This window comes from Tachypleus tridentatus, chromosome 12 (genome assembly GCF_004210375.1).
Source record: "Tachypleus tridentatus isolate NWPU-2018 chromosome 12, ASM421037v1, whole genome shotgun sequence".
NCBI classification, from domain to species: Eukaryota; Metazoa; Arthropoda; class Merostomata; order Xiphosura; family Limulidae; genus Tachypleus; species Tachypleus tridentatus.
Genome location: NC_134836.1, coordinates 110,267,895 through 110,376,588, shown reverse-complemented (window position 1 = coordinate 110,376,588; position 108,694 = coordinate 110,267,895). Strand labels below are relative to the sequence as shown.

Sequence of the window (108,694 nt, the reverse complement as noted above, 5' to 3'; positions counted from 1 at the left end):
TATTATCACCTCAATATGTTGATAACATTGCCTTTTATAGCACTTTCTGCAACCAGAACCATGCAGCACAAAAAGTTTAAAAACACTCAATGCAACAGAGCAATGATGTAATATGTGATACGTTATACTCAACGAGACAAAAACGTTGCATAAAATAAACAGACATATAGGAAAAACTCAGAAATCTTAACACAAAACCTATATAACACAATAATCTCTTTCTCCTGAAACATCAAATTTTTAGGAATAACTCATAATCAAATTTACATGTGGACAAGCCACTTTAAAAACAGAATAAAATCTGTCAGAAAGAAAATAACATATCTTAGATGCATTGCTTGAATCAACAAAGGATGCAGTACCCAATAAATATTAAGAAAATCCAAAAGCTACACAGACCACTTTGAATATGTCTTCATCGCATTTTGCATCATGTCACCTAACCTTTTCAAAAAGCTTCAATCCTTACAAAATAAAGTTGTTAAAATCACTCAGATACTTCCCAGTTATACCTTTCAGGAACCAATAGACTGAAATATATGCATGACTAATCTCTTTCACTTCAGACTCTTTACTTCTTCAGATAAATTATTTGTCAACTGACCAGCGAAAGTGGGTTTTCCTTGGTTACTTCAATTATTCCCTACACCAAGATTCAGTCAAGTCACTGGATCCATAAATCTCCACCCTACCCCCCTTGAAAAGGATTATATGCCTCTGTCTTAATAAACACATTTGTATTCATAATATATTATATGAATAAATATAGTTCTTAAGTTATTTTTCTGAGTAAATTTTTACGTTTGAAGTTGGAGTGCTTGGTCCCATTTTTGTCACTGTATGTCAGCCACTTTATGACTCAAACACCCAAACTACAGTCACTTGATAGAAACAACCTAATGGCCCAAGCTCTTTACATAAATCTTCAATATGTATCTTTTATTTCTTGAGCTAATCTCCAGCTGAAAACTATAAGGTTTCTTTTCTATGTGCATTCTTTTGGTGTAACTTTATATTACTACTTGTTCCAAATTGTTTTCCATAAACCATACAGCTATAAGGTTTTTCACCAGTATATATTCTCTGACGTCTGTTTAATGTACTGCTTCTTGCAAATTGTTTCTTATACACTGTACAGCTATAAGGTTTATTCCCAGTGTGTATCATTTGAAGTATCATTTTTAAGTAACTGTTTGATTCAAATTGTTTTTCACAAACAGTACATATGTAAGGTTTCTCCCCAACATATATTCTTTGATGTGATATTCAGTAACTACTTGATATAAATTGTTTATCACAAAGTATACAACTGTGAGGTTTCTCACCAGTGTGTATTCTTCAATGTATTTTTAAACTACTGTTTCATACAGTCTGTTTCCACAAACTCCATAATTATAATATTTCTTCCCTGAGTGATTTCTTTCATGTTGTTTTTTAAGGGGCTATTGCTATCAAAGTGTTTTCCATAAACTTCACAAAAATACAATTTCTCTACACATTGTATCCTCTTCTCTTGGAATAAGTTATATGCTGTTTCAAGTTGTTTCTCTCTGACTACACAACTGTATGTTTTACCATTACACTGAAGTATATTAAATTTGTTTAGGTTTCTTCCATCTAAAGTTGTTTTTCTATATATACTACTGTTCGAATTTGAGGCCTTTGTAACTTTTCTACAGTGACCCCCACAACACATGCTCACACTGGTCTTTGAATCTCAAATAAATAATACCAAATCACAGTTAACAACAAATCTGGTGAACTTGTAACTATATTTAATGTTGTAATATGATCAGTACACATACTAATGAGTATGAATATAACCTGAGAATCTGAGTGCTTCCTTGGAAAGGTCCAGTTTGTAGAATACTTACTTTACACTTGAAAGGTCTCACATTTAACTCCACTCATAGGTTATGTTATAGAATAAGATAAGGAAAGTGTCACTATGTTCAGGTTTATGCAGTCAAAGACCAAAATAACCAAGAGGGCATGAAATAAAATCATGCCATCATCTGCTAAATTAAGAGGGGTAAATTCCACAGTATTTATGTTGATAAAAAAATAAATACAAAATCAAATTAAAAATATATTCACATATTATCAGTTATAGTGCAACTTCCACCCTCATTTTTTTCCACTTTGATACCCCACAGACCATGAAGCTTCTCATAAAAAAAAATGATTCAACCTTCATATTTAACACTTCCACAATTACACAAAAGGTTCACAGAGGAACATAATAAGTATTACAAGTTGCATACCTGAAAGAGGTTACAAAGCCTTCATTATTTATGAATGCTAAAATTCATATTATATTGCTACCATATCAAATTATAAGCTACATTTGTTTTTTTGACCAGCCAGAACAGCAAACCATTTGTGATAGTTTTCTAACCCATATGCAGGATGCCTTAAAGGTTCCAAGCATATTTTATGTTTGTGTAATAGTAAAATGCATTTCCAGTACCTTGATGTGAATTATCACACGTAGTATTCACAAAGTGACAAGCATATGGCTTCGAACAAACCATGCATATGTATCCATGACCTAAGTATGTTCAGAAAGCCCATAGTAATAGTATTTAGAGCAATGTTAATTTCTTTAAGGAAATTATACGTATGTTAAATCGTTTGTGTGAAATTTTTACAAATTAAAAAAAAATTAAAGTTAAAGTCGAATACTCTTAAAGCCATTTTTTGTGTGATAAAAATGACATTGTATGGCATATTTGTTGTATTATGTAGTTTGAGTAAGTTAAAAAAAAACACGATTATGAATCGAAAAACATCTCGGAATAACTACTATAGAATGCGAAATAAATGTACGTTCAATGTTGAGTTTAATACAAATGCCAAATCAGGAAACAACATGGGTGATCTTTCAAACGTTGAATGAAAATTGTTATCATTTAAATTATCTAAGTCTGCATGAAGAAATATGAGGTAGAATTGAAGAGAAGAGTGCATAGTTTTCTATTACCAATCCTTGAGAATCATAACTGGGTAATTTAAGTTATTGTAAAACGTTATATTTTTGATAAAACAGTATCAGAGAACAAAATAAGATTAATTTAAATGTTAAAACTGTAATTTTAACATTACCAGTTTCGTTTAACATTTAATTAATCATTCAATACAATTTTTGTTTGATTTCGTATATCTTTTATGGAAAATGTTCTACATTATACAAAGTGAAATACTACGTTACACTCTATCAGATTTTAAGGTTGCATTCGCCAGTTGCGAGTTAAAGGCTTTTCACTTACGCTTCTTTACAGCACAAACACATACTCTGCTGTTGTTGGGTGTGGAATTCTTCTACAGTAGGTGCCTGACTTGTTGGCAATATATGAACAGCATGCAATCCACTTGTTTACAATACAATATATACATTCGAAACAAGTTCAACGTATGTAAAACAAATTTTTTACAGCGTAATATGACAGGTATATCATACACGTTAAGGTGTTTTCGTCAAAAGTCAATTTAATCCAATTCGATTAATTTTGAAATCCAGTTGACAAGCCGAAAAAAATTTCCCTATATCTATTGTATTAGTAATGTGTACATCATTGGTTTACAATCATGACGCGACTTAACGAACTCATACAATCGTTTGGTCTTCTTTCTTCCAAATATTCCGTGGTCCTTTTGTCAAATTACACTCGAGTTGATGAAACTCCTTTCGTACAATGCCTTGACAGAATAAATTATTCCTCTTATCTCTTTTTTATTCTTAGTCTTACTTTAACATGTTAAAAATTAGGTCTATCGCTTCTACCGAAGTTAAATTCACGCCGAAATTTTTCATGGCCATAACTTCTCCCTCATCTGAAATTGTCTTCGATGTTTCCTGCTAATCTCACATTATTTATATGTTAATTATTAAATCGACTGATCGTTATAATCTCTGAAACAAATAGTTAAAAACGCTCCTTCCAACAGTCGTCTGCTAATAACTCTCTTATAATAAAAAATAAACAACTTTGAAATATTCATTCACAAAATAAATTAAAATTGTCTATAATTAACAGCCTTTTACATCGAAACACATAAAAAGAATCAAATGGCTTTTAATTTGTTTTTCTCTCAGAATGCTACCATTAACTACATCAATTAAAAGGAGTTTAACTTAATTACATATAAAACATATTTTTCACTTTAATGTTTACGTAAATCAAGTAATTTAACTTTAAACAGAGGATATCATCAAGTGGTTTTTCTCTGAAAACGGTGGCAATCATCAATTGAATATACTGGCTTAAAACATTAGTTGGCAACCCCCCTTACACCGTAGTGAACGTACCTGCTCAAAGCGTTGCGTCTTAGTCATTTTCTCAGTGTAAATTATGGAGTAGAAAAGAAAGTGTACATTCGTTAAGGGCATGACGTGAAAACGTTTTTTCATCATGAGACGAAACTGAAGTATTTGCACGTGATAATTATTCTAATGACGAAGAAAACCGTCAGATTTTTCATCATCTTCAAATTCAATTGTTTCAAGCTCTGAATGTGATTTAAATAGTGAATCAGAATCCATTGGTTCCCAACGGGTGTAAGGTATCATGATTTTGATCCATTTATTCGTTTACAATGGGTAAAGTGTCACGATTTTGATCCGTTTGTTCATTCTTTTAACAGTAGAAACGCTGGACTCGCAGATAAATTTAGGCTCACAGATGATTCTAAAGAATATTTTTTACTGCTATATTTGACCAAAGTATACTGAGTCGTATTATGCGTGAAACAAACTTAAGTCTTGTAAATTTTTGAATTCTGTAGAAAGTGAAAGTAACACTCCCTCTACCTCACGAAATTAGAAACTGGAGGATACAACTATTGGACAAATTGATTGCCTTCATAAAGGTGAGGTGATACACGCTCTTTTTTTTTTTCACCAAATTGAAATCTCAATTTTGAAATTTTCTAACATGTATCTTGTAAAAACTGGCAAGAAGCCATCATTGAGGCTGTTTAGTGACAATATAATTTACCAATTACTGGAAGGGTGACAAAAACTTTCCTAGGAAGACCTACATATCTTAACTCTTCCTGATAGATTTGTTAGAAAAGAAGCATTTTCCACGCTCTTTTCAGAAAGCATTCCATCCTCAGGAGTAACAAAAAGTAGACAAAGAAAATGTCATATATGTATCCATACAACAACAAAAAAATGAAAGAAACGAAAGGTGATGACTGCCCGATGTAAAAAAATACATTTTTAAACCCTAAAATTCATTTGAACTTGTAATAAATAAGTCTTTATTCTACTTTTCACTTTCTTTCATATTTTGTTCAAAGTTCATAATAAAAATTATGATTACGTTTAACAATTCTTTTACGTCCGTGGTGAGCTGCTACCTATAACATACCTGCTGTTTAAGGGTTAAAACAAAAGAAAAATTTACTATAATATAAACATAAATAAATACATGTTCTGGAGTAAAATTGTATATATGATTTAAATTAAAAGTTGCTTATTTTAAACTATTATGCTCAGGAGCATAGCCAGAAATGGTCATTGAGGGGGTAGTTTGAGTGCTTGATGCAAGAGCCGCAGGCGAAGCCATACTAGGGGATCCGGGGGCATGCCCTCCCGGGAAATTTTATAATAAAAACATAAAAGAAAAGCCTGAATTATTCATTCTGAGACCACCTTTTTGGAAAATTTCAGAATGGCACACTGAGGTGTTTGTCTAATTTTTTAAATCACAAATGAATATATAGGCCTATATATATGATATATAACTTAACAGGCCTAGCAAAGTAGGCCTACAGTCCTGTCATCAACATATAAAATATAGAGTCACTCAGGAGAGTGCAAAATATTAGTATAGTATCTATAATCTGTATTCATATATCATGGACAGTGTATGTTCAGATTTCCTGGATTTCAAGAATTAACTTCAAAAATAAACAATGAGTGGCACCGTGGCAGGCAGGCAGCACCATGGCACTAACCTAGTATTATTGGCGTCATCTATATTAAATCATTCACTATAGATGGCGCCAATGGTACTGTGAATGTGACGTTGACAAACAGAAGTTGCGATAAACAATCATTCACTATGTCAAGTCTGAAAGAGCAAAAGACACTGCATGGGTTCTTTAAACCCATTCATGAGGCTGAACCTGATCAATGTGCTGCAGCCAATCAGAATTGTCAACTGAATTCTCAGAGTCATAACCGTGGCCTTCTACCACCTCAGGTCTGGTCTGGGACATTGGAAATTACATTTCTGATGATGTCAGCATTGGTAAACAGGCAAGTCGACTCCCCATTATATTAATTTTGTATTAAAAATCATGCAAACACTGATGAGTTTTAGACTGAATATTCATTGCTGCTAGTGATTGTAGGCCTACAGCCACAGGATGTTAGGCCTGCTCTGTGAAGTACAGCTCTAAGCCTTTCTCTTAACAAACTTTCCTATGTGCAAAATAACTAGAACAATGTCTTTCTGTCTCTTTTAGATAAACGCTGAAACAAAAAATGCCTCCTTGAGAATGCCTGGAAGCCATGGAGTGATTATGTATTCCCCCAGTGTGGTCCAAGAAAGCTGCGTTTTCATCATCATTGGCTTTCACAGTGGAGATGGTTACTCCACATTCAACATGCAAAGGATGCTTTCTGCAAGTACTACTGTCTTTTTGTTCCTGATGGTGCTGGTGTTGGAAGCCAGAAATTGGGCCAACTAGTGAAATTTCCATACACAAACTGGAAGAAGGCTGTTGAAGACTTCAAGGCACATGAATTGAAACAGTACCACCAAGACAGCAAAGAAAAAGATAACAATTTTCTACAGGTCATAAACACAAGTTCATCTGTGCACTTGCAGCTTGATGCAACTTACAAGCAAGAAATTGAACAGAATTGGCAATATTTAATGCCTATTATTGATACTATATTGCTGTGTGGGAGACAGGGTTTAGCTTTGAGGGGAAAATATGATTCTGGTCCAATGTTTATTGGTGAAACTGATAAGGAGCCCATCAATAATGATGGGAATTTTTTGGGCAATTTTGCACTACAGGGCAAAGGGTGATGTCAAACTTTCAGCAAGCCTTAAGAATACAAAAAGGAATGCTATGTATCCGAGTCCTCAAATTCACAATGAAATATCAATGCCTGTAATACTCATGTTCTTGATGCTTTGGTCAACAGGGTTAATGCTGCAAAGTGTTTCTCAATATTAGCTGATGAAACAACAGATATTTCAGGCATTGAACAGTTTTTGCTGTGTGTTAGCTATTTGCATGCCAATGACAACTCTGTTGCAATGAGACAAGAATTTTGCAATTTATACCTGTTTATAATGCAACAGGCAGAGACTTGGCTGATGTTATCATAACCTATCTGATAAAATATGGTATTGACATGGCTTACCTGTGAGGACAAGGGTACGACGGTGCTACCTCTATGAGTGGGAAATTCAATGGTGTCCAGGGACACAAAACTGATAAATTCCCACTTGCACCCTATGTACACTGCAGTGCCCATTCCCTAAACTTGGCAATTTCTGATGCTTGTAAAGAAGTTCTTATGTGAAATTGCATGGGAGTAATTTCTAGCATTGAAAACTTTCTCAATACACCCAAATGAAAGCATGTTTTAGCTCTTTTCTTTGGTGGAGAATAAAGCACTTGAATAAAAAAAAAGTTAGAAAGGTCTCTGGCCCACCCAGTGGGTTGAGAGGCATGGCTCAGTCATTGTCTTTCTAGAATTAATCCATACAGTTTAAGATGCCCTTGAGACCATATCAGGTTGGCAAGACAGAGATTCTGCCACACAAGCCAATCAACTGTTGTGTTCTATAACACAGCCAGAATTCATCATCACTCTACTTACCATTGCTAAATTGTTTTCCTTTAGTTTACCTCTGTGCAAATTACTGCAGCAACAGAACACTGATTTCGGTGCAGCAATGCATCATGCAGAAATAGTGGGAGATTTAATCAGTTCACTCAGAAATAATACTGTGAATGAATTTAACGACATTTTCTGTGAGGCTCAAACTTTGTGTAGTGAGCTTCAAATTGACATCATAATACCAAGGCAGGATAAAAGACAGATGTACCATACTAACCCAAAAACCACTAGCCCTGAGGAGTACTTTTGTATTGTTGTATTTCTACCATTTGTTAATCACTTTCTTTCAGAAATATGTGACCGTCTGTCCAGTCACAAAACTCTCCTTACAAACTTCATGTGTCTACTACCATCAGGATCTACCACAGAATGGTCAGAACATACAGCACAACAATGTGACCAAATTAAAGAGTTGGTCAATATATAGAGGGCTGACATTGACAGCATTTCACTCGCTGCAGTATGTGAACATAGGGTTTGGTACAAATCACTTGCAAACAACAAACCAAAAAATATCATAGATGCATATGCAATGTGCAATGCAGAAATGTTCCCTGTCATTTCTAAACTGTTGAAAGTATTTGTCACACTGCCTGTGTCAATGAGCTCAGTAGAGTGTTCGTTTTCAACTCTCAGAAGACTCAAAACGTATTTGAGAAATACCACCACTGAAGATCGATTGAATAGCTTGGCCTCATTATACATTCACCGTGATATTAAAGTTGAACCAAATTGTGTTGTAGATGTCCTGGCAAGAATGAACACATGCATTTGAGCCTTTAATAGATATTTCATTGTATTTCTCTAGTTCTGATAAAACTTGCTGTATTAAAAGTGTTCAATAAGAAATTTGCATTTGTCCATTTGTTGTGTGTGAAATTATCTGTCATGCAATCACAGATCTTTATGAAACTTTGCAGGTGGCAACTGAACTTGTCTAAAAAGATTGGGTCCATGAAGGGTGTTCTGCTTCAAACAGTTATGTGATAACATTTGTGCCTAGTTATGATATAAAATAAAAGATTTTGACAAAAAAATAGCTGTCGAGTCATTAATTACAAATAAATGGTATTGAAATAGCTACATTTCTCAGTAAGTTTGCTGACTAAACTCTTTCGTATTACATCTTACAAAAGTTTGTTATTTATTGTTTGAAATTTTCTTATTCTACTCTCACATCTGCAAATTATGCTTAAACAAACATACAACACAAATACCATAATCACAAAGATATGAAAATTAACCATTTACAATTTTCATAAGTGAAATATGTATTTTATCACAAAATTTAAAACATTCTATGTCCTAAGTCACTAAAAATGCAAGACAATCAGCAGCTAGATGCTTTGTAATAACATGACTAATATAAGAAATAGCCTTCACTGACAAAAGTGTTTCATTCAAGTTAAACTTCCTATTATCATATTCTGTTTTATCACATTTATATTATGGTAACATTATGGTGCACTAATAATGGAAAAATTAAATCCTGGTTGAAGTGGGCCATTTAGTTAAGAATCCATAATACCACAAGGCAAAGAAAAACCAATGCTAATAACAAGCTATAATTAACTTTAGTTAGATATTCCGGTCATATAATATCTATAACAACCAATTATTACTTGAGCTTATTTATTAACTATCATGTCAGTGTATGTTTGTTGGATTTTGCAAAAAATTAACAAAGGACTATGTGCTTTAGCTGTTCTCAAGTTTTTCAGGTGACAGACTAAATGTAAGATGGCTAGTCATTACCATCTACAACAAACATTTGTCAAGACAAAATATAAGATTTGAATGTTATATATCCATGGCTGAGGCTGATCTCTGTTTTTTGCAATAACAAATCATTAATCTTGGAACCTTAGATTCATAGTCTGCCACACTACCTGTCAAGTTCAATTCAATATGTTCATGCTGTTGCTAAAATATATCTTCTATAATAGCAATCAAACATATCCTGCCTTTGTGTACATCAATCAGTCACAATGAAATTAAATTTCAAGAAATGTTTAACAATATTTGTGAAAGGAATTTCATCAGACAAGCATTCTCAGTAACCTTTTTTAACAATGCAACATTCTCAGTGATGTGGAAGATAAAAACTAGTCATCTTCATACACTGCTGGTTTAAATCTGATCATTAGATCTTAAGTTATCATTACTTAATAAATTGTTGGTTGTCACAGGTAGGGAAAACCTAAATCACTTTTGATATCCTTTCATTTCTCCCCCAGAAGAACAACACTAAATTTAGAGGTTTGATTCTCCAATATAAACAGCATAGAGCTTTATATGACTTCATTATAGTAAAATAAATACAAAAAAAATTGTCATTTTACAAAATTAATCATGAAAAACCAAAAAAAAGTTAAATTATATATTCAACCTTATTCATTTACTCATATTTTATGATTATTTTATCACGACTTCTAATTATACGCACAATTACCAAAATAAAAATAACACCACCTAAATAATCTTAAAACATTTTCTGCAGTAGTAAAATATTTTAGTACATATCCTCTCAGTACTTCATACTTCTATATCTGTAATCTGTTTTATTTCTGGGAGAAAGGATTATAACATTAGAACAGTTTTGCTTGCAAACTATGTCACAAAAGTTCCAGTTGCAAAATTAGTTATGTTTAAAACAAATATTCACTTACTTACATTTTTTAACCTTGGAAAACTTTTAAAACACTATAAATTAAAACTGGATTTTATTAATGTTTTGAAATAAGTCTTTACATAACTAAACAGTAATTTGTATACAGAGCTAATTAAGTAAATTAACTCTTACCAACATTAACTTCAATACCAAGAATTACAGTTCATCACAATATATTTTACAAATTCAAAAGCTCAAAAGAAAATCTCAAGCATTTTAATTTCCATTGATTGCAAATCTTTTATTTCCTGCAGAAAATATTTTGTACAATGGAAAGCCAGTTTTCATAGAAGGAAAATATACAGAAGTTTAAAAATTAACTTAATGACATCATAAAAACAAACCACCTTCATTTCTGAATTCGATCTCAGTTCTGCACTTCTCCCAGGTTTAATAAGTAGGAACAACCATAAACTTCATAAGGATATAATTTTTAGGTTGAAATTTTGATTTACACTTTTCCAGGGTAACAGTTTAAATTACTAACTGAATGATCTAAATGAAGAATATTCATATAACAATTAGCTGTGGAAAGTTTGCTTTGTCATAATTATCAGTAAGTCAGTAATTATGTAAATATTCTTCCCTACTTACAGAAATTATATATAAGTATTTGAATGTTTGCAAGTGGAGAACAAAACAAATCAAGCATCTTTAACACATGTTATAAATTTAAGATATTAAAAACAATTCAGTAAAAAAGTTAGCAATTTATGTTTATTTTATGGCAAAACAAAACAGAGATGAAAAGTATGAGTAACCATGAACAACAAACTGACTGGTGTGAAAAGAATGTATGTCGTGTTAACATTGACTGAAGGACATAAATGGTGTGTGATGGTGAACATTGTTCATTTTCCAATTGGGAGTAGTTCATGCATTACAGATAAATCCAAACATAAGTTTAGTAAATGTGGACTTCCAAAACATCTGTGGAAGAATTTACAGTGAACCATGAAGTTCTTATTAAGATCTGTGTTTTTCTCAATGCACTTATGTTAACTTACTGTATTAGGCACTATTTAGGTAAGACTGAGGTTACACCAGCTGTGAATATTGTGGAAGATTCTGCTACACTGTAAACTGTTGCTTCAAAGTTTAATGTGACCCCCAATGTAGCAGCAAGATTTTGGAAACATGAGCAATTCATTGAATCAAAAGCCAGGAGACCAGGTTCGGACCACCCATGTGCCACAAGACAAAGGCACAACTGTTACTTTGTGAACTTAGCATTACAGAATTCTCAAAGTATTGCTTGAAGCCAACAAACTGATTATCAAATAGCAACCTGTGTCCATGGATCTAACTAAGCTGTTCATAACAGACTTCATTGATATGAATTAAGAGCCAGATGATGCACTCATGTCCCAGTATTTTACCATACAGCACTGTGCTACATGTTGCATTTACATCACAACTGGTACATTTGTTACTGAAGATTTGTACTATGTCAACAAAATTTGGTTTCATCTCTTCATTAGTGACAGATATGTCATATCCATGTATTGCAATGTTAGGAAAGCTTACAATACTGTAGAATCTGATCATTATGGTTTGGTTCTGTTACATTCTGAATAGAGATTTGTTTGAACTAATTTTTGTTGATGGAAGTTCCTTATCTGCAAAACTGTATTGAGATAACACACTACCCCTGTTGCAAGACTGTCAGGTGTCTCAGGACAAAATTTCACATTGGTGCAGGATAATGCCAAGATATCCATGAATTACCTAGAAAAACACAGTGATGGAATGACCTTCAAACTCATCAGACTTTAAACATGACTGGAACAAACAGTGTAGACAGGTTCATTGCAATACAATTTCCCTGTCAAGGTTGGGAATCTGCAGCAAACCTTGACAGACAAATGAAATGCAGTGTCTCAGGGCTACATCAACTGCCATTATGAGAAGTATGCCAGCATATTGTCATTACTATATACAGACTCATGGCAGTCATACCTCTTACTGGATAATAACCATGAACAAGAGTTTTGTGTTCCTTGTGATTTCATGTTACATACTGTACCTACGATTAAAATTAAGGTACTTTGAATTCATTTTATCTAGGTCATGCTCAAAACTGTGAGAACTAAATTGAGCTTGCTGCACAGTCATTCTATTGGGGCCAACTACCTAAACCAGGAGCACAAAATCAAATTTGGTTTGTTCTGATGTGCAATGCTACTAATGTAAAAGATGGCAAGACTAGGCCCACGATGTTTACATTGTTTATGTTAAGTCTGAGACTTAACCACAGTGTGTGAATCTATGTTCATATATTAGAATACTGAAGTAATTATGGAAAAGAATGTGTGTTCAGTGTTTAGTGATTGTAGGACAGTCGACACAACCACTGGTTGGTCCAACATAGCACGTAAAATCTGTTGCAAGGTGTGCACAAAGACATTTCAACTATGAAAAAATGATCATCATAATCATTCACTCACACAAGGAAAGTAGAAAACACAAATTTAATTTATGTACTTTCCAATATATGCATACAAGTGTCATTACATATTTCATGACAGATAGTACAGTTACAACTAGGCCTACAGCGTCAAGTACTGGGGTCAGTACAGAAACGTATGTGCCTCGAGATATGTAGGCTAGATCTAGGGCAATGTATCCAGAGGCTGCCAACCTATATCAATGAAGATATTCAAAATAGAAATTCCTTGGACTTTAGAAACTGTAACTCAGCATAACTCATGTAAGTCAAATGAAAATACTGGGTTGTTGCAGCTATCCATGTTCACTGATAGTAATATTTGAAAAGCATTCAAATGTGAAAAGTTAGAAAAGGGTATTTGACAAGGTTTAAACTGGCAACATACATACGGGATAAGTTGAAACTTGTAACAGGTGAACATATACTGACCAGAAGAGAAACACTCTTCAAATACAATAAATTTGCTCAGTGAAGACTATGAGAAAAGTAGAACTGTTAATAAATAAAACCTTCTATATGGCTCTATCTATCACATTTAGAACCAAGATTTGAGTTCCTGATAAAATGTATGTAAAGTAGATGAGGAAGGTACAATCTATTAATAATTAAGATTTTCTTATGGTTCTATCTACTATAATTAAAACCTTGACTTTTGTACTTGGTAAGGGCATACCTCAAGTAGATAATCAAAAGGATAAGTTATAAGAACTTCTTTAGGGTTTTACCCACCATATTTGGTATAGTAATCTTAGTTCCTGATAAGTAACTACACAAAGTAGAATAACATGGTGAAACAGTGATCATTCCAATCTACCAGTGCTGGTTGCAGGGTTCAATTCCCTATAGTGGACATTGGAAATGGACTAAAGTATCCCCACTTTTGGTTTTTTAATATTTTATGACATATTGCAAGGTTATACACTGGGCTGTGTGTGATGTGCCAACTACAACTATCAAACCTTAATTCATAATATTGTAAGTACTCATAATTAACAGCTGATGTAACATTTCATTTATGTTCTTTTAATTTAATGTTTCTTCCAGAGCATTTTCAACAAAACTCAAAAAAATTTATCATATTCAAAAACAATGTATACTTTGATATTTTTTCAAGTTATTACCTAACACAAAATTATTCTATGTGCATTTTTGATGTGATTTCGAGTAAATAATTTTAGTGACAAATTTAACAACTAATGGTTCCCCTCAGTGTGAATTCTTTGATGTTTTTTTAAGTTTGATTTTTTTCCAAACTGTTTTTTACAAATTTCACAACTATAAGGTTTCTCCCCAGTATGTATTCTTTGATGATATTTTAAGGTACCTTTTGTAACAAAGTGTTTTCCACATACTGCACAACTGTAAGGTTTTTCCCCAGTGTGTGTTCTTAAATGACTTTTTAAATCACCTTTTGATACAAATTGTTTTCCACAAATTTCACAGCTGAATGGCTTCTCTCCAGTATGTGTATTATGATGTCTTTTTAATGCTGAGGTTCTAGCAAATTGTTTTTCACAAAATGCACAACTGTAAGGTTTCTCCCCAGTGTGTGTTTTTAAATGATTTTTTAATTCACAGTTTGATATAAATTGTTTTCCACAAACTTCACAAGTGTATGGTTTCTCTCCAGTATGTATTCTTTGATGAAGTTTTATGTAACTGTTGGAAACAAAGTGTTTTCCACATATTGCACAACTGTAAGGTTTTTCCCCAGTGTGTGTTCTTAAATGACTTCTTAAGTCACCCTTTGATATAAATTCTTTTCCACAAATTTCACAGCTGAATGGTTTCTCTCCAGTGTGTGTGCTATGATGTCTTTTTAATGCTGAGGTTCTAGCAAAGTGTTTTTCACAAAATGCACAACTGTAAGGTTTTTCCCCAGTGTGGATTCTTTGATGACCTCTTAATGAATCCTTTGATATAAAGTGTTTTTCACAAATTGGACAATTGTATAGTTTGTCCCCAGTGTGTTTTTTTTCATGTTTTTTCAAGGCAGAGTTTGATCCATATTGTTTTTTACAAAATGTACAACTGTAAGGTTTCTCTTCAATGTGTGTTCTTAGATGACTTCTTAATGAATCCTTCAATATAAAATGTTTTTCACAGACTGCACAACTATAAGGTTTCTCCCCAGTGTGTATTCTTTGATGATTTTTAAAGACAGTACTTCCTGCAAATTGTTTACCACATACTGCACAACTGTAAGGTTTCTCCCCAGTATGGGTCTTTTGATGCATTTTTAAGTCAGAGTTTCTTACAAACTGTTTTTCACAAATTTCACAATTGTAAGGTTTCTCTCCAGTGTGTTTTTTTTTATGGTTTTTCAAGGCAGAGTTTGTTCCATATTGTTCTTTACAAATTGTACAACTGTAAGGTTTTTCTCCAGTGTGTGTTCTTTGATGCATTTTTAAATCTGAGTTTCTTAAAAAATGTTTTTCACATACTGCACAACTATAAGGCTTCTCTCCACTATGTATTATTTGGTGGTGTTTTAAGGTACTGTTTGTACCAAAGTGTTTACCACACACTGTACAATGGTAAGGTTTCTCACCAGTGTGTGTTCTTAGATGAATTTTTTAGTTCACTGTTTTTTCTATATTGTTTTTCACAAATTATACAACTGTAAGGTTTTTTATCCATGTGTATTACTTGATGTAATTTTAAAATATTCATTGTACCAAAGTGTTTTCCACACACTAAACAATTGTATGGATTCTCTGCTGTGTGCATTTTTTGATGATTGTTAAAATAACTCCTTGTTACAAACTGTTTATCGCAAACTGTACAACTGTATGGTTTCTTACCAGTATGTGATCTTTGATGCAGTCTTAATTCACTATTTGTTCTAAATTGTTTTCCACATACTGTACAACTGTACGGTTTCTCCCCAGTATGTATTCTTTGATGTTCTTTTAAATCACCACTTCTTCTAAAATGTTTTCCACAAACTGCACAACTGTATGGTTTCTCTCCAGTATGTATTGTTTCATGTTGTTTTAATTCACCCTTTCTTCTAAATTGTTTTTCACAAACTGTACAAGTGTATGGTTTCTCCCCAGTGTGTATTGTTTGATGTGATTTTAAGTTATATCTTGATACAAAATGTTTTCTACAAATTCCACAACTGTACAGTTTCTTCCCAGTATGATTTCTTTCATGTTGGTCTAAAGGAATGTTGTTCTTAAAATGTTTTCCAAAAAACTGCATAATGATATAGTTTCTCTCCAGATTCTATCCTCTCTTTTTGTGTTAGATTATTCATTGTTTCAAATTCTTTTCCGCTCATTACATAACTGTTACGCTGATGTATATTAAATTTGTTTTGGTTATTTTCATTTGAAGTTGTTTCTCCACATATATCATTGTTTGGTTTTGGGGAGTTAATAACTTCTACAATGTAATCTTCTTGCTTCGTTGTATAATAACCAGGACAGTGACTCACACAGCAGTTCTTCATATCTGAAATAAATATAAAAAATATCTCATCATAGTTCACATCTTTGATGAACTTCTATATGTATTTAATGTTCTCATATGACTAAAATTTTCAAATCAATATGAAAGTTAAAAACTAATTATAATGCAGTTTTCATAGATTCACACTTTATAGCAAATTTTATACCTGAATCACAATAGCATTAGAAACAAACTGAAGGTAATATTACATTTTTAAGAGATTTTTACTAGATCAAGTTAATACACTTAAAAAATACGATAAAACAGGGTCGCAATAATCAATTCACTTTTAAATGGTATCTTTAATGATTAACTTTTAGAAATATTTTCTTACTTGAAGTGGTAATTTATAATGAAATCATCTAATATTTTGTTTGCTTAAACAAGTTGAGTAATGTTAATATTTTATACATTTATTCAAAAGTTCTGTTGGCAAGTTATAAATTAATATTAATAAATGCATAGGTTCAAACAGAACTAAAATATTTATCAACTGGTTCATTATAGTTTCTTTCCATTTCATTTCTCAGAAACAACTATTTTTCTCATTATTCAAATTAAATGTTTTGTTGGCATTTTATCACTTCAAGATCCGTTACACAAAAAACTTCAAATTAGAATGAACAGAAGACATAAAATTTAGATCTAAACACTCCAAACTAATCATGTTTCATTTGGTTTAATAACTTTTAAAAATTACCAATAATTTAAACATTTGGTTATCCCAGTGCACTTTGAGATTTAGATATTTGTACTTACCAGGTGTACTTTCAATCACAGATTTAATTTCTTCTTGAAATTCAGTTTTTGTTTTCACGTTCATGTTATTATAATCTGAATGATCTTGAGCATCATCACTGGGTTTTGAAATAATACCACCTTCTAAGAGATCACCAGGTTGCTCTGCTTTCTCTTGGATAAATATGTCCTGAAATCAAACAATATATTCAAAAGGTCAATAAAAATAATAGTGTTATTATTACACAGTCTGTATAGTTAATCAATTTAAAATATCACAATTAAACTAATAAACCTGATGCTTTAAATTCAAGACAAAGCAGCATCATGTGACGAAACAACACACAGGAAAGAGTGTGTATTATTAACAGGAATGACAGTTTAACTATTTTCCACCTTCAGTAGTTTTGATTATAGAAATCCAATCTACTAGATATTTTCAGTGGAGATGCTTCACCCTACCCTTAATTCATGTCCAGTTTCAAGACAATCCTTAAGAAATACACAAGATATAAAACTTTATATTTTGATTCAATTTTCTTTTTCTTAAAGAAGGTATGAACTTCCATTCAGTCATAGTAGAATAAATGAATCATGAAATTTAGCAATATCATCACATCTCAATTTCGGTTCAATGAACTTCTCATAGATGCTGTGGTCAAAGGTTGGAATAAAGACCATTTATTAACAAAATTTTAAGCCCACTGGGCTATAAAGACAGCCAAGTAGGATGCTGTGGTAAGGACAAGAACATGCACCATACTGAGGAGAAAGCTGTAAATGTCTGAAATGAAGTGAAAGATAATAAGACTCTCAGTTAGTTTACAAACTCTGGACTGTATACAAAAGTAAAGATCCTCAATACAGTCATCAAGACACAGATTATGTAACAGATTAATAGACAAAATGTTAACAACAGATGACTGAAGATTCAAGACAGGGAAAACTCTGTGAACATATTCCAGTTGCCATCAGGGAAAGAAGTGGAGCCAATGAAGGAAATATTGGCAGTAAAAAAAGGTAAGGCACTGAGATAAGTAGATGAGAAGAAAGGGAGGTTGTGATCAGATAGTATATACTCTGTTACTTGACACTTTCCCTCAGAATCTGCATCACCTCAGTTAAGACTGTGTTTGTTAAAGTAGCTAGAATTAAGAAGAATGTAGGCAAGGCCTGTCTGATCAAAATGCTGAGGTACAATGGTTGACAAGTGGAAACACATATGGCAATAGTTTTTACTCTTGTGCTGATTGTCCAAATCATAATGTGTGCATTCTGGGCAAAATACACAGGATGTTAAGAATTGACCAATGTCTTAAGGTGATATAAACTACAACTCAAACCTTGACAGTTACACAATATCTGCATCAAAGTGACCACTTTTAGATACAAGGATCAATAAAAAATGGGTAAGAACCCTTATTTTTCTCATTTTAAAAAGACTTATAACTTATATATTAATGTAATGAATATCATTCATTGATAACATCTGTCAACTTGATTCTCAAGCATGCTTTCAGATAGAAGGCTAAGCGAGGACAAAAACATAAATTACAGAGAAAAAATAAAAACATTATAAATTTTTGTACAAACCTGTTCCTCAAATAACAATTAATAATAAAGTACAACTGTAACATGTTATTTAAATAATGAAAGTAATTTAGCTTATTAATGAAGTAAAAGAAACTTAACAAAACCTGCAGAATAATACATCCTGTCATACTTTGATAAAGATCAGGAAAATAGGACTTCAAAATACTGAGTTAAAATATTTTATTAATATCCTCAGTAAAACTTAAATGTCATGTAAAGCCACAAGAAAAGAAAAAAATATTTAAGTAATCCACGTATCTAATAACCCTTCCACAATGATCTCAGTAGAAAGCAAGAGTTCGTCTACACATTTCCACACATAAAGTATTTGCAATATTACTTTTGATACATGTACATCTTTACAAAACCTGGTAAACTATTAGTAAAGATCACAATTTTCTGAACAAAAAAATAACAGATTTTTTAATGAAATATTTTAACTAATTATTTGTTTGTGAAAATGTCTAGACTGTTTTATTACTAGTCTGAGTGGAAGGTGATTTCACATCATGATTAAAAAATCTATTATTCACACCAAAAAATCTCAAATATTATTTTCATAATTTCTGAAACATCCTAAATACATTTCAAATGTTTGTTGTCAGTTAGACTTTATATTTTATATTATTTTCTATACCTGAAATATGTGGAATCTGTCACTTGACCAACACGGTAACTATCATAAAAAAATTATAAAAGAAATACAAATTATGCTTCTTTCATGTTGAAATAACTACATATTATGCTAAAAAAATACAAATGTTTAGCCGAAGTAATTTAAGTGTAATAAATATATATAATTTTTTTAATTAAATTGACCTTCTAGTCATAACTTGCACTGACAAAGTGAACGTGCAATACACTCATATTATAAAGTAATATAAAACTGACCTTTAATCTTCACTGCCATAGCTGTGTTTTAGTCAATTAGTATTTTGTAATGTACAATCACATTATATATGTATATAAATTATTACTCTTTGGAAATAAATTATTAAAAACTTATTTTTCTTAAAATATAGCACAACAAATAAAGAAGTAAAGCAAACAACTGTCTCTTCTAGCTATGATCTTTGCTGCTGAACACAGGTTGCTAAGCCTTTCAAAATTTCACGTGTGTGACACCAAAGTTTTTGTAAGGTTTTATACATAACTATACTGATAACATTAGAATTTATCAAGTTTCATGCCTGAGATGTATTTAGGTTTGAGAAAATATGAACTTTAAACAAACTAAAAACACAACCAATATTTCTAGAAGGTAGGTTGCATCTTTAGTTTCTTCTACAGCATAAAATGTCTCCATTGGTTATTCGTGTCATATATTGAAGTAATTGTATTTAAGGAACTGTTTCCACATGCAGGAAGAAGTGAATGGGGCAGCTATATTTGATTCAGTAGATAAGTCATATCTCAGCAAAATAGAAAGATGTCACATTCTTATTTAAGATTCTAGCTTCTTAATATTGGTAATTTTAGTTCTTAATTTCCACAAAACTACAAAATTTGCATCCTGACATCACAAACATCTAATTTAAAAGAGTGCTGCATTCAACATACAAAGTGATTCACTAATAGATTTAGGTGTGTTCTTTTAATATTTACTTTTAAATTAAGAAAATAACTTATATATAATACTAAAGTTGGAATTATAATTTACAGTTTGATTCCAAACTTCTTGATATAAATCAATAAAACAATAGAATTTTGATTGCAAATGAACAAATGCAAAGACATGCTCTATGACCTGACTCGTCGTGAAAGGGTTAAATCAATGACACTTGTACAACTTCAAATAAGAATTTTAAACTGATACATGTGGATGGCTCTTTACTAAATTAAACACTAAATTTACTAAATCATTACACATTCAAATTATAATCAACAATACATCTTATCTTATAGAAAATTTTAACATTTCATATTGTTTACAAAATTACGAGTGATTTAACACAGCATTTTTGCATTATGTGAATCATTATAGCTGACTTGAAAGAGAAATTACGAAAAGGCATTATGTACCTCACAAGTGGTATGACACAGGATTCTACACATTCACACTATAAATAAGATTGATGTTCACAGAATTATACATGATGTAATCTGAGACTACTTGACACAGAACTCTAGATATTCATGTAATGTACATCACTGCCCATTTGACATTGCGTTCTATACATTCATCTTCAGTTCTAAGTATTTTTTTTAAAGGGAATCACATCAACAGACAAGGCTCGATTATTAAGAACTCTTATTACTCAGTTTGAATACCAGAAAGATTATAATAATTATAGAACATTGTTTGCTTTGTGGATGATTTTACAGTGTTCTTGGGTGCATTACTTGATGAAATAAAAATTTACAATATCTGTACCCAGTGGCAGTGCATAGGAGTGGGGGGGAGCTTGAACCTCCCTCAAAATGAGCCAAGCCCCCCTCATCCCCCCCCAACAATATTGTTACCTACATATATTCATAAAATATGGAAAACACAATCGTCGTTGATGCTTAACAATTATCATCAAAGAGACATAGATCTGTAGAACTCAACGTCTTCATTAAGACAAAAGTATGTGTCATGCGTCTCATAGCAACGTACTGAATGCACTGAAACTCATGCTCTGTATTGCCGCTCCCTGTGTAGCTTTACTCTTAATGGTATATTAAATATTCAATCTAAGCTAATCTTGATTTTCTTTATTATTATGTAATACCTTGGGTGGAATTTAGGTGAGCTTCCTCTTTTACATATACACATATTTTCATAAACAGATTATTTCTAATTTGTAATAATGAATTATTAATCAGAGTATGAGTTTCCAATGAACACTGCATTGAAAATGCAGTTCAAAATAGCACACCTTTCTAAAATATATCTTGATATTTACATTATTATATTTTACCATTTATATTTCATATTGATGGCATTTTGGGAAGCCCCTCCACAGTTTATCTCAGCCCCCCCAACGAAAATATCCTGGCGCCGCCACTGTCTGTTCCATCAGAATAACAAAACGTAAGCCTAGATTTCATTAATAGAATAAAACAAGATTAGTAATTCTTTGATAGACTCTTTAGACAGAGTATTCATGTTGAAACTTTGTAGAATGGACAGCCACTGTCTGTTGTGGAGACACAAGTGTAGAGGATGATGCTTTGAAAGTCTTTCACCTTTGAACCTGAAGACTTTGGAAACATTGTCCTCTACACTTGTATCTCCAAAACAGGTAGTTGCCATCCATTCTACAAAGTTTCATCAAGACACTAATAAGTAATAGACTAAAGAAACAGACTACCTTGTCAAAATATTGGTTCAAAATAATATGGTAGCCTTTTTACAGATTAAAAATCCCTCAGAAGACATTCCAAGCTGTTGATTGGTTTTTCATATATCACATATTGAAGTAAGTGAATATGAAGGATTGTTTCCAAAAATTTAAAGAAGTAAATCTGGCCACTGTCTTTGATTCAATAAATAAGCCATATCTCAGACAAATAAAAAGATACAAGGTATTTATTTGATATTCTAACTTGTTAATATTGGTAATTTTTCTTCCTAATTTCTACAAAACTATAAACTTAGTATCTTGATATCACAAACATCTAATTTAAATCAGTGCTGCATTCAACATACCTCATTATTTAGGTTGTTGTTCTAATATTTACTTTAAAATTGAGAAATTAACTTGCATATAATATTAAAGTTAGAACTATAATTTACAATTTGATTCCAAACTTATTGAATAAATTCATAAAATAGTATTTCATTAAAAATCAACAAATGGCCTGTGACCCTACAACTTGTTGAAAAAGGGTTAAATGAAAATTTAATATATTTGTACCATAAGTATAAAAAAACATTAGCTTATATAGGGTGGCCCGTGTATAAGGCCCTGCCCATCCATATGTTATTATGTTATATTCAATAATACTAATCATGAGTTGAAGGTAGCTGTTACTGTGGCATTTGGAACAATAACCCCTGCTATGTTGAGGAAAATGTCTCACAGAATATGGCACTGCATAATATTATGCAGCGAGAATGAGGGACAGCACAACAGATACACTGGACACACATGATACATGGATGGGTATGGACTTACGGGCCATCCTGTATTTCATTGACAGAAAAAACAAGACAAGTATTATGTTTCTCATTTTTCACATATATTCTTTACTTAATATTTTGAAATTAACTACAATTACATCACTCTAGATGGTAACTCGGGATGAACATCCTCCATGTGTTTGATAACTTGCAAGATGAAATTATTAATTTAACATTATTCAAGCATCAATAAAATACCAGAATTAGATTGATAATTACAAGCTATGAACTATTTAGGACACACAATTTTCCTGTAACAATATGCAGTCAATCTAGTATGAAAAAAGGTAGTTAAATTTATTTTACTTATGCTTATGATGGTGATAAGGTGACTTAAATTGATAAAGTTGTTATAGAGTTAAGGTTGAGAAAATAACAAATAAAATACAATATTTTGATTTAAAACTGACATTTATTTAAGAACAAGTATTTTCAAACTCAATATGAAAATCACTTTTTACTAAGAGCAGTCCACACACTGATTCCATGAATATAGACACTTACTGAATCACAAATATTTATGTAAAACAATTAATTAAAAAATGTTACTTCTTGTCCTGTAATATTTAAGAAAAGAATACCATATTTTATGAAGATACACCAAACATATAACTTAGAGAGTGGAAACACTGATGGTCTCCATGAGATAAACAGTCACTGGAATCCACCAAGTCTACTACAACAGGGTTAAAACAGAAAACTACACAACGAACTAGAACTCTTGAGACAAATTGGCAACAAGTTGAACCATACAAATTGTAAAGAAGAGTTGCGATATCCTAACGACAGAAAATTCAGAAACGGAATAATTCATGGCAGGAATCATCCATCTGCCCTAACAACAATACACAATATAATTAAAACGAATCTCTGCTTGAACAGAAACAAAGCTCACCTACAGAGTTCTATGGAACTGAACTGTTTTTAAAAGGTACTGGTAAATCATCACTCTAGTACACTAGATGGAATAAACAAGGAATGTAGGATGGAACATCACAACCTTACAGAATGACAGAAATATATACTCAGAAGTATCTAAGCTTTTATATGGAATAATTACTATAAAGTTAAGAGTATTTTCTGTGGAAAAATTCAAAATGAAACTTGTGAACTGTTGCAAAAAGGGCTGTTAAATTGTTTGTTTATAACAGTGCAACAAATCAGTAGTGAATTTCCTTAGCTTGTAACAGCAACCATGTAATAACCAACTAGTCTCAAGAAGATGTCCAGAGAGACAAAATGATAACAATGTATATTCTCTTCAAGAACACAACTGTAAAAGCTCTAATTTACAACTTACCTCAATTTCCTCTACATCTCTATCACAAATATCTTCTGTTTCCTCTTTTATCATATCAAACATCAAATTGGTATGTACAGATCTTTCTTCAAAGTAACTAGTTTTTCCTGTAGCTAGAAACATGAACAATACAGACTTCTTGTTAATTATAGTTAATAAATCCTGTATAAAGTGGATAAATGTAAAACTGTGAATAAGTATGATGCCTGTACTGCATTTTATCAAGAACATTTAAAACTTAAGTTATACTGAAAGAGCAATAAAAGGAGACAGTATAATTCTGTCTTCAAACTACAAATATATAAAAAATAAAAAATGACAAATAAATAAAATTTTACACTGAAAAAATCACATATGAACTCTTTACTAACAGTTCATAGTGGGTTAATCCTTCATCTCAGTTAATACTTGAATGTTCTCAGCTTTATCCCACTCACAGATGACAGTATAGAATAACATTAGGAAAGTGTAAATAGATACAAGTTTATCTAATCAAGGATGAATATAACCACAAGAATGAAACTATTTTATTGATAAACATCTCTGGGACATAAAATATCACACATAAAAATTGTAAACAATAATTACAAATTTAGAAATTCTGTTAAATTAAAACAAGTAACTTTAACACTATTTATGTTATAAAGAACACATTTACATTCTAAATATATTTGCTTACTATTCATTGTTGTGAAAGTTTCTTGTTCATTTTTCTCCAATTTCATATTCAACAAAACATCCCGTTCCTCTTCAGAAAATGGTTCAACCTTCATATTTAATATTCCACAATTATACAGAAGCTTCACTTTATATCCTCATCAAAACTTGTATCTAGACAACAGAGAAACAGATTAAGATTTAAATGTTACATCCTTTAAAAAGGTTACAAAATTTTCAATAATTACACATCTCTAAATTATCATTATCTTGTTACATTTTACATGAAATTAATAATTTCATCTGTTTCACACGTTTATACCAAAATGGTGACATAATTTAACAAAAATGTTTTGAAACTCCTTGTCATTAACAGACCAAAACAACTTTTAAAAAAAGTTTCACACAGTTCAAACTTGTATGTAATGACTGGAAGGTAGCTTTTACTCTTTGTACAAATTGTTATTAGTTGTATCTTGTAAAAACTCTTATTTTATGCACAATATTTCATCAGGTTCACCTAGCATCATCAAATGATATTCAAGAACCATGTAAGGCTGGTGAAACGTCACAATAAACAAAATACAAATATCAAATTGTAAAACATTGTTCATTCTGATATTTAATTAAGGTTTTTATTCTACTATATACCACATATAAAAAACTACACTACAACATGGCAGTACTACAACTACTGAAAAACCTTTAAACCATTTAGTATGTGAACTGTTGATCATTTCTGTCATTCCATAGTTCATAATAATTTCTATTACAGAATGATTACACAAATAATAAACCCAACATAAGGAGCTTCTTAAAATATTAAGTTTAAGTATGTTAGAATGAAAAATTAGACATTTTTTGTAACCTGATTTTAAAAATAAATTAGAAAATCTTGATACATTAACAAAACCCATTATACCACACAAACAAAAATCACTCACTTTATACATGAAAACAAGCTTAAAACTTACATCAAGAAAAAGAAAGTGGACAATAATAAGAAAAGCTGTTGAATGATGAATATAAGCATTGTATATCATAATTTTTCAATTAATATGTGTTTGACATTTTTGTTTCAAAGGAATGAGTTGTCTAACACACATTAATGATTATTAACTTATAAACACAATCCTTCATATGGCTATGCTTGTTCAAAACTGTACACTAGCAATATGTCTAAATTTCCGTAGTTTAAAAAGCAACACATAAAATATTGTTAAAAAATTAAACTAAAGACAGTATGGGTCAAAAAAAAGAAATACATATCAAAATGCAAATCACAACAGCTTTCATAATGTTTCATAGAACTTACAATGTACATGTACCATACACAAAAGTTTCAAACCTTGACAAATTTTATTTTTAAAAGTCATAAAGTTTTGTATTTAGTGGGATGAATGAATGCTAATATTTCAGAATGACCACTTGTTTGTTGAAAAATCTTCTACAAAGTTACAATGTTCATGATTTAGTTAGATTACATAAAAAGTAATATTATCTGATTTTCATACTCTTTCGAACCTGAATGAGCTCTTATTATTCATTATATTAAGGTTAATACAAAATTTCTTATTCCCTATTAGTGTTACAATATTGGACTCATACTTACCTTCTAGTTCTAAGTTACAGTCAAATGTAGCCAATATCAACATGATAACAAACTTTTACTTTAATGTAGTTTAAATGCTGATACTAAAGTAACAGTTGAACAAAAATAAATTTGAAAAGATATGGAACAAAAACTCTTACAGTTTATAAATCTATCCCTCTTTACATATAAAAGCTAACTTACAACTTCAAATAACACGTTTGTCAAATTTTCACTAAATACTTACGACAGTACCAATTTCATACACCTATAATTGGACGGCAATGTATATCACTATACTATAACTTATTTCCAGTTTTTATTTCATGATTCATTGTAGACTTACTTGTTTTCTGTTAATTAATTTAAACATTTTGTATAAATCATATTTTTGCTGATATAAATTATCTAATAATAATTGTGATACAATTACGTTTTGTTTACCCACTGTACTATCACTACGGCATTCCATCAATTGTTTCCCTCCCCGCGGCACTCATACACATGCGTGTGACATAAAAAAGACCATCCTCCATAACATATCTTTGTCAGTTCTGTTTATGTAGTTTTGAAACAGCCATTTGTGAAGGAAATTTTACAGATATATTTCTGTGCAACTTTTATTATATGCTAATTGTGAGACACGAAATTCACCCACATGTTTGGCGCGACGGGGATGCGAATCCGCGACTCTCAGATTACGAGCCGCACGTCTTAACACGCTTGGCCATACCGGGCCTCTACCCTCTGTTGACTCTTGTTTAATTATTTTTATTTTACGTACTTTACGTATATAATTTATCTAGTCTACCTCATTTTCCTACGTAGAAACTTTTGCAGTCTTAAACATTCTGTTTATACTTACAGTACCGTTGCCATGCTTTTCATTGTTATATTACTTATAAAAACTTTAAATGCTATATAATGGGTTATTTTTCACGTTTAATTTATGTTTTACTTATAATGCACCAAAAATAAGTTTCAAACATGTAATTTGTAGGTGGTTCTTAAAATATAGATTTAAAGTAATGTACTCGAAACTTTCAATACACATCAAATTGAATTAAAATACAATAAAGTATTGTTCATAGCCGTAGCACTTGAATTGGTGTAAATTAATATTTGAGAACTTCTCCCCAATTTTTTATTGGCTACATTTTTGTGCGCGTGCAGTATCAAGCACGGTACACATTTATACCGACGGAATTTTAGTACTCATCAAAAGATCTATTAGCTTACTTTTAAATTGAAATTATTTTGGGCAGGATTAAAATAAAGATAAGGGGCTTTGGGCATGGTCAAACAAACCAAATGAAATGGTTTGACTTATATAGTCTAAAACTGAATTTCGATCTCTAAATCATCAGTAAATGTTGGAACTAAGAACTAAATGATGTACTTGGAAAAGAAACACACCAAAAAAAAACAATAACTGGTTAACATGCTCGTTCAAATAAGATTTTTTTTATGAAGTAATAAATAACTTTTAGGATGCATAATTAAATAAAGATACTATGTCTATGATACTTTGATGAAATAAAGGCAATTATTTCCACTTCTGGATATAAGTGTGAATGCCAGTATGATAAAACGAACTTTTGTACATACATTTCACTCATCACTTGTTCAATGAAAACACTTGTTCCTTATACATTTTCTTAAGATTTTTTACAAATTTTAAAATTTTGCCAACATTTTAGTAGAAATTAAAGCAAAACTCAACATAATAAATGAGTGGATTCTCAATATGTTCTTTATTAATATTCATCTTGCAGTATTATGTGATCAAATAAATATCATACATAAATGTTTTCCAGTTTTAAAGTTAATTAGCTGATAGTGCAAAAACCCTGTAAAAGCATTTCTCTTGTTTACATCATAGTGAGGTACAGCTTGAGTTTTTCTTGGTGCAATTGATATTTCCATTTGCTGAATAAACATTTCAAAACAATAAGCTTTTTCAGTCAAAAAGATTAATAAGTAACACCTTCTAAAGGGTTCCATCTACAATCTTTCGAACCTTGACTTGAGTTCCTGATAAGGATGTATGTGAAGTAGATGAAGAAGGTACAGTCTATTAATGATTAAGATTTCATTACACTGTTGGGTATTCCTTGTAGATTTTTGGCTGCTGATCACGAAAATCACATCCAAATTTGCCCATCACATACCGTTCCATCGAAATCTTCAATTTTGCTACAATGGGCAACTGGAATCCATCAATGCTATCTACTATAATTGTAACCTCGACTTTAGTTCATGATGAGGACATACCTCACACAGGTAATCAAAAGTTATAAGTTAATTACAACTTCTTGTGGGTTTTACCCACTATATTTAGTATATTGATTTTAGTACCTGATAAGTAACTACATGAAGTAGAGTTATCTGGCGAAACATTGATAATTTCAGTCTATCAATGCTGGATTGCAGGATTCAATTCCCTATGGTGGACATGGGAAATGGACTAAAGGATCCCCCTTTTCACCTTCAATGACATTTTACAAAGTTATACAATGGGATATGTGTGATGTGTTAACTACAGGTATCAAAACTTAATTTGTAATATTGTAAGGAATAATAATTAACTACTAAGATGTAGATGCAACAGAAATACATCATTTCTTTGCTGTGTATATTCTCTTTGTCCTTTTAATTTTAATGTTTTTTTCCAAAGCATTTTCAATAACTGAACAACTTTATGGTTTTCAAAGAGAATGTATTTTTTCAGGTTTCTTTTTTATACAAAATCATTTCCATATGCATTTTTCATGTGATATTAAGTAAATATATTCCCACACATTACACAACTGTAAGATTTCTTCCTAATATGTATTCTTTGGTGATATTTTAAGGAACTTTTACAACAAAGTATTTTCCACATACTGCACAAGTGTAAAGTTTTTCCCAGTATGTGTTATTTGATGTCTTTTTAACTTTGAATTTCTTCTAAACTGTTTTTCCCAAATTGCACAAGTGTGAGGTTTCTTCCCAGTATGTATTTTTAGATGATCTTTTAAGGTACCTTTCGAAACAAAGTGTTTTCCATAAACTGCACAAGTGTAAGGTTTCTCCCCAGTATGAGTTCCTTGATGTCTTCTTAATTCTGAATCTCTTCTAAACTGTCTTTCACAAATTCACAACTGTAAGATTTTTCTCCAGTATGTATTATATGATGTTGTTTTAAAATACTATTTTTACCAAAGTGTTTACTATACACTGCATAACTGTGAGGTTTCTCACAAGCATGTGTTCTTTGATGTGATTTGAAAGTATATCTTGATACAAAATGTTTTATACAAATTCCACAACTGTAAAGTTTCCTTCCAGTGTGATTTCTTTCATTACTGTCTAAGGGTCTATTGCATTCAAAATGTTTTCTAAAAATTGCACAATGATTTGGTTTCTCTCCAGATTCTGTCCTCTCTTTTTGTGTTAGGTTATCAAATATTCCAAATTTTTTCTACTGATTACACAACTGTATGTTTTACCAAAGCACTGAGGCATATTAAATTTGTTTATGTTATTTCCATTTAAAGTTGTTTCTCCACATACATCAATGTTTGGTTTTGGGGAGTTCATAACTTCTGTGAAATAATCTTCTTGTTTTATTCCATGATAACTAAAACACTGACTTTCACAGCAGTTCTTCATATCCGAAATTGATAAAAGAAATGTCTCATCATATTTCACCTCTTTGTTGAACTTTTAGATATGTTTAATGTTCTGATATGAATGTTATCGATATGAAAATACTGAAACTAAAAACTAATTATGATGCAATTTTCATAGTTTCACATTTTATAGAAACCTTTATACCTGAATCTGAATACAATTAAAAACAAACTGCAGATAACATTAAACTTTAAATAGAGGCTTTTAGTAGATAAAGTAAATTCACCAGTAGAAATATGATAAAACAGGGTCATAACAATCAATGCACATTTAAATATTATCTTCATGGATTAACTTCTAAAAATATTTTCTATGTTGAAGTGGTTGTTATCACCAAATCTTATTATGATTTGTATACTTAAACATGTTCATTAATATTTTATACATTCTGTTCAAAAGATCTTTTTGGAAGTTATAAATTAATATTTATAAATACAAAGGAGTATACAATACTAAAATATTTATCAACATACTATTTTTCTTTTTACCAAGTTGAGATATGATCCCACTGATTCTACTCGGATAACAATGTTCAGCATGTAACATTTATGGAAATAAATTACAGAAATATACTCTCTGAATATGTTGAAAATAATCTATCAAAACGGGTTCCAGCCGTTAGTCAGGAAGTTTATACTTGAAGAATCATGAGTTGGTTGGTTGGCATTAATTGGGACAAAGCAACTAGGCTATCTGTAACAAACAACCAGTGAAAAAGTAAAAATAAAGGTAAAATTATTAAAATACATAAAAAGGAATCACGTTAAAACAAAACAGTCTAATTTTCAAATTAAAAACATAAATAGACTTGAAAAGGCCATTGGCCCATGAAAATTTAAAAACACAACTTCAGTGGACAGTGTCACCATTGCCAATGCCTCTGTGTGAGGTCAAGGGTGAACACATGGTAAAAATTTGTCTAAAATGGTGCCATCACTCACAGTCATAAGAATGGCATGACAGTAAAATGTCGGCTATTTTGACTTGAGTTTCACACAGACCACACTTTGGTGCATCAGTCCCAGATAATATAAAACAATGAGTTAAAAAACTGTGACCAATGTATATCTTAACCAGGAGAACTTCTTCATTATGATCCATATAAAAGCAAGACATCCATAAAGCAATCGAAGGTTTGATCTGTAAAAGCTTGTTAACACATTGCTCACTCCAAATCATCTGCTTACTGATGCAGAGCTAAGCCTTGAATACAGAACTATAATCCACGAATGGGACATGCATGGTAGTTATAGTGCCAGAGTAAACAGACTGAGGTCGCCTGGTTACAAGGGCAGTCTCTTGCTTATGCTTGAGGAATGATGAGATGTGGAAGTTTTCAACACAGAGACCATTTGCAACTATACGGAGAAGTTGTCCACTGATGGCATTAATCTTTATAATGAAAAGTATGACACTCAAGACACAGCCCACAGGAACTCCAAGTTCTTGTGGGAAAGAACATGAAAGTGGGTAAAATGTCACACAACCCATATAAGTAGATGTCTCATAGGATACCAAACCTTAGCATAGTGTTATAAGTTTTCTCAAGGTTAAAAGATACAGAAACAAGATGTTGTCACTTGAGAAAGGATTCCCTGATTGACATTTCAAGTTGATGCCAATGGTACACAGTGGAGCACTGTCACAGGAACTGACATTGGGTGGAGAAAGCATTAATCATCCTCTCTAAGATTTTACAGAGACGGCTCATCAAAGCAACTGTACTGTATGTTGAAAGAATGTTGGGATCCTTCCCAGCCTTAGGAAAATGGAGGGCAATAACATGGCACCAAGCATCAGAAAATCATTTTCCTACCAGATCCAGTTAAAAACAACCAGACAAATAGCAAGAGAGGCAGAAAAAAGATGATGCAGCATCTCATAGTGAATATCATCAAATTGAAGTTCAAGCTTGAGTTCCACCAGCATAAAGTGGCAATTATAGTCATAGAGACAATCAGCCAATGAGAAAAGAAGTGATAACTCTATCTGTGTCTTTATGACCAAGAAGGTGGGGGATGAAGCAGAAGTGCTAAATGCATGACAAAAGCTTTTGCCAAGAGTATCAGTAATGATATGGTCTTCATCAACTTCCTTGTTATCAGAGGCAAGATCAAAAGGATGGCAGAAGTATATTGTCCACTGGCCTTCAAATCGTGTCCCATATGACTTTGGAAATGGTAGTAGGAGAGATGCTAGATGTCTATTTAAATCAAGATTTCTTCTGATTTAATATATGACCTGCTAACCACGTGCATGGGCCCACTTAAATGCAATGTGGCTTAAAAGTGTGAGATACCTGGACAAAAGGTATCCTAGACCCATTTTTGGGCCTTCTCTGCCATGTGGCTGGCAGGATCTCACCACAGATGAGGATATTGTGGAATATATGTCAAGGTTTTAGGAATACAGTGAACATCTGACTGGACAATACAATCAGTTACTGCTGTGACACAGTCATCTATCAATGGCTTACAGATGATGGCAGGAGCAAGTTCCAAGAGAGATGTAACATAGGGCCAGTTGGTCTGGTCAAACTTCCATTGGGCAGTCAGGTCAGGTGGCATCAACCACAGCAGGTTTCTCTCAAAATGATCACTGTCCCATGAGTTACTGTCAATCCTTCAAGAATAGTAAGAGAAAAGTGAAGGGGAGCAGACATAGAGATCAATAGCAGCAACTGACTGACTAGGTGCATGAAAATAAGTATAAGAACCAGAACTGAAATGGTTGTAATCTGAGAGCATAAGCTCTATGGAACGACCCCTCCCATCAATATCAGCAACACACAAGAGGGGATTATGTCCATTAAAGTCCCCCAGCATTGAAAAGGGTGATAGTAACTGCTCAAATGAGGGCATCAAGGTCTGACTGATCATGAGGTTTCTTCAGAAGCATGGTAGAGAGAACAAATAGTGATGGTTCTGATAAAAGAAAACATGGATAGCTACAGCCTCTAACGGTGTATCGATCAGCAGTATTACTCCTCATGCACTTGTCCATCACACAACCTGTCATTTCTGTACAAAGGAAACTGCTGAAGGGTGAGACATTAGCAGCGTTCAAAAATGTTTTCTATAAGGAGACACACACAGGATGGTAAGAATATTTAAAATCCTTAATTTGATCTACATTCAAACAAAACCCCAACAGTTTCACTGTATCAATGTGGTAATTTTTATTTATGTGGAGGAGAATGGAGCAGGGAGCAAGTCCTGCTTTCTTCTTCCATGTTTGTTTTCTTTATTGGATGGAAGTCTATTGACTTTATTGGATCTTGCCCTGGATCAAGTAAGCAGGTCTCTGTCTGTAGACAAAGATTTCAGTGACTGAGGGCATGAACAAATAATCATTTTGAATCTTAAGACTGCACAAGAGAATGAACCTGAGGAACCACCCAAAGTCAAAGGAAGTGGTCTCAGGCAGTCAAAGGAGTGGCAGTATCAGATGTAGATTCATCAAACTTTCACCATGGAGGGCAAAAGACTCTTCAGATGGTTTGAAAATGACTCTGCCAGAAGCACAGAGAGATCTGTTGGCACTCCCACTGTCAAAGTGGCAGCATATATCTGATATGGAGTGGGGGACAATAACTTCTGAGCCTTTGGGTAGGAAATATTGTTTCCAGTATTCAAGCATTGCACCTCTTTCTCTTCCACCCACAAAGTGCAAGAAATAGAATAAGATGGGTGTGAACCACTACAGTTAACGATTTGTGGTTCCAGTTTGCAGTCACAGGCATTGTGGTCTCTTCCACCAGAAAGAGCATGTGTTAAAGAAGCAGAACATAATGTCTTTGAGTGACTGAATCCCTGATAGTGGAAGCATCTGAGAGGATCCAGAATGTATATGGCCTTATCTTACAGTTCAGGTAAACTGCTTTGACTGTGGTTGGAGAAAGTGACAATCAGTAGGCATCACAACTCAGTCTCTGCAAGTGGAGATTCGAAGCACTGCAGAAACACCTTTGCTGGAGAAACTAAGAAAGATGATCTCAGACATTGGAATGTTCTTTAAATTCCTCTCAACTATAACTCCTCTGGAAGAATTCAAAGTTGCATGGAAAGTAACCTTGATGGATATATCCCTAATGGCCTTCGAACTTAAGAGAAGTTTTGATGAAGATGTTTCCAACAAAATGTCTCCACAGCATAATTTCTGTATTGACCTGGGGAATCTTTTGAATAAAAATGTGAGGCATCTGTCATCAGGAATTCTTAAATAGGGAATGCATAATTAGAAGTTGAGGTACAGAATCTGACTGTGATGGTGACTGTAGAACAGAGTTGTCCACACATGGTCATTCTCCGATAATCTGTTGTTTGTTTTCAATTTTATTTATTTTTTCATAAAGGGCAATATGTTTCAGTGCCCACTGACCTCACCAACCACAAAGCTTTCTGAAGGGACACACTACAATGCCAAACAAGGACACTGCAGCAACTCCATGAGCACTATACCCAAACACCAGCATCATGCATAATGTCCACAACACCTATTGAGAATGGCCAACACTAGTACTAGTCCAAAATATTGAAAAGTTATATTTGGTTTTCTTTTATTGAAGAAAGATTGGGTAGATTTTATCTATGAACACTTTGATGTGATTCACTTGTTGTATATCAGTGATAGAATAATTTAAAACCAGTTCCAAGCAGTTATTTAACGAATGCCAAATTATGATGTCTGGAAAATCATTTTTAAGTTTAGTGCTCACCACCGACTTGCAGCCAAACATTACACTTGTGTCATCTGAGCAGAATGTGACCACATTAGTTTTCAAATATCCACTATCAAATCCTGCATAATGCAAACTTTTAAATAGAGATGTGTACATAGTTTTAGCATCCCATCCTTTCAACTCAACCAAATCAAGAAAAATTACTGGGAACAGATTACAATTTTCAACCTTTACAAAAATTATGATCATTGGTTTACTAGATATGGTTGAAGCTTCATCAATGATGATACAGAGTTTTAAAGTTTTTCAATTGTTTGAGTAAATATTTCATTTTTAATTTCGTTTGCAATGTGATCAACTATTTTAAAAGCAGTTTTCTAAGAATGAAGTCCTATTCCCATGTCCAACCAATTTTTTTATTTGTAGCTCAATCTCATTTTGAACGTCACAAAATGGTTTGCTTTGTTTTGCTACACTGTAGATTGTATTAAAAACTTTACATGTAGAGCTGATATATTTTTGGTTTATTTTATCTAGGCATTTGGTAATTACATCATCTGCACAATCTTTTGATTGCATTGCACACATATTGTGTGCCTTCAATGAAAACGTTCATTATTTTTTTCTCTGAGAAATGCTTGCTGGACAGTTTTATTCCTTCCTGATGCTTCAACACTGTGGCTTCTCTTTATCATCAATACGTCAATTCCCTTCACGTTTATGGAATCAAATCTGGCACAGTGATCATTACAAAGTTTCTTGCTGGGAACAACAAAACCATCATATTTTTTCTTGAACTCCAGGCTAAATCTCCAATCCATGAACTTTGACATCTAAAACGTCAATCCTGGCTAAATCTCCTACCCATGAACTTTTAATTTTGCTCTAGAATAGTAAAACCTACAAAATAACATTAAGTCTCACAGTTTAATGTTAAAAGCATAGAAGTCTACATAGACTACATCATTTTCAAACTCAACTTCTTTTCTCTGTCTGCTCCAAGTATGATAGATGACTGATACCAAATGTTCACACAGGATAATGTAGGCCTACATTAGTCTATGGCAATGCTTTTCTTCCTTCGTCTAAGATGGCTGATCTGTCACTTAAAGAGGCCCGTGCAAGGCCTTAAATATCATCATACTGATTTACAATTGTGCTGTTATGTGTTACTTTATGTTGCAAGAATCCCCATTGTGACAGTCGATTACATAACATCAATTCCCACATTGACACTACGTCAAGCATCAGAGGACTAAGAAGTGATAAGAACCAATTCATCGAACTCTTAACATTTTAAGTTTTTTTTCTCTTGGACAAATGTGTTCCACAATCAAACAAGATACTTAAAAGGTGAATAAAAATAACAGTTGGTGTTATCATAACATGCAGTTTGCACAGTTAATACATCTGAAATAAACAAGTATTAATTAGGCCAGGCACACTAGATTAACAGTTTCTGATTCAAGTTTCCTGAACAATAATATGGATGGACAGTTACCATTCACTGCCAGCTTTCAAGCAAATAATTTATAATTTTTTCTAATTTTCCTAATTAAAGAACACCATGTTATATTAGCTTATGCATTTAGTGTAATAATGTTGCATGATACGTCTGTATCAAGTGCATATTGGTGACAACATGAAACTGTTAACCTAGTCTCAGTCCCATTAATATAAGTCATTAACATTGTTTTGGAGAGAAAAAGGTACTATCATGTATTTCAAGTAATCTGATTGGTTCTGTAAAGTACAGATCTGTAATGAATGACAGGCTTACATTCCTAAAGCTAATACTGGGTACTGTTAAGTGTCACTTTTTTAATTGCTGTGGTTTGTTTGCATGTATTGACAAAAAGTCATGTTATCTAATGAAACACACTTTAAGTGTAAAATAAAGTTGCAACTAAACAGGAATTGAGCAAGTAATTTAACTCTCTCAACAAGAGCTCAGCCAATCAGACCAACTACATGACTACTTTGTACTGGTTTAGTCTTCATGGATTTGATACTACTAACTTCTAATATGGTATGCATATCTTCACAAAATTCCATAGTTTTTCAGTCAACATAATCAGTGTTTAACGTACAAAAAGTCTTATTTTCTAGTGAAGTATTGTAAATACTCTAAACAAAATTTGTTCATGAATGTTGAATTGTCCATATGCAAAGTGATTTTCATTTTAAGGCAAAAATACTTTTCTTCATCCCAAATTTATTTTATGTAATTTCTAAAACCTCCTAAATACATTTGGAATCTTTATTTTCAGTGAAACTAAATCTATACAGGGTTGGTAAATTTAACTAATCTTGTAACTAAAAAAAAATAAAATAAGGAAATATATATTAGTTGCTCTTTTTTTCAGAATGAATTCAAATTGTAACATCAAATTTCAATCATTTATCCTAGGTAACTTTAAACTGATAACAGTATGCATCTATATGTATTTTATTCCCTTATGAATTGTGACTCACTACTATTCTTGCCATTACAAGCAGTTCAAGTAACACTATCAAATTATCATACTCAGAAGTCATTCATGTACAGGTTTCATGAAACATTTTCATAATATTACTTATTTTAACTACTCTAACCTTTACTAATGCAGAGATATTGCTATTTTTACATTTGAGTTATTTTTATCATTATAAATAAAGAATAAACATGAAATAAAGTACTTAATCATATCTTTTTTTTTTTTGCTGTCAGTTAACTGTTGATGACGTTTTACCCTAATTTTCTATACAAAAGGTTGTGGTGCACTAAATTTTTATTTAATTAAATAATGCACCAAATATCATACAATAATAACCTGTATGAAGCTGACAATTTCCTTTAATTATAATATTTATTGGTTTTGTTTTTTTTATTCAACAAAAACCATCACTAATTCATCCAAGCTAGTAGTTGTCTTTCCTATGGAATGAAGCTTCTGCTGAAAAATAGTATGTCAACTGAAAGGTGAAACCCTAGGCCTTCTATTGGTTGAATTAAATTACACTTGAAAGAGAACTATTAAATCCTGAAAGAAAGGATTTGACTGGTGGTTGTGGCAAAAAGTCTGATTTTCTACTTTATAGCTCTGTAACCAAACAAAATTGAAGGCTATAAAAATTATGATTTATCTGAACAATGGCAATTTCACAGTAAGTAATTTACCTTTAATTTCACAGTTATTGGAGTGATTGTGGATAAAACAATGAAGATTAGTAACAAACAGATGTGTTACTCTAAATAAATTTCAAGATTTTTGAAAATATTATATTATAAATATAATATACTAATTAAATATGAATTAAAAGCTAATATGTTATGCAATACTAACAAGTATTACACAAACAAATGGTAGTTTAATAAAATTTTTAATGTAAAATTAAAACCTTGTGACAGGCACAGTAAAAAATGGGAGTGGTAATAAGGTTAAGAGAATAAACTCAGCATTGGAAACCAAACTTTCACCCACATTTATAGCATTCTTAAGAATTTTAACCACCATCGTATCCCCAAACTGAACCAATTTGGTCCCAGTTTTGATTTTGATTCTTCAAGTTGCAGATTCAATTCCATTTTGGCTGCACCTTTTTGTTTTTTATTACATGCACATAAACAGTATTGAAACTACTTAAATACATGGATTTCTTATGGTTTATTCTGTAAACAAACAAAACAAAGAGGAAAAGTTTAAAGAATAGCAGCTTTATTTCTGTTATGAATAGTCCATATTTTGGATTAACATACAAAACGTTATTAAAAAAACAATAAATACATTTTTAATTAAACAAATTGAAAGTAAAAAAGATTGGTTAGTCATTTAAAGATTTATAGAGCAAATCAATAGGGATATTTACAGGAAACAATGGGTGTTAAATGGAGAGAAAAACAAAATAATGGGAAACTAAGAAAAGAAATTACATACAAATAAAACTAAAGAACATGTAACCTATATATATCAGAAAAAATGATCATTCTAAACAATTCCATTATCTACAATGCCTCTGTTGAACATAAAAGCAAATTTGAGATAAAACATCCCATCCTTCATATTCATATTGCTGTTATGAAAGCTGAAAGCAAGCATATCTTTACCTCAGTATCATTAACTGATAGAAAACAATGAGAAGTGGGTTAATTTTCAGAATATCTAAGAAAACAGAATAAGAACTCACATTCATTAATTTCAGAGCCTTCCATGAGCTAGGCGAGACAGTAAGAATCATATAATTAGTGTACTGCTTAGCTTCAATGAAATTTAAAGCAAGAAAATAGCACACAACTCAGAAGTGAACAAAGAAACTACACAAATAGATCCCACAACAAACTACAGCAGAGCTCACAGTCAGGTTATTTTAAACCTTTCATAAAAAAAAAAAACATGAAAAAAATGACTTGAAAAACATTTCTGAAAACAGAAGTTTCATTTATCCATCAGATGACTTAAGAAGAGGTCACAAGTAGAAATGGTAACAAGTCATGGTAGGATAAATTGATCATGAGATTTAGCAATATCATCACAATTCAAATTCAGTACAATAAACTTCTCCTAGATACTCAGACTAAAGGTAAGAATAAAACCCATCTATTTACAAAATTCTAAGCCTAATGGGAAATAAAAAAACAGCCAGGTAGGATGCTGTGGTAAGGACAAAAACACAGTACCATACTGCAGAGAATGTAGTAAATGTCTGAGATGAACTGAAACTTAATGGGACTGTTTCTCTGTATGAACTCTGGACTACAGAAGTAACAAAAAAATCCAATGCAATAATTAAAACACTGTTTATGTACAGTGTCCAAGGTCTTCAAGACAAAATCCTTGACTGAACCATAGAACAGCTATGATTAAATGACAACTTCAGCATCAAAAACTTGTATGGTTAGGAAGAAGTGGAAAAGAGGGAAACAGTAATGTATGTTGCCCTTGTATGCTTGAAACTAAACTTCATATGCAGACTAAGCAACAGATTACTGAAAAAAGAAGTCCTAAGAACTTTATATTAGCCAATATGAGTAACAGTCTTCCAGACAGAACTCTGGATCAGAGTGTAATTCATGCTTCTGCCAAAATTCAAGCAAATGGTTTTAAAAGAAAAAACATGAAACAGATTTATAGATCCTGGCACCCTGCCCCTAAAAGAACTTCTTTCCCATCATTTCTTCTCTCCTTTTTTCTCCCCTTTTATCACTCTCAAAGGGTTTTTTTCTTCTTCTCTTCATTCTCTCACTGCTTTCTCTTTACTGCCCTCTCCACCTAACACTTGACATGCTTCAGCCTGAATCTCTCTGCTCAACAATCATTTTCACCACCAGATGTCTTAAGTGAAAGGGAAAGCATAGCTGCACCACAAGCAATGACTCCTCCAGGCTTCTTCCAAACTCCAAAATTCTCCATCTCAAATAACCAGAACTCACTCTTGTTTCCTAAATTATGTCTAAACTCTGAACATGTGTGAAATTGAGGAGAAACAACAGTTTCTGAACATCGCTGGTGTGCCTCTCAATCAAAAAAAGTGAGGCCCTGAGATAAGTGCACAAGAAGAAAAGGAGGTTGTGATCAGATAGCATAACACTTCAGTGCTTGACCCTTTTTACCAGTACCTGCATCACCTCAGTTGCCACTGTGTTTGTTAAACACTACCAGAATTGAGAAGGAAGATGGCAATTACAAGTCGCTTATTTTAAATTATTCTGCTCTAAACAGATTATCAGATAACATTTGTGCCTAGTTACAATGTAAAATAAAGGAATTTGATAAAAAAATAGCTGTTGAGTCATTACTTGCAAATAAATGGAATTGAAATATCTGCATTTCTCAGCAAGTTTCTAACCAATCACAGAATATCTATAACAACCAATTATTACTTGAGCTTATTTATTAACTATCACGTCAGTGTATGTTTGTTGGATTTTCAAAAAACTAGTTAAGGACTATCTGCATTAGCTGTTCTCAAGTTTTTCAGGTGACAGACTAAATGTAAGATGGCTAGTCATTACCATCTACAACAAACATTTGTCAAGACAAAATATAAGATTTGAATGTTATATATCCATGGCTGAGGCTGATCTCTGTTTTTTGCAATAACAAATCATTAATCTTGGAACCTTAGATTCATAGTCCGCCACACTACCTGTCAAGTTCAATTCAATATGTTCATGCTGTTGCTAAAATATATCTTCTATAATAGCAATCAAACATATCCTGCCTTTGTGTACATCAGTCATAATGAAATTAAATTACAAGAAATGTTTAACAATATCTGTCAAAGGAATTTCATCAAACAAGCATTCTCAGTAATCTTTTTTAACAATGCAACATTCTCAGTGATGTGGAAGAAAAAAACTAGTCATCTTCATACACTGCTGGTTTAAACCTGATCATTAGATCTTAAGTTATCATTACTTAATAAATTGTTGGTTGTCACAGGTAGGGAAAACCTAAATAACTTTTAAGATCCTTTCATTTCTCCCCTAGAAGAACAACACTAAATTTAGGGGTTTGGTTCTCTCCAATATAAACAGCATAGAGCTTTATTTGGCTTCATTATAGAAAAATAAATCCAAAAAATTATATTTTCATATAAAAGATTAATTATAAAAAAACAAAAAAATCTAAAACTTTATATTCAACCTCATTCATTTACTCATATTTTATCACAACTTCTAATTATACGCACAATTACCAAAATCAGAATAATAACACCACCTAAATAATCTTGAAACATTTACTGCAGTAGTAAAATATTTTAGTACATATCCTCTCAGTACTTCATACTTCTACTGATGTAATCTGTTTTATTTCTGGGAGAAGGGATTATAACATCAGTACAGTTTTGCTTGCAAACTATATCACAAAACTTCCAGTTGCAGATTAGTTATGTATAAAACAAATATTCACTTTCTTACATTTTTTAACCTTGGAAAACTTTTAAAACACTATAAATAAATTAAAATTGGATTTTATTAATGTTTTGAAATAAGTCTTTACATAACTAAACAGTAATTTGTATACAGAGCTAATTAAGTAAATTAACTCTAACCAACATTAACTTCAATACAAGAATTACAGTTCATCACAATATATTTTACAAATTCAAAAGCTCAAAAGAAAATTTCAAGCATTTTAATTTCCATTGATTACAAATCTTTTATTTCCTGCAGAAAATATTTTGTGCAATGGAAAGCCAGTGTTTACAGAGGGAAAATATACAGAAGTTTAAATATTAACTTAATCACATCAGAAAAAACAAACCAACTTTATTTCTGAATTTATCTTAGTTCTGCACTTCTCCCAGGTTTGATAAGTAGGAACAACCATAAACTTCACAAGGATATAATTTTTAGGTTGAAATTTTGATTTACACTTTTCTAAGGTAACAGTTTAAATGACTAACTGAATGATCTAAATGATGAATATTTATATAACAATTAGCTGTGGAAAGTTTGCTTTGTCATAATTATCAGCAAGTCAGTAATTATGTAAAAATTCTTCCCTACTTACAGAAATTATATATAAATATTTGAATGTTTGCAAGTGGAGAACAAAACAAATCAAGCATCTTTAACACATGTATGTTATAAATTTAAGATATTATAAACAATTTAGTAAAAAGTTAGCAATTTATGTTTATTATATGGTTAAACAAAACAGAGATGAAAAGTATGAGTTTCCATGAACAACAAACTGACTGGTGTGAAAAGAATGTATGTAGTATTAACATTAGCTGAATGACATAAATGGTGTGTGATGGTGAACATTGTTCATTTTTCAGTAGTGAGTAGTTCATGCATTACAGATAAATCCAAACATAAGTTTAGTAAATGTGGACTTCCAAAACATCTGTGGAAGAATTTACAGTGAACCATGAAGTTCTTATTAAGATCTGTGTTTTTCTCAATACTCTTATGTTAACTTACTGTATTAGGCACTATTTAGGTAAGACTGAGGTTACATCAGCTGCGAATATGCTGCAAGATTCTGCTACACCGTGAACTGTTGCTTCAAAGTTTAATGTGGTCCCCAATGCAGGAGCAACATTTTGGAAACATGAGCATTCCATTGAATCATAAGCCAGGAGACCAGGTCAGGACCACCCATGTGCCACAAGACAAAGGCACAACTGTTACTTTGTGAACTTAGCATTACAAAATTCTCAAATAACTGCTTGAAACCCGTAAACTGATCATCAAAGAGTAACCTGTGTCCATGTATCAAACTAAGCTGTTCATAACAGACTTCATTAATGTGAATTAAGAGCCAGAAGATGCACTCATGTCCCAGTATTTTACCATACAACACTGTGCTACATGTTGCATTTACATCACAACTGGTACATTTGTTACTGAAGATTTGTACTATGTTGACAAAATTTGGTTTCATCTCTTCATTCGTGACAGATATGACATATCCATGTATTGCAATGCTAGAAAAACTTACAATACTGTAGAATTTGATCATTATGGTTAGATTCTGTTACATTCTGAATAGAGATTTGTTTGACCTAATTTTTGTTGATGGAAGTTCCTTATTTGCAAAACTGTATTGAGATAACACTCTACCCCTGTTGCAAGACTGTCAGGTGTCTCAGGACAAAATTTCACATTGGTGCAGGATAATGCCAAGTAATCCATGGATTACTCAGAACAACACAGTGATGGAATGGCCCTCAAAATCATCAGACTTTAAACATGACTGGAACAAACAGTGTAGACAGGTTCATTGCAATACAATTTCCCAGTTAAAGTTGGGAAACTGCAGTATACCTTGACAGACAAATGAAATGCAGTATATCAGGGCTACATCAACTACATTATGAGAAGTATGCCAGCATGTTGTCATTAATATATACAGAATCATGGCAGTCATACCTCTTACTGGATAATAACTATGAACAATACTTTCGTGTTCCTTATGATTTCATGTTACATACTGTACCTACAATTAAAATTGTTAAGGTACTTTTCATTCATTTTATCCAGGTCATACTCAAAACTGTGAGAACTAAACTGAGTTTGCTCTGCAGTCATTCTATTTGGGCCAACTACCTAAACCAAGAGCATAAAATCAAGTTTGGTTTGTTGTAATGTGCAATGCTACTAATGTAAAAGATGGCAAGACTAGGCCTACCACGTTTACGTTAAGTCTGAGACTTAACCATAGTGTGTTGATCTGTGTTCATATATTTAAAATACTTAAGTAATTGTGGAAAAGTATGTGTATATTTTCTTCATATTTCATTATGTTCTTTTAATTTAATGTTTCTTCCAGAGCATTTTCAACAAAACTCAAAAAATTTATCATATTCAAAAAGGATGTATTCTTTGATGTTTTTTCAAGTTATTGCCTAATACAAAATTACTTCTATGTGCATTTTTGATGTGATTTCAAGTAAATAATTTTAGTGATAAATTTAACAACTGAAGGTTCCTCTCAGTGTGTATTCTTTCAAGTTTTTTTAAGTTTGAATTTTTTTCAAACTTCACAACCATAAGGTTTCTCCCCAGTATGTATTCTTTGATGATATTTTAAGGTACTTTTCATAACAAAGTGTTGTTCACAGTGTGTGTTCTTAAGTGACTTTTTAAATCACCCTTTGATACAAAATGTTTTTCACAAATTTCACAGCTGAATGGTTTCACCCCAGTATGTGTATTATGATGTCTTTTTAATGCCGAGGTTCTAGCAAAGTGTTTTTCACAAAATGCACAACTGTAAGGTTTCTCCCCAGTGTGTGTTTTTAAATGATTTTTTAATTCACAGTTTGATATAAATTGTTTTCCACAAACTTCACAAGTGTATGGTTTCTCTCCAGTATGTATTCTTTGATGAAGTTTTATGTAACTGTTTGAAACGAAGTGTTTACCACACACTGCACAACTGTAAGGTTTCTCCCCAGTGTGGGTCCTTTGATGCACTTTTAAGTCTGAGTTTCTTACAAAATGTTTTTCACAAATTTCACAATTGTAAGGTTTCTCTCCAGTGTGCTTTTTTTTATGTTTTTTTAAAGCAGAGTATGTTCCATATTTTTCTTTACAAATTGTACAACTGTAAGGTTTTTCCCCAGTGTGCGTTCTTTGATGCACTCTTAATTCACTATTTGTTCTAAATTGTTTTCCACATACTGTACAACTGTATGGTTTCTCCCCAGTATGTATTCTTTGATGTTCTTTTAAATCACCACTTCTTCTAAATTGTTTTCCACAAACTGCACAACTGTGAGGTTTCTCCCCAGTATGGGTCATTTGATGCATTTTTAAGTCTGAGTTTCTTACAAAACGTTTTTCACAAATTTCACAATTGTAAGGTTTCTCTCCAGTGTGCTTTTTCTTATGATTTTTCAAGGCAGAGTTTGTTCCATATTGTTCTTTACAAATTGTACAACTGTAAGGTTTTTCCCCAGTGTGCGTTCTTTGATGCAGTCTCAATTCACTATTTGTTCTAAATTGTTTTCCACATACTGTGCAACTGTATGGTTTCTCCCCAGTATGTATTCTTTGATGTTCTTTTAAATCACCACTTCTTCTAAATTGTTTTCCACAAACTGCACAACTGTAAGGTTTCTCCCCAGTATGGGTCCTTTGATGCACTTTTAAGTCTGAGTTTCTCACAAATTGTTTTTCACAAATATCACAATTGTAAGGTTTCTCTCCAGTGTGCTTTTTTTTATGGCTTTTCAAGGCAGAGTTTGTTCCATATTGTTCTTTACAAATTGTACAACTGTAAGGTTTTTCCCCAGTGTGCTTTCTTTGATGGAGTCTTAATTCACTATTTCTTCTAAATTGTTTTCCACATACTGTACAACTGTATGGTTTCTCCCCAGTGTGTATTCTTTGATGTTCTTTTAAATCGCTAGTTCTTCTAAATTGTTTTCCACAAACTGCACAACTGTATGGTTTCTCTCCAGTATGTATTGTTTCATGTTGTTTTAATTCGCCCTTTCTTCTAAACTGTTTTTCACAAACTCTACAAGTATATGGTTTCTCCCCAGTGTGTACTGTTTGATGTGATTTTAAGTTAGATCTTGACACAAAATGTTTTCCACAAATTCCACAACTATAAAGTTCCTTCCCAGTTTGATTTTTTCCATGTTGTTCTAAGAAACTATAGCTCTCAGAATGTTTTCCAAAATCTGCATAATGATATGGCTTCTCAACAGATTCAATCCTCTCCTTTTGTGTAAGGTTATCCAATGTTCCAAATTCTGTTCCACAGCTGTAGGTTTTACCTTTACACTCAGGTATATTACATTTGTTTATGTTATTTCCATTTGAAGTTGTTTCTCCACATATATCATTGTTTGGTTTTGGGGAGTTAATAACTTCTACAATGTAATCTTCTTGTTTCATTGTATAATAACCAGGAAACTGACTCACACAGCAGTTCTTCACATCTGAAATAAAGATAAAAAAAATGTCTCATCATAGTTCACATCTTTGATGAACTTCTATATGTATTTAATGTTCTCATATGACTGATATTGATTTGAAAATTTTAAGCTAAAAACTAATTATAATGCAGTTTTCATAGATTCACACTTTATACCAGAGTCAGACTAGTATTAGAAACAAACTGAAGGTAATATTACATTTTGAAGAGAGATTTTTAGTAGATAAAGTTAATACACTTAAAAAATACAACAAAACAGGGTCGCAATAATCAATTCACTTTTAAATAGTATCTTTAATGATTAACTTTTAGAAATATTTTCTTACTTGAAATGGTTATTTATAATCAAATCTTCTAATATTTTGTCTGCTTAGACATGTTGAGTAATGTTAATATTTTATACATTTGTTCAAAAGTTCTGTTGGCAAGTTATAAATTAATATCAATAAATGCATAGGTTAAAACAGAACTAAAATATTTATCAACTGGTTCATTATAGTTTCTTTCCATTGCATTACTCAGAAACAATTATTTTTCTCATTATTAAAATTAAATGTTTTGTTGGCATTTTATCACTTCAAAATCTGTTACACAAAAAACATCCAATTAGAATGAGCAAAAGACATAAAATTTAGATCTAAACACTTCAAACTAATCATGTTTCATTTGGTTTAATAACTTTTAAAAATTACCAATAATTTAAACATTTGCTTATCCCAGTATCAATGCACTTTGAGATTTAGATATTTGTACTTACCAGGTGTACTTTCTATCACAGATTTAATTTCTTCTTGAAATTCAGTTTTTGTTTTCACATTCATATTATTATAATCTGAACTATCTTGAGCATCATCACTGGGCTTTGAAATAATACCACCTTCTAAGAGATCACCAAGCTGCTCTGCTTTCTCTTGGATAAATATGTCCTGAAATCAAACAATATATTCAAAAGGCTAATAAAAATAATAGTGTTATTATTACACAATCTGTATAGTTAATCAATTTAAAATATCACAATTAAACTAATAAACCTGATGATTTAATTGAAGACAAAGCAGCATCATGTGACCAAACAACACACAGGAAAGAGTGTGTATTATTAACGGGAATGACAGTTTAACTATTTTCCACCTTCTGTAGTTTTGATTATAGAAATCCAATCTACTAGATATTTTCAGTGGAGATGCTTCACCCTACCCTTAATTCATATGTCCAGTTTCAAAACAATCCTTAAGAAATACACAAGATATAAAGCTTCATATTTTGATTTTTTTTTTTTTTGTCTTCTTAAAGAAGGTATGAAAACTTGTAACATTCTCAAGAATTTTAGAGCTAGTGAGCCGGGTCACATATATTGTTTTACCAACTATCACACCTCGAGGTGAACCAATTTGGCCCCAATTTTGATTTCATTTTCTCAAGTTACAGGTTTAAGCCTTTTTTGAATGCACTTTTTTCTTACCTAAATGTTTTCTTTTTATTTCATGCACATAAATAGCACTAAACCTCCTTAAATACATGGATTTCTTATGTTTTATTCTGTAAACAAACAAAACAAAGTGGAAAATATTAAAGAATAGCAGCTTTATTTCTGTCATCAACTGTTCATATTTTGGATTAACATACAACAAAAAATTAGTTATAAAAACAATAAATACATTCTTAATTCAACAAATTGAAAGTAAAAAGATTGGTTGGTCATTTAAAGATTCATATAGCAAATCAATAGTGATATCTACAGGAAACAAAGGGTGTTAAATGAAGAGAAAAACAACGTGAAACTAAGAAAAAAAACTACACATACAAATAAAACTAAAGAACATGTAACCTATATGAGTCCTAAAAAAACAACCATTCTAAACACTTCTATCATATACAATGCCACTGTTGAACATAAGAACAAATTTTGAGATAAAATGTCCCATCCTCATATTCATATTGCTGCTATGAAAGCTAAATATGAGTAAATTTTTACCCGAGTAGGATGCTGTAGTAAGGACAAGAACATGTACCATACTGCAGAGAAAACTGTAAATGTCCGAAATGTAGTGAAAGGTAATAAGGCTCTCAGTTTACAAACTCTGGACTGTATACAAAAGTAAAGATCCCCAATGCAGTAATCAAGACACAGATTATGTACAGGATCCAAAATCTTCAAGATAGAATCTTTGGCCGAACCATACAACAGCTTCGTCTGAATGAGACCTTCAGCTTCAAAAACCTGTATGGTGAGGATGAAGTGGAAAAGAGGGAAACAAGGATGTATATGGAACCAGCACACTTGAAACTATGCTCCTTAACATGTGGAATAAAAACTGATTACTGTTGAAGGGAAGTCCTATGAACTTCATATTAGCCAATATATGAATGTCAGTATCTTCCAGACAAAACTCTATTCAAGGTGCAATTCCTGCTGCTGACAAAATGCACATCAATGGTTTTATCAGAATAAACATGAAATTGTTTGCTGTGATACATTCAGAAAGAGAGTTGAGGGAAGATTGAAGTGAGATATTATGAACTTCAAATACCTAAGAATGACCAGACAGATAAAAATCTCTACAAATGGGTCAGTGGGCATGCAATGCATAGTAATAAAGGTTCTGTATGATGCCAGTCCCCCATATAAGGTCACAAGCCTTGAAGAGAACACAAAAATCACACCAAGATGCTTCCATTCAAGGAAGGCATCTCTCACTGAGGTCTAAGGCTAATTCGTATGGTGGATAACAAAATGATATCTGTGGAAATCATACTCAATGAGAAAGAAAATATCTGATTGAAGGATACCATACAAGATGTGTATTAACCATAGAAACATGGATGAGGTTACTATGGTGAGAATGTTGAAGTTTAAGGTATCAATCTAACAGCTACCTGGACAATAGAATCACTTATTATACTCACACAGCTGTTAACAGACAAAATGTTAACAACAGAAGACTGAAGATCCAAGACAGGGAAAACTCTGTAAACATATTCCAGTTCCCATTGTTTTTTTCTGTCCAAAGAAATCTGTCACATAATGACAGTGTTGGCAGCTCTCAGGTATACACAGGATGTTAAAAACTGACCAATGTCTTAAGGTGATATGAACTACAACTCAAACCTTAACAATTCCACTATATATATCAAAGTGACCACTTTTGGATAGAAAGATCAATACAAATGGGTGAGAACCCTTATCATTTTGAGTTATGAAGGTTTTATTTTTACTAATATGAAGGCTACTCACCTCCATGAACCAACTGGTATTTTTTTATTATTTTACAGTATTTATGATATTAACAGAAAACAAAATAATTCTGTATCCAAAATTATCCACTTTCTAATATAGGAAAGCTCATACAAACTTGAGGGTTAAAATATTGAAAAAGGTTTGTTACAAGAAAGTTCTGTGTAAAGGTAAAAAACAAATTCCAATTCATAAACCAGTCACAGAAAGTAATAAATTTATGAATTTTTTTCTTATTTTAAAAAGACTTATAACTTATATATTAATGTAATAAATAACATCCATTGATAACATCTGTCTACTTAATTCTCAAGCATGCTTTTAGATAGAAGGCAAAGTGAGGACAAAAATATAAATTACAGAGAAAAAAAAAGATTATAAATTTTTGTACAAACCTGTTCCTCAAATAACAATTAATAATAAAGTACAACTGTAACATGTTATTTAAATAATGAAAGTAATTTAGCTTATTAATGAAGTAACAGAAACTTAACAAAACCTGCAGAATAATACATCCTGTCATACTTTGATAAAGATTGAATAGGACTTCAATATACTGAGTTAAAATATTTTATTAATATCCTTAGTAAAACTAAAATGTCATGTAAAGCCACAAGAAAAGAAATAAATATTTAAATAATCCACGTATCTACTAACCCTTCCACAATGACCTCAGTAGAATGCAAGAGTTCGTCTACACATTTCCACACACAAAGTATTTGCAATATTACTTTTGATACAACATGTGTATCTTTACAAAATTTTGTAAACTATTCACAAAGATTACAATTTTCTGTACAAAAAATAACAGATTTTTGTGAAATATTTTTACTAATTATTTGTTTGTGAAAAGGTCTAGACTGTGTTATTACTAGTCTGAGTGGAAGGAGATTTCACGTCATGATTAAAAAAACTATTATTCACACCAAAAACCTCAAATATTATTTAAATAATTTCTGAAACCTCCTTACCACATTTCAAATATTTGTTGTCAGTTAGACTTTATATTTTATATTATTTTCTATTTCTGAAATATGTAGAATGTGTCACTATCATGAAAAAATTATGAAAGAAATAGAAATTTTGCATTTTTCATGTTGAAATGACTACATATTATGCTAAAAAAATACAAATGTTTAGCCTAGGTAGTTTAAGTCTCACAACTATATATATATATATATATAATTGTCTTTTATTAAATTGACCTTCTAGTTATGTCCAGCTAATATAACTTGCACTGACAAGGTGAATGTGCAATATACTCACATTATAAAATAATATAAAACTGGCCTTTAATCTTCACTGTCTTAGCTGTGTTTTAGTCGACTAGTATTTTGTAATAGACAATCACATTTCAACTATTAAACATTATATATGTATATAAATTATTATTATTTAGAGATAAATTATTAAAAACTTATTTTTCTTAAAATATAGCACAACAAATAAAGAAGTAAAGCAAACAACTGTCTCTTCTAGCTATGATCTTTGCTGCTGAACACAGGTTGCTAAGCCTTTCAAAATTTCACGTGTGTGACACCAAAGTTTTTGTAAGGTTTTATACATAACTATACTGATAACATTAGAATTTATCAAGTTTCATGCCTGAGATGTATTTAGGTTTGAGAAAATATGAACTTTAAACAAACTAAAAACACAACCAATATTTCTAGAAGGTAGGTTGCATCTTTAGTTTCTTCTACAGCATAAAATGTCTCCATTGGTTATTCGTGTCATATATTGAAGTAATTGTATTTAAGGAACTGTTTCCACATGCAGGAAGAAGTGAATGGGGCAGCTATATTTGATTCAGTAGATAAGTCATATCTCAGCAAAATAGAAAGATGTCACATTCTCATTTAAGATTCTAGCTTCTTAATATTGGTAATTTTAGTTCTTAATTTCCACAAAACTACAAAATTTGCATCCTGACATCACAAACATCTAATTTAAAAGAGTGCTGCATTCAACATACCAAGTGACTCACTAATAGATTTAGGTGTGTTCTTTTAATATTTACTTTTAAATTAAGAAAATAACTTATATATAATACTAAAGTTGGAATTATAATTTGATTCCAAACTTCTTGATATGAATTAATAAAACAATAGAATTTTGAATGCAAATCAACAAATGCAAAGACATGGTCTATGATCTGACTCGTTGTGAAAGGGCTAAATCAATGAAACTTGTACAACTTGAAATAAGAATTTTAAACTGATACATGTGGATGGCTCTTTACTAAATAAAACACTAAATTTACTAAATCATTACATATTCAAATTATAATCAACAATACAGCTGATCTCACAGAAAATTTTAATATCTCGTATTGTTTACAAAATTACGAGTGATTTAACATAGCATTTTTACATTATGTGAATCATTATAGCTGACTTGAAATAGAATTTACGAAAAGGCATTATGTACCTCACAAGTGAATTGACACAGGATTCTACACATTCACATTATAAACATAATTAATATTCACAGAATTATACTGATACATGATGTAATCTGGGGCGACTTGACATAGAACTCTAGATATTCACGTAAAGTATATCACTGCCCATTTGACTTTGCATTCTATACATTCATCTTCAGTTCTTAGTATTTTTTAAATGGAATCACATTAACAAATCAGGCTGAACTGTGAAGAACTCTTATCACTCAGTTTGAAAGCCAAAAAGATTATAATAATTATAGAACATTGTTTGCTTTCTGGATGATTTTACTGTGTTCTTGGGTGCATTACTTGAATAAATAAAAATTTACAATATCTGTACCATCAGAATAAAAAAATCTAAGCCTAGATTTCATTAACAGAAAAAAACAAGACTAGTAATTCTTTGATAGACTGTTTAGATAGAGTATTCATGATGAAACTTTGAAGAAGAAACGGCAACTACCTGTTGTGGAGACACAAGTGTAGAGGATGATGTTTTGAAAGTTTTTCACCTTTGAACCTGAAGACTTTTGAAACATTATCCTCTACACTTGTACCTCCAAAACAGGTAGTTGCCATCTATTCTACAAAGTTTCATCAAGACACGAGTAAGTAATAGACTAAAGATAAAAAACACAGATAAAAAACCCTCAGAAGACATTCCAAGCTGTTGATTGGTTTTTCATATATCACATATTGAAGTAAGTGAATATGAAGGATTGTTTCCAAAAATTTAAAAAAGTAAATGTGGCCATTGTCTTTGATTCAATAAATAAGCCATATCTCAGTCAAATAAAAAGATACAAGGTTTTTATTTCATATTCTAACTTGTTAATATTGGTAATTTTCCTTCCTAATTTCTACAAAACTATAAACTTTGTATCTTGATATCACAAACATCTAATTTAAATCAGTGCTGCATTCAACATACCTCATTATTTAGGTTGTTGTTCTAATATTTACTTTTAAATTGAGAAATTAACTTGCATATAATATTAAAGTTAGAACTATAATTTACAATTTGATCCCAAACTTATTGACATAAATTCATAAAATAGTACTTCATTAAAAATCAACAAATGGCCTGTGACCCTACAACTTGTTGAGAAAGGGTTAAATAAAAATTTAATATATTTGTACCATTAGTATAAAAAAACATCAGCTTATATAGGGTGGCCCGTGTATAAGTCCCTGCCCATCCATATGTTATTATGTTATATTCAATAATACTAATCATGAGTTGAAGGCAGCTGTTACTGTGGCATTTGGAACAATAACCCCTGCTATGTTGAGGAAAATGTCTCACAGAATATGTCACTGCATAATATTATGCAGCGAGAATGAGGGACAGCACAACAGATACACTGGACACACATGATACATGGATGGGTATGGACTTACGGGCCATCCTGTATTTCATTGACAGAAAAAACAAGACAAGTATTATGTTTCTCATTTTTCACATATATTCTTTACTTAATATTTTGAAATTAACTACAATTACATCACTCTAGATGGTAACTCGGGATGAACATCCTCCATGTGTTTGATAACTTGCAAGATGAAATTATTAATTTAACATTATTCAAGCATCAATAAAATACCAGAATTAGATTGATAATTACAAGCTATGAACTATTTAGGACACACAATTTTCCTGTTACAATATGCAGTCAATCTCCTAAGAAAAAAAATAGTTAAATTTATTTTATGTATTCTTATGACGGTGATAAGGTGACTTAAATTGATAAAGTCGTAATAGAGTTAAGGTAGAGAAAATAACAAATAAAATACAATATTCTGATTTAAAACCAACATTTATTTAAGAACAAGTATTTTCAAACTTAATATGAAAATCACTCTTTACTAAGAGCAGTCCACACACTGATTCCATGAATATAGATACTTACTGAATCACAAATATTTATGTAAAACAATTAAAAAATGTTACTTGTTGTCCTGTAATATTTACAAAACAATGCCATATTTTATGAAGATGCACCAAACATGTAACTTATATGGTGAAAACTCTGATGGTCACCATGAGATAAACAGTCACTGGAATCCACCAAGCCTACTACAACAGGGTTAAAACAGAAAACTACACAACGAACTAGAACTATACAGACAAATTTGCAACAAGTTGAACCATAGAAATTGTAAAGAAGAGTTGCGATATCCTAACGACAGAAAATTCAGAAACGGAAAAATTCATGGCAGGAATCATCCATCTGCCCTAACAACAATACACAATATAATTAAAACGAATCTCTGCTTCAACAGCAACAAAGCTCACATGTATAGAAGTCACTTTCACAAAATATTTGTTCAACTTTCACATATCTCATGCAGCAGAAGGAAGAAATGAGTAACCAAACTATTTCATTCCAAGACATAGTGATCAAGACACTAGTTGTAGTGCCTGCAGAGTTCTATGGAACTGAACTGTTTTTGAAAGGTAGTGGTAAATCATCACTCTAGTACACTAGATGGAATAAACAAGGAATGTAGGATGGAACATCACAACCTCACAGAATGACAGAAATATATACTCAGAAGAATCTAAGCTTTTATATGGAATAATTACTGTTATGTTAAAAGCATGTTCTGTGGAAAAATTCAAAATGAAACTTGTGAACTGTTGCAAAAAAGGGCTGTTAATAGTTTGTTTATAACAGTGCAACAAATCATTAGTGAATTTCCTGAGCTTGTAACTGCAACCATGTAATAACCAATTAGTCTCAAGAAGATGTCCAGAGAGACAAAATGATAACAATGTATATTCTCTTCAAGAACACAACTGTAGAAGCTCTAATTTACAACTTACCTCAATTTTCTCTACATCTCCATCACAAATATCTTCTGTCTCCTTTTTTATCATATCAAACATCAAATTGGTATGTACAGATCTTTCTTCAAAGTAACTAGTTTTTCCTGTAGCTAGAAACACGAACAATACAGACTTCTTACTTGTTAATTATAGCTAATAAATCTTGTATAAAGTGGATAAATGTAAAACTGTGAATAAGTATGATGCCTGTACTGCATTTTATCAAGAACATTTAAAACTTAAGTTATACTGAAAGAGCAATAAAAGGAGACAGTATAATTCTGTCTTAAAACTATAAAAAATAAAAAATAAATAAAATCTTACACTGAAAAATCATATATGAACTCTACTAACAGTACATAGTGGGTTAATCCTTCATCTCAGTTAATACTTGAATGTTCTCAGCTTTATCCCACTCACAGATGACAGTGCAGAATAACATTAGAAAAGTGTAAATAGATACAAGTTTATCTAATCAAGGATGAATATAACCACAAGAATGAAACTATTTTATTGATAAACATCTCTGGGACATAAAATATCACACATAAAAATTTTAAACAATAATTACAAATTTAGAAATTCTGTTAAATTAAAACAAGTAACTTTAACACTATTTATGTTATAAAGAACACATTTACATTCTAAATATATTTGCTTACTATTCATTGTTGTGAAAGTTTCATGTTCATTTTTCTCCAATTTCATATTCAACAAAACATCCCGTTCCTCTTCAGAAAATGGTTCAACCTTCATATTTAATACTTCCACAATTATACAGAAGTTTCACTTTATATCCTCATCAAAACTTGTATCTAGACAACAGAGAAATAGATAAAGATTTAAATATTACATCCTTTAAAAAGGTTACAAAATTTTCAATAATTACACATCTCTAAATTATAATTATCACGTTTATACCAAAATTTAACAAAAATGTTTTGAAACTCCTTGTCATTAACAGACCAAGACAAATTTTAAAAAAAGTTTCACATAGTTCAAACTTGTATGTAATGACTGGAAGGTAGCTTTTGCTCTTTGAACAAATTGTTATTAGTTGTATCTTGTAAATACTCTTATTTTATGCACAATATTTCATCAGGTTCACCTAGCATCATCAAATGATATTCAAGCACCATGTAAGGCTGGTGAAACATCACAATAAACAAAATACAAATATCAAATTGAAAAACACTGATCATTCTGATATTTAATTAAGGTTTTTATTCTACTATATACCACATATAAAAAAACTACACTACAACATGGCAGTACTACAACTACTGAAAAACCTTTAAACCATTTAGTACTTGAACTGTTGATCATTTCTGTCATTCCATAGTTCATAATAATTTCTATTACAGAATGATTACACAAATAATAAACCCAACATAAGAAGCTTTTTAACATATTAAGTTTAAGTATGTTAGAATGAAAAATTAGACATTTTTTGTAACCTGAGTTTTATAATAAATTAGAGAATCTTGATACATTAACAAAACCCATTATACCACACAAACAAAAATCACTCACTTTATACATGAAAACAAGCTTAAAATATACATAGAGAAAAAGAAAGTAAACAATAATAAGAAAAGCTGTTGAATGATGAATATAAGCATTATATATCATATTTTTTCAATTAATATGTGTTTGACATTTTTGTTTCAAAGGAATGAGTTGTCTAACACACATTAATGATTATTAACTTATAAACACAATCCTTCATATGTCTATGCTTGTTCAAAACTGTACACTAACAATATGTCTAAATTCCCGTAGTTTAAAAAGCAACACATAAAATATTGTTAAAAAATTAAACTAAAGATAGTATGGGTCAAAAAAGAAATACATATCAAAATGCAAATCACAACAGCTTTCATAATGTTTCATAGAACTTACAATATACATGTACCATACACAAAAGTTTCAAACCTTGACAAATTTTATTTTTAAAAGTCATAAAGTTTTGTATTTAGTGGGATGAATGAATGCTAATATTTCAGAATGACCATTTGTTTGTTGAAAAATCTTCTACAAAGTTACAATGTTCATGATTTAGTTAGATAACATAAAAAGTATTTTACAAATTCCATGTACACAAGTATTTCCTATTGTATTGCAATATTATCTGATTTTCATACTCTTTCGAGCCTGAATGAACACTTATTCATTATATTAGGGTTAATGCAAAATTTCTTATTCCTATAAGTGTTACAATACTGGACTCAAACTTGCCTTCTACAGGGTATTCGCAGAGTCACTGTGCAGTTTTTTATTCATATTGTGTTCAGTCTATTTCAAGCCAGCAACTAATACCGGTGTTCAGAAACAAAATAAGATGGATCCGAGCCTGTATTGATGCCAACGGAGGTCACTTTCAACATTGTTTATAATTGTCATAATATTTACCTCCTGTATTCTATAGTGAAACATGTCTGTTAATAAATATATAAGTGCACAGTGACTTTCCGAACAGCCTATAGTTCTTAGAAGTTTGTCAAATGCAGCCAACATCAACATAATAAACTTTTACTTTAATGTAGTTTGAATGCTGATACTAAAGTAACAGTTGAACAAATATAAATTTGAAGTGTTATGGAACAAAAACTGTTACAGTTTATCAATATATCACTCTTTACACATAAAAAGCTAAATTACAACTTCAAATAACACGTTCGTCAAATTTCCGCCAGACTAACAACAGTACTAACTTCTAATTCTCATACACCTCTTATTAACGGAAATGTATATCGCTCTACTACAACTTATTTCCAGTTTTTATTTCATGACTCATTGTAGACTTACTCGTTTTCTCTTAATAAATTTAAATATTTCATATAAATCATATTTTTTCTGATATAAATTATCTAATAATAATTGTGATACAATTACGTTTTGTTTACCCACTGTACTATCACTACTGCATTCCATCAATTGTTTCCCTCCCCGCGGCAGTCATACACATGCGCATGACATGAAAAAGACCATCCTCCATAACATATCTTTATCAGTTCTGTTTATGTAGTTTTGAAACAGCCATTTGTGAAGGAAATTTTACAGATATATTTCTGTGCAACTTTTATTATATGCTAATTGTGAGACACGAAATTCACCCACAACATTATACAGTTATACAGAAATTGCAAATACATCCAATGAAATAATTTATGAAACTGGTCTTTGAGACAATAAGCTTTATAAGAATACAGTAACACTCTTAATATTTTTACTTATCTAAGGTTTTAATTCTCCAATTCACAATTATATAATTCCAATATAATTTGGTATTTTCTCTATTGCAGTTTCTCTTTTCCTGTTGTTTTTCTACCATATGTTAACTCTTGTTTAATTATTTTTATTTTAATGTTCTTTACGTATATAATTTATCTAATTAACCTTATTTTCATACATAGGAACTTTTGAGTTCTTAAACATTTTGTTTATATTTACAGTACCATTGCCATGGTTTTCATTGTGATATAACTTTCGGGAAAAACTTTAAATGTTATATAATGGCTCAGTGTTACATTTAATTTATGTTTTACTTTAATGCACCAAAAAATAACTCTTTCAAACATGTAATTTGTAGGTGCTTCTTAAAATATAGATTTAAAGTAATGTACTCGAAACTTTTAATACACATCAAATTGAATTAAAATACAATAAAGTATTATTAACCGCCGCAGCACTTGAATTAGTGTAAATTAATATTTGAGACATTCTCCCCACTTTTTATTGGCTACATTTTTGTGCGCAAGCAATATCCATCGCAGGACACGCCTATACCCGATGGAATTTTTGTACTCATCAAAGGATCTATTAGTGTACTTTTAAATTGAAATTATTTTGGGCAGGATTAAAATAAATTAACATAAAAGGCCTTGGGCAAGGTCAAACAGTAACACTTTTAATATTTTTACTCATTTAAAGTTTTAATTCTTCAATTCACAATTATATAATTCCAAGATAATTTGCGATTTTCTCTATAGCAGTTACTCTTTTCCTGTTGTTTTACTACCATATGTTGACTCTTGTTTAATTATTTTTATTTTAACGTACTTTACGTTATATAATTCATCTAATTTACCTTATTTTCCAACGAAGAAACTTTTGCTGTCTTAAACATTTTGTTTATACTTACAGTACTTGGAAAAAACACAACAAAAAACAATAACAATCGGTTAACATGCTCGTTCAAATAATATACTTTGTGTAAAGTATTAAATAACTTTTAATAATTAAATAAAGATATTATGTGCATGATACTTTGATGAAATAAAGGCAATTATTTCAACTTCTGGATATAAGTGTGATGGCCAAAATGATAAAACGAACTTTTGTACCCATATTTCACTTGTCTTAAATGTATTATTTTGAAACAATGAGATCTTCTCTTATTGTTGAAATGTATCGCTTAGAGGGCATACACAAACTCTATGAACCACTATTCGTTGGTAAAAGAGTAGCCCAAGAGTTGGCTGTGGGTGGTGATGACTAGCTGCCTTCCCTCTAGTCTTACACTGCTAAATTAGGGACGGCTAGCACAGATAGCCCTCGAGTAGCTTTGTGCGAAATTCCAAACAACAACAACAACAACTCTTCAGATAATTTCATGTTATATCATATATATATATATATATCAAAAAGTGAAAAATTGTCGACATTATTGTGTTTTATACATCGATGACCGAAGAAAGTCGAAACGTTGTTCACTCCTCTACGGAAAAAAATTTTATTAACCCAAACGAGCCGTTTTTACATATATGATTTTTACTTTGTTTTAACTCTTGATAAACAGTCCTTATTAGGACTTTGACTTTAGCTACGAAGCAGAAAAAAACGTCTCGAGACAGACGATGTAGCTGTTTCAGCGTTTTCAGCGATACAAAGACTGCGTATACACCGCCGGGCTGCTAGGAAATCTCTCAATAAATCTGTTGACTCTGCAAACCGTAGTCTAAATTCGTTATCTTCCACGGACAATCCCGTCCCTGTAGACTCTAACAAGCCCAAGGCCACTTCTTCATTGCCTCGTCGTCCAATCTCAGCCCCCTCCACTTCTAGCAAGACTGCACCACCAGAAGTCTGTGAGTCTTCACCTACTCGTCAACCCGTCCAGTCGCCAACAAACAAGTCCCCAGTCAGGTCTGCCAATCCTAAAACTCCCCCTACTATCATCATTGAAGATGTTCTAGCTTCTAATCGCCAACGCGACGTTGCTCAAGAGATATTAAAAACCTTTCCAGGCATTCAATTCACGGAAATAGGAAGACTCCCGAAGGAGGGTATAGTCATAAAGTGTTCTCATCCGAGACACTACGCCAAATTATTATCTCCATGGCCCGGATCCCCATTCAAAGAATCCAAAATCTCGACGCACGTTCCTGGTGAACCTCAAAATAAGTTTTACGTGGTTGTACGTGGTATCCATTTAAACATTACCACAGATGAAATAAAACTTGAATTTATTGCCACCAACATTAACGCACTCAGTGTAGAAGGGATTAAACTTTTCAAGACCGGCCTCCCTACCCCCTTGTGAAACTTGCGCTCGAAGATCAAGTTGTAGCTAATAACCTCGTTGCCAACGGTATAACTCGCTGGTTTGCTAAATATCCTGTCAAGACAGCTAAAACCTCGTCAGTGAATGCTGTCCTCCAGTGTTACAACTGTCAACGTTTTGGTCACACTAGTACCGCTTGCAAACCTTCTCCGCTGTGTGTTCGTTGTGGAGGTCTTCATTACGTACGTAACTCCCAAAAGCCCCGTATGGAAACCATTTGCAGCGACTGTTATGGTAATCACGCTGCAACCTACCATGGCTGCTCCAAATATCAACAAGTATTAGAACTGAAAAAGTTGAAGGTTAGTAAACCAGCACTCACGGCTGGACCTTCTATTGGTTTTTCCAGCCTTCCTGCGACCAATACCAAGCCCGTCCAGGCGCAGCATGTCGACTGTCCAGCAGCCCTGAAATCACAGAGCTCAAATGTCAATAGGACTGAAGCACAACAAACCTCAAAGACTAACCCAAAGAATCCCAGAGGTCTCGATTATGCTTTCCTCGAGCGGCTGGCTACATTTGTAGCTGATGTTGCTACCATGGTGCTCGAAAAACGATTCGAATCGTCCTACCAACTATTTTCCTGAATAGTCCAATCTTCCAAGTTCTTCGTAGATATCAAAAACTCGAATCCATATGTCATACATCACTGGATTGCAACATGAAGGACCAAGGCCACCACCAGGTAAGTATAATGGTTTATTTTCTACATATAAATATCCAAGGTGACCTTTATTTTAAGAAATATGAACTTTTTACCTCTGTAATACGCTGATATAATCTCCTTTAATGAAACCCTTTCAAGCAGCAATCATTCTTTCACCTTCCCTGGTTATAAAATTTTATCTGTGTCCCATTTTGCCCCCACTAGAAGAATCACCCTCCTTTTTAAACCTAACTTAAATATTAAAATTTTAAAGCCTCCCACCCAGCCCCTTAACAAAATTATTTTAGTTGAATTAACTCCCTTTAACTTTCCCCATCATTCTAGTATTAATTTATGTCAGCCCCCGACTCTGTTTTTTACAATACGCCCTTTCTCTCAACAAGCACTCCATAATCATAAACGATTTAAATTCCAAGCATAAAGAATTATTTTGCCACACTAACACTCACAATGGACTTATTATTCATAATTTTCTACGTTCGAACAATTTAACATGTATCAACAGCAATCATCCAACACATACACATATTAACGGTTCCCAAGACATGCTTGATCCGGTTATAGTTACTTCTAACCTTCTGTCTCACACTTCTGATTTTCAAGTTTACGACCACATTGGTATTGATCACCTTCCTGTTTCCTTTCGTCTTTTTAATAATTATACTCGCTCTCCCCCCTCCTACATCCCCTACCCTTAACTTTTCTAATACGAACTTGGATGCTTTCAACTCTATTCTATCTAACACCCCTTCTATGTTTCTCCCTTAATCTCTGGTTCCCAAGTTCTTGACTATCTTGTGCTTAAATTCACTGTATCTAGTACTGATGATCTCCATTCTGTCACTCCAACTGAGGCCCGCACTCTGCCATTAAACCATTGGATTTTCACCCCTGAAATCCATTGTCAAATTTCTGAAAGACGCCACCTACGCAGACTTTTATCTCTACGCGCAATCAAAATCTTAAAACATTAAATCAATCAATCAAATAATACCATTAAACGACTAATAAAATAACAACAAATAATTAAGTGGGAAAAATTCTGCGCCTCAAAAGACAATTCTTGCAGCCACCCTAAAGAATTCTCGAAGATTTGTTTGTTTGTTTTTGAATTTCGCACAAAGCTACTCGATGGCTTTCTGTGCTAGCTGCCCCTGATTTAACAGTGTAAGACTAGAGGGAATGCAGCTAGTCATCACCACCCACCGCCAACTCTTGGGCTACTCTTTTACCAACGAATACTGGAATTGACAGTCACATTATAACGACCCCACAGCTGAAAGGCCGAGCATGATTGGTGCGATGGGGAAGCGAACCCGCGACCCTCAGATTACAAGTCGCACACCTTAACACGCTTGGCCATGCTGGGCCCAATTCTGGAAGAAACTTAAATTTGTTTGTAAAACATCACTAAACCTTAACTCTTATAATTTGGTATATAACAACCAAACGGCCTCTACTGACAAAGATAAATGCACCATTTTCGCCGAAGTCCTCTAGAAATCCTTCACTACACCTAACATTCTCACTTTTAACACCACTTATTTCCTCCAAATAAATAATCTCATATCCCAACACCACGAAGTATTAAATCCCAACTTTAGTTTAGACTTTCCCATCCATAACTCCTATATTACCGCTCACGTCAGCCGAACTCAAAATTTCCATTAAACGACTCAAAATCAATAGCGCTCCCAGAGAAGATTGCATAAATAACCGTGCCATTAAACATCTACCCTTAAACTTTCTAATTCATTTAATTTCTATTTACGATTACTCGTTTTTGCATGGCTACTATCCTAATTGTTTCGAAAACAGCCACAAAAACGGTTATCCCAAAGTCTTCAACTAACTTGTCTGATCCTTCTAATTACAGACCTATTAGCCTTATTAACACCCAAGGCAAATCACTAGAGAAAATTGTTACTAATAAACTTATTTTCTTCGCTGAGACTAATAATATACTATCAAATATTCAGAATGCCTCTTGGCAAAAACGTCAAACTGCTAACCACCTAGTTAGACTTTCCGAATCTATATTTCAAGCTTTTAACCGAAACCAGGTAACCGTGGGCGTATTCTTTGATGTAAAGCAAGCTTTTGATTCGGTGTGGCATAACGCTCTCCTCTATAAGCTATTCTCCATGAACATTCAATATATCTTTATCCGTTGGGTAGCTACCTTTTTAAATAACCGTTTAGCCAGAGTTAAAGATAACAATGAACTCTCTCACTCGTTCCCCTTATTGGTGGGAGTCTCCCAAGGCTCCGTGCTCAGCCCTTTGCAATACATTTTCTTTGTGAAAGACATTCCTTTCTCTGCCATAACTCAAACTCATACCTCACAATACGCCGATGACACAGCTGTTTGGAGTACGTCTACTAACCCGGTTACAGCCGCTTATTGTGTTCAGACTACCATCAACTCCATCACGCAATGGTGTGACAAAGGGTGGGTAGCATTCAATCCTCGCAAATATCAAGCCATTTTATTGTATAGGTGATTTAAAAGAAAAGAATGCCCAAGATACAAATTAAAATCTTTGACACTGTAACCCCTCTCAAAAATTTCTAGGTGTCCTTTATAATTTTAAACTTACCTGGTCAACTCATATTGATATAATTGCATCACGTATCAGGTAACGCATATCATTCCTTCGAAGAATAAGCGGAATAAACAAAGGATATACCCCTCAAACTATTATGTTCACATACAGTGTACATTAACCGCTAGTCGAATACGGTTGCATGTTACTTTGTACCATGCCCGACTCTCTGACCAAAAAATTACAAGAATTACAATACACGGCTATCAGGACTGCCTTCCTTATACCATGCTACACTCCTTATTACTACCTTGAAAAAAATATACGACACACCATCTGTTAAAACACGTTTACTTCAACTAGCCACTAAATTTTATAAAATAGCAGTAAACCATAACTCACTTTGCAGCCCAGTTTATCGATTTATCAGCTACCTTGGCAAAAACACATTTCTCCCTTTAATACACTCAACCATATTTGCTAATGTCTTTTATCTCAATTTAGTTATGATTATCTTGTGTAATTATCATTTTTGTTTACAGCTCAGGCACTAACCAGATATATTTTTCGGCATCTGGTTCGTGAAAAATGGGTTTTGCTCGGGGTACTTCCGTTTTCCTTCCACAGCTAAATAACCGGGTGTTAGGATTTATAAATCCCTCCCCTCGTGTTGTTTTTAATGGAGTCAGTATTTAACCTCTTGCGAAACATCAATGGACCTTCACCATTTGACTGCTAGGTATAGCTATTAATCATCAGTCCAGCTAAATCTAACTTCGCGTGTGGAGTGAAGAGGTCTCTTCTGAACACCCTCGATTGCTTTGCATCTCTTGAGATGCAAAGTGTTAAATCGAAATACTTGTCACGAATTTTATTTTATTCGCAACTTACCGCACTCGTGTACTACTCTTCTAGTAATCGTTTGGTCTTCCTTCTCCAGAATACCCTTTGTTTCTTTTGTTAAATTATACTCAGGCTAATTTAACTAGGATAAATTATTCGTTTTATTTCCTTTTCTACTAGTTATCTTACTCTTAAAAGATATTAAACTTTAGGCCTATCATATCTACCGACGTTAACTTCATGCCGAACCTTTTCTTGGCTGTTACTTCACTTCTGTTCTCGCATATGTCTGTCTGTCATTACCCTCTCATACGATAATGCTTATTACTGAATTGTCTACTCGCTATATTCTCTAAATCAAAGAGTGACAAACAACTTCCAACAGTCGTCTGCTTTTAACAATATTTTAATAACAATTAAACAAACAACAAATATTCTTCACAAAACAAACTAGACAGTAATATTTGCACTAAATAATATCTTACAACACACATAACACGAAATAATCACATGGGCTTTCTGTTTTTCATAATGCCACTATTAATAACATTACCTTAACGTAACATTTTAACATTATTACAAATTAAATAGATACATAATTCACTTTAAAGTTTGTTTACGTAAATCAAATTATTTAAAACAAATGATAAACGAATTATGGGTGAAACCTTAGAAATCAAATATATGCTCTCCAGTAAAAGTGTATATTGTTTAATTTTCGAAAATGCATTCAATTTTTCAGTAAACATTGCATTTTAAACAAATAGAAAATGTTTTAATTATTTACTTGAATAATAACTTGCCTGATTTCAACTATTGTACGTTAAACCATTATTTGCTAACATTTGTGCCTACGTATAATATGAAATAATGGATTTGAGACATTAATTACCAAATAATGATATTGAAATGTCTACATTTCTCAATGTTTGCTTACTCAATTCTTTCGTGTTATAACTTCATATGAGTTCATTATTTATTGTTTCAAATGTTCATATTCATATCTTACATTTGCAATTTAAGCTAACACAAGGTAACATCATAAACAACCTAATCACAAAGATATGAAAATTAACGAGAGACAACTTTTATAACCAAAATATATTTAATAATAGTTATCAGACAAAAATATTTCTAAACCAATGGATGACTATGGCTTAGAATTAACGATTATTAAATCAATCATTATTTCACTAAAAAAACCTTTTGAAAAATATAATGATTTTAACACAACATATAAAATATTCTATGTCTGAGTCAATAAAAACATAAGACAATTAGTATCTGGTTAAACTATATTTACATGACTACTGTAAGAAGTATAAAAATCTGAACTAACAAAACAGTTTCATTCTAGTTAAACTTGATATTATCATATTTTCTTTTATCATATTTATATTCAGGTAACATTCTGGTGCACTGGTAATGAAAGAACTAATTCCCAGTTAATAATCACCAATACCTGAGGACAAATAAAAAAAAAAAACTATTGCTAATCACAAGTTAAAATTCAATTAAGTTAAATTTTACAATAGGAGGTAAAATGCTCAGAGAATTACACTAACAACCAATAATTAAATAAGCTCATGAAGTAAATGACATTGTTAGTGTACATTTGTTGGATTTTGCAAAAAAATAACTAAAGCCTATCTATGTTAGCGCTCCTTAACGTTCAGGTGGCAGACCAAATGGAAGACAACTAATCATTACAATCTACTAAAAATAATTTTCAGGACAAAATATAAGATTTGAACAATATTTTTATATAATATCCATGGCTGAGGGTGATTTGTTTGTTGTTTTTTTCAGTAACAAGTCATTAACTACATTAGGTCCACAGTCTGGCACATTACCCATCACGTTTAACTAAAATTATTCATGTTGTTACTAATAAATAACTTCTAGAATATTAATGAGTGTGTGTCAGTGACAAGTGGCTGAAGGACAGTTGACACAAACATTGGTTGCTCAGCCACAACATGTAAGAAGCCTTTTTCAAGGTGTGCACAAAGATGTTTCAATTTAGAAAAACGGGCATTATAATCATTTACTCACACAAACAGTACAGTCAAATTAACACTCCTACGAAAAGTGGGGCCTAATAGGCCCCAGAGCAACTTGAAAGGTTATTAATATTAGGCTAATAATTTTGTATTTAAATAAAATTGCCATTTAAATCCATTAATGAATGGATTAACGAGATTCCCACTGTCCCTATCTACTATCTAGCGAAACCACAGCCAGGGGAACGGGCTTGGAGAAATGAGGACTAGAAACGTCTTTTCGTAGGAGTGTTAAGGCTAACAAGTGTTAGGTACATACGTGCCTACAGATATGTAGACAAGATCAAGGCCTACATATTTAGAGGCTGCCAACCTATGTAAGACGTTTAGAACTATGAAGATAATCAAAACAGAAATTCATTGGATTATGGGAATACAAGGTCTCTGTTCCTATCCATGTTCACTGACAGTATTATTTGCAAAGCATTCAAATGTGGAAGAGTCAGAAAAAGAGTATCTGACAAGATTTACACTGAAAACATACGTATAGGATTAGTTGATTTCACAGATACAAGCTAGCAATTTTGCATTCATATTTATAAAAATTCAAACAGTTTGACTTGCAAATCAGTTATTGGATAACACTTGGAACACATGCTCATGTACACTCCAGAAGAATAGAAACTCTTTCATGAAATAACACAATCTATTCAACTGAATGGAAAAAAAATTACTGAAAAAGTTCACAAATGCACAGGAAGTAAAATGGCTCACATCACCACTAAATATAATGTAATAAGAAGACAAATGACAGAAAAACTTACTGAATTAAAAGTGATATTCATCTTACAATATTATGTGAACAAATAAATATCATACATACATGTTTTCTAGTTTTAAAGTTAGCTGATAGTGCTAAGAACCTTGTAAAAACATTTCTCTTGTTTGCATCATAGCGAGGTACAGCCTGAGCTTTTCTTGGTGAAATTGATATCTCCATTTTCTGATTAAATATTTTAAAACAATAAACTTTTTCAATCAAGAAGATGAGAAGGGTAGAATCTATTAATAAGTAACACCTTCTAAATGGTGCTATCTACCTTCTTTTGAGCCCTGATAAGGATGTATGTAAAGTAGATGAAGAAGGTACAGTCTATTAATAATTAAGATTATCTGCATGGTTCTATCTACTATAATTGAAACCTCGACTTTAGTTCTTGATAAGGACATACCTCACATAGGTACTCAAAAGTTATAAGTTACTTAAAACTTGTGGGTTTTACCCACTATATTTTGCATATTGATTTTAGTCCCTGATAAGTAACTACATGAAGTAGAGTTATCTGGAGAAACATTGATAATTTCAGTCTAACAATCCTGGATTGCAGGATTCAATTCCCTATGGTGGACATTGGAAATGGACTAAAGGATCCCCCTTTTTGGTCTTTTAATGTTACCTTCAATGACATTTTACAAAGTTACACAATGGGATATGTGTGATGTGTCAACTGCAGGTATCAAAACCTAATATGTAATGTTGTAAGTAATCATAATTAACTGCTAAGGTGTAGATGCTACAAAAATATATCATTTCTTCTCAGCGTATATTCTCTTTGTCCTTTTACTTTTAATGTTTTTCCAAATCATTTTAAATGGCTGAACAATTTTATGGTTTTCCAAAAGAATGTATTTTTTCAGGTTTCTTTAAGTTATTACTCAATACAAAATCATATCCATATGCATGTTTTATGTGATATTAAGTAAATATATTTCCACAAACTGCACAACTGGAAGGTTTCTCCCCAGTGTGAATTTTCTGAAGTTTTTTAAGTTCAAATTTTTTCCAAGCTATTTTTCACAAATTGCACAATTGTAAGGTTTCTCTCCAGTATGTATTCTTTGATGATATTTTAAGATAATTTTTGCAAAAAAGTGTTTTCCACATACTGTACAAGTGTAAGGTTTCTTCCAAGTGTGTATTCTTTTATGTCTTTTTAACTCAGTATTTCTTAAAAACTGTTTTTTACAAATTGCACAAGTGTGAGGTTTCTTCCCAGTATGTATTTTTAGATGATCTTTCAAGGTACCTTTCGTAACAATGTGTTTTCCACATACTGCACAAGTGTGAGGTTTCTCCCCAGTATGTGTTCTTTGATGTCTTTTTAATTCTGAATTTCTTCCAAACTGTTTTTCACAAATTTCACAACTGTAAGATTTTTCTCCAGTATGTATTACTGGATGTTGTTTTAAAATACTATTTGTACCAAAGTGTTTACCATACATTGCACAACTGTAAGGTTTCTCACAAGCACGTGTTCTTTGATGTGATTTTAAAGTATATCTTGATACAAAATGTTTTATACAAATTCCACAACTGTAAAGTTTCTTCCCAGTGTGATTTCTTTCATTACTGTCTAAGGTTCTATTGCACTCAAAATGTTTTCTAAAAATTGCACAATGATTTGGTTTCTGTCCTCTCTTTTTGTGTTAGGTTATCAAATATTCCACATTTTTTCTACTGATTACACAACTGTATGTTTTACCATAACACTGAGGCATATTAAATTTGTTTATGTTATTTCCATTTAAAGTTGTTTCTCCACATACATCAATGTTTGGTTTTGGGGAGTTCATAACTTCTGTGAAATAATCTTCTTGTTCTATTCCATGATAACTAAAACACTGACTTTCACGGCAGTTCTTCATATCCGAAATTGATAAAAGAAATGTCTCATCATATTTCACCTCTTTGTTGAACTTTTAGATATATTTAATGTTCTGATATGAATGTTATCGATATGAAAATACTGAAACTAAAAACTAATTATGATGCAATTTTCATAGTTTCACATTTTATAGAAACCTTTATACCTGAATCTGAATACAATTAAAAACAAACTGCAGATAACATTTAACTTTAAATAGAGGCTTTTAGTAGATAAAGTAAATTCACCAGTAGAAATATGATAAAACAGGGTCATAACAATCAATGCACATTTAAATATTATCTTCATGGATTAACTTCTAAAAATATTTTCTATGTTGAAGTGGTTGTTATCACCAAATCTTATTATGATTTGTATACTTAAACATGTTCATATGTTCATTAATATTTTATACATTCTGTTCAAAAGATCTTTTTGGAAGTTATAAATTAATATTTATAAATACAAAGGTGTATACAATACTAAAATATTTATCAACATACTATTTTTCTTTTTACCAAGTTGAGATATGATCCCACTGATTTTACTCAGATAATAATGTTCAGCAAGTAACATTTATGGAAATAAATTACAGAAATATACTCTCTGAATATGTTGAAAATAATCTATCAAAACGGGTTCCAGCCGTTAGTCAGGAAGTTTATACTTGAAGAATCATGAGTTGGTTGGTTGGCATTAACTGGGACAAAGCAACTAGGCTATCTGTAACAAACAACCAGTGAAAAAGTAAAAATAAAGGTAAAATTATTAAAATACATAAAAAGGAATCACGTTAAAACAAAACAGTCTAATTTTCAAATTAAAAACATAAATAGACTTGAAAAGACCAATGGCCCTTAAAAATTTAAAAACACAACTTCAGTGGACAGTGTCACCATTGCCAATGCCTCTGTGTGAGGTCAAGGGTGAACACATGGTAAAAATATGTCTAAAATGGGACCATCACTCACAGTCATAACAATGGCATGACAGTAAAATGTGGGCTGTTGTGACTTGAGTGTCACACAGATCACATATTGGTGCATCAGTCCCAGATAAAAGAAGAGAATGAGTTATAAAACTGTGACCAATGCATAGCTTAGCCAGGAGAACTTCTTCATTATGATCCATATAGAAGCAAGACATCCATTAAGCAATAGAAGGTTTGATCTTGAAAAGCTTGTTAACACGTTGCTCACTCCAAATCATCTGCTAACTGATGCAGAGCTAAGCCTTGAATACATGACTATAATCCACGTATGGGATATGCACGGTAGTGATAGTACCAGAGTAAACAGACTGAGTTTGCCTGGTTGCAATATCTGTGAGCTTGTTCCCATGAATAACAATATGGTCTGGTATCCAAAAAACTGGATAGAAGTAATTGAGAGTAATGGTTTATAATACTGATGGGAACTAACATGAAGCATTTCTAGGGCCAGTACAGGACTAAACAAGTCAGTATAAATAGTACAGTTAATACTACTGCATAACTTCTGTGTGATCCAGGGCAAGAGAAATGGTGTATAGCTTGGCAGTGAATTTAATAGTTGTACACAGACTCCCAAAACAAACCATGTCCTACAGAATCACCTGATTTCGAACCATCCATATGAATGAAAATGGAAGGATTTGAAAGATGTTCAGCAATAGAAGTCAGTATTTCTAAACGGAAGTATCCACCTTCTTCAGATGACTCAAAGAAAGGTCACACATGGAGATGGTAATGAGCCATGGTGGGATGGACTGATTAGTGGATACAGCAGCGTTATCCAGGAACAGACCCAATTCATCCAATTGTACCTGGATACAAAGGCCAAAAGAAACAATGGCAGAACATCTATTCTGAAAATGCATGGCACACTGATGAAGGAAAACACGACCCTAGTGGGATGCTGTGGTAAGGACTGAAGTTTTGAAGTATAGAGTAATGACAGTTACAAACAGAAGGAGTATAAAGGAGGTTCCTGACACTTAGTATTCAAACTCTGAACTGAAAAATTGCAGAAGGCCCCTGTGCAGAGCCAAAGCCCCTGGTGGTGTACAAGATCCAACAATTTCAAGGCTGAGGTCCTGGCAGAGCCATAGACCAGAGAACCATAGTCCAGTTACAATAAAGTGAGGGCAGAAAAAACGATGAGCATGGAACATCAATCCACTCCACAACAGGTGGAAGAGAAGACATTTAGGATGTCCAGTGCCCTTGTACACTTGACACATATCTGCTTGATGTGTGGAATAAAACCTTACGATCAAAGATAAGCCCCAAGAACTTTGCCTTAGGGATCACAGGAAGCACAATTTCTCTGAGACAGAGCTCTGAATTCATGTCGATACCTCACTTTCTGAAAGGTTCATGCAAACAGTTTGGCAATGAGAAAATATTAAACCTTTTCCTGTGGTACACTTCAATGAATGACTGAGGACAGTCTCTCGATCATGCTTGAGGAATGATGAGATGTGGAAGTTTTCAACACAGAGACCATTTGCAACTATACGGAAAAGTTGTCCACTGATGGCATTAATCTTTATAATGAAAAGTATGACACTCAAGACAGCCCAGAGAAACTCCAAGTTCTTCTGGGAAAGAACGCAAAAGTGTTGAACCCACACTGTCTTGGAATCACTGATCCATTAAATAACATTTAATAAAAATGGGCAAATTGTCACACAACCCAAATAAGTGGAGGTCTCATAGGATACAAAACCTCAACATAGTGTCATAAGCTTTCTTAAAGTCAATACATACAGAAACAAGATGTTGTCACTTGAGAAAGGCTTCCCTGATTGACATTTCAAGTTGAAGCAGGTGGTCCACAGAGGAGCACTGTCACAGGAACTGACACTGGGTGGAGCAAGGGTTAACCATCCTCTCCAAGAGTTTACAGAGACAGCTCGTCAAAAACTTTTGAATTGGTAGTAGGAGAGATGCTAGATGTCTATTTAATTCAGGATTTCTTCTGACTTTAATATATGACCTGCTAAGCACGTCCATGGGCCCACTGAAACGCAATGCGGCTTAAAAGTGTGAGATACCTGCACAAAAGGTATCCTAGACCCATTTTTGAGCCTTCTCTGCCACGTGGCTGGCAGGATCCCACCACAGATGAGGATATTGTGGAATACATGTTAAGGTTTTAGGAATACAGTGAACATCTGACTGGACAATACAATCAGTTACTGCTGCGACGCAGTAATCTATCAATGGCTTACAGATGATGGCAGGAGCAAGTTCAAAGAGAGATGTAACATAGGGCCAGTTGGTCTGGTCAAACTTCCATTGGGCAGTCAGGTCAGGTGGCATCAACCACAGCAGGTCTCTCTCAAAATGATCACTATCCCATGAGTTACTGTCAATCCTTCAAGAATAGTAAGAGAAAAGTGAAGGGGAGCAGACATAGAGATCAATAGCAGTAACTGACTGATTAGGTGCATGAAAATAAGTATAAGAACCAGAACTGAAATGGTTGTAATCTGAGAGCATAAGCTCTATGGAACGACCCCTCCCATCAATATCAGCAACACACAAGAGGGGATTATGTCCATTAAAGTCCCCCAGCATTGAAAAGGGTGATAGTAACTGCTCAAATGAGGGCATCAAGGTCTGACTGATCATGAGGTTTCTTCAGGAGCATGGTAGAGAGAACAAATAGTGATGGTATGATCAAAGAAAACATGGATAGCTACAGCCTCTAAGGGTGTATCGATCAGCAGTATCACTCCTCATGCACTCGTCCATCACACAACCTGTCATTTCTGCACAAAGGAAACTGCTGAAGGGTGAAGACATTAGCAGCGTTCAAAAATGTTTTCTGTAAGGAGACACACACAGGATGGTAAGAGTATTTAAAATCCTTAATTTTATCTACATTCAAAGAAAAACCCCAACAGTTTCACTGTATCAATGTGGTAATTTTTATTTATGTGGAGGAGAATGGAGTAGAGAGCAAGTCCTGCTTTCTTTACCATGTTTGTTTTCTTTATTGGATGGAAGTCTATTGACTTTATTGGATCTTGCCCTGGATCAAGTAAGCAGGTCTCTGTCTGTAGACAAAGATTTCAGTGACTGAGGGCATGAACAAATAATCATTTTGAATCTTAAGACTGCACAAGAGTATGAACCTGAGGAACCACCCAAAGTCAAAGGAAGTGGTCTCAGGCAGTCACTGGAAGGAGTGGCAGTATCAGATATAGATTCATCAAACTTTCACCATGGAGGGCAAATGACTCTTCAGATGGTTTGAAAATGACTCTGCCAGAAGCACAGAGAGATCTGTTGGCACTCCCACTGTGAAAGTGGCAGCATATATCTGAGATGGAGTGGGGGACAATACCTTCTGAGCCTTTGGGTAGGAAATATTGTTTCCAGTATTCAAGCATTGCACCTCTTTCTCTTCCACCCACAAACAGCAAGAAATAGAATAAGATGGGTGTGAACCACTACAGTTAACAATTTGTGGTTCCAGTTTGCACTTGCAGGCATTGTGGTCTCTGCCACCAGAAAGAGCATGTGTTAAAGAAGCAGAACATAATGTCTTTGAGTGACTGAATCTCTGACAGTGGAAGCATCTGAAAAGATCCAGAATGTATATGGCCTTACCTTACAGTTCAGGTAAACTGCTTTGACTGTGGTTGGAGAAAGTGGCAATGTAAACATTCATGTCAGAACATCAGTAGGCATCACAACTCAGTCTCTGCAAGTGGAGATTCGAAGGACTGAGAAACACCTTTGCTGGAGAAACTAAGAAAGATGATCTCAGACATTGGAATGTTCTTTAAATTCCTCTCAACTATAACTCCTCTGGAAGAATTCAAAGTTGCATGGAAAGTAACCTTGATGGATATATCCCTAATGGCCTTTGAATTCAAGAGGAGTTTGGTGTGTTGTGAAGAAGATGTTTCCACCAAAATGTCTCCAGAGCATAATTTCTGTATTGACTTTGCGGAGCCAACAAGTCTCTCTTTTGAATAAAAATGTGAGGCATGTGCCGTGAGGAATTCTCAAACAGGGAATGCATAATTAGAACTTGAAATACAGAATCTGACTAAAGAACAGAGTTGTCCACACATGGTCATTCTCAGATAATCTGTTGTTTGTTTTCAGTATTATTTATTTTTTCATGAAGGGCAATATGTTTCAGTGCCCCCACCAACCACAGAGCTCTCTGAAGGGACACACTACAATGCCAAACAACGACACTGCAGCAACATCATGCTTTCGTGAGCACTATACCCAAACACCAGCATCAGGCATAATGTCCACAACACTTATTGAGAACGTCCAACATTAATACTCGATTGACCCTAGCCTAGGAGGATCAGCCTGACCCTAGGGGAGGCCACCCCAAAGCTGCTTATCTTCAGAAATTCCAGACCAAACTGGAGTGTTAGGGTTGGACCCTCAACCACAAGGATTTTCTCCTCCCTTTCAAGGGCTGCCATGCATGGCAAATACGTGGATGTTTAGATCCCAGAGAAGGTTCTGTACTTTCATTTTTACCCCTCACCACATACAGGAATCCACCTTGAGGGATAGAACCATGAAGATAGTCTGGTTACTTATAGTTTCTTTCGGTTTCACTTTTCAGTAACAATTATTGTTTTTCTTCTTTGCATTAAATGTTTTGTTGCCATTTTATCATTTCAGAACCTGTCATGCATAAAAATTTCCAATTAAAGTTAAAAAAAAAGATAAAATTTACATCATTAGACTTCAAAGTAATCTTGTCTCATTTGGTTTAATAACCTGTAAATAATTATGAAGAATTTAAATATTTTTTTGAGTGAGTGTTGATCAGTGGTGACATTCAAAAATTTTAACAACTGGTTCTATCTCGCTTTACAAACCCCCATTTTTCACAATGAAAAATAATAACAAAAATATCTTACTAGAATAATTTATTTACCATACTTTAAATATTTCCAAATCACCACTTGATTATCATTAAAATCTTTGTTCCTTCCATGTTTGACCCTGTTGTCATCAGTTGTGTGGTTTTTTGTCAGCGTCATTTGAACTGAAGAAGTGGGATCCCATGAATCCAATGGGAAGCCGTTTCAATTAATTGTCATCAGGTTTGCCACATTTTCAACTGCATAGCAGCTTCGTTTACCTGAATATATGATATTCATTATTGAAAACCCTCTTTCTGCCTCTGCAGAACTAAGAGCAACAGTACTGATGTTATTTTTAGCCTTTTGTACAGCTCTTGGAAACTCATGATTATGGTAATTTTGAAGGACATTTTCCACATATAATAATTATAATTATTAATAATTAATTAATAAATAATTAATGACGATTTCATGATGAAAGAGGTTACTGAATTCATACAATTTTTCTTTAGCAGCTTTCCAAAGGATAACAACTTCATCAATATTCCAAGAATCTGGCTTAGGTATGTTTACCAGTTCATGAATTTTATTGTCATTTTCCTGTGCATTACTTTTTGATTTTAAGTGATCACAATCCATCAATCTGGCTTTCTTTTTTTCTTTTTTTACAACTTCCAGTAGTTTTCGATGAGGAAGGCCAACATATCTTTGGTTTTCAACAAACTCAATATTCCTAAAGGCATCAGAAGTTTCATCAATTTTCTTTTTAAAGCTTCCCCTACTTTCTTTGAGCATTTCCAATGCATTAATGGACCTTTTTATTAGTTTCTCAGCTCTTGCTAAATTTAAATTTCTTGCTTGAAAGGTATTAGAAAGTAAAGAAACTTCTTGTAGTATATCTATCATTATTGCTATATCCTCCAGTAAGAAGATCTTGGAAAGATGGCAAGCCATTTCTGAATATTTTTTCTCAGTAGAAAAATAATTGTATAATGCTGGATAAGCATGCCATACAGCATGTGATGATCTTAGTCTGCAAGCAACCAATCTTGGTCCCAAAACTCTACCAACCTTCAAAACTTCTAGTCCAATTTCTTCCAAAATGTTGAAAATTTATATTTGGTTTTTCTTTGATTGGAGAAAGCTTGGGTAGATTTTATCTATGAACACTTTGATGTGATTCACTTGTTGTATATCAGTGATAGAATAATTTAAAACCAGTTCCAAGCAGTTATTTAACGAATGCCAAATTATGATGTCTGGAAAATCATTTTTAAGTTTAGTGCTCACCACCGACTTGCAGCTAAACATTACACTTGTGTCATCTGAGCAGAATGTGACCACATTAGTTTTCAAATATCCACTATCAAATCCTGCATAATGCAAACTTTTAAATAGAGATGTGTACATAGTTTTAGCATCCCATCCTTTCAACTCAACCAAATCAAGAAAAATTACTGGCAACAGATTACAATTTTCAACCTTTACAAAAATTATGATCATTGGTTTACTAGATATGGTTGAAGCTTCATCAATGATGATACAGAGTTTATAGTTTTTTCAATTGTTTGAGTAAATATTTCTTTTGCAATGTGATCAACTACTTTAACAGCAGTTCCTTGCTGGAGTGTTTTATTCCTTCCTGATGCTTCAACACTGTAGCTTCTCTTTTCCATCAATACATGAATTCTCTTCATGTTGCTGGGAACAACAATACCATCATATTTTTTCTTGAAATCTTTGGTCCACTTCATACTCCAGCAATCCGTGTCTGAATAAATTAAATGTTTAACTGGCATAATTTAGCTTTAAAAAAGTGAGGGGCAGCAATATTAACCAACCAGTACTGAAAAGATCGACACCAAAAACGTCAATCCAGACTAAATCTCCTATCAATGAACTTTTAATTTTACTCTAGAATAGTAAAACCTACAAAATAACATTAAGTTTAATGTTAATAGCATAGAAGTCTCCACAGGCTACATCATTTTCAAACTCAACGTCTTTTATCTGTCTGCTTCAAGTATGATAGATGACTGACACCAAATGTTCACACAGGATAATGTAGGCCTACATTAGTCTATGCAATGCTTTTCTTCTTTCATCTAAGATGGCTGATCTATCACTTGAAGAGGCCCATGCAAGTTAGGTCTTAAACATTATCATACTAATTTACAATTGTGTTGTTATGTGTTACTTTACCTAGCAAGAATCCCCATAGTGACAGTCGATTACGCAGCATCAATTCCTACAGTGACAGTATATCAAGCATCAGAGGACTAAGAACTGGAAGAACAATTCATCGAACTCTTAAAATTTTGAGAATAGATTCTCATGAGCCAATGCAAACTGGCAAAATCCTATCACTGGTATCAATGTACCTAGGAGTTTAAATATTTGTACTTACCAGATGTACTTTTTAACACAGGTTCAATTTTTTTTTGAAATTTAGTTTTCATTTTCACATTTATATCATCATAACTTGAACTATCCAGACTGTCATCATTGCTGTCACTAAATTTCGAAATAATATCACTTTTCAACAGATCACCAAGCTGCTCTGTTTTCTCTTGGACAAATGTGTTCTACAATAAAACAAGCCACTTAAAAGGTGAATAAAAATAACAGTTGGTGTTATCATGACATGCAGTATGCACAGTTAATACATCTGAAATAAACAAATATTAATTAGGCCAAGCATACTGGATTAACAGTTCCTGATTCAAGTTTCCAAACGAATAACATGGATGGCAGTTACTATTCACTGCCAACTTTTAAGCAAATACGTGGGCTGTTCAAAAATTACGCGGACTGATGTCATAAAACAAAATGTACTTTATTTAGAAGTTACAGGTCTGAGACCCCTTCAAAGTACTCTCTTCCCCAACGCACACACTTATCCCAACGGTGTTTCTACTTATTGAAACAGTTTTGGTACGCTTCTTTTGTAATGTCCTCCAGCTCCTTCGTCGCATTTGCCTTAATCTCGGGAATCGTCTCAAATCTTCTTCCTTTCAAGGGTCTTTTGAGTTTGGGGAACAAGAAAAAATCGCAAGGAGCAAGGTCAGGTGAGTAGGGGTGGGGAAGATCAGTGATCGAGTGTTTGGCCAAAAACTCACGAATTCTGAGGCACAAATTTCGCAGCAACGCGGTGCATGTTCAATTTTTCGATCAAAATCTCGTAACAAGATCCAACTGATATCCCACACTCTTCAGCAAGCTCCCTGACAGTCAGACGTCGATTTGCCCGCACCAGGGTGTTGATTTTGTCGACGTGTGGGTCGTCTGTTGACGTGGAAGGACGCTCATCATCTTCAATGGACTGTCGACCATTCTTAAAACGTTCATGCCACTTGAAACATGCCATACGCTTCATAGTAACATCACCGTAAGCCGTGTTAAGCATAGCAAAAGTTTCAGTCGCAGATTTTCCAAGTTTAACACAAAATTTCACAGCAAGTCGTTGCTCCTTCAGGTCATTCATTCTGAAATACGCCAAACGAAAAAATCGCACTTCACTTAAAACCGCGTAGCTAATACACAAATGAAGATATCTGCAATCGGGAAATGGCACCGTAATCAGCTGATCTGTGCAAACCTAGCGACACCAAGCAGATTTCCCTGGAACCAACTGGAGCCGCGCAATTCAAACAGTCCGCGTATTTTTTGAACAGACCTTGTATTTCTTAATTTTATCTAATTTTCCTAATTAAAGAACACCATTTTATATTATCTTATGCATTTAGTGTAGATAATGTTGCATATGTCTGTATCAAGTGCATGTTGGTGATAACATGAAACTGTTAACCTAGTCTCAGTCCCATTAATATAAGTCATTAACATTGTTTTAGAGAAAAAACTTTACCATCATGTATTTTAAAGAATCTGATTGGCTCTGTGAAGTACAGGTCTGTACTGAATGTCAGGCTTACATTTCTAAAGCTAATCCTGGTTACTGTTAAGTGTCACTTTTTTAATTGCTGTGGTTTGTTTGCATGTATTGACAAAAAGTCATGTTATCTAATGAAACACACTTTAAGTGCAAAATAAAGATGCAACTAAAAAGGAATTGAGCAAGTAATTTAACTATTTCAACAAAAGCTCAGCCAGCACTTTGTGCTGGTTTCGTCTTCATGGATTTGATACTGCTAACTTCTAATGTGGTATGTATATCTTCACAAAATTTCACAGTCTTTCAGTTAACATAATAAGTGTTTTACATACAAAAAGTCTTATTTTCCAGTGAAATATTGTAAAAACGCTAAAAAAAAATCTGTTCATGAATGTTGGGTATTCGATTTCAATTGTCTATATGCAAAGTGATTTTCATTTTAAGGCAAAAATTGCTTTTTTCTTTTTTTCAGAATGAATTCAAATTGTTACATCATTTGTCCTAAGTAACTTTAAACTAATAACAGTATGCATCTATTTGTATTTTATTTCCTTATGAATTATGACTAACTACTATTCTTGCCATTATAAGTAGTTCATGTTACACTATTAAATTATCATACTCAGAAGTCATTCATGTACAGGCCTCATGAAACATTTTTATTATATTACTTATTTTAACCACTCAAACCTTCACTAATGTAGAGATATTGCTATTTTTACATTTGAGTTATGTTTATAATCATAAATAAAAAATAAACACGAAAAACATGAAATAAAGTACTTAATCATATCTTTGTTTTTTGCTGTCAGTTAACTGTTGATGACATTTTACCCTAATTTTTTTTTTTCAAATGGTTGAAGTGCACTCAATTTTTATTTAATTGAATAATGCTCCAAATATCATACAATAATAACCTGTAAGAAGCTGACAATTTCCATTAATTATAAAATTTATTTATTTTTTTTTTTATTCAACAAGAACCATCACTAATTCATCCAAGCTAGTTGTTGTCTTTGCCATGGAATGAAGCTTCTGCTGAAAAACAGAATGTCAAATGAAAGGTGAAACCCTTGGCCTTCTGTTGGTTGAATTAAATTACACTTAAAAGAGAACTGTTAAATCCTGAAAGAAAGGATTTGACTGGTGGTTGTGGCGAAAAGTCTGATTTTCTACTTCATAGCTCTGTAACCAAACAAAATTGAAGGCTATAAAAATTATGGTTTGTCTGAACAATGGCAACTTCATAGTAAGTAATTTACCTTTAATTTCACAGCTATTGGAGTGATGGTGGATAAAACAATGAAGATTAGTAACACAGAGATGTGTTACTCCAAATAAATTTCAGGATTTTTGAAAATATTGTCTTATAAATATTATATGTTAATTAAATATGGATTAAAAGCTAATATGTTATGCAATACTAACAAGTATTACACAAACAAATGGTAGTTTAATAAAATTTTTAATATAAAATCAAAACCTTGTGACAGGCACAGTAAAAGATGGGAGTGGTAATAAGGTCAAGAGAATAAACTCAGCATTGGAAACCAATGCCCACATTTATACCATTCTTAAAAATTTTACATCATTAGTGAGTTGGGCCACATATACTGTTTTACCCATCACTGTGCCCCAAACTTAACCAATTTGGCCCCAGTTTTGATTTCGTTTCTTCCTTAAGTACGTGGATTTCTTACGGTTTATTCTGTAAACAAACAAAACAAAGTGGAAAAGTGTAAAGAATAGAAGCTTTATTTCTATTATGAATAGTTCATATTTTCAATTAGCATACAAAAAAATTATTTTCAAGAAACAAGAAATACATTTTTAATTAAACAAATTGAAAGTAAAAAAGATTGGTTGGTCATTTAAAGAATTATAGAGCAAATCAATAGCTCTAAATCATTACCTACAGGAAACAATGGGTGTTAAATGGAGAGAAAAACAAAATAATGGGAAACTAAAAAAACATATTACATACAAATAAAACTAAAGAACATGTAACCTATATATATCAGAAAAAATGATCATTCTAAACAATTCAATCATCTACAATGCCACTGTTGAACATAAAAGCAAATTTTGAGATAAAAATTCAATGAACTTCTCCTGGATACATAGACCAAAGGTAGGAATAAAAACCATCTATTTACAAAATTCTAAGCCCAATGGGATATAAAGAAACAGCCAGGTAGGATACTGTGGTAAGGACAAGAACACAGCACCATACTGCAGAGAATGCAGTAAATGTCTGAGATGAACTGAAACTTAATGGGACTGTTTCTCTGCATGAACTATAAACTACAGAAAAAAACAACAAAAAATCCAATGCAATAATTAAAACACTGTTTATGTACAGTGTCCAAGATTTTCAAGACAAAATCCTTGACTGAACCATAGAACAGCTATGATTAAATGAGACCTTCAGCATCAAAAACATGTATGGTTAGGAAGAAGTGGAAAAGAGGGAAACAGTAATGTATGTTGCCCTTGTATGCTTGAAACTAAACTTCTTAATATGCAGACTAAGCAACAGATTACTGAAAAAGAGAAGTCCTAAGAACTTCATATCAGCCAATATGAGTAACAGTCTTCCAGACAGAACTCTGGATCAGAGTGTAATTCATGCTTCTGCCAAAATTCAAGTAAATGATTTTAAAAGAAAAAACATGAAACAGATTCATAGATCCTGGCACCTTGCCCCTAAAAGAACCTCTTTCCCCCATTTCTTCTCTCCTCTTTTCTTCCCTCTTTATCACTTTAAAACAAGAAACTGCTTGCTGTTGTCCATAAAGACACAGAGGACAAAACACTTTGAAGTTAATACTTATGGACTCCAAGTTCCTGAGAATGACCTGACAACTAAATATCAAGTGATTATGCAATCCATAGTAATAAAAATTCTGTAACATGCCAGTCCTCCATATAACATCATAAGCATTGTAAGGAATGCAAAAAAAACCACAAAAAAACCAATATGCTTACACTTGAGGAAAGCCTCTCTGATTGAAGTCTAAGGATAAATCATATGGTATGGAATGAAATGCTATCAGTGGAAATCACACTTAATAAGAAAGAGAACATTTGATTCAAGGAAATCATACAAGATACATATTAACCAAACTAGTAAGGATGAGGGTACTATGGTAAACATTAGTTTGATGAATCAAACTAACAGCTGCCAAGACAAAAGAATCACTTATTAAGCCCAGAGAGTTGTTAAAATATTAACAACAGGTGACTCAAACTCCATACTGATTAGTATTACCTTATTCATGTGTGAACAACTTTCAACATTTCAGGTCTGAGCACTGGGCAGGTAGATTATTCGGCACCCAGTGAAATTGGTTTTCTCTGGGCACTCCGGATTCCCCCACAAATACATTTCTTGCCATCAGATTTGTAGATCCTGGCACCCTGCCACTAAAAAGACCTCTTTCCCACATTTCTTCTCTCCTTCTTCTCCCCTCTTTATCACTCTCATAGTTTTTTTTCTTCTTCTCTTCATTCTCTCACTGCTTTCTCTTTACTGCCCTCTCCACCTAACACTTGACGTGCTTCAGTCTGGACCTCTCTACTTATCCATCATTTTTGCCACCAAAAGTCTTAAGTGCAAGGGAAAGTGTAGCTGCACCATGAGCAATGACTCCTCCAGGCTTCTTCCCAACTCCTGCATTTCCAATCTAAAATAACCAGGACTCACCCTTGTTCCCTAAGTTATGTCTAACCTCTGAACACGTGTGGGGTTGAGGAGAAACAACAGTTTCTGAACATCCCTGGTATGCCTCTCAGTCAAAAAAATGAGGCCCTGAGATAAGTACACAAGAAATACTGAAGAAAGGGAGGTTGTGATCAGATAGTATATACTTCAGTACCTGTATCACCTCAGTTGCCACTGTGTTTGTTAAATACTACCAGAATTGAGAAGGAAGATGGCAATTACACCTTAGATTCATAGTCTGCCACACTACCTGTCATGTTCAATTCAATATGTTCATGCTGTTGCTAAAATATATCTTCTATAATAGCAATCAAACATATCCTGCCTTTGTGTACATCAATCAGTCATCATGAAATTAAATAACAAGAAATGTTTAACAATATCTGTCAAAGTAATTTCATTAGACAAGCATTATTAGTAATATTTTTTAACAATGCAACATTCTCAGTGATGTGGAAGATAAAAACTAGTCATCTTCATACACTGCTGGTTTAAACCTGATCATTAGATCTTAAGTTATCATTACTTATTAAATTATTGGTTGTCACAGTAAAGGAAAACCTAAATCACTTTTGATATCCTTTCATTTCTCCCCCAGAAGAACACGAAATTTAGTGTTCATTTACTCATATTTTATGTTTATTTTATCACAACTTCTAATTATATGCACAATTACCAAAATCAGAATTATAACACCATCTAGGTAATCTTAAAACATTTACTGCAGTAGTAAAATATTTTAGTACACATCAATCTCAGTACTTCATACTTCTACTGATGTAATCTGTTTTATTTCTGGGAGAAGGGATTATAACATCAGTACAGTTTTGCTTGCAAACTATATCACAAAAGTTCCAGTTGCAGATTAGTTATGTATAAAACAAATATTCACTTTCTTACATTTTTTAACCTTGGAAAACTTTTAAAACACTATAAATAAATTAAAATTGGATTTTATTAATGTTTTGAAATAAGTCTTTACATAACTAAACAGTAATTTTTATACAGAGCTAATTAAGTAAATTAAGTTTAACCAACATTAACTTCAATACAAGAATTACAGTTCATCACAATATATTTTACAAATTAAAAAGCTCAAAAGAAAATTTCAAGCATTTTAATTTCCATCGATTACAAATCTTTTATTTCCTGCAGAAAATATTTTGAACAATGGAAAGATAGTTTTCATAGAAGGAAAATCTACAGAAATTTAAGAAATTAACTTAATGACATCATAAAAACAAACCACCTTCATTTCTGTTTCGATCTCAGTTCTACACTTCTCCCAGGTGTGATAAGTAGGAACAACCATAAACTTCATAAGGATATAATTTTTAGGTTGAAATTTTGATTTACACTTTTCTAAGGTAACAGTTTAAAAGACTAACTGTATGATCTAAGGATGAATATCCATATAACAATTAGCTGTGGAAAGTTTGCTTTGTCATAATTAAAAGCAAGTCAGTAATTATGTAAAATTCTTCCCTACTTACAGACATTATATATAAATATTTGCAAGTGGAAAAAAAAACAAATCAAGCATCTTTAACACATGTATGTTATAAATTTAAAATATTAAAAACAATTTAGTAAAAAAGTTAACAATTTATGTTTATTATATGGTTAAACAAAACAGGGATAAAAAGTATGAGTTTCCATAAACAACAAACTAACTGGTGTGAAAATAATGTATGTAGTATTAACATTAACTGAAGGACATAAATGGTGTGTGATGGTGAACATAATTCATTTTTCAGTAGTGAGTAGTTCATGCATTACAGATAAATCCATGCACAAGTTTTGGAAGAATCTAAAGTGAACCATAAAGTTCACTTATTAGGACCTGTGTTTTTCTCAAGACTCTTATGTTAACTTACTGTATTAGGCACTATTTGGGTAAGATTGAGGTTACACCAGCTGTGAATATGCTGCAAGATTTTGCTACATTGCAAACTGTTGCTTCAAAGTTTAACGTGGTCCACAATGCAGTAGCAAGATTTTGGAAACATGAGCAATCCATTGAATCATAAGCCAGGACACTAGGTTGGGACCACCCATGTGCCATAAGACAAAGGCACAACTTCGTGAACTTAGCATTACAGAATTATCAAAGTACTGCTTGAAGCCCACAAACTGATCATTAAATAGCAACCTGTGTCCATGTATCTAACTAAGGTGTTCATATGACTTCATTGATGTGAATTAAGAGCCAGAAGATGCACTTATGGCCAAGATTTTAACCACACAACACTGTGCTACATGTTGCATTTACATCAAAACTGGTATATTTCTGACTGAAGATTTATTCTATGTTGACAAAATTTGGTTTCATCTCTTCATTCATGACAGATATGACATATCCATATATTGCAATGCTAGACAAGCTTACAATACTGTAGAATCTGATCATTATGGTTTGGTTCTGTTACATTCTGAATAGATTTATTTGAACTAATTTTTGTTGATGGATGTTCCTTATTTGCAAAACTGTATTGAGATAACACTCTACCCCTGTTGCAAGACTTTTTGCAGGTGTCTCAGGACAAAATTTCACATTGGTGCAGGATAATGCCAAGTAATCCATGGATTACTCAGAACAACACAGTGATGGAATGGCCTTCATAATCACCAGACTTTAAACATCACTGGAACAAACAGTGTAGACAGATTCATTGCAATACAATTTCCCTGTCAAAGTTGGGAATCTGCAGCAAACCTTGACAGACAAATGAAATGCAGTGTCTCAGGGCTACATCAACTGCATTATGAAAAGTATGACAGCATATTGTCATTAATATATACAGACTCAAGGCAGTCATACCTCTTACTGGATAATAACTATGAACAAGAGTTTTGTGTTCCTTATGATTTCATGTTACATACTGTACCTATGATCAAAATTGTTAAGGTACTTCGCATTCATTTTATCTACATCATGCTCAAAACCGTGAGAACTAAATTGAGTTTGCTATGCAATCATTTTATTTAGGCCAACTACCTAAACAAGGAGCACAAAATAAAGTTTGTTCTCATGTGCAATGGTATGAAAGTAAATGATGGCCTACCATGTTTACATTGTTTATGTTAAGTCTGAGACTTAATAATAGTGTATGAATCTATGTTAATATATTAGAATACTTAAGTAATCATGGAAAAGTATGTGTGCATATGTGTTCAGTGTTTAGTGGCTGTAGGACAGTTGACACAACCACTGGTTGGTCCAACATAGCACACAAGAAACCTACTGCAAGGTGTGCACAAAGACATTTCAAAAAATTGGCACCATAATCATTCACTCACACAAGGAAACTAAAAAACACAAATCTAATTTACGTACTTCCCAAAGTATGAATACAAATGCAATAACAATGGAACCCCTCTAAGCAACCACCCCTCAGATTCGGTCACCCGTTGAAAGCAGTCATTTAGTCACAGTCCCTTTTTTTGTTTACATAATCCCTAATTATGTACAGTGGAACCCCTCTAATCAGGCCAGTTCGTCTCAGTCCCAAAGGTGGCTGCTTTAGGGGTTCCACTATACATATTTCAAGACAAATAATACAGTTACATCTTGGCCTACAGAGACAAATACTGAGGCCATTAGAGAAACGTATGTCCCTAGATATATGTAGGCTAGATCTAGGGCTATGTATCCAGAAACTGCCAACCTATATAAGGCTTTCAGATCTATGAAGATATTCAAAATAGAAATTCCTTGGACTTTAGAAACTGTTACTCAGCATAACTCATGTAAGTCAAAGGAAAATACTGGGTTGTTGCAGCTATCCATGTTCACTGATAGTAATATTTGAAAAGCATTCAAATGTGAAAAGTTAGAAAAGGGTATTTGACAAGGTTTAAACTGGCAACATACACACAGGATAAGTTGATTCTGTAGGAACAAGTTAGAAATTTGGAATTAATGTTTAAAAATTCTAAACAACAAAATCCAAATAACTTGAATTGTAAATCTGTTACTGGATGAAACTTGTAACAGGTGAACATATACTGACCAGAAGAGAAACACTCTTCAAATACAATAAATTTGCTCAGTGAAGACTATGAGAAAAGTAGAACTGTTAATAAATAAAACTTTCTATATGGCTCTATCTATCACATTTAGAACCAAGATTTGAGTTCCCGATAAGTGTATATGTAAAGTAGACGAATAAAGCATAATCTATTAATAATTAAGATTTTCTGCATTGTTCTATCTACTATAATTAAAACCTTGACTTTAGTTCTTGATGAAGACATACCTCAAGTAGATAATCAAAAGGATAAGTTATTAGAACTTCTTGAGGGTTTTACCCACCATATTTGGTATAGTGATCTTAGTTCCTGATAAGTAACTTCACAAAGTAGAATAACATGGTGAAACAGTGATCATTCCAGTTTATCAATGCTGGTTGCAGGGTTCAATTTCCTATAGTGGACATTGGAAATGGACTAAAGTATCCCCACTTTTGTTTTTTTAATATTTCATGACATATTGCAAGGTTATACACTGGGCTGTGTGTGATGTGAAAAACTACAAATATCAAACCTTAATTCATAATATTGTAAGTACTCATAATTAACAGCTAATGTAACATTTCTTCACATTTCATTTATGTTCCTTTTATTTAATGTTTATTCTGGAGCATTTTGAACAAAACTCAAAAAATTTATTATTTTCGAAAAGGATGTATTCTTTCATGTTTCTTTCAAGTTATTACCTAATACAAAATTACTTCTATGTGCATTTTTCATGTGATTTCAAGTAAATAATTTTAGTGACAAATTTAACAACTGATGGTTCCCCTCAGTGTGTATTCTTTGATGTTTTTTTAAGTTTGATTTTTTTCCAAACTGTTTTTTACAAATTTCACAACTACAAGTTTTCTCCTCAGTATGTGTACTTTGATGATATTTTAAGGTACCTTTCATAACAAAGTATTTTCCACAGTGTGTGTTCTTAAATGACTTTTTAAATCACCCTTCGATACAAATTGTTTACCATAAAATTTCACAGCTGAATGGTTTCTCTCCAGTATGTGTATTATGATGTCTTTTTAATGCTGAAGTTTGTGTGTGTTTGTAAATAATTTTTTAATTCACAGTTTGATATAAACAGTTTTCCACAAACTGCACAACTGTAAGGTTTCTCCCCAGTATGGGTCCTGTGATGCATTTTTAAGTCTGAGTTTCTTATAAAATGTTTTTTACAAATTTCACAATTGTAAGGTTTCTCTCCAGTGTGATTTTTTTATTATATGTTTTTTCAAAGCAGAGTTTGTTCCATATTGTTCTTTACAAATTGTACAACTGTGTGTGTTTTTTGATGCACTCTTAATTCACTATTTCTTCTAAATTGTTTTCCACATACTGTACAACTGTATGGTTTCTCTCCAGTATGTATTCTTTGATGTTCTTTTAAATTTCCACTTCTTCTAAATTGTTTTCCACAAACTGCACAACTGTAAGGTTTCTCCCCAGTATGGGTCCTTTGATGCACTTTTAAGTCTGAGTTTCTTACAAAATGTTTTTCACAAATTTCACAATTGTAAGGTTTCTCTCCAGTGTGCTTTTTCTTATGGTTTTTCAAGGCAGAGTTTGTTCCATATTGTTCTTTACAAATTGTACAACTGTAAGGTTTTTCCCCAGTGTGCATTCTTTGATGCAGTCTCAATTCACTATTTGTTCTAAATTGTTTTCCACATACTGCACAACTGTATGGTTTCTCCCCAGTGTGTATCCTTTGATGTTCTTCTAAATTGCCACTTCTTCTAAATTGTTTTCCACAGACTGCACAACTGTAAGGTTTCTCCCCAGTATGGGTTCCTTGATGCACTTTTAAGTCTGAGTTTCTTACAAAATGTTTTTCACAAATTTCACAATTGTAAGGTTTCTCTCCAGTGTGCTTTTTTTTATGGTTTTTCAAGGCAGAGTTTGTTTTATATTGTTCTTTACAAATTGTACAACTGTAAGGTTTTCCCCCAGTGTGCGTTCTTTGATGCAGTCTCAATTCACTATTTGTTCTAAATTGTTTTCCACATACTGTACAACTGTATGGTTTCTCCCCAGTATGTATTCTTTGATGTTCTTTTAAATCACCACTTTTTCTAAATTGTTTTCCACAAATTTCACAATTGTAAGGTTTCTCTCCAGTGTGTATTCTTTGATGTTCTTTTAAATCGCTACTTCTTCTAAATTGTTTTCCACAAACTGCACAACTGTATGGTTTCTCTCCAGTGTGTATTGTTTCATGTTGTTTTAATTCGCCCTTTCTTCTAAACTGTTTTCCACAAACTGTACAAGTGTATGGTTTCTCCCCAGTGTGTATTGTTTGATGTGATTTTAAGTTATATCTTGAAACAAAATGTTTTCTACAAATTCCACAACTGTAACGTTTCTTCCCAGTATGATTTTTTTCATGTTGGTCTAAAGGAATGTTGTTCTTAAAATGTTTTCCAAAAACTGCATAATGACATAGTTTCTCTCCAGATTCTATCCTCTCTTTTTGTGTTAGGTTATTCATTGTTTCAAATTCTTTACTGCTCATTACATAACTGTTATGCTGATGTATATCAAATTTGTTTTGGTTATTTTCATTTGACGTTGTTTTTCCACATATATCATTGTTTGGTTTTGGGGAGTTAATAACTTCTACAATGTAATCTTCTTGTTTCATTGTATAATAACCAGGAAACTGACTCACACAGCAGTTCTTCACATCTGAAATAGATATAAAAAAATGTCTCATCACAGCTCACATCTTTGACAAACTTCTATATATATTTAATGTTCTCATATGACTGATATCAATATAAAAATTTTAAAGCTAAAAACTAATTATAATGCAGTTTTCATAGATTCACACTTTAGAGCAAATTTTATACCTGAATCAGAATAGCATGAGAAACAAACTGTAGGTAATATTACATTTTTAAGATAGATTTTTAGTAGATAAAGTTAATACACTTAAAAAATACGATAAAACAGGGTCGCAATAATCAATACTTTTAAATAGTATCTTGAATGATTAACTTTTAAAAATATTTTCTTATTTGAAGTGGTTATTTATAATCAAATCTTCTAATATTTTGTTTGCTTAAACAAGTTGAGTAATGTTAATATTTTATACATTTATTCAAAAGTTCTGTTGGCAAGTTATAAACTAATATTTATAAAGGCATAGGTTAAAACAGAACTAAAATATTTATCAACTGGTTCATTATAGTTTCTTTCCATTTCATTTCTCAGAAACAACTATTTTTCTCATTATTCAAATTAAATGTTTTGTTGGCATTTCATCACTTCAAAATCTGTTACACATTCCAATTAGAATGAACAGAAGACATAAAATTTAGATCTAAACACTTCAAACTAATCATGTTTCATTTGGTTTAATAACTTTTTAAAAAATACCAATAATTTAACCATTTGCTTATCCCAGTGCACTTTGAGATTTAGATATTTGTACTTACCTGGTGTACTTTCAATCACAGATTTAATTTCTTCTTGAAATTCAGTTTTTGTTTTCATGTTCATATTATTATAATCTGAACTATCTTGAGCATCATCACTGGGCTTTGAAATAATACCACCTTCTAAGAGATCACCAGGCTGCTCTGCTTTCTCTTGGATAAATATGTCCTGAAATCAAACAATACATTCAAAAGGCTAATAAAAATAATAGTGTTATTATTACACAATCTGTATAGTTAATCAATTTAAAATATCACAATTAAACTAATAAACCTGATGCTTTAATTGAAGACAAAGCAGTGTCATGTGGCCAAACAACCCACAGAAAAGAGTGTGTATTATTAACGGGAATGAGAGTTTAACTATTTTCCACCTTCTGTAATTCTGATTATAGAAATCCTATCTTCTAGGTATTTTCAGTGGAGACGCTTCACCCTACCCTTAATTCATATGTCCAGTTTAAAGACATTCCTTAAGAAATACACAAGATATAAAACTTTATATTTTGATTGAAAAAGGTATCAAAACTCGTAACATTCTTAAGAATTTTGCAGGTAGTGAGCTGGGTCACATATATTGTTTTACCCACCATCACATCCCGAGATGAACCAATGTGGCCCCAATTCTGATTTCATTTTTTCAAGTTACAGATTTAATCCTTTTCTAGCTGCACTTTTTTTCTTACCTAAATGTTTTTTTTCTTGCATGCATAGAAACAGTACTGAAACTATTTAAATACATGGATTTATTATGTTTTATTCTGTAAACAAACAAAACAAAGTGGAAAAGTGTAAAGAATAGCAGCTTTATTTCTGTCATGAACTGTTCATATTTTGGATTAACATACAACAAAAAGTTAGTTATAAAAAACAATAAATGCATTCTTAATTCAACAAATTGAAAGTAAAAAGATTGGTTGGTCATTTAAAGATTCATATAGCAAATCAATAGTGATATCTACAGGAAACAAAGGGTGTTAAATGAAGAGAAAAACAACGTGAAACTAAGAAAAGAAACTACACATACAAATAAAACTAAAGAACATGTAACCTATATGAGTCCTAAAAAAACAACCATTCTAACAATTCCATCATCTACAACACCACTGTTGAACATAAGAACAAATTTTGAGATAAAATGTCCCATCTTTCATATTCATATTGCTGCAATGAAATCTGAATGTGTGTAAATTTTTACCCGAGTATCATTAATTGATAGAAAACAAGGAAAAATGGGTTAGTTTTTCTAAATATTTAATGAAACTAAATTAGAGCTTATATTAAGTGATTACGCAGCCTTCAGTGAGTTAAGCGAGACAGTAAAGATCATATCATTAGTATATCACCTACCCACAAAATAATTACAGAGCAAGTGAAATATATATATATAATATATAACTTTTGAATAAACATATAATCTGTGCACATGCATCTCACAGCAAACTATGGCAGAGCCCATTCAGGTGACTTTAAACCTTTAATAAAAAAACAGAAACAGAAGAATTGCTTGAAAGACATTTCAAAAAGAGAAGTCTGTACTTCCATTCAGTCATGGCAGAATAAATGAACCATGAAATTCAGCATTATTATCACATCTCAAATTCAGTCCAATAAACTTCTCTTAGATACTGTGGTCAAAGGTAGGAATAAAGATCATCTATTTACAGAATTCTAAGCCCACTGGGATATAAAGACAGCCAAGTAGGATGCTGTGGTAAGGACAAGAACATGCACCATACTGATGAGAAAGCTGTAAATGTCCGAAATGTAGTGAAAGGTAATAAGGCTCTCAGTTAGTTTACAAACTCTGGACTGTATACAAAAGTAAAGATCCCCAATACAGTAATCAAGACACAGATTATGTACAGGATCCAAAATCTTCAAGATAAAATCTTTGGCCGAACCATACAACAGCTTCGTCTGAATGAGACCTTCAGCTTCAAAAACCTGTATGGTGAGGATGAAGTGGAAAAGAGGGAAACAAGGATGTATATGGAACCTGTACACTTGAAACTAAGCTCCTTAACATGTGGAATAAAAACAGATTTCTGTTGAAGGGAAGTCCTATGAACTTTATAATAACCAATATATGAATGTCAGTATCTTCCAGACAAAACTCTATTCAAGGTGCAATTCCTGCTGCTGACAAAATGCACATATATGGTTTTATCAGAATAAACATGAAATTGTTTGCTGTGATACATTCAGAAAGAGAGTTGAGGGAAGATTGAAGTGAGATATTATGAACTTCAAGTACCTAAGAATGACCAGACAGATAAAAATCTCTACAAATGGTTCAGTGGGCATGCAATGCATAGTAATAAAAATTTTGTGTAATGCCAGTCCCCAATATAAGGTCACAAACTTTGTAGAGAACAAAAAAATCAAACCAAGATGCTTCCATTCAAGGAAGGCATCTCTCATTGAGGTCTAAGGCTGATTCGTATGGTGGATAACAAAATGATATCTGTGGAAATCATAGTCAGTGAGAAAGAGAATATCTGATTCAAGGGTATCTCACAAGATGTGTATTAACCATACAAGCATGGATGAGGTTACTATGGTGAGAATGTTGAAGTTTAAGGTATTAATCTAACAGCTACCTGGACAATAGAATCATTTATTATACTCACACAGCTGTTAACAGACAAAATGTTAACAACAGAAGACTGAAGATCCAAGACAGGGAAAATTCTGTGAACATATTCCAGTTCCCATTGTTTTTTCTGTCAAAGAAATCTGTCACATGATGACAGTATTGGCAGGCCTCATGCATACATAGGATGTTAAAAACTGACCAATGTCTTAAGGTGATATGAACTACAACTCAAACCTTAACAATTTCACTATATGTATATCAAAGTGACCACTTTTGGATAGAAGAATCAATAAAAGTGGGTGAGAAACCTTATCATTTTGAGTCATGAGGGTTTTATTGTTACTTATATGAAGGCTATTCACCTCCATGAACCTGCTGGTGTTTTTTTTTTGTTTTTTTAAATACTGTTTTATAGTATGTATGATATTACCAGAAAACAAAATAATTCTGTATCCAAAATTATCCACTTTCTAATATAGGTAAGCTCATACAAATTTGAGGATTAAAATATAAAGAAAGGTTTGTTACAAGAAAGTTCTGTGTAAATAAAAAAATCCAATTCATAGACTAGTCACAGAAAGTAATAAATAAATGAATTATTTTCTTACTTTGAAAAGACATATATTAATGTAATAAATAACACCCATTGATAACATCTGTCAACGTGATTCTCAAACATGCTTTCACATACAAGGCTAAGAGAGGACAAAAACATAAGTACCAGAGATAAAATAAAAACATTATAAATTTTTGTACAAACCTGTTCCTCAAATAACAATTAATAATAAAGTACAACTGTAACATGTTATTTAAATAATGAAAGTAATTTAGCTTATTAATAAAGTAAAAGAAACTTAACAAAATCTGCAGAATAATACATCCTGTCATACTTTGATAAAGATCAGCAAAATAGGACTTCAAAATACTGGGTTAAAATATTTTATTAATATCCTTAGTAAAATTAAAATGTCATGTAAAGCCACAAGAAAAGAAAAAAATATTTAAGTAATCCACATATCTAATAACCCTTCCACAATGATCTCAGTAGAATGCAAGATTTCGTCTACACATTTCCACACATAAAGTATTTGCAATATTACTTTTGATACAACATGTACATCTTTACAAAACTTGGTAAACTATAAGTAAAGATCACAATTTTCTGAACAACAAAATAACAGATTTTTTAATGAAATATTTTAACTTATTATTTGTTTGTGAAAATGTCTAAGACTGTGTTATTACTAGTCTGAGTGGAAGGAGATTTCACGTCAGGATTAAAAAAACTATTATTCACACCAAAAATCTCAAATATTATTTGCATAATTTCTGAAACATCCTAAATACATTTCAAATGTTTGTTGTCAGTTAGACTTTATATTTTATATTATTTTCTATACCTGAAATATGTGGAATCTGTCACTTGCCCAACATGGTAACTATCATAAAAAATTATGAAAGAAATAGAAATTATGCATTTTTCATGTTGAAATGACTACATATTATGCTAAGAAAATACAAATGTTTAGCCTAAGTAGTTTAAGCCTCATAACTATATATATATAATTTTTTATTATTAAATTGACCTTCCAGTCATATTCAGCTAACATAACTTGCACTGACAAAGTGAACGTGCAATACACTCATATTATAAAATAATATAAAACTGACCTTGAATCTTCCATCTTGGCTGTGTTTTAGTCGACTAGTATTTTGTAATATACAATCACATTTCAACTATTAAACATTATATATGTATATATATTATTACTGTTTAGAAATAAATTATTAAAAACTTATTTTTCTTAAAATATAGCACAATAGACAAAGAACTAAAGCAAACAACTGTCTCTTCTAGTTATGGCCTTTGAACTGATTTGCTGCTGAACACAGGTTGCTAAGCCTTTCAAAATTTCACATATGATACCATAGTTTTTGTAAGTTTTATATATAACTATACTGATAACATTAGAATTTATTAAGTTTAATGCCTAAGATGTATTTAGGTTTCAGAAAATACGAAACTTTAAACAAACTAAAACCACAACCAATATTTCTAGAAAGTAGGTTGCGTCTTTAGTTTTTCGACAGCATAAGATGACTCCATTGGTTATTCATGTCATATATTAAAGTTAGTGTATTTAAACAACTCTTTCCAAATACAGAAAGAGGTGAATGAATACAGTTATTCATTATAACTGTCTTTGATTCAGTAGATAAGTCATATCTCAGCAAAATAGAAAGATGTCACATTCTTCCTAGCTTCTTAATATTGGTAATTTTAGTTCTTAATTTACACAAAACTATAAAATTTGTATCCTGACATCACAAACATCTAATTTATAAGAGTGCTGCATTCATCATACCAAGTGACTCAAAAATAGATTTAGGTATGTTCTTTTAAAATTTACTTTTAAATTAAGAAAATAACTTGTATATAATACTACAGTTGGAATTATAATTTACAGTTTGATTCCAAACTTTTTGATATAAATTAATAAGACAATAGAATTTTGAATGCAAATCAACAAATGCAAAGACATGGTCTATGATCCGACTCGTCGTGAAATCAATATAATGTATTCAACTTTAAATAAGAATTTTAAACTGATACATGTGGATGGCTCTTTACTAAATTAAACACTAAATTTACTAAACCATTACATATTCAAATTATAATCAACAATACATCTGATCTTATAGAAAATTTTAACATTTCATATTGTTTACAATATTTAACATAGCATTTTTGCATTATATGAATCATTATAGCTGACTTGAAATTGAATTTACTAAAAGGCATTTTGTACCTCACATAGTGGTATGACACAGGATTCTACACATTGATGTTATAAATAAGATTATTATTCACAGAATTATATTGATACATGATGTAATCTGAGGCTACTTGACAAAGAACTCTAGATATTCACGTAATGTACATCACTGCCCATTTGACATTGCGTTCTATACATTCATCTTCAGTTCTAAATATTTTTTAAAGGGAATCACATTAATAGACTAGGCTCGATTATTAAGAACTCTGATTACTCAGTTTGAAAGCCAGAAAGATTATAATAATTATAGAACATTGTTTGCATTGTGAATGATTTTACTGTGTTCTTGGGTGCATTACTTGATGAAATAAAAATTTACAATATCTGTACCCAGTGGCAGTGCATGGGAGGGGGGAAGGCTTGAGCCCCCCTCAGTCCCCACACCCCCAATATTGTTACCTACATATATTCATAAAATATGGAAAACACAACTGTCATTGTTGTTTAACAATTAACAATCAAAGAGACACAGATCTGTAGAACTCATTGTCTTCATTAAGACAGAAGTATGTGTCATGCTTCCCATAGCAACGTACTGAATGCACTGAAACTCAAGCGCTGTACTGCCGCTCCCTGTGTAGCTTTACTCTTAATGGTATATTAAATATTCAATCTAAGCTAATCTTGATTTTCTTTATTATTATGTATTACCTTGGGTGGAATTTAGGTGAGCTTCCTCTTTTACATATACACATATTTTCATAAACAGATTATTTCTAATTTGTAATAATGAATTATTAATCAGAGTATGAGTTTCCAATGAACACTGCATTGAAAATGCAGTTCAAAATAGCACACCTTTCTGAAATGTACCTTGGTATTTACATTATTATAGTTTACCATCTATACTTCATATTGATGGAATTTTAGAAAGCCCCTCACAGTTTATCTCAGCCCCCCCAATGAAAATATCCTGGCGCCACCACCGTCTGTACCATCAGAATAAAAAACGTAATCCTAGATTTCATTAACAAAAAAAAAACAAGACTAGTAATTCTTTCATAGACTGTTTAGACAGAGTATTCATGTTGAAACTTTGTAGAATGGACAGCAACTGTCTGTTGTGGAGACACAAGTGTAGAGGATGATGCTTTGAAAGTATTTCACCTTTGGACCTGAAGACTTTTGAAACATTATCCTCTACACTTGTATCTCCAAAACAGGTAGTTGCCATCCATTCTACAAAGTTTCATCAAGACACTAATAAGTAATAGACTAAAGAAACAAAGTACCTGCTTGAAATATTGGTTCAAAATAATATGGTAGTCTTTACACAGATTAAAAACCCCTTCAGAAGACATTCCAAGCTGTCGAATGGTTTTTCACATATCATATATTGAAGTAAGTGAATATGAGGGATTGTTTCCAAAAATTTAAAATAAATGTGGCCACTGTCTTTAATTCAATAAATAAGCCATATCTCAGTCAAATAAAAAGATACAAGGTTTTTATTTTATATTCTAATTGTTAATATTGGTAATTTTTCTTCCTAATATCTACGAAACTATAAACTTTGTATCTTAATATCACAAACATCTAATTTAAATAAGTGCTGTATTCAACATACAACATACCTCATTATTTAGGTTGTTGTTCTAATATTTACTTTTAAATTGAGAAATTAACTTAGAAATATAATCTACAATTTGATTCCAAACTTATTGACATAAATTCATAAAATAGTACTTCATTAAAGATCAACAAATGGCCTGTGACCCTATAACTTGTTGAGAAAGGGTTAAATAAAAATTTAATATTGTACCATTAGTATAAAAAAACAAAAAAACGTTAGCTTATATTTCACTGAGAGAAAAAACAAGACACAAGTAAGTATTATGTTTCTTGTTATACAAGTATGTTCATTACTTAATATTTTAAAATTAACTACAATTACACCATTCTAGATGGTAACTTGAGATGAACATCCACCATGTGTATCAAACTTGCAAGATGGAATTATTAATTTAACATTATTCAAGCATCAATAAAACAACAGAATTAGATTGATAATTACAAGCTATAAACTATTTAGGACACACAATTTTCCTGTTACTATATGCAGTCAAACTCGTATGAAAAAAGGTAGTTAAATTTATTTTATATATTCTTATGACGGTGATAATGTGACTTAAATTGATAAAGTCGTTATAGAGTTAAGGTAGAGAAAATAACAAATAAAATACAATATTCTGATTTAAAACTCACATTTATTTAAAAACAACTATTTTCAAACTTAATATGAAAATCACTTTTTACTAAGAGCAGTCCACACACTGATCCATGAATATAGACACTTATTGAATCAAAAATATTTATGTAAAACAATTAAAAATTTTTACTTGTTGTCCTGTAATATTTACAAAACAATACCATATTTTATGAAGATACACCAAACATATAACTTATACAGTGAAAACTCTGATGGTCACCATGAGATAAACAATCACTGGAATCCACCAAGTTAAACAACAGGGTTAAAACAGAAAACTACACAACGAACTAGAACTATACAGACACATTTGCAACAAGTTGAACCACAGAAGTGGTAAAAAAATGTGTGATATCCTAACAACAGAAAATTCATAAATGGAAAATTTCATGGCAGGAATCATCCATCTGCCCTAATAACAATACACAATATAATTAAAACGAATCTCTGCTTCAACAGCAACAAAGCTCACATGTATAGAAGTCACTTTCACAAAATATTTGTTCAACTTTCACATATCTCATGCAGCAGAAGGAAGAAATGAGTAACCAAACTATTTCATTCCAAGACATAGTGATCAAGACACCAGATGTAGTTCCTACAGAGTTCTATGGAACTGAACTGTTTTTGAAAGGTACTGATAAATCATCACTCTAGTACACTAGATGGAATATACAAGGAATGCAGGTTGGAACATCACAACCTTACAGAATGACAGAAATATATACTCAGAAGTATCTAAGCTTTTATATGGAATAATTACTATTATGTTAAAAGCATGTTCTGTGGAAAAATTCAAAATGAAACTTGTGAACTGTTGCAAAAAAGAGTTGTAAATAGTTTGTTTATAACAGTGCAACAAATCAGTAGTGAATTTCCTGAGCTTGTAACTGCAACCATGTAATAACCAATTAGTCTCAAGAAGGAAAGACAAAATTATAGCAATGTATATTCTCTTCAAGAACACAACTGTAAAAGTTTACAACTTACCTCAATTTCCTCTACATCTCCATCACAAATATCTTTTGTCTCCTCTTTTATCATATCAAACATCAAATTGGTATGTATAGATCTTTCTTCAAAGTAACTAGTTTTTCCTATAGCTAGAAACACGAACAATACAGACTTCTTGTTAATTATAGCTAATAAATCTTGTATAAAGTAGATAAATGTAAAACTGTGAATAAGTATGATGCCTGTACTGCATTTTATCAAGAACATTTAAAACTTAAGTTATACTGAAAGAGCAATAAAAGGAGACAGTATAATCCTGCCTTAAAACTACAAATATATAAAAAATACAAAATGACAGATAAATAAAATCTTACACTGAAAAAATCATATATGAACTCTACTAACAGTACATAGTGGGTTAATCCTTCATCTCAGTTAACACTTGAATGTTCTCAGCTTTTCCCCACTCACGGATGACAGTTTAGAATAACATTAGGAAAGTGTAAATAGATACAAGTTTATCTAATCAAGGATGAATATAACCACAAGAATGAAACTATTTTATTGATAAACATCTCTGGGACATAAAATTATATCACACATAAAAACTATTAAACAATAATTACAAATTCAGAAATTCCATTAAATTAAAACAAGTAAGTTTGACACTATTTGTGTTATGAAGAACACATTTATATTCTAAGTATATCTGCTTACTATCCATTGTTGTGAAAGTTTCATGTTCATTTTTCTCCAATTTCATATTCAACAAAACATTCTGTTCCTCTTCAGAAAATGGTTCAACCTTCATATTTAATACTTCACAATTATACAGAAGCTTCACTTTATATCCTCATCAAAACTTGTATCTAGACAACAGAGAAATAGATAAAGATTTAAATGTTACATCCTTAAAAAGGGTGACAAAATTTTCAATAATTACACATCTCTAAATTATCATTATCTTGTTACATTTTACATGAAATTAATAATTTCATCTGTTTCACACGTTTATACCAAAATGGTGACATAATTTAACAAAAACGTTTTGAAACTCCTTGTCATTAACAGACCAAGACAACTTTTAAAAAAAGTTTCACATAGTTCAAACTTGTATGTAATGACTGGAAGGTAGCTTTTACTCTTTGTACAAATTGTTATTAGTTGTATCTTGTAAAAAACTCTTATTTTATTCACAATATTTTATCAGGTTTACCTAGCATCATCAAATGATATTCAAGAACCATGTAAGGCTGGTGAAATGTCACAATAAACAAAATACAAATATGAAATTGAAAAACATTGTTCATTCTGATATTTAATTAAGGTTTTTATTCTACTATATACCACATATAAAAAACTACACTACAACATGGCAGTACTACAACTACTGAAAAACCTTTAAACCATTTAGTACTTGAACTGTTGATCATTTCTGTCATTCCATAGTTCATAATAATTTCTATTACAGAATGATTACACAAATACTAAACCCAACATAAGGAGCTTCTTAAAATATTAAGTTTAAATATGTTAGTAAGAAAAATTAGACATTTTTGTAACCTGATTTTTATAATAAATTAGAGAATCTTGATACATTAACAAAACCCATTGTACCACACAAACAAAAATCACTCACTTTATACATGAAAACAAGCTTAAAATAAACATGGAGAAAAAGAAAGTAAACAATAATAAGAAAAGCTGTTGAATGATGAATATAAGCATTATATATCATAATTTTTTTTCAATTAATATGTGTTTGACGTTTCTGTTTTAAACGAATGAGTTGTTTAACACACATTAATGATTATTAACTTATAAACACAATCCTTCATATGTCTATGCTTGTTCAAAACTGTACACTACAGTATGTCTAAATTTCCGTAGTTTCAAAAACAACACATAAAATATTGTTTAAAAATTAAACTAAAGATAGTACAGGTCAAAAAAGAAATACATATAAAAATGCAAATCACAACAGCATTCATAATGTTTCATAGAACTTACAATGTACATGTACCATACACAAAAGTTTCACACCTTAACATGTTTTATTTTTAAAAGTCATAAAGTTTTGTATTTAGTGAGATGAATGAATGCTAATATTTCAGAATTACCACTTGTTTGTGGAAAAATCTTCTACAAAGTTACAATGTTCATGATTTAGTTAATTACATAAAATGCATTTTACAAATTCCATGTACACCAGTACTTCCTATTGTATTGCAATATTATCTAATTTTCATACTCTTTTTGAGCCTGAACGAACACTTATTATTCATTATATTAAGGTTAATTCAAAATTTCTTATTCCTATTAGTTACAATACTGGACTCAAACTTACCTTCTAGTTCTTAGACCTAACAGTCAAATGTAGCCAATATCAACATGATAATAAACTTTTACTTTAATGTAGTTTAAATGCTGATACTAAAGTAGAAGTTGAATAAATATAAATTTGAAAAGATATGGTACAAAAACTCTTACAGTTAATTAATGTATCACTCTTTACACATAAAAAGCTAATTTAGAACTTCAAATAACACGTTTGTCAAATTTTCGCCAGACTTATGGCAGTTCTAACTTCTAAATTTCATACACCTATTATTGGACGGCAATGTTCAAGGTGGCCCGTAAGTTTCTTCCCATCCATATTATTATGTTATATTCAATTAATAATTCATGTATTATAAATTTGTTTCGTTTTTTCTGAGAAATATGGTCAATGTAAGCCCATTTACACTTGAAAATGTCTCACAGAACATGGCGTCGCATAATATTATTCAGCAAGAATGAGGGACAGCACACATATACATTAGATATACGGATGGGTTGGTATTTACGGGCCACCCTGTACATCACTTTTCTGCAACTTATTTCCAGTTTTTATTTCATGATTCATTGTAGACTTACTCGTTTTCTGTTAATTAATTTAAATATTTCGTATAAATCATGTTTATCTTGATATGAATTATCTAATAATGATAGTAATACAATTACGTTTTTTTTGTGTTTTTTTTACACACTGTACCACCACAAAGACGTTCCATCTATTTTTACCTCCCCGCGGCACTCATACACATGCGCATGACGTAAAAAGACCATCCTCCATTCCATATCCTTATCAGTTCTGGCTGTACAGTTTTGAAACAGCTGTTTGTGAAGGAAATTTTATAGATTTATTTCTGTATAACTTTTATAATATGCTAATTGTGAGACACGAAATTCACCCACAACATTTATGACACAGTTATAGTGAAATTGCAAATACATCCAATGAAATAATTTATGATACTGGTCTTTGAGATAATTACTGATGCCTCAAAATAATGCAGTAACACTACTAATATGTTTACTCATCTAAGGTTTTAATTCTCCAATTCACAATTATATAATTCCAATATACTTTGATGTTTTCTTTATATAGCAGTTACTCTTTTCCTGTAGCTTTTCTTCCATATGTTGACTCTTGTTGACTTATTTTTATTTTAACGTTCTTTATGTATATAATTTATCTAATCTACCTTATTTTCCTACGTAGAAACTTTTGCAGTCTTAAACATTTTGTTTATACTTACAGCACCATTACCATGCTTTTCATTGTTACATAACTTTCAGTAATAACTTTAAATGTTATATAATGGGTTATTTTTTTACGTTTAATTTATGTTTTACTTATAATGCACCAAAAATAACTTTCAAACGTGTAATTTGTAGGTGCTTCTTAAAATATAGATTAAAAGTAATGTACTCGAAACTTTCAATACTCATCAAATTGAATTAAAATACAATAAAGTATTATTAATAGCCGCAGCACTTGAATTGGTGGAAATTAATATTTGAGACCTCCTCCCCAATATTTTATTGGCTACATTTTGTTGCGCGAGCAGTAAAAAGCGCGGTACACGCCAATATCGTTAGAATTTTAGTACTCGTTAAAAGATCTATTAGCCGACTTTTAAATTGAAATTATTTTGGGCAGGATTTAAATAAACATAAGTGGCCTTGGGCAAGGTCAAACAAAACCAAATGAAATGGTATGACCTATATAGTCTAAAACTGTATTTCAATCTCTAAATCATCAGTAAATGTTGGGACTAAGAACTAAATGATGTACTTGGAAAAGAAACACACCAAAAAAACAAACAAACAATAATAACTGGTTAACATGCTCGTTCAAATAAGATTTTTTTATGAAGTATTAAATAACTTTTAGGATGCATAATTAAATAAAGATACTATGTCTATGATACTTTGATGAAATAAAGGCAATTATTTCCACTTCTGGATATAAGTGTGAATGCCAATATGATAAAACGAACTTTTGTACATACATTTCACTCATCACTTGTTCAATGAAAACACTTGTTCCTTATACATTTTCTTAAGGTTTTTTAAAGTTTTTAAAATTTTGCTAACATTTTAGTAGAAATTAAAGCAAAACTCAACACAATAAATGAGTGGATTCTCAATATGTTCTTTATTAATATTTATCTTGCAGTATTATGTGATCAAATAAATATCATACATATATGTTTTCCAGTTTTAATGTTAATTAGCTGATAGTGCTAAGAACCCCGAAAACGCATTTCTCTTGTTTGCATCATAGTGAGGTACAGCCTGAGCTTTTCTTGGTGCAATTGATATCTCCATTTGCTGATTAAATATTTTAAAACAATGAACTTTTTCAGTCAAGAAGATTAATAAGTAACACCTTCTAAAGGGTTCCATCTACAATTTTCGAGCCTTGACTTGAGTTCCTGATAAGGATGTATGTGAAGTAGGTGAAGAAGGTACAGTCTATTAATGATTAAGATTTCACTGCACAACAAAGTTTTTGCTTCTTGAACACTGCTAAGTATTCCTTGTAGATTTTTGGCTGCTGATCACGAAAATCACATCCAAATTTGCCCATCACATACCGTTTCATCGAAATCTTTAGTTTTGTTACAATGGAGAAACGGTATCAAGGCAACTGGAATCCATTAATGCTTGCTGACTACTGCTGGACACTGTAACACTTTACAGTAACAATTACTGTTTTTTTTCTTTGCATTAAATGTTTTGTTGCCATTTTATCATTTCAGAACCTGTCATGCATAAAAATTTCCAATTAAAGTTTAAAAAAAAAAGATAAAATTTACATCATTAGACTTCAAAGTAATCTTGTCTCATTTGGTTTAATAACCTGTAAATAATTATGAAGAATTTAAATATTTTTTTGAGTGAGTGTTGATCAGTGGTGAGATTCAAAAATTTTAACAACTGGTTCTATCTCGCTTTACAAACCCCCATTTTTCACAATGAAAAATAATAACAAAAATATCTCACTAGAATAATTTATTTACCATACTTTAAATATTTCCAAATCACCACTTGATTATCATTAAAATCTTTGTTCCTTCCATGTTTGACCCTGTTGTCATCAGTTGTGTGGTTTTTGTCAGCGTCATTTGAACTGAAGAAATGAGATCCCATGAATCCAATGGGAAGCTGATCCAATTAATTGTCATCAGGTTTGCCACATTGTCAACTGCAAGGCAGCTTCTTTTATATATGATATTCACTATTGAAAACCCTCTTTCTGCCTCTGCAAAACTAAGAGCAACAGTACTGATGATATTTTTAGCCTTTCGTACAGTTCTTGGAATCTCATGATTATGATAATTTTGAAGGACATTTTCCACAGAGTCAGGGAAATCATTAATGCTGATTTAATGATGAAAGAGCTTACTGAATTCATACAATTTTTCTACAGCAGCTTTCCAAAGGACAACAACTTCATCAATATTCCAAAAATCTGGCTTAAGTATGTTTACCAGTTCATGAATTTTATTGTCATTTTCCTGTGCATTACTTTTTGATTTTAAGTGATCACAATCCATCAATCTGGCTTTCTTTTTTTTTATTACAACTTCCAATAGTTTTCGATGAGGAAGGCCAACATATCTTTGATTTTCAACAAACTCAATATTCCTAAAGGCATCAGAAGCAATGGTTTCATCAATTTTCTTTCTAAAGGTTCCCCTACTTTTTTTGAGCATTTTAAATGCCTTAATGGCGCTTTTTATTAGTTTTTCAGCTCTAGCTAAATTTAAATTTCTGGCTTGAAGGGTATTAGAAAGTAAAGAAGTTTCTTCTAGTATATCTATCATTATTGCTAAATCCTCCAGGAAGAAGTTCTTGCAAAGATGGCAAGCCATTTCTGAATATTTTTTCTCAATGGAAATATATTTGTATAATGCTGGATAGGCATGTGGTGATCTTAGGCAGCAAGAAGCCAATCTTGGTCCCAAAACTCTACCAACCTTCAGAATTTCTAGTCCCATTTCTTCCAAAATGTTGAAAAGTTATATTTGGGTAAAAGTTAAAGATTGGGTAGATTTTATCTATGAACACTTTGATGTGATTCACTTGTTGTATATCAGTGATAGAATAATTTAAAACCAGTTCCAAGCAGTTATTTAACGAATGCCAAATTATGATGTCTGCAAAATAATTTTTAAGTTTAGTGCTCACCACCGACTTGCAGCCAAACATTACACTTGTGTCATCTGAGCAGAATGTGACCACATTAGTTTTCAAATATCCACTATCAAATCCTGCATAATGCAAACTTTTAAATAGAGATGTGTACATAGTTTTAGCATCCCATCCTTTCAACTCAACCAAATCATGAAAAATTACTGGCAACAGATTACAATTTTTAACCTTTACAAAAATTATGATCATTGGTTTACTAGATATGGTTGAAGCTTCATCAATGATGATACAGAGTTTATAGTTTTTTCAATTGTTTGAGTAAATATTTCATTTTTAATTTCATTTGCAATGTGATCAACTATTTTAAAAGCAGTTTTCTAAGAATGAATTCCTATTCCCATGTCCAACCAATTTTTTTTTTGTAGCTCAATCTCATCCTCAACATCAGAAAATGGCCTGCTGTGTTTTGCTACACTGTAGATTGTATTAAAAACTTTACATCTAGAGCTGATATATTTTTGGTTTATTTTATCTAGGCATTTGGTAATTACATCATCTGCACAATCTTTTAATTGCATTGCACACATATTGTGTGCCTTCGATGAAAAACGTTCATTCTTTTTTTCTCTGAGAAATGCTTGCTGGACAGTTTTATTCCTTCCTGTAGCTTCAACACTGTGGCTTCTCCATTCCATCAATACGTGAATTCTTTTCATGTTTATGGAATCAAATATGGCATAGTGATTACAACCAAGTTTCTTTCTGGAAATAGCAAAACCATCATATTTTTTCTTCAAATCTTTGGTCCACTTCATGCTCCAGCAATCCGTGACTGAATAAATTAAATGTTTAACTGGCATAATTCGGCTTTAAGAAAGTGAGGGGCAGCAACATTAACCAATCAGTATTGAAAAGACTGACATCAAAAACGTCAATCCTGGCTAAATCTCCAATCCATGAACTTTTAATTTTGCTCTAGAATAGTAAAACCTACAAAATAACATTAAGTCTCACAGTTTAATGTTAATAGCATAGAAGTCTACATAGACTACATCATTTTTCAAACTCAACTTCTTTTCTCTGTCTGCTCCAAGTATGATAGATGACTGATACCAAATGTTCACACAGGATAATGTTGGCCTACATTAGTCAATGGCAATACTTTTCTTCCTTCGTCTAAGATGACTGATCTGTCACTTGAATAGGCCTGTGCAAGTAAGGCCTCAAACATTTTCATACTGATTTACAATAGTAGTGTTATGCGTGACTTTACGTAGCAAGAATCCCCATAGTGATAGTCGATTACGTAGCATCAATTCCTACAGTGACAGTACATCAACCACCACAGGACTAAGAACTGGTAAGCACCAATTCTTCAAACTCTTAAAATTTTAAGAATAGATTCTCATGAACCATTGCAAAGTGGCTGAATCCCACCACTAGTATTAATGTATTTAGAGGTTTAAATATTTGTACATATCAAATGTACTTTCTAACAGAGGTTCAATTTCTTTTTGAAATTAAGTTTTCATATTCACATTCATATCATCACAACTTGAACTACCCAGATTGCATTGTTGCTGTCACTAAACTTTGAAATATCATTTTCCAACAGATCACCAGGCTGCTCTGTTTTTTCTTGGACAAATGTGTTCTACAATCAAACAAGATACTTAAAAGGTGAATAAAAATAACAGTTGGTGTTATCATGACATGCAGTTTGCACATACAATATGTCTGAAATAAGCAAGTATTAATTAGGCCAAGCACACTAGATTAACTGATTCAAGTTTCTGAAAAAGTTTCAACTGTTTCTGATTCAAGTTTCCTAAAGAATAATATGGATGGACAGTTACCATTCACTGCCAACGTTTAAGCAAATTTTAGTAATTAAAGAACACCTTGTTATATTAGCTTATGCAATTAGTATAGATAACGTTGCATGATATGGCTTTATCAAGTGCATGTTGGTGATAACATGAAACTGTTAACCCGGTCTCAGTCCCATAAATATAAGTCATTAACATTGTTTTAGAGAGAAAGTTACGATCATGTATTTTAAATAATCTGATTGTTTTTGTTAAGTCACTTTTTTAACTGCTGTGATTTGTTTGCATGTATTGACAAAAATTCATGTTATCTAATGAAACACACTAAGTGTAAAATAAAGATGCAACTAAAAAGGAATTGAGCAAGTAATTTAACTCTCTCAACAAGAGCTCAGCCAATCAGACCACCCACATGACTACTTTAACTGGTTTAGTCTTCATGGATTTGATACTACTAACTTCTAATATGGAATGTACATCTTCACAAAATTCCACAGTCTTTCAGTCAACAAAAAGTCTCATTTTCTAGTTAAGTATTGAAAATACCCTAAAAAAATTTGTTCATGAATGTTGGGTAATCGATTTCAATTGTCTATATGCAAAGTGATTTTCATTTTAAGGTAAAAATACTTTTCTTCATCCCAAATTTAATTTATGGAATTTCTAAATACATTTGGAATCTTTATTTTCTGTAAAACTTTATATTTTATCTACCCTAAATCTATACAGGGTTGGTAAATTTAACTAATCTTGTAACTTAAAAAAAAAAAAGGAAATATATATTAGTTGCTCCTTTTTTTCAGAATGAATTCAAATTGTAACATCAAATTACAATCATTCATCCCAGGTGACTATAAACTGATAACAGTATGCATCTACATGTATTTTATTGCCTTATGAATTGTGACTAACTACTATTCTTGCCATTATAAGTAGTTCATGTAACACTATCAAATTATCATACTCAGAAGTCATTCATGTACAGGTCTCATGAAACATTTTTATTATATTGCTTATTTTAACCACTCAAACCTTCGCTAATGTAGAGAAATTGCAATTTTTATAATCATAAATAAAGAATAAACATGAAATAAAGTACTTAATCATATCTTTGTTTTTTGCTGTCAGTTACCTGTTGATGACATTTTACCCTAATTTTCTATACAAATGGTTGTAGCGCACTAAATTATTTAATTAAATAATGCACCAAATATCATACAATAATAACCTCTAAGAAGCTGACAATTTCCTTTAATTATAATATTTATTGTTCATTTTTTTATTCCACAAGAACCATTAGTAATTCATCCAAGCTGGTAGTTGTCTTTCCTATGAAATAAAGCTTCTGCTGAAAAACAGAATGTCAACTGATAGGTGAAACCCTTGGCCTTCTATTGGTTGAATTAAATTACACTTAAAAGAGAACTATTAAATCCTGAAAGAAAGGATTTGACTGGTGGTTGTGGCAAAAAGTCTGATATTCCACTTCATAGCTCTGTAACCAAACAAATTGAAGGCTATAAAAATTATGATTTGTCTGAACAATGGCAACTTCATAGTAAGTAATTTACCTTTAATTTCACAGTTATTGGAGTGATGGTGGATAAAACAATGAAGATTAGTTATACACAGATGTGTACTCTAAATAAATTTCAGGATTTTTGATAATATTGCCTTATAAATATTATATATTAATTAAATATGGATTAAAAGCTAATATGTTATGCAATACTAACAAGTATTACACAAACAAATGGTAGTTTAATAAAATTTTTAATGTAAAATTAAAACCTTGTGACAGGCACAGTAAAAGATGGGAGTGGTAATAAGGTTAAGAGAATAAACT

General features: G+C 32.1%; 3 protein-coding genes and 1 long non-coding RNA gene across 20 annotated transcripts; 1 reads left to right on the top strand and 3 right to left on the bottom strand.

Annotated features, from left to right (window-relative positions):
• The first annotated feature begins 4,302 nt into the window (after window positions 1–4,302).
• Window positions 4,303–8,950, top strand: LOC143235309 (uncharacterized). Its single transcript, XR_013019020.1, has 2 exons — window positions 4,303–4,869; window positions 6,478–8,950. It is a non-coding gene; the product is annotated as an uncharacterized LOC143235309 (long non-coding RNA).
• Window positions 8,951–10,758: 1,808 nt separating this feature from the next.
• On the bottom strand, window positions 10,759–15,398 carry LOC143235296 (uncharacterized). Its single transcript, XM_076473312.1, has one exon. The coding sequence runs from the start codon at window positions 15,396–15,398 to the stop codon at window positions 14,187–14,189; it is 1,212 nt and encodes a 403-aa protein (XP_076329427.1). The 3' UTR covers window positions 10,759–14,186.
• Window positions 10,759–27,138, bottom strand: LOC143235300 (uncharacterized). 9 transcript variants are annotated; one of them, XM_076473329.1, is made up of 6 exons: window positions 26,684–27,138; window positions 24,868–24,955; window positions 24,189–24,301; window positions 19,418–19,456; window positions 17,209–17,377; window positions 10,759–16,452 (listed from the first exon to the last, which is right to left on the bottom strand). In XM_076473329.1, exons 2-6 carry the CDS (start codon window positions 24,911–24,913, stop codon window positions 16,175–16,177), a joined length of 645 nt encoding a protein of 214 aa, XP_076329444.1. In that variant the 5' UTR covers window positions 24,914–24,955; window positions 26,684–27,138; the 3' UTR covers window positions 10,759–16,174. The 9 variants fall into 9 exon arrangements, with proteins under 9 accessions (XP_076329444.1, XP_076329438.1, XP_076329439.1 ...); XM_076473323.1 differs by having other exon boundaries at window positions 24,868–25,019; window positions 26,783–27,137; XM_076473324.1 differs by having other exon boundaries at window positions 24,868–25,019; window positions 26,870–27,137.
• An 11,335-nt stretch (window positions 27,139–38,473) lies between these two features.
• On the bottom strand, window positions 38,474–101,481 carry LOC143235290 (uncharacterized). 9 transcript variants are annotated; one of them, XM_076473293.1, is made up of 6 exons: window positions 100,881–101,423; window positions 99,251–99,402; window positions 98,570–98,682; window positions 93,934–93,972; window positions 89,935–90,103; window positions 87,693–89,182 (listed from the first exon to the last, which is right to left on the bottom strand). In XM_076473293.1, exons 2-6 carry the CDS (start codon window positions 99,342–99,344, stop codon window positions 87,729–87,731), a joined length of 1,869 nt encoding a protein of 622 aa, XP_076329408.1. In that variant the 5' UTR covers window positions 99,345–99,402; window positions 100,881–101,423; the 3' UTR covers window positions 87,693–87,728. The 9 variants fall into 9 exon arrangements, with proteins under 9 accessions (XP_076329407.1, XP_076329402.1, XP_076329403.1 ...); XM_076473292.1 differs by lacking the exons at window positions 87,693–89,182; window positions 89,935–90,103; window positions 93,934–93,972; window positions 98,570–98,682 and adding exons at window positions 38,474–46,177; window positions 46,931–47,099; window positions 54,682–54,794 and having other exon boundaries at window positions 100,881–101,481; XM_076473287.1 differs by lacking the exons at window positions 87,693–89,182; window positions 89,935–90,103; window positions 93,934–93,972; ... (1 more) ...; window positions 99,251–99,402; window positions 100,881–101,423 and adding exons at window positions 38,474–46,177; window positions 46,931–47,099; window positions 54,682–54,794; window positions 55,347–55,499; window positions 64,355–64,590.
• Between the last annotated feature and the right edge of the window lie 7,213 nt (window positions 101,482–108,694).

What these genes read in the sequence shown, in the direction of transcription:
- LOC143235290 (XM_076473292.1), bottom strand. Translation starts at nt 99,344, where the DNA reads ATGAAGGTTGAACCATTTTCTGAAGAGGAACAGAATGTTTTGTTGAAT. An exon ending in AACTTTCACAACAATGGATA is followed by an intron (nt 54,795 to 99,250) that starts GTAAGCAGATAT and finishes TCGTGTTTCTAG; the next exon opens with CTACAGGAAAAACTAGTTAC. An exon ending in GAGATGTAGAGAAAATTGAG is followed by an intron (nt 47,100 to 54,681) that starts GTAAGTTGTAAA and finishes GTTTGATTTCAG; the next exon opens with GACATATTTATCCAAGAGAA.
- LOC143235296 (XM_076473312.1), bottom strand. Translation starts at nt 15,398, where the DNA reads ATGCATCAAAGAACACACACTGGAGAAAAACCTTACAGTTGTACAATT.
- LOC143235300 (XM_076473323.1), bottom strand. Translation starts at nt 24,961, where the DNA reads ATGAAGGTTGAACCATTTTCTGAAGAGGAACGGGATGTTTTGTTGAAT. An exon ending in GAGATGTAGAGGAAATTGAG is followed by an intron (nt 19,457 to 24,188) that starts GTAAGTTGTAAA and finishes TTTTTATGATAG; the next exon opens with TTACCGTGTTGGTCAAGTGA. An exon ending in TGTGATTGAAAGTACACCTG is followed by an intron (nt 16,453 to 17,208) that starts GTAAGTACAAAT and finishes TATTTATTTCAG; the next exon opens with ATATGAAGAACTGCTGTGTG.